Source organism: Eptesicus fuscus, chromosome 11 (assembly GCF_027574615.1).
Source record: "Eptesicus fuscus isolate TK198812 chromosome 11, DD_ASM_mEF_20220401, whole genome shotgun sequence".
Lineage (NCBI taxonomy): Eukaryota > Metazoa > Chordata > Mammalia > Chiroptera > Vespertilionidae > Eptesicus > Eptesicus fuscus.
Window position 1 is genome coordinate 88,976,884 of NC_072483.1, and position 144,179 is coordinate 89,121,062.

Genomic DNA, 144,179 nt, shown 5'->3' on the forward strand with positions numbered 1-144,179 from the left:
TCTATCCCTTTTTCTCTCTCCCTCCCTCTCTCTGAAATCAATAAAAACATTTTAAAAAACAAAACACCAAGTATAATGCTTTTTTTGTGTGTGTGGTGAAAGCAACCTGGGAAAACTTTGGTTGGCTCTGGCTTATCAATTTATTGAAGAATTTTTGTTTTGAATTGTGAGTCAGGGATTCTGTCAATTACTTTTGTCTGCGACAGAATCACTAATAAATAGGTTTATGTGACCTCATTTAGCTTTTCTGAATTAAGTGTCTATCTCAGAATATGAGAACTATATATATAGTTCTCATATATATATATATATATATATATATATAGTTCTCATATTCTGAGATAGACACTTAATATATATATATATATGTATATATATATGTGTGTGTGTGTATGTGTGTATACATATTACATATATATATGTGTATCTGTATATATATATATATATATAGTATATATATATATATATATATATGTATACTTCAAATATATATATATATATATATATATATATATATATATATATATAATCCTGGTCATAAGTTCAATACGTTATAAAAAATATAAAAAAGGTGAAAACACAAGAGAAAATAGACATTAATTATTTTTTAAAATGTATACCATTATATAACGACTTCTTTTATGCATGCAAACAACTATGTGAAAACACTACCAAATTCTGATTACCAGCAAGGTGAAACTGTGATAGTTACCTCCAGATTATATGTATCCTCGACCTGGCCTGCAGGGATTGGGTTGAAATTGGCTCTCCGACACCCCCTGAGGGGTCCTGGATTGCAAGAGGGTGGTTCTCAGGTGACGTACCCTGGCATCGGGCTCCCTCCTCTCTGGTTCCAGGTGCGTCACCCTAGAACCACAGCTGCCAAGTCACTGCAGCTTGGCAGCTCTTGCATTGAACGTCTTCCCCCTGGTGGTCAGTGCGTGTCATAGCTACCAGTTGGACAGTCAGATGGTTCGCTTAGGCTTTTATATATATAGATTATAGTCTTTAAGCAGATATCATACTGTACATATAATTACATATTATCAAAAATTTTTTATGTCAGCTCTTTAATTCACTATAGACTATAACTCAGTAGATCATAATGTAATTATTAGTAAAATATCAAAGGACATTATGAAGATTAAATAACAGTAATATGTATGAAACAGCTTCATGAACAAAGGTGTTATCATTAAGCTCCTTGAGGTAGAAGCCATAACTAGTTCACCTATAAACGCTGAGAACCTAATGCACATGCTGGCATCAGTACGCACACAGTTTGCTACTAGAACATACAGAGGGTGTTAGCCTAGAGCTTATCAATTCTCTGAGATATAAAGAGTAATGTTTAAAAGGCTTATGAGCCCAGGATTTGGGATTTTCAACAGGAAATCCTTAGGTTTGTGGATTGATAAGTAGTGTGAGATTGAGTAGGAGCATGAAAATAAGTGATAAATATTCTATATTTCCACTGGAATAAATCAGTAGTCTAAAATTCAATTTAAGAAGTATAAAACTTGTTTTTACTGTTTGGATATGATTAAGAGATAGAGGTATAGAGGTTAATGCCAATGATTTTCTAAGAAAACAGATATACACCAAAGGCTATGAAGTAGTCTTTATACATTGATTGAATGAATGTGTTAAGGACACAACCAACTTCTGAAAAATTGGGCAGTGAAAGGATTTGTTCTTCTATGTTATTGTCCAGGGACCTCTGAAATCCAGGCAGGTCCTCTGCCCATTTTTTACTCGGATTGTTTGTTTGATGTTGGGTTGTATGAGTTCTTTACATATTTTGGATATTAACACCTTGTTGAAGCTGTTGTTTGCCAATATCGCTTTTCGATCAGCCAGTTGTCTTTTTGTTTTGTTAGAGGTTTCTTTTGCTGTGCAGAAGCTTTTTAGTTTGAGATAATCCCATTCATTTATTTTTGCTTTCACTTCCCTTGCCTGTAGGGTCAAATTCATAAAATGTTCTCTATGACCAAGGTCCATAAGTTTAGTACCTATGTTTTCTTCTGTATAATTTAGTGCTTTAGATCTTATATTTAGGCCTTTGCTCCATTTTGAGTTAACTTTTGTACATGAGAACAAACTGTAACCCAGTTTCATGAGTTTGCATGTGGCTTCCCAGAGTTCTCAGCACCATTTATTGAAGAGGCTTTCTTATCTCCATTGTGTGTTTTTGACTCCTTTGTAAAACATTATTTGCCCATATGTATGTGGTTTTATTTCTGGGCTCTCAGTTCTGGTCCATTGGTCTGTGTGTGTGTTTTTCTGCGAATCCCATTGCTCTGAAGTATAATGTGAAATCAGGTAGTGTAATACCTCCAGCTATGCTCTTTTCTCTCAGGATTGCTTTGGTGATTCAGGGTCTTTTGTGTTTCCATACCAATATGATTTGTTTTTGTTCTATATCTTTAAAAAATGTCATTGACATTTTAATGGTGATTGCATTAAAATTTTTCTTAGAAAAAGAGACTATGTTCTCAATCATCACATGTATAGGTCTCTGGGAAATACATATTAAAATGGCAATGAGCTATCATTTCACACTGACTTAAATGACTGATATATTAAAAAAAAACCCACACACAACCCTAAGTATTCAATATCGGTGAGGCAGTGGAGCAACTGACACTCTCAAACTGTGCTGGCAGAGGTTTAAAATGGTTCAATCACTTTGGAAAACTATCGCACTTTTAAAATACAACATGTGTCTACAGTACTCAACATAATTCTACCTTTTTCTTCAGGTATTTTACTCAAGGAAATTTAAAATGTATGTCCACAAAAGAATTTGCCCAAGATGTTCATAAAAGTCATATTTGTGATAACCTAAATATTGGGGGGAAAATGTCATCAATAAAAAAATGCATGAGAAACTTGCTGTATATTTATATATTGGAATAATAATAATTATTTAAAAAGAATATAGTTTAAAATATTTTTATTGATTTCAGAAAGGAAGGGAGAGGGAGAAAGGGATAGAAACATCAATGATAAGAGAGAATCATTGATTGGCTACCTGTTGCACACCCCCTACTGGGGATCGAGTCCACAACCCAGGCATGTGCCCTTGACTGGAATTGAACCTGGGACCCTTCAGTCCACAGGCTGATGCTCTATCCACTGAGCAAACTGGCTAGGCCAGTGGTCGGCAAACTCATTAGTCAACAGAGCCAGATATCAACAGTACAACGATTGAAATTTCTTTTGAGAGCTGAAAACCGACTTCTGTGCATGGGCCACGAAGTTTCAATCGCACTGTACATGTGCGCTCGCATGTGGTATTTTGTGGAAGAGCCACACTCATGGGGCCAAATAGCTGCACGTGGCTCGCAAGCCGCAGTTTGCCGACCACTGGGCTAGGCAATAGGGCATGTGTGTGTGTGTATATGTGTGTGTATATATATTTATATATATGATATAATATATATATATATATATATATATATATGGCAATATATATATATATATTTGCATATTATTTTATTATATAGGATATACACTGAGTGGCCAGATTATGATGTGTTCAGAGATCATAATAATCTGGCCACTCAGTGTGTATGTATATTAGAGGCCTGGTGCATGAGATTCATGCATGGGTGGGGTTTGGCCAGCCTGGCCAGGAGGAGGGGACATGGGCAGTTGGCTGGCCTGCCTGCTGATCAAACTCCTGGTCGAGGGGCAATTTGCATATTAGCCTTTTCTTATATAGGATATACACTGAGGGGCCAGATTATTAGGGGTTCAGAGATCATAATAATCTGGCCACTCAGTGTGTATGTATATATATATATTTATATTTATATACCTATTTATTATATAGGATATTAAACATAATATATCTGAATTTTAAACATATTAACTGAAAGAATCCAGATAAAAAGTGATTCCATTTATATGTGAAGTTGAACAACAGAAAGTACTAAGCTATAGTGCTAGAAATCAAAAAGCTGTCATGGGAAGAGGTACCTGTAGGAGGGGGCGTTAGTGGGAGAGAGACATGAATCTTTCTGGTTGGATGGCAATGATCTATACCTTGCTTTGTCTAGTGGTTACACATATTTATACAGTTGTGCAAATTCATCTGGCTGAATATTCAGACTTATAGAATGTTAGTTATCTCTGACTAAAAAATGTTAAGTGTAAAATAGTCAAAGAAACTATACAAACAACTCAAATAGAAGAAACACAAATTGCCACTAAGAGTATAAAAATGTGCTCAACCTCACCAGTTATCAAGTGTTCTAAACTAAAGCAGCAGTGTGACATAATCTTCCCTCTATCTGATTAGGAAGAGGAAAGGACGAGCGATAATTTCTAGTGTTAGCAACTGTACGTGAAAGGAAGAACTCATTTATCCCTGAGAAATGTGTTTCTAAAACCTTACAATATCTCTACCCTCTGAACCAATATTTCCATTTTAAAAAATATGCATTAAAAAAAACCACTTGACTCACAGCTTTCCAAGCTGTAAAATGAGAATCATAGAATGTGCTCTACCTCATTTTAAAGTATTTAATATGTAATAAATATTACACACTATTTAGGAATGGATGGCTGCCAATTACGGTGTGGGGGAAATGGGAGAGCGTTAAGAGATTGAATAAACAGAAGGATGTGGCATGGGACTAGGAGGTAAATTGCCATTGATACTGGGACTGTGATTAACTCAGGTTTCTGCATCTGAATCTAAAACTAAAACTAAAAACAAACAAACAAACAAAAATACCAATGGGCATATGAGACAATAGGTATGAAAAGATCTTTGAAATTTCAAGTCCTTGACTCGGTAAAGTGCGCTTTAAATAAACACGTATCATCATTGTCAATTTTATCCTCCTCTGCATGTTTGGTCTATTGTCTACCTTCACACCACGAGCACGGGGATCTTTCAAAATTTAAAGTGATGCTGAGGAGCCTATGGGATGAGCGAAGTGACTATTATGAAGGTTAACACAATGCATGGGTTTTTAAAAGACTGCAAATTTCTCTGAATGAACAAACTAGGACTTGGAAGTTTGCAACCCCGGTTACTTAGTACAATCCCCTGGAGATATGTCCACGGAAATACAGTATAAACAAGCTATTCTCCATTCCCATCCTGTTTTAATTAAAACAGAATCTCTGAGAGCTGGAGCCCAGGCATTGATAGGTTTGAAAGCTCGTAGGTGATTCAAAGGTGCCTTTGTGAGGAAGCTGGGCGAGGGAAAATGTGAGGATTAGGGTAGTGCGCTGCTGCAGAAGATATGGAGGCTGAGCTTTCCTGAGTTCCTCTAAAGGGACAATGCGGTGTGCCAATGTTGAATAAGCAGGGGTCAGCGGTCACACCTTCTCCATTCCTTGGCAGGTAGGATCATCATTTTAGACCAGATGTTTTCTCCTTTGACTTGTTTTTATCACAGTGGGTTTGTTAATTAGATGCAGGTCCTGGCTTCCTTTGCTGTGAAACATCGTTTTGTTATCAGCAAAACCACACTCTGCCCAAGGCGATTTCTCCATTGGCTTTAATCTCCCCTTTCAAATCCATGAAATAAAGAGCCTTCCAAACCAGGGAATAAGTAGTCATTTGGGCTAAAAGACACTTTCCGTTTACATTTCAGGTGGTCTAAGCCACTGTAAAAGTTTGATAACAAATGAACCAGGTCTTTTAATTAATTGTGTGCAGGAAGAAGACAACATTCTATTGGGAAACATCCCCAATAATCTATGTACATAATGTGGTGGGGATTATTTATAAATATAAGTGGATTAATAGGTTTATAACCCTGGAACACGATGATGAGAAATCAAAATATGGTTGGCAACTTCATAATTAAATTCTCAGTTAGTAAATGACTTACTTGAGAATTCTCTTTAATGTTTGTTTTTCCAATATGTTCCTGGAAGCAAAGAGAAAAAAAAAGTCAGAACTTGAGTAGAAAGCCCTTAGAGAGACTATTGAAAGGAGTTTTTAGGGGTAAAATAGGCAGGTTTAGGAGATTTTAGGAATTAAGAGTCCATGGAAAAGCACAGGGCTACCAAACTGCCAAAGTTGCATTTCCATAGAATAAGGGAGCTGGGAGCTGCAGAAGGTGCATTTCCATAGAATAAGGAAGCTGAGGGCTACAGAAGGAGCATTTCAATAGAATAAGGGAGATGGGAGCTGCAGAAGGTGCATTTCCATAGAATAAGGGACCTGGGAGCTGCAGAAGGTGCATTTCCATAGAATAAGGGGGCTGGGAGCTGCAGAAGGTGCATTTCCATAGAATAAGGAAGCTTAGGGCTACAGAAGGTGCATTTCCATAGAATAATGTAGCTGAGGGCTACAGAAGGTGCATTTCAATAGAATAAGGGAGATGGGAGCTGCAGAAGGTGCATTTCCATAGAATAAGGGAGCTGGGATCTGCAGAAGGTGCACTTCCATAGAAATCAGGGGCTGGGAGCTGCAGAAGCTGCATTTCCATAGAATAAGGGAGTTTAGGGCTGCGGAAGGTGCATTTCCATAGAATAAGGGAGCTGGGAGCTGCAGAAAGTGCATTTCCATAGAATAAGGGAGCTGAGGGCTGCGGAAGGTGCATTTCCATAGAATAAGGGAGCTGGGAGCTGCAGAAGGTGCATTTCCATAGAATAAAGGAGCTGAGGGCTGCAGAAGGTGCATTTCCATAGAATAAGGGAGCTGGGAGCTGCAGAAGGTGCATTTCCATAGAATAAAGGAGCTGGGAGCTGCAGAAGGTGCATTTCCATAGAATAAGGGAGCTGGGAGCTGCAGAAGGTGCATTTCCATAGAATAAGGGAGCTGGGAGCTGCAGAAGGTATGCATTTACAGAATAAAGGGAAGGAAGCCCCTCATTCAGAGAGGGAAGAGAAAAGCCCAAAGAGAATGGGAAAACAATAAAGGAGAAGAACAGGGGAACCTCATGTGAGGTTCTAAAGTTGAGCTCTAATGTTGCTGTAGTGATCGAATCAGAGGGGATAGTGAACAATCAGAGGGATGTCAGGGCTCAAAGAACTGCAGCCTTCATAAACCGCGGAAAAAAGGACTCAGTGGGACGCTCTCCCGCTCCCCACGTGGGAGTCTGTGCTTGTTTCTCAATAAATTCCCATCTTTTACTATATCATCTTTTGTCCGTGGTTTCATTCTTTGACTCCACCTGGACAAGAACCCAGGAACCATCCTGCCCAGAGGAACATCATGCGGTCCAGTTCAATTTTCCAGTTTCACCATGTTACACACATAAATTTTAACAACTCTTGGCTGGTTTGAAAACCTTGAATTTACATGAAAACATAATCTCCTTCCAGTGTGTGTGTATAATGTGTGTGTGTGTGTGTGTGTGTGTATACTACTGTATATATATGAAATATAAGTTATAACAGAGAATTAGTGATATTTACACTTAAATTATTTTTTAGAAATCAAGTTGTGAATTTGGAGAGAAAACTTATTTCTGAAAAAGACACTGATATTGCTTCTACAATGTTTCTGTATTTTCACATTGACATTTTATATTGAACTAGGGGCCTGGTTCACGAAGATTCGTGCATGGCGGGTGGGTCCCTCAGCCGGACCTGCATCCTCTCCAATCTGGGAGTTTCTGTCTGTCTTTGAAATCATGTGAGCCATTGTCTGAGACCCCAACCGAGTTTGGTTTGTTGCTCACAGAATAATAGAGGCATTTTTTTTTTTCCTTTGCTTCATTGGTGAAGATTTCCTGGAAGTTTTAGGATATCTTCCCTTTAATTTTTCCTAGACACTCTGATTTTACTTACGTTTCTCACCTTTGCTTTTCCTCCATCCCCCACCACAACAGTAACTTGCTTCAGGCTCACTTTGCTCTAGTGTCTAAGAGATCCTTCTGCCACCAGAACTATGATTCCCAGTATTCCTGGTGCTCCCCGTGCTCTGGGATTCCACTTCCAGGCCTGGGGCTGCCACCAGAACTACTACTCCCAGAATTCCTAGTGCTCCCATGCTCTGGGTTTTCCCTTCCTGCTTTGTCTCCATCCCACGGCCTCCTGCTCTGCCAAGTCCTCCAAACTGTCAGCTCTACCTTTCTGCTCTTCCTCTGGCGGCTTGGGGAGCCAAGTTCCCCAAGCCGCTCCACTCTCTGCCAGCTCTCCCACTCTGCTTTCCGCCCAGTGCCTGTGTATGCAAAGTAACCCGCCATCTTTGTCGGGTTAATTTGCATACTCACTCTTGACTGGCTGGTGAGTGTAGTGGAGGTATGGTCAATTTACATGTTTCTCTTTGATTATATAGGATAACTTCTAGAACTAGGAAATAAACTTCTATTTAATGGTGAGTCTGATGCTTGCTGTAATAGCTAGTTGTGCAGGATGTAGCTGCTCCTACAGTTATTTCAGAATCTTACATGAGAAGCAGATTCATATGTTTAGTTACCCAAACATAAGCAAATAGCATTTTCATTAAAAATTGTTTGACTCTTTAAAATTACTTCTGATCAAGAGAGAACTCATTGTTCTACTGTGGGAATGTCATTGTCTGTCTGTCAGGTGATACCCTGAGCAACTCCAGTTGTCCATCTGCCACAGTTCATCATGGCTGTCCTGAGGGCAGGAAGTAGGGCTTTTTCTTAGGACATCATGTAGCGCAGTCCTGGTAAATAGTATGTGCTTTATAAATTATATTTTCAAGATAAACTGAGTTACACTTCATTGTTCCTATAAATACTCTAAAAGTCTGACAAAGCCATTCCATTTATTCACTGAAAAATTCTGTTTTGATGGTTCTGACTCAGAGGATGATTCTTTTCCAATAAAATTCATTCACTCGAGGTACAGAACTTGGTCCCTTCTTCCACAGGTTGATTGGTCCCGGGAGCTCATGTACTTTTCACCACCTATCTGCTACACTCACATAAGACGTGGTGTTGTTACTCAGGTAAGGGACACTAACCAGTATCACAGACACCTCAGCCTGGCTGATGTTTCCAATGTCATTACATGTAGGTAGGAGTGCAGCTGGAATACACATGCACTGATAGCAAGGCTCTACCCTGGAGAAACTGGTCTGCTCAAACCTGGTCACATGAGTATCTTAAAAGCTAAAGAAACCTAGGTAATATGTTTGTATTTCCTCCATCCTTGGAGTGCTTAGGAGTGATCTTGCATTTTTGATATATGATGAGACAGAAATGCAAATTGGCAAAGAGAGACTTTTCAATTAATTCTGACAGCGAAAATGTGCATTCATTGCCGAAAGTGTCGGAAACTGTTCCGTGATTAAGAATGTTTTCTATGAATTATAAACAATAACACATTGAACATAAATTTTATAAAATGTTTCTAAACTTAAAAAAATCACATTTATAAATGACATTAACAAGATATAAACTTGACCTTTGTTCTAATACTGTGTACTCTCCACATTATTTCTATATAGTTTTTCTATTTTTTATAATTCTTTGAATACCATATCATGTAGTACTACCCCACATGTATATACAGAATTAATTTTTGTTTAGAAATGTTTTTCAGAGCCAGCTTATATCTAAATATTGAAAGTGGTGCTGTTATAAGCTCTGTTTAGGTTTAATTTAATGCTACAAACACTGCATTTTATGGCCAATGATAACTAAAAAGAATTTCCCATAAAAAATGAATCTGGTGTTGGTTAATGTGTTTCTTTCCTTCACTAGCCATACAGAATGTAGGTCTGTTTGGCCCCACATTCATACATAAAAGATAAAAGTGTGGTTGTTAAAGGAGTAGTAGAAGTTGGGTCAATATTTCTTATTCAGCAATAACTTTGAAGTGTTTCACAACAGACCTTTTAAAAAATATACCTTTTACAGGTTGCCATTAAATCTCTAACATAAGAGATAGTATTGAGATTTTTCTAAGGAGTGACAGTATTTTCTATTTTAGTTTCAGAACTAAGGTTACTTATTTTACCCCAAACAAGATGGTTACTTCCAAGTAGTGTATCTTGAGTGTTACAACATAGTGTAGAGTTTAAGTTTTCTATGTTGAGAGTCAGACTGGGTTCAAAGCTTCATTTCTACAAATACTAGCCATATGTCCTTAGGTAATTATTATATACCTCTCTGTATGTTGGTTTTCTAATGTGTAAGATGGCCAGAGTGTTAGGTTCCACAATATAGAGTTTTTGTAATGATTCTATGAAATTATTACCTGCAAAGTGCTGTGGTTGGCATGTAGGGAGAGCTCAATAAAAGTTGTCTATTATCACTTCTTATTTAATTGAATCTAAGATGCTATTGATTATAAGATACACTCTTTTTATATGCACCACTAAGGGAAAAAATCCAGCCAATTAAACCACAACAACATGTTTTATGACGCGGAATGTATATTTTATAGTTACTGAAAGAGCTTTTCTGCACTTACTTCGATATAGATTTTAATCAAGTATACCTCTTGTGCATACACTGAGAAGGAGAAATATGTGAAATAAATTAGATAGCTTATTTCAAAACTTCTTAACATACAGGGTCCAACTCTTCTGAGTCACGAGTCAACATCAATGGCATCAATTACATATCATTCCTTCAGTCATCAAGAGCATCACTAATGTCACCCTTCTTTTTTTATAATTTGTTTTTGTATTGATAGGAAGGGAGAGGGAGAGAGAGAGAGAGAAACATCAATGATTATTTCAGAGAGAACGGAAGAGGGAGAGAGAGAGAGATAGAAACATCAATGATGAGAGAGAATCATTGACTGGCTGTCTCCTGCACACCCCTTACTGGGGATCGAGTCCGCAACCTGGGCATGTGCCCTTGACTGTAATTGAACCTGGGACCCTTCAGTCTGCAGGCCAACACTTTATCCACTGAGCCAAATTGGCTAGGGCACTAATGTCACCTTTCTTACCGGTGGGACATTATTGTCTCTGCTATTTCACAATACTCATATTCGTGGTGAAAATGTCAATGCTGGCATTTCCAGGCTGACGACAACCATTACGTTCATCTCTGTGGCTCTGCTGCATTGAGCAACGTAGCAGTTTCTGAGGAATGAGAGATTTTCGTAAGGGAAGGGTATTGTTTGTCTTCTTTAGTAGAACATAAAATGCCAGATCTGCAGGAGACAGGCACCATATTAACCAGGAGAGAGTGAAGTAGTGCCCTACTTCTGCATTTTGCTATTTTGCTTTAGTTCTCAGTAAAGCTATCTATTCCTGCTTAGGAACAATTCCAACACGAGCTGTCAGTTTCCAGCCAGTTTTCATACTGAGTATGGAAGGTGAATGATGAACAGGTAGATCCGTACAAGACAACTTGCACACGGATTTTAAAACTGAAATACACAATTTTACAAAGAACTTTATTTTAAAACGTGATGTCCTTTTAGTTGATACATACATGTGGCACATGATAAATCATCATGAACCACTGAAGAATTAATTACTTAGACAATTCAACCTTAAAAATAGACTATAACCCTAGATCCTAAAAACTGTTGTGTATTATTCACATTTCATTGACCTAAATATACTTGTATATTATCGAGGAATGTTCAAGAATGTTTGTAATAAATTGAATTTTTATGATACTTTACTTCTCTGTGGCTTTGGGCTGTCACCTGCAGTCATAGGGATTATAAGTCAGCTCCTAAAGTAGTCAGATTGGATAAAATAGGAACCCATATACAGTTTTCAATTGTTTTATATGTAAAACCAATTGAGGAATTACCATTGTGAAAATAGAGGTCATATCTGAGGATCACAATTAAAAATATAGTAGCAGATGGCCTTTATTTTACTGATTTATGGCTGTTATCATAAAATCAACATGCAACATAGAAGCAGATTTTGGCAATAACTATCATTTCTGCAAGTGCACTTCATACATATGGCCCAGTCAAATAGATTTTTATAACCTGATGTTATAGCATATACTATTCACAAGTGCATAGGCTCTGCTAATGTTTTTCAAGCTTTAGAATGTAAAAGATGACTTTAAAAAGTTAGGAACGAGGGATTCTAGGTAGTTTTGCCATAAGCATCTTTGTTGTAAACATATTTGCTGTTAGCATTTTTGCCAAATAACTAACTAGTTGTAAGGCAATTTTACTGTAAGAGATAAAATCACAAAACATAAAAGAGGGGACAGGAGCAGGGTGGAGTAAGTTAATGGGTGGGAAAAGGGACACCTGTAATACTTTCAACAATAAAGATACATTTAAAATATATCTAAAAAAGAAATAAAGAAAACAATTCTTTTCACAATGGCATCAAAAAACAATAATATGGATTGGAAGATACAATTTCGTTAAAATATCCAAACTATTCAAAGCCATCCATATATCAATCCAGTCTGTCAAAATTCCAATGGTTTTTTTCCACAGAAATAGAAACAAAGAATTCTGAAGTTTTTATGGAATTACAAACGACCCCAAATAGTTAAAGCAATTCTGAGAAAAAAACTAAAGTGAAGGCATCCCAGCTTGAAACTAAAACTATACAATGAACTTTAGTGATGAAAACAGTATGGCAACTGGCATAAATATAAACACATAAATCAATAGAACAGAATGGAGGTCCCAGCAGTAAACCCCGACTCATGTGGCCAACTAATATTTGACATGGGAACCATGAACACTCAATGGTTAAGGGACAGTCTCTTTAATACCTGGAGTTGGGAAAACTGGATAACCACCTGCAGGAAAAATGAAATGGTACTCCTATCCTATCCTGCTCACAGAACTAAACATAGATTAAATGCTTAAACACAAGATTGGAAATCATAAAACTCCTAGGAGAAAACATGGGGAAAAAAAGCTCCTTTTCATTGGTTTTGGCAATGATTTTAGTGTAACAAAAATACAAGTAACAAAAGCAAAAATAAATGAATAGAACTACATAAATCTAAAAAGCCTCTCCCCAGCAAAAGAAACAATCAACAGAATGTTAAGGCAATTTATCTAATAGGAAAAAATACTTGCAAATAATTTTTCCTATAAGGGTTTAATATTCAAAATATATAAAAATTTCATACAACTCAGTAACCAAAACAATAACAGCAACAACAACAAAACCCCCATGGGCAGAAGAATTGAGTAGACATTTTTTTCAAAAACAACATCAGAATGGACAATAGGTATGTGAAAAGATGCTCAGCATTACTAATCATTAGGGAATGAAAATCAAAACCATAATGAGATATGACCTCAGATCTGTCAGAATGTCTCTCACCAAGAAGACAAGAGATAAGTGTTGGAAGAATGTAGAGAAAAGGAAAACTTTGTGCACTGTTGTGAGGGAATGTAAATTGGTGTAGCCACCAAAAAAAACAACAACACACAAAACCCCCTAAAAAACAAAATAAAAACGTATGGTGGTTACCCAAAAACTTAAAAATAGAATGATCACATGATCCAGCAATCCCACTGCTGGGTAAAATAGTCAAAGGAAATTACAACAAAATATGGAAGAGACACCTGTATGCCACCTTCACTGCAGCATTGTTCACAACAGCTGGGACACGGGAACAACCCAAGTTGCTGTGTGATGTCATTGGATGAACGGATAAAGAAGATGTGATGTCTGGAAGCCAGTTCCAGCATGTCATAATTGCAAGAGTTTCATCAAAAGGTTGATGGAACTTGGGGACTCAACAAGGGCTGAGTCACATATGTTATTACCTGTTGGGAATGTCTGAGGGCATTTCCCCAAACCTGAAAAGGATGATTGTTTACTGCCAGACAGTTCAAGGCATCTTAATCTACATGTTATTGCTTCCTACTGGCCAAACACCTGAATAGCCATGGGCTGTTCCCCAATCTGACAATGGACTCTGTAGCCGAAACCCTACCCTTTGAAGTGTATATCTCCACCTTGCCTTGGGACAAATTGTGTTAATAAAAAGCAAGGGGTCCTGAGACAAGGAGAACTTAGTTTCTTTAGCTAGGCTCCTCTGACCCCCAATGCCTTTCAAAATTATCCTTCATCTCTGGACTCTTACTTCAGTTGCACACAGCCTTTTTCCAGATTGCTGAACCCTTCTTAATGCCGGAACAAGAACCTCGGCAAGCCAGGACACAGAAACAACCCAAGTTGCTGTGTGATGTCATTGGATGAACGGATAAAGAAGATGTGGTGTCTGTATGTAAATGAAATACTATTCAGCTATTAGAAAGATGGAATGTGTGCCATTTGTGACAACATGGGTAGACCTTGAGGGCATTACGTTAAGTGAAAAAGTCAAACAGAGAAATACAACTAGTTCATGGTATCACTTATATGTGGAATCTAAACAAGCAGAACTTGTAGAAGCAGATCAGAATGATGGTTACCAGGAGTCTGCAGGAGTGGCGAAATTGGGAAGGAATGGGTCAAAGTGTGTGAACTCTCCATTCAAAGATGGATAATTTCTGGAAATCAGTGCACTGCATTGTGATAGTCAACAGTACTGTGTTAGATATTTCAAAGTTGCTAAGAAACCAGATCTTAAATGTTCTCACCACAAAACAATAATATTAATGAAAAGAGAGAAAGAAAATGAAGACCTAAAATATACCGTTATGAAATTACAGTTACTAAATTACAGGTGATGGGTAGTATTGTAAGTGTATATTTATGAAATTGGAGGTTTTTGAAAGCTATCAACTTGAATTACATTTCCTGTTAAAACTTGATAGGGCAGGGAGTGGAAAATAGAAAATTGATTTATTTGAATCCCTAGGATATGCTTGACATATTTGAGAAAAAAGTAGGAGTTTCCCTTGATAGTTGTTTTTGGAAGGTTTTTTTCTTTGCTACCTTGGATCTTCAGTAATTATTGATCTTCTGAAAATCACTCATGAGGCTTTACTTATTGGATCCTCAGGCACCAAGAAAGCAGTTTTACTCTTTTGTACTTTCCTATAATTCAGAAATAACTCTAATTGCATTTAGAAAGGTTTTAATGTATTGAAAAATACACCTAGGACTACTTCCAATGGCCAGCCATCCCCGCTTTCTTGTTACCTGAGTATGCGGTACTTGTATTTCAGAAGCACTGGTGTGGCCTTTAATCAATTTATTTATGTCTAATATTGTGTAGAATGATTTTTATATTATTTCTTTATCTCTAAGTTCATATCTATTTGAATGTCATATATATGCCTCCAAAATGACAAAAATAATAAATTCTTTTACTCTCATCATTTCTTCCTTGATTTTTATTAATAGTTCAGTGCACTTTCTTTTTTTATATAATGGATGAAAAATGTTTGTGAGTTTACCATATTTAGGTAAAATAAATAAATGTAATTAGAATGTCCTGTTCCCCAGGCATTCTGGCTAAATAAAATTTTATCTCTAAAGCCAAATAATTTGAGAGGCTCATGCCTGATAATTATTTTTTCACTCTACACTCAGTCACACTTCTGTGACTTGCCTTGAGGAGTCCTCACACTCTCCTTAGGGTTAAACCGTGTCTGTTCATGGAGGCATGGCGAGTTTCAGGTAGGAAAACTGACAACCAAATGCTATACATTCTAATGAGGCTGGCTGCCATCCAGGCTAGGACCTCTGGTAATAATATATCCACAAGACATAGAAAATTGAATACTGAAGGCGAAGGAAGGAATCTTAATAAAAATTTATAAACACTTTCAAACTGAGTACAAATCAAGGCTGTTGGGCTCTATTTAATTTTATCAGGGCAACATTTTCTTAGGCTCCTGCTGACTGACAATCTGACATAATTGTGTTACCAGATAAAAGGGCTCTGCTGATCAATTTAGTGTTATGAACGTCCTAGAGGTTTCTTTTAAAAAATCATATTCTTCCACATGTTTATTAGAGTATCTCCAAACTATGCGTCATTAGCTTTTCATTCCTGGTTATTGCTGTTTAATTTTTGCAAATGAGCCAATTTAGGCCACAGTAGGTTAATTTAGAGAAGTTCTTAGTAACCTCGCAGAAGCTTTGAGCCACTGTTCCTATCATTCTGTGGAAGTATGAGTCAACTGGAGTATACATCATGACCACACCCACTCTTTTCTTTTTAATCTGTACCTGAAGGTACGTTTTATTTATGTTTTAGAGAGGAAGGGAGAGAGAGCGAGAAAGAGTGGGGTGACACTGGTTAACAAAATTATACAGGTTTTAGGTGCACAATTCTACAACACATCATCTGTACACTGTATTGTGTGTTCATCACCCCAAGTCTGGTCTCCTTCCATCACCAAATATCCCCCCTTTACCCTCCTGCATCTCCCCCAACCCCGGCTCCCCCTGGTATCCCCACACTGTTGTCTGTGTCTGAGTTGTTTTTTTCCCCTTTTTTTTTCAATCCCTCCACTCTCTCCACCCAACCCCATTACCCTCTCTATCCCACCACCCCCACTGCTGACAGCTGTCAGCCTACTGTCTATGGGTGTGTCTCTATTTTGTTTGACTTAACAGTTCATTTTGTTGATTAGGTTCCATGTATGAGTGAAATCATATGGCACTTGTCTTTCATGACTGGTTTATTTCACTTAGCATAATGTTCTCCTGGTCCCTCCATGCTGTTGCACAGGGTAAGATTTCCTTTTCTTTACAACCCAGTAGTATTCCATGGTGTAAATGTACCACAGCTTTTTTCTCCACTTACCCACTGATGGACACTTGGGCTGTTTCCAAATCTTGGCTATTCTAAATATCTCTGCAGTGAACATATGGGTGCATATATTCTTTCAAATTAGTCACCTCTCAGAAGCTCTGAGTCAATTTCTTTTGAATTAGTATTTCAGGTTTACTGGAAGAGAGGTTTGTGGGGCTCTAGAAGGGCAATAGGAGAGATCCCTGTGTCAATGGGAATGTCTGTATCTTGACTGTTATGATGTTGATATCCTGGTTGTGATATTGTGAAATAGACTTGCAAGATATTATCATTGTAGTAAACTGGACAAAGAGCATGTGCGATCTCTCTGTATGATTTCTTATAATTGCATGTGAATCTACAGTTATCTAAAAAAAGCTTCATTCTAAATCATATGGGAAAGAATTAGAGTAGGTGAGACTGGAAATACCACATTATGAACCATTTTTAAAAATATATATTTTTATTGATTTCAGAGAGGGAGAGAGAGATAGAAACATCAATGATGAGAGATAATCACTGATTGGTTGCCTCCTGCACGCCCCCAACTGGGGATCGAGCCCACTACCCGGGTATGTGCCCTGACCAGGAATTGAACTTTGACCTCCTGGTTCATAGGTCAATGCTCGACCACTGAGCCATGTCTGTGGGGCAGATTATGAACCATTTTTGAATGTGGCTCCTGAAGGAACCTAGACTTTGGATTTTGCTTTATAGGTCAGAAAGAATCATCAAATATTCTAAATACACAGAGTATTTATAACCTGCAAATGTACTAGTTTTCTCTGTAGTAAAATAATGTAGTGATAATATAGGATTTTTTTTAGGAAATTATTGTTTCTGTTTAGAAAACAATACTATTGATAGAAAGAATACTTTTTTTTTTCTCAAATAGAAGAGTCAATTTTTTAGACTGACTGGAAGTACAATTAGTGAGGAAGGGTATTGAGAAGGTAATATCAAACCTGACTTTTTAATGTCTAGTCTGAGTGGCTGGGTGAATAGTTATGTCATTAACTAAAAGAGGCAGCAGGCAGAGCAGCTGCTGTGTGAAGGTGGGCATGAGCGATGAAGGGACTGGAGGTTTGGTGATAGATTTTAAGTTGAAGTATGCAAAATGTCTGTGGGATATCCAAGTGAGGTGAAAGTGGGCATGGGGAAATGTGAGTCTGGAACTCTGGGAGACATTTAATCTAGAAAGGTTTTGATAGGCTTTGGCTTATGGTATCCATTGAAACCATGGAGTCAAAGAGGAAACCTGGAGACGTAGAAGAGACTTAAATGTCAGCTACACTCAAAGACTAGCAGAAGAAAGAGGAAACTACACAAGATTGAGGAAAATTATCAGAGATGTGGGAGGACAATCCAATAGTGGAGTTGCCTGGAATCCAAAGGACTTCTTCAAGAACAGAATAATCACTAGAACCACATGCTGCTTACCGTTTGACAAGTCTACTATCCAATTTGCATCCGGAAGAAGGTTTATGGGTTTACAAGTGCAATTTGACTTGGTGGTATTAATGAAAACATGTAACAGTGGCAATGAAAGTGAGGAGGAGTTGGAATTAAGCAAAGGAGGGAAAGGAGAGAGGATAGTCGTTAGAAGTGGAAGCAGAAAACAGGAAAGCATGAGGAGTACAGTTTGTAGGAAAGAAGACGTAAGGTCATGGAGCTGATTTAAGGTAAAAGCAAGGGGCTAGCTGACAGGGTTGGGGACTAGCATGATCATACATCTCCAGCATATTTACAGAACAGACCCATGTCAGCCATGAGCTTTGAAATGACTCTCCCTGCAGCAGGCTCATGAGGCATGGCAGGCTGCTGACGACAGTTTTCATTGAAGCTGGCAGGCACATCGGAGCCAGCTGCCGGGTGTAGGTGGATCATTGTATAGTAGTTAAAAATCTAAGGGATCCTTCGAAGTTTCTGTGCTTCAGACCATGAGAATAACCTAAGCCTTTTATCCAAGAAAATGACACTTCTTTCCGATATGGAATTACAGCTGCCGTGCAGTTTCTTTTTGTGATCTATGTGGCCAGTAAATTAAAGAAATCCATGTGCATTATGCATTGGTTTATTGGAATGATTACTCAGTTTGTAACAGATGATAAAGGGAAGTCCTGATAGTTTACCAGATGTTTTACTGAGCCGGCAGAACCCCATTTGACTGTAATTTTTGTATAAAACTGTTACCATAAACCGCAATAATTACAAGGCATTATGTCCTGGATCTAGAGCAGAGGCCACTTGGACCACCTGGGGCAGCGTGCGGAGCGCTGCGGTTCCAACCCACACGTCACTCCAGGCCAGCCGTCCTAGCTCCCATGGGCAGGTCTTGGGGCCTTTGCATGTCTTTCAGCAGCGGCTGCGCCCCGGAACCTGGGGCAGTGCTTTATATAGGAGGTGAACTGGCACAGTATGCGCGTTGGGCTCCAGAATCAGAACGCTTAAGCTCAAGTCCTCCTTCTGCTCCTCAAGCTGTGTGATTTGGGACAAGTCACTGCTCTCTCTGTGCCTCACATGTAAGGGTTTCTACAGCACACTTAGAAATGTCTGAGACTTAAGTTAGGGCAGCCTCAGAGAACAGTTAAAAAAAGATTTTTATTGATTTCAGAGAGGAAGGGGGGGGAGAGAGAGAGAGAGAGAGAGAGAGAGAGAGAGAGAGAGGAGAGAGAGAGAGAGAGAGAAACATCATTGATGAGAGAGAATAATTGATGGGCTGCCTCCTGCACACCCCACACTGGGGATCAAGCCTGCAACCTAGGCACGTGCCCTGACCAGGATTGAAACTGTGACCTTCGTGTTCATAGGCCCATGCTCAACCACTGAGCCACACTGGCTGGGCTCAGATAATACTTTTAAAGCACTCAGATGTTATTTGACATACAGGAAGGACCCCATAAATGATATCGTTTTTTTTTTTTTTTTACTTATATGTTCATTCTTCTTACTTAATAATAAACAACACTTTCTAATATCTTAACTGGATGCCAAATAAGTGATTTCAAAAAATAATTGTGCATTCATATAAGTTTGAGGTGTTCACACATGGTCTAAGTGTATGAAATCGAAACATGTGTACTCTTAGGATGCTCTGCTAAAAAATCTAGTAACCTTTCAGTAAGAGAAATGGTGACATGCCAGATGACATATGCAGGGTCTTAAATATTTTTTGTGAAATCACATGGGATAACTACAAGGAGCTGGGAAACTGGAATGCCGTCATAGTTCCTCTCCCACATCTGTAGCGTTTGAAAATACAGAATTATTTCAAGCCCCTGGCTTACCAATGGTTTTGAAGCGAACCCAGTCTTAAAACAAGGTGCCGCTTTCCTGGTCCCCATTCCACTCCGTTTGGTAATGCTCCTGGGAGCGCACGCAGAATAGCCAGGGCTTTGCAGCAGGAACAACTTCTTGTCTGGAGTGACAGAATGCCACGCAGACTGGGGAACCCCGTGGGGAATTTCATTTTAATTTGCCAGCGAAGCAGAAAAGTCCACACGCCGGTGGCAGAGGACAGCGAGAGGAACGCCTGGCAGCTGGGATGTGCAGCCGTCGGTGAGAGGGGGACTCCTGCAGTGGGCTGGCGAGGTGTCGCCGCACAGAGTCACTCTGGTGGAGCGTGGGCAGGCCGTCCGCATTGTGATATTACCCGGAATAGAAGGCTCCGTGAGCTTGAACCAGATGCCCCAGTGGTCGGCAAACTCATTAGTCCACAGAGCCAAATATCCACAGTACAACGGTTGAAATTTCTTTTGAGAGCCACATTTTTTAAACTTAAACTTCTTCTAATGCCACTCTTCAAAATAGACTCGCCCAGGCCGTGGTATTTTGTGGAAGAGCCACATTCAAGGGGCCAAAGAGCCGCATGTGGCTCGCGAGCCGCTGTTTGACGACCACTGCCCTAGGGGATCCCAGCTTCAGTGAATGTGATGTTTTGATGGCTGATCATCCAGTCTGAGAATGAAACACATCCTGGAGTTTTCCCTTGGACCATTTCTGCCTCGCCTCGACTTTATAAAGACGGGAACGGAGTGCTGGAATTGCACGCTGATGTAGAGAAGGATTTCTCCATTCAGAAGAAATCCTGCCGTCCCTCTCACTCAAAGTGCCCTCCGTGCTGCTCAGCTACTAGTAAGGAGGTGGCCTTTGCAGGGAGGGGAGCAGCAGCGGGGCTCATCATGAATGAAGGGACCCGTACTCCCTGCATAACAAGATGGTTTTGGAGAGAGTTGATAAAAACCCTACATCCTTTTTACTGGTCAGTCAGAAAGTGGTATATTGGGGGCACTTTCACATTAAGAGCGTTGGGTTCTAGACTCCAACGGCTGAAGCTCAAATCTGGATTCTGCTAAAAGCAAAGATGCAAACAAGACAGGGTCAGACTTAACAGAATTCAGGACTAGGCGCAGTCACACCACAGGAAGGGTGCTGTGTGACGATGTGTGTTTGAGAATGAGGGTGGGCATGCCAGTGCTTCCTCTAGGAAATAACTAGTGTAATAGGCTTAGCATTGGCTTTCTAAACGTGATGCTGTGGGTTATTTTTTGTGAACAGCCTGATGTCTCAGACCGTTTTTTCCTCTCAAAATAAAAGTATCATTATTAAACCAGGAAAAAATGAAAGGTAATCCTATATAATAAAGAGGTAATATGAAAATTGACCGTCACTTCAACACACAAGATGGCTGCCCCCATGTGGTCAAAGATGGCTGCCCCCAGGTGGACACAAGATGGTCAGCAGGGGAGGGCAGTTGTGGGCAATCAGGCCAGCAGGGGAGGGCAGTTAGGGGCAACCAGGCCTGCAGGGGAGGGCAGTTAGGGACAACCAGGCCTGCAGGGGAGGGCAGTTAGGGGTGACCAGGTCTGCAGGGGAGGGCAGTTGGGGGGGGACCAGGCCTGCAGGGGAGGGCAGTTGGGGGTGACCAGGCGTCAATCAGGCTGTCAGGGGAGTGGTTAGGGGGTGATAAGGCTGGCAGGCAGAAGCAGTTAGGGGCAATCAGGCAGGCAGGCAGGTGAGTGGTTGGGAGCCAGCAGTCCTGGATTGTGGGAGGGATGTCCCAGATTGGAAAGGGTGCAGGCTGGGTTGAGGGACACCCCTCCTCATGTACAAATTTCATGCACCGGGCTTTAGTATAAAGTGGCAATTCTAACTTGTAGTAGGTTGATTCCTTTCTGGATCTATGAAAAGTGTTTTGCATTTATATTTTACTGAATGAGAGAGAAATTAGAACAACTTAAAATAGATTTTTAAATGGCCAACCCAAACAGCTTATTAGTTTTCTGTACTATTTTATATTGTTTATATTTGTGCAGATTGGGAGTATACATTACCTAATGATGAATGCTAACTGCAATAAAAGAATTCACAGTGGAAACTGTTATGAAGTTAAATAAAATTTTTTCTTCATTCACTTCTGCTTCAATCTTGGCTCCCCAGAGCTAACAATAATAAACATTTTGGTGTGTATACTTTAGTGAACAACAATTAAACACATGCATATATGGGCATACATGCACATATGCAGAACAGACTTTATATGGGCAAAATTAATATCAATTTATACAGGCTGTTATGTGAAGTGCTATTTAAGATTTAAAAGTACATTCTATGTTGACATGTAAAATTATATAATTGCAATGGAGAGTATTTCATTACTTAAACAGTTATTTTAAAATAACTTAAATATACCCATGTGGCTCAGTAGTTGAGTGTCAACCCATGAACCAAGAGGTCATCAATTCAATTCCTGGTCGAGGCACATGCCTGGGTTGTGGGTTTGATCCACAGTAGGGGTGTGCAGGAGGCAGCTGATCAATGTTACGCTCTCTCTCATCAATGTTTCTATGTTTCTATCCCTCTCCTTTCCTCTCTCTCTCAAATCAATTAGAAAAAAAAACATTTATAAAATACAAATAAATACATATTTTTACAACATTTCTAAAGAAAAAAAACTATTATAAATACTGCTGCAGTGAATAAGGAAAGTTGCTTATTTTTTATATAAGGTAAGTCTCTAGCATTGGAATTGTGATTGTTTTTTTTCCACATCAACCACGTGTGGGTTCCCACCAGCCAGGCTGCTTCAGAGCTGGAGGCACTGGGCTTTCCCCTCAGAGGAAACCCTTGCTCCCACTGCATTTTTCCCGGGAATTTACTCCGTCTTCTGGTACTACCCCCTCAACACTCCTCCCAACTTATTTTTATTTATTTCAATTACAGTGCACAGATCATGGAAGAGCCAGAAAATATTTGGGCAAATACTCATTTAACAGATAAGGAAATTGAGACTCATAATACATTATTTGCCTCAGTTCTCATACCTGTTATTGGCTCAGCCCAATTATTTGCCTTCTTCCAGAAACAGAATTGCCTAATGCTGTTTCATATGACCTCCTTTTAAGAAAATCTTTTCCAAGCCGTCTTTATTAATGAGCCATAAATTGAACCCATCTGGCTATTCTTGTTTAGTTTGGAATCAATGACCCATCAAAAGAAGGTCCTCTATGGCTTTGGCCAATGATGTTCCAGGATTAAGGGACAGATCACTATTTACTGGATGATGACTTATCAACCAATCATAGGTGTTCTCTTGTGAATTTTGCAGAAAAACTGTACATGAAGTTTATAGTGAGGGCAACGGGAGAAATTGATAAAGAAGAAGATATCTGAGTTGTCATCATGGAAGACAGTTTGAATAAAAAGCGAAATGTGTCTTCTGCTGCTGCTGTGAAGATAGGGCAGCAAGATTGCTTGTTGTGTTTCTTAAGAAGCCATCCACTGCACTGGAAGGCCAGGCTAGAACACTTTCCCAGTCTCCCCTATATTTCTCCATATCCTTACGCTAACCCACAATTGGCTTCCTAAGCTGCCACATCTATTTGTTATCTCTAGCTTGAATAAGCTAAACAATCTGAAAGATCCTATCAGATATCCACTGGAGAACATGCAAGGTCATCTTTCACACTCTATCTTCCTTTTGTTTTGTTTAGCCGTTTCTATAGTTGTTTCCAAATGTCTTGTAGGAGACACAAACAGTTATGATACGTTCTTGTTATCTTGTAAATAGATTCAATCATTTTACATTCAAATACCAATACATTTTCATTTTTATTTTTTTCCAAGTCAGTGCTACCTCACAAAACCTATCATTTTTATGTCCATTATGCCACAATATATAATCACTTCTATATCTGCCTTAAGTGGCTGAGAAAAACACAAATGCATTAGCATGTACAGATAGTATCGACATTCGTTTTTATTTTTGTTGAAGGAATATATTCTGTAATTTGTCATTGTTGAAGTAAGTTATTGTGCTTGCTCTCATTTATTATTTGATGAAATCTATCAGGGTTTGATTTTATATCCTTCCATCTTCATTCCAAGCATTTATCTATTTTCTGCATTAATTTAAGGACTTTCACATTTGAGATCCTTATATATCATTATATTGCTTACTATTCTTCATCATGGGTTCCACCACGATGGTACTAATAGATTTCTTCATTTGCATATCATTTTACCAGCTTCAGATAGATTCTTCTCAAATGATCATGCAAGTTTTATCTTTTAAATTTATAAATGAAGATGTTTTTATACTAAAAGAGGATTTTCAGAAGGCATTATGTCACTTTGTGTTCTTCAAAAAAAATGTACTCAATCTATTTTATTAAGGGAGAAATATTAAATGCATGAGGAGTTGGAGAAACAAAAAGTAATTGCGGTCTGTGCCTTTACGTGTATTAATGTGGTGACATTCATTATTATACAGCATGCAAAATTATTTTCCTGATTGCCTTCTCTTTAGGACACAAGGCGTGAAATTTCCTAATCACGTCAAAACCTAGACCAGACACTGGAGATGTGATTGCAATTGAGTTTCCTTTGTCTCCACGGCTTTAACACGGAGAAACCGTGGGGCCTGCCATTGCGTGGCTGCCTCCGCATGGCCATTGGCATTTGCATTCTCTCATTGTTGATGCTCCTATGACACTTCTTCATTATTTTCCTGAAGAAACTATAGAACAATAACCAATGCTACTGTTATCATTATGTCTAGAAAAAGCTGTTTAAGAAAGTCCTTGGAGACCAAGGAGGGGGATAAATAGGATAAAGAAGCATCTTTTATTTGTCTTTGTGGGAGGATACTGATTGAGATGCTTATGGGCACTTCCTGTAGTTGTCACTCTCCCTGTTTCGCAGGTCGTTACTGTTAGTGCTGCTTTGTGCTGTGGAAGGTCTTCGGAGGCAGACATGAAGGCTGCGCTTGGGCCCCGTGGTGTAGTGGCTAGCATTCTGGACCCGGAAAGCTGAATTTGTGTGCAGTTCTTTCTCAGCCCTTCTTCCCCCTTTCCCCTCTTTATTTCTTCCTTCCTTTTTCTACTTCTTTCCTTTCTCCCTACCTTCTTCCCATCCTTCCTTCCTCCTCTTAAAACTACCTAACCACTTGACAATTTCTCTGTTACAGTGCTTTGAAAATAGTGAACAGGCAATGAAACAGGAGTTATCTCATTACCATCAATGTAAAGTATTTTGACAATGTTAAGTATAAAAATAAATTGAATGTTTTGTGGGGGCTCTTTTGTCATTCCATTTTCTGATATATAAGCAAGAGAAAAGAGACATGAATGCTTAAAGGCCCATTGATAGGTGTCAGCAATCAACTTGAAAATACTGAAGAGCTATGGACTAGTTACCAGCAATGATTTGATGGAAAAAATAAAAAATAAAAACCCAAAGAATATGACATAGATGAAATATCCCTTTATTGAGTAAGATTATCAGTCCATATGTCCACTTTGTGTGCATTTTATTGTGCTCATCCTCTGTCTTTGTTATCTTTGAATGCTCTGTCTTTGTTATTGGAAAGGGAACGTGTTGGAGAGATTTAAAAACCATTGAGCATTTTATTACACTGGAGCAGATCATTTTATAAAAGGTATTTTAGGCCAACCAGCACTAGAAAATTACTGGAGGCATCTTCCCTTCCTTTCCCAATCATTATTTCACTATTTTTATGATTTTATTAACTCCTTACAATTTATAGAGATCTGATTGAAGAGAATTGACATTCATAATGCATAGAAATAACCAGCAAGAAAGAGGGTCTAATTTTAAATATGGGAGCATGTGTGTGTGTTGTGTGTGTGAGGGTGTATCATGAGTAAATATAATAAAAGGCCAGCGACCATAATGGGGTAGCAACCAGAACGACCTATTGACCAGTCGCTATGAGGTGCATTGACCACCTCTCGGTCCTCCCCGCAGCCCGCAGGCTCCGACCACCGGATGGCAAATGGGGAACCACGGGGAACCGGGGTGCATGGCAGCGAGGTGGGGTGGGATTGGGGACTGGCGAGCGGGCAGAAGATGGCCCTGATCGCAGGCTAGGCCTAGGGACCCTACCGGCACGATTTCGTGCCCTGGGCCTCTAGTTCTCTATAAAATATATCTACCATCTGAAAGTAAGATGAGTTGATGAAATTCTTTCCATCGGGACAGAAATCATTCTATTCTTGGTATTTTCCAGAAAGAATCTATGCTCATACTTGTATATAGGTAGAAACATATTTGACAAGAGACTTTTAAGGATGCACTTGTACTTTTGAAATGCAGAACAATCGCTGTAACATTGAGTAGAGAGGACAGGCACAGAAATACTAGTAGTTGAAATAACAGACAGATAATTAATTCTGTGAACAGAAAGAAGATCAAATATACACCCTGCAAAAATACTCTCTGTAGATCTTTTGTCATTCACGAATGAGTAAGCATTAGGACAAATAGATCTTATGGAAGAACAAGAAAGAAAAAAAAAAACGAGAAAAGAAACAAACTTTAATATTCAAAAGAACAGAAAACTCTTCACATTAATTAGTGAAAAGATGACAAGAAAGCTTTGGAAGATCTGTTTGGTATCCCTAGGACGACCATATAATCTATCATGTGAAGTGAGACTCTTTGAAAATGGAAAGGGGCCCAGGAGACAGCCAGAAACCAGGACTCCACTGGACACATGGAGAGGTCCGGTACCCTTGGCAATCGAATATAAAAACATGAGTGTGTATGTGGCATAAACAGGATACATTACAGAACAACAAAGGAGAATGAGGAGCAAAGACAAGAAGCTAAGTTGTTTGTGTGTGTGTGTTTTAACTTTTTTTTTTGTAAGGAAAGACTGAGATAAAAAATTGCAAAAAAAAACAAAACACCATGTAACAGTGTAAAGGAGGGAAGTGTGCTCTTCAACCTTATTAGGTTCCCTGGCTGGGTCTGAGAATTAAATGACAAAGACAGACTAACAGGCGAAAAGCATATAAACTTATTTGCTGTAAGTGACAATGGAACCTTCATAAGGAAATGAGGACCCAAAGAAACCATTAGAAGTGTGTATTTTCATGCTGGGTTTCATGGAGAATGGACAGTTGTGGGGGGTATGTTAAGTTAGGGAGTATAAGGTAAAAATAGCAAACTGGGGGTGGGGGAGGAGGTGGAATTAGCAAGGCCTGCCTGTTAGAATGCTTTTTGGTGAACCTTTGTCTTGAGAGATAAGGGTGCTTCTTTCCTCCTGGTAGAGGTAGGTTTTAGGGAAGGAGGGTGAGGGGAAGGAGGTCAGAGTGACCTTCCTCCTTCTGCCATTTCTTCAGACTCCTTCAGCTTAAAATATTCAATATACAAGTCTGTCATATTAGGGAATAGCATGTCCTGAATCTCATCAGTAGAAATGAAATCACTTGTAGGAGAGGTTAAGCGCCAAAGTGACATTGATAAATATTGAATCAGCGTTATGGGGTAAAAACCTAAATAACATTTCCAGAATGCTGACCAAAGGGAGAAAAGGATGAACATGATGGCATGTTGTCTGAGGAAATGTGGAGAAATGATAACGAAGATTAAACCTTAGAATTCTAGGCATTCCTGAGAAACAGGGATGATTGGATAAACAAGTGAGAGAAAGACAAGGTGGACTCTAATGAACAACATAAATCAACAAAGTAGATACAGACTCTGAGACACAGAGAACAGACTGACAGCTTCTAGAAGGGAGCGGGGCTGAGGGCAGGATGAAAGGTGAGGGATTAAGGGAAAAAAAGCCTCAATGACACAGACAACAGTGTGATGTTTACTGGAGGGAAAGGGGGAGGAGGGAGGTGGAGGAGGGCAAAGGGGGATAAATGGTGACAGAAGGAGATTTGACTTGGGATGGTGAACACACAATACAATATTGTACACCTATTCTATTAACAAATATTATCCCAATAGATTCAATAGACATTAAAACAAAACAAAACACTTTAAATCATGTGTGGCTCAGTGGTTGAGCATTGACCTATGAACCAGGAGATCATGGTTTGATTCCCAGTCAGGGCACATGCCCGGGTTGGGGGCTCCATTCCCACTATGGGGCATGCAGGAGGCAGCTGATCAATTATTCTCTCTCATCAGTGATGTTCCTATCTCTCTCCCTCTCCTTTCCGCTCTGAAATCAATAAACTTGCTGCTGCAGCACCTAGTTTTAGGCTCTGGTCTCAGGGGGAAACTAAATTCCATTTCTTTTCTTTTTTTAATCCTTACCCAAGGATATTTTTCCTTTGATTTTTAGAAAGAGTAGAAGAGAGAGGAAAAGACAGAAATATCAATGTGAGAGAAAAACATCCATTGGTTGCCTTCTGCACACAACCTGATCAGAGACGAGGATCAAGCCTACAACCCAGGTATGTGCCCTTGACCGGAATTGAACCCAGGACCCTTCAGTCCACAGGCCAATGCTCTATCCATTGAGCCAAACTGGCTAGGACTAGAATTCTTATTTTTATCAAGTGATAAAAATGAGTTCAGAAATTATACCCTCTGCTGGAAAGTTGCAAAGCTAACCTAGGCAGTGCTTTCTGTTCTACACTTATACTTCAAATGACATTGTATTTGCAATTACAAAACATTTTTTTCTCATTTAATTTAAATTGACTTTAATTTCTGACTCTGTTAGAAGGACACCATGTATTAAATTAGATAAGGGCTTTCACTGTTATTGTTCACCGATGAGATATTTGGGTGGGAGTAGCAAATTGATGCCAGTGGGTGAGACTCTGCATGTGAGGCAGGAACTATCTGAACCCTGTATCTCTCTGGTAGCTGGAACCTCTCAAAGGCAGGTGGCAAAGAACTAACAGATCATTTTCTTCTTTAGTAAAGTTGGATGATATGTGTCCTTTGTACAGTGGTATTGAGGCCGAAAATAGCCTTGAACCTTCAAGTAACAAGGTGAATAACGCTGTGTGACAAAAGTTGAAATAGTTCTATAGTACATCAGTTAATTAAGAGATGGGCTAGCCTGATTTGATGCCACTGTGGTAGAAATTAAATTCACCGTGTCCTACATTCCCTTCAGTGGTTTTGGGCTTGACCCTTTGATAACTGGTGTTCCACAGCTTTCAGGCCTTCTAGTCACTGTGAAATGTTAACTGACAAAGACTTAAAATTAATTTTTCTACTGGAGTTTAAATGCTTAACCGTCATTTAGAAAACCAAAATCTTACAGTCCCAAGAATTGATCATCCAGGAATTTAGAAAGAGGGAGGATGGAGGAAGTCCTGTGGGCTCTGACCCTGTGTTTGTGTATTGTTAAAGGACAGTAATTTTTTTCTATGCCAAGGACAATCTCATTTAATTATCAGAAGGCCAGGTTAATAAAGCCTTGTGAATTAGCATTATTTCACTGTAGAATAACTGTTTTTTGAATTGTGTGTGTGTGTGTATTTTTTTCTTTTTCTCTCCTGCTATTCATGCTGCACTTTAGTTAATAAATTAGAAGCCCGGTGCACGAAATTCGTGCACGGAGGGGGGGGTTGTCCCTCAGCCCAGCCTGTACACTCTCCAATCTGGGACCCCTCAAGGGATGTCCGACTGCCCTCTCACAATCCAGGACTGCTGGCTCCCAACTGCTTGCCTGCCTGCCTTCCTGATTGCCCTAACCGCTTCTGCTTGCCAGCCTGATCACCCCTTAACCACTCTGCTGCCAGCCTGTTTGCCCCCAACTTCCCTCCTCTGCCGGCCTGGTTACCCCTAACTGCCCTCTCCTGCAGGGTTGATCACCTCCAACTGCCCTCCCTTGCAGGCCTGGTCCTTCTCAACTGCCCTCCCTTGCAGGCCGGGTGCCTCCCAACTACCCTCTCCTGCTGGCCATCTTGTGGTGGCCATCTTGTATCCACATGGGGGCAGGATCTTTGACCACATGGGGGCAGCTATATTGTGTATTGCAGTGATGATCAATCTACATTGTACTCTTTTATTAGATAGGATAGAGGCCTGGTACAGGGGTGGGGGCCAGCTGGTTTGCCCTGAAGGGTGTCCCTGATCAGAGTGGGGTTCCCTTGGGGCGTGGGGCGGCCTAAGCGAGGGGCCTGTGGTGGTTTGCAGGCGGGCCATGCCCCCTGGCAACGCAAGCGGAGGCCCTGGTATCTGGAATTTATTTTCCTTCTACAATTGAAACTTTGTAGCCTGGAGCAGAGCCAAGCCTGGGGCTCCCTCTGAGGCCCAGCAGCCATTTGTGTTGGGGTTATAATTGAAACTTTGTTGCCTTAAGCGGGTGGGCCCGGCCAGGGTGTGCGGAAAGCTTTGTTTCCCCTATTCCCGGCAGCAACCCTGGCCTGATCTCTCAAGCTCCATTCTGCCGCCGTTTGTTTGAATTTGTTTACCTTCTATAATTGAAACTTTGTAGCTTGAGTGGAGGCTTAGGCCTGCAACGGCTGGCAGAAAGCTTGGCTTCCTCTGTTACCTAGGAAACCTTGCTCTCTGTGGCTGTAGCCATCTTGGTTTGGGTTAATTTGCATACTCACTCTGATTGGATGGTGGGCGTGGCTTGTGGGCGTGTTGGAGGTATGGTCAATTTGCATATTTGTCTATTATTAGATAGGATTACAGTGGGTGACTATGTGCACAGAGGAGTTCACACATAAAAATTGCAATTATTGAATAATTGACTTCTTTTGTACACTTTTCTCAGTCATTTTAAAGAGCCAGGATTAATTCGGGTGAGGCCATGCACCCCTGGGTCTGGGAGAAGCCACGCACCCCTGGGTCCGGGTGAGGCCTCGCGCCCCTGGGTCCGGGTGAAGCTGGATCCTGGGTCCGGGTGAGGCCGTGTGCCCCTGGATCCAGGTGAGGCTGGGTCCCGGGTCCGGGTGAGGCCGCGCGCACCTGGGTCCAGGTGAGGCCACGCGCCCCTGGGTCTGGGAGAGGCCACGCGCCCCTGGGTCCGGGTGAGGCCACGCGCCCCTGGGTCCCGGTGAGGCCACGCGCCCCTGGGTCCGGCTGAAGCTGGATCCCGGGTCCGGGTGAGGCCGTGTGCCCCTGGATCTGGGTGAGGCTGGGTCCCGGGTCCGGGTGAGGCCATGTGCACCTGGGTCCAGGTGAGGCCACGCGCCCCCTGGGTCCAGGTGAGGCCACGCGCCCCTGGGTCCAGGTGAGGCCATGCGCCCCTGAGTCCGGGTGAAGCCATGCCCCTGGGTCCGGCCGAGACCAATCCAGAGGGAGTCGGACCTGCATTACCACCATTTGTCCACCATCCAGAGCTGAGGGGTCAGTGCCGACATGTACACATAAGGAACTGGTGGACATTGATATTGGGTCTCAAAAGAACTGTTGGTCCAGAAAGAAACTCACTACAGCCTGATTCATTTGCCTGTCAGCATAACTATTATTGCTCGTCTCACATTCAGTTCTTATAAGTATATTTCTAGTGACACATGATCTCGCTCATCTAGGGGAAATGATGAACAACATAGACTGATGAACAAGAACAGAACCAGAAACAAGGAGGCATCGATTGGACTGTCGGGCCTCAGAGGGAGGGTAGGGGAGGTTGGGGGGAGGGGGGAGAGATCAACCAAAGGACTTGTGTGCATGCATACAAGCCTAACCAATGGTTAAGGACAACAGGGGGTTGGGGCATCCGTGGGGAGGGGTGTGGGATGGGAATGGGGGGATGAGGACAAATATGTGACACCTTAATCAATAAAGAAATTAAAAATAAAAGAAATAAAAAATAAAATAAAGAGCCAGGATTAGCTTATAACTTTAAAGCAAGAAAGGAATAAAGCAACATACATTGATAGATTTGCACAACACAGATAAAGTACAGACAAAGATAATTTTGCATACGGGCAGGAAACTCAGTGTGATTTACATTCAAGTTCAGCAGTTTAGGATTTATTGAAAGTGGACCTTCTCCTTCCAGCTAAGATGGAAGCAGGTGGACTTCACAGGTCAGGGCCCTGGACAGAAGAACGTGGCGCACAGCTGTGATTCTGAAGATAGTCCTGATCAGCATGCGCCTGTGAGAAAGCTCCTTGAGGCTGGAGAAAGCTCAACCCCGAACTTCAGAGACGCCATGCCTGGTGCTCACAGAGGGCCGGGAACCACTTACCTCCACAGGCCAGCCATGGGGCGTTGTCTAGTGGACAGAGTGTCTTGTCTAAGTCTCAGAGCAAAAGAACCCGAGACTGATTACTGTTCCAATTCCACCCAACCACAACTGCCACCCCCGATCAGATGGTTGCCACCTGAATCCCAGAACCAATATCAAAACTCTTTATAGGGAGACAAACTGCCCTACCCCAAAGAAGCTGGAATTCACAAGGCTGACACTGGGGGGTGGGTGGGGGGAATAGCTAGTGATGCAAAGAAACAAGAAAATACAACCCAGAACGAGAAGAAAAATCAATCAAGTGAATCTGACTCAGAACTAACACACACTCGGCCCAGGTCACTAAGACCATGTTCACAGCGTTCCATATGTTCACCTGGAAAAGAATGTATGAACCCTAAGCAGTAACTAGTGGGAAATTCATAGCACTGAACACCTGTAATAAAACAGATGAAAAGTCACAAGTCCAAGCCCTCAGGGTCTTCTTTGCAAAAATGAAAAAAGAAGATCAAATTAACTGCAAAGTAAATAGAGGAAACAAAATAATGGTGATCAATGCGAAGATAAGTGAAATAGACAACAAAAACAATAGAATGAATCAATGAAAATAAAATACTTTTTAAAGATCAATAAAACTTATTAATCATTAGCCAGCATGATCATAAAAATACAAACATATTCAAATTAATATAATACTTAAAATACACTATGTATTTTAATTCTTCAAATGTATTTATATAAGCAAATGAAAAATTAAATATTTTGCCATACTAGATGAACTATAATAGATAAGTTTTAAAGGACACTGGAAATGATAACATAGAAATATACACTATAGCTAATAAGAAAGAATTAGAGAAAGATGTCAAAAAAGAGAAAAATAATAACTGTGCTGAGACACTGGCTGTCAATAGAATTTTTAATATAAGTAGGAGTGATTACACCCCAAGAATAACCTGTTTTGTTTTTTGAATTTCTTTTATGTTAGAGAATTGTCGGTAGTTCATTAGCTTCCTTAGTAGCCAATTAACTATAAAAAGAATTAGTTGAATTAGTAGCTAATTAACTAAAAAAGATGGAAGGAAGCAATTTATAGACCAAAAGTGAAAGCTACACTCTGACTAATTGTCTCCCCAAAGCCACATTACAGGCAGAAAGACAATGTGGTAGTATCTTGATGGTGCGCTGAGGAGACAGAATTCATGCCCAGATAGTTACACCTGTGGGGAGTAAAGCGTGATAAATACAATTTCAAAAGAAGATGTGTCGATTGTACCCCACAAAGACCTTTACTCAGCCACATGAAGATAGTCCTTATGGCCAACGCAATGGGACTCTTAAGGCTGTAGTGCGATGCCAGAAGCAGCCGTGAAGAAGTCACCAGCAAGCATGAGCGCTAAATGTATAGGGAGTGGTGGGATGGGGGTTGGTATAGACTAAATATGGTTTGTTAGCTTACTATTGCTGCTGTTACAAATTACTACAAATTTAGGGGCTTAACACAACATAAATTGCCCTGCTGGCATGGCTCAGTGGTTGAGCATCAACCTATGAAGCAGGAGGTAATGGTTTGATTCCCGGTAAGGGCACATGCCCAGGTTGCCGGCTCGATTCCCAGTGTGGAATCATTGATGTTTCTATCTCTCTCTCCCTATCCCTTCTTCTAAAATAAAGAAACAAACAAACAAACAAACAAAAAACTCATATAAATTATTATCTTACTAGAGGCCTGGTGCAGGGATTCGTGCACCGGTGGGGTCCCTCAGCCTGGCCTGCACCCTCTCGCAATCCAGGACCCCTCAGGGGGATATTGGTCTGCCGGGTTTTGGCCTGATCCCCAAGGGATGTAGCAGTGCCAAAGTGGCAGGTGGCCAGGGTGGAGCCCCAGCTGGGGGTGGGCACAGCTCCACGGCCACTCATCCTGGCCCCACTGCACCTACTGCCACCACCACCACTGCCACCGCTGCCCAGTAGTACTGCCACCCCGACAGCTGCGCTCACGAGCTGTGAGCCCGACTTCTGGCTGACCACCAGGGGGCAGCTCCTGCATTGTGCGTCTGCCCCCTAGTGGTCAGTGAGCATCATAGTGACTGGTCGTTCTGGTCGTTCAGTTGTAATGGTTGCTTACGCTTTTACATATATAGATAGTTCTGGGTTCAGAAACCCAAAATGGGCTTTATCGGTCTAAAACCCAGGTATCCGCGAGGCTCTCTCCCTTCTGGAAGTTCAGATGAGAACCGGTTCCCTTTCCTTTCCCTTCTAGAAGCCGCCTGCATTCTTCTTGGCTCCTGCCCTCCTTCCGGCAGCAGTCTGACCTTTCTGACCTCTTCTTCAATCAACAGCTTCTCACTGTCCCCCTCCCCCTTTCACATACAGGAGCCTCCATGAGACATTCCCAGGTAACCCAGGGTAGTCTCTCCATCTCAAGATTTTAATCACATCCGTAAAGTCCCTTCTGCCATGGATGGCAACACATTCATAGGCTCTGTGAGTTAGGATGTGAACATCTTTGGGGTTTGTGGTGATTAGTCTACTTATTGAAGGAAGCATTCACATCCAAGCTACACAAGTAAGAGGAGGACGGAGAGGATAGAAATGAAAATATCTGGACTTTCTTGCTTGTCAGAGTTCATACTGGTCTCTCTACCAACAATCTGGCAACTACAAGATGCCCCTGTAACAATTGGCCCCACATTGCCAGAACCTGATTAATGACTAGACAGTTTCCTTTAGTCCTTGCTTCTAACTTAGGACCGGGTAGAGAAAGCCAAGATGCACCCATAACCAAACACATGGGATGCCCTGCTTGCCATTAGCTTGCCGACAGCTCCTCCCTGCCCACAGCCTCCAATAAGGGAAGACCCGAAGCCTTCCTTTTGCTACTACGATTCCTTCCCACTCCATTGCCTGCCTTTGAGGTGCTGCCAACATGTAAATGGTGGTGTCTGCGATCCTTGCTATAGCAAACTCTTAATAAATAGCCTTTGCTTGTTCTCATTTGGTTGGTCTTAATTTACTTCCACGCTGGTATATCATAGGACCTCTTTAGTATATTTTTATTGATCTCAGAGAAATGAAGGGAGAGGGAGAGAGAGAAACATCAATGATGAGAGAGAATCATTGATTGGCTGCCTCCTGCACACCTCTTACTAGGGATGGAGCCCACAACCCCGCATGTGCTCTGGCCAGGAATCAAACCGTGACCTCCTGGTTCATGGGTGAATGCCAAACCACTGAGCAACACTGACCGGTCATCACAGGGCCTCTTTTTAGCAGATTTACAAAGTGAACATAACATCTCTTATCAGCATAAGAGAATCTACTGATGTTTTATTTTCCATTTCAAAAGCAGCCACCATTTGCTGAGTTTTTTCATCTTAAAATCTGTCACTATTCTGCACAAATATTAGGTATTTTTTTAGATTTTGAGAGTTTATTTAAAGGGCACATAATGCCTTTTCTTAAAAACAGAAAACAATTGTGTCACTACACATTTTATTTATAAATCCTATGGCCTCTATATTTTTGCATTTAGATTTGTACAAGCAGAAAGTGCTTTAAGAAGCATATATTGCATAAATTCTACAAGTTGTGATTGCCTCTATCTGTGGCTATTTAAAAACTTGGTTCTCATAGTTGTACTTTTTAGTCAAATTCATCTCCGCGTTAGTGAAGCGATGACCTTTGAGTCTGCAGACAACATCTGGAGGCAGCAGCTGGGGGGCCGATCAGGTGTGTTTTCAGAGACCTGCAGCGCGGCGCTCCTGCGGCCCTGTTTAGAGGTTTTCCGCGCTCACATCATGTGGCACACAGTGGTGCTATTAATTAGAAACTGATGGAAAGCCAGAAATAAACCTTTCCGTCAAACAGAACGTCTCACATGGAGGAGATTCGAAAGTCATGCAACTTTGTGAAATTGAAATGTTCAGGGTAACAGCAAGAATAAGACTCCCTGCTACCAAGTCAATATTTTCCAACTGCTAAATGTCAGTTCCTCTAATGCCTCGTTTCTCTCTCAAATGCACAACATTGACATGGACTTTCCTATCTTTTAAAAAGTCAGTGAGACAAAAAAAAAAAATGCTATTAAAGTATGTGGGTTCCATTGTCTGTGTCTTTTAAAATAAATTCAAATAATGCGCATTTGCTATTATTGCAAACGGAATAACAAATTTAATGGTATCATTTCCCATTACCACAGTGCATTTATCTTTTCGTGGGCTCCTCAGTGCTGGCACTGAGCCATGAGTCATATATAAGTCATAAGCCTCAAATATCATCCTTGGTAGGTAAACTGGGCTTTTCCTAGAACTCTGAACAAGATCTGTGCTCTTAACACTTGTCCAGTTTCTTATCTGCTGCATTTGTGACAGATCTGGCTCTGTCAAGCCTGACTCACCATTGCAAAGGATATTATTCATGGCCACTCAGTGTGAGGTCTGTGAACTAGTAGTATGACATCATCTACAAGTTGTTAAAAATGCAAACTCTCAAGTCCCTGCCTGAGACCTACTGAATCAGAATCTGCAGTTCTGCAAGACCTCTGGGTGATTTGTCTGCACCTTAAAGCCCTGCCTTGTGGTTTTAACTACTGTTACCTGAACCCCATCTCACAGAACACATCCCACCTAATTGGAATCTTCGGATGCGAGTGGGTCTGTAGAGCAGAGGGTGGATTAAGCATCTGCATTTTTAAAAGTTCCCATTGATTTGATACAAAGAGAAACTTCAAAACAAATTATGTGGTGGGTGACTTTACAGCCATCTAACGGTATCTGTGACAATGCACATTCCTAGGTCTTTCTCCAGATATTTGCATTCTGTAGCCACAGGGGAGCTGTTTGGAAGGCCCCAATCAATCATCTCGCAGCCCACAGTTAAGCTCTGGCCTTGTTAAAGTCATTTTAAAAATCTGACTTTTCAAAGAAACATATATATTTCAATAGATGGAGTTACACATCTGTTGATATATATGCGATTTGATATGTATGCTGTTTTGTTATATTGACAGCAAGCTTCAAAACTTCATGTGTCAAATTTGCTGAAGGTGTTAACATCATAGATATTTTTACGCTTAAAAATGTCTAATTTTGTGCCAAAAAAAAAGAGCATTTGTGGGAAGTTTTAATTCATTACTTTATTTTGAAGAAAAAGTTATCGTATACTTCAGGAAGCTTATGGTGAACATGCTCTATCTAAAGATACTTGTGAACACTGGTTTAAATGCTTTTAAAGTGATGATTTCAGTGTGAAAGACAAAGAATGTCCCGGTCAACTGAAAAAGTTTGAAGACCAACAATTACAAGCATTATTGGATGAAGCTGCGTGTCAAACTCAAAAACAACTTGCAGAAAGATTAAATGTTGCTCAGCAAACAATTTCCGATCATTTACCAGCAATGGGAAAGATTTTAAAGGAAGGAAAATGGGTGCCACATCAACTGAATGAAAGACAAATGGAAAACCGAAAAGTCATCAGTAAAATGTTGCTTCAATGGCACAAAAGAAAGTCTTTTTTTTGTATCAAATTGTGACTAGTGATGAAAAGTGGATTTATTTTGAGAATCCCAAATGCACAAAATCATGGGTTGATCCAGGTCAACCATCAACATCGACTGCAAGGCCAAATTGCTTCGGAAAGAAAACAATGCTCTGTGTTTGGTGGGATCAGGAAGGTGTGGTGTATTATGAGCTTCTAAAACCAGGTGAAACTGTCACTGATCGCTACCAACAACAAATAGTCAATTTGAACCATGCTTTGATCGTGAAATGACCAGAATGGGCCAGAAGACACGGCAAAGTAATTTTGCTTCATGATGACGCACCATCACACACTTCAAACCAGTTAAAGACACGTTAAAAGATCTTGTCTGGGAAGTATTAACCCACCCCCGGTATTCACCAGACCTTGCTCCTTCAGATTACCACTTGTACCGATCGATGGCACATGCACTTTCTGAGCAGCACTTCAAAACATATGAAGAAGTGGAACACTGGGTCTCTGAATGGTTTGCCTCAAAACAAGAAAAATTCTATTGGGACGGTCTCCACAAATTACCTGAAAGATGGGGAAATGTGTAGCTAGCGATGGACATTTGAATAAAGCACTTGTGATATTTCTCTTGAAATTATCGTGTTTTCCTTGATTACAAAATCCACCATTATTAACCTGTACACCTGGTATATATTTAGTCCAGGTTTGGTGTCCATTTTTTCTAAAATTCTCACAAGTTTGCCTTCTCCAACATCAGGTTCACCCTTGGGTTACAAAAATGCCTTCAACACTCACAGATATCACATATTCTTACATCACACCTACTAGAGAGCATTTTTTAGTAGTTCTGGTTTGTTCATTTGTTTTAGAAGACTAAAGAAACTTCTTGTCCACAAAATCTCAGCACATGTATTTTTCATGTTTTCCTTCAAACTAACCACTGGGATCATTTCCTTTGCCAGTTGGCTCAGGCCCGTTGGGCATTCCGGATGGCTACAACCCATGGCAAGGCACACCCCACCAAAGGAAAGCCAGGGCAGGGCGCCTTTGGCAGGAAAGAAAGACAACCCGCGCTGCAGAGGAAAGCTGTAGATAGTCATTCTGACCTGTGTTATTAAAGGCACTTAGAAGAATTAGACCAGGCGTCCTCAAACTACGGCCCGCGGGCCACATGCGGGTGTTTCTGCCATTTTGTTTTTTTACTTCAAAATAAGCTATGTGCAGTGTGCATAGGAATTTGTTCATAGTTTTTTTAAAACTATAGTCTGGCCCTCCAACAGTCTGAGGGACAGTGAACTGGCCCCCCATTTAAAAAGTTTGAGGACCCCTGAATTAGACTGTGAATAGCTGTAGCATGGCAAAGCACAGTGCTTGGACTCAATAGAAAGTCATAATAAAGAAACATGTACAAATAGAAACTATTTATAATTTACAAAAATAAAACATTCTTAAAAGAAAATGTTTTCACTAAAAGTCCTGAATGTTATATTTAATTCTAATTGGTACATACCCAAAGCAAAGCTAATTGTTTCTCAACATTTTGTTCCTTTTCATACAAGGAAAACTGATTTTGCTTTTTTTTTTTTTGCTATATCTTTAAATTCTAGTCACAGGCTCAATTGCAGCATATGAAATTTTATAATATAAATTCCATGTTACATTTGAGATAATCAATCATGTTTCAGTGTAATCCACATTGCATAGGAGACTTTTATTATGAGCATTATCGTTGTATATAGTAAAGTACATTGTTAATGAAGCATGGAAAAGGAATAATTTCAACTAATAGGCATATATGTCAAATTTCAATTAGGACTACATTGAAATTCAAAAAGAAATAGGAGCATATAAATTTAAACCTTTGACCTTCACCATAAAGAAGAAAGGCTGAGACAGAAATTAAACTATTTTGATGTAGCATGCAAATTTGAACAAATTAATGTGACATGACTCTTGGACTGAATATGATTTTTTTAAATGTCATATACTTGCAAAATATCTTGAACTGTTTACTTATAGTCTATATATTAAAATATTAATTAATAAAAACATTTAACAAAAGTTTATTGTGTGTGTAGTCTGTTAGGCAGTATACCAATACACACATGACTGGTTCTAAATTAGTTAACAATAAACATATCACATATCAGCCTTATAGATATTTTTTCTGTAAAGAATGACAGTAATTTCTTAGGATTATTAAATATTAATTGAATCTTTCAATTTTCCTTTATATATATTTCCTTGAGATATATATATATCCTATATAATAAAGAGGTAATATGCAAATTGACCATCACTCCAATACACAAGAAGGCTGCCCCCATGTGGACACAAGATGGCCACCACAAGATGGCCTGCAGGGGAGGGCAGTTGCGAGGGGACCAGGCCTGCAGTGGAGAGCAGTTAGGGGCAATCAGGCTGGTAGGGGAGTGGTTAGAGGGTGATCAGGCTGACAGGCAGAAGCGGTTAGGGGCGATCAGGAAGGCAGGCAGGTGAGCGGTTTGGAGCCAGCGGTCCTGGATTGTGAGAGGGATGTCCGACTGCAGTCAGACATCCCTCGTGGGGTCCTGTATTGGAGAGGGTGCAGGCTGGGCTGAGGGACACACACCCTGCCTCCGTGCACAAATTTTGTGCACCGGGCCTCTAATATATATATATATATATATATATATATATATATATATATATATATATATATATATGTATATGTGTATATATATATATTTTTAATCAGAATGCAAATATGTGTATATATATTTTTTTTTAATCAGAATGCAAATACATTTTATAATTTTTTAAATTGATGAACTGTGTTCTTTTTCCTATAGATTTTCTCATATTATGAGTTGTTCAGATTCTTTACCTGTGATACTGTTTAAAGTTATCCTTCTGCCCCATGTATTTTCTGTAATTAAATCTAGAAGCTTGTTCTTAATCAGGCCGGATTAGTTTACTCAAGAACATTTCATGCCCTGGCTGGGTTGCTCAGTTGGAGTGTTGTCCAGTAACAAGCAAACAAACAAACAAACAAAAGGTTGCAGGTTCAATTCCTGATCAGGGCACATATCTAGGTTGTGGGTTCAATCTCTGGTTGGGGCATGAAAGGGAGACAGCTAACAATGTTTCTCTTTCACATTGATGTTTCTATCTGTCTCCCTTCCTCTCTCTCTAAAATCAATAAACATATCCTCATTTGAGGCTTAAAAAATATTTCATGAAGATTGCAAGAGTATAAATAATTTTTAAAATGACTTTTATTTAACATTTGAAAGTGAAATGCCTTTAAAATGTGACATTATACACACACAACTCACAGACATACACATATATTTGGGATTGATTTTCCTCAATGAAGCCATATAAAGATGCTATTTGAAAATTTGGTGACCTATTCTAATAATGATTCTCTCCACTTCTAAAAAAAAGTTTAAAAACTGTTTATTGTCTTTTTATATTCCCCTTTAACAAAAACATTTTTATTACATGAACTTCTCAGTTATTCCCTGACATTTATGAGGAAATTTTATTTTTTGTTTTAAAGTAAGTTTTTGCCCCATCCTTAGTTTCAAAACCTAATCTTTCTCTTCTTCTAAAGTCATTTTTCAGTCCTAAAAGTATAAAAAGCAATTTATTACATAAGAAATAAGATAAAGGGCATAGAATTTATGAATTGAGATTGATGACATGTTGTATATTCTTCTGAGTTAGGTAACCAAGGTCAAACAGAAGTAAGATTAAACTGTTATCCCTTGGACTCTCAAAACCTTTTCCAAAAATACGTAGATACAAGACATAGTGAAATTTTAATTTAAATGTCATCTGAGACTTAGTAATATATCTGAAATGCCCAGACAGAAAAAGATCAACAAAGTTAAAGTAATACAGCATGCTACAGGCAATTGATAGGACTATTTCATACTAAAGAGCATGTTTGAATGAACAGTGAGGTTAATATATGTGCTTAGTTGGAATTAAAGACCTGTTATTTACATGCGGCTTTCAGTAGAAGTGTGAATGGTACAGAGCAGGCTTTGAAAAATTGTTAAAACACAGGAAAATGAGAGCTAGTATACATTTATATTTTGGAAACTATATTCTGCCTGTGAGTTAACAGCGGAGTGGATTATTAGACAACGGAATCTTTGTTATTTTGAAATGACTGTAGGCTCCTTTCACTCAGCATCTGTCACTACAAAGAAAAGGACAGTGAGGTCCGGAGTGGCTAAGGTCTGAGCATGGCCAGAAAGCGCATTAAAGGAAGGGCTGAAATGTGAACCATTGTGGTGTTCTGTCACTGAACTGGTTATTATTTTCTGGAAAATTTCTGATCTAATATAATATTTCTTTCTTTAAAATCAATTTTTATTGATTTCAGACAGGAAGGGAGAGGGAGAGATATATAGAAACATCAACGATGAGAGAGAATAATTAATCGGCTGCCTCTACTGGGCATCGAGCCCACAACCTGGGCATGTGCCCTTGACTGGAATCGAACCCAGGACCCTTCAGTCCGCAGGCCAACACTCTATCCATTGAGCCAAACCGGGTAAGGCAATATTTCCATTAGTGAAGTATGTATGTAGTTTTATAAACACCAATTAAGTTTTTTAAAAATATAAAAGCAAACTACTTTTATAGGGTTATTTTGGGGTTCTCATTCTTTAAACAAAGCCATTTATTTCCCATACTAACACCAAAAGATGTTTTACTGTCATTTTATACTTGGAAATGAAAGGGATAATTCTGTGACCTATAGGAGTGTTAAATGTTTGTATTTTTTTTTTTTATTGTTTCTCTAATGGTACATTTACATTTATTTTAGGAAAGGCATGCCCAATAATAACTGTGCATAAAGTTGAAAATTAAAAGCTATGGTTTAAAATGTGAACTAAATTTATAAGGTAAATTCAACAGTACAAAAATTTTGGGGGGAGGAGGATTAAGAAGTACAAATTGGTAGTTATAGAATAGTTAAGGGGATGTAAGGTACAGCTTAGGGAATATAGTAAAAAATATTTCAATAACTCTATATGGTGTCAGATGGTTACTGGATTTATTGGGGGATACTTAGTAAGTTATATTATGTCCAACCACATGGTATACACCTGAAGTTAATATAATATTATATGTACACTGTGATTTAAAAATAAAAAAAACATAATTTAAAAAAAGATAACGATAGTCCATTATTCAGATGATTATGCTTATTAGTTAAAAATCACTTGATGTGTATGATAAGAAGGTTTCTAGCAGATGTCTCTTTGATGTAAGATATAAAACAGCACATACCTCATTAAACAACACATCAAAAGCATAAAAATGCAACCATTAATCTATATTTCATAATTCCCACATAATAACTCTAAGTAAAACTCATTGAACACAAATGAAAGAGCTGTAGAAGAAGGTGATATTAAAATTCACATATGGTTCAGTCCTTGTTCCTTTGAATTTTATCAAACATCTGTTGGTTCAAATTGAATAAAAAGGAGGAAAAACATTTTAATATATAAATGACAACATCAGAGCATTTCCAATAGGAAAGATGACCACTTTCATGAGTTCATAAAAAAATGAACATGTTATAGAAGGATGCTGGACTCAAGTGAGATACCAAGTATCATCCAATCGAACTCCTACATTTACAATGTGCGAATTGAGGCATGTAGCAATTAACTAACTTGCTTTGACTCACACAATTATCATATTAGAATCTTGATTAGATTAAGGTTATTATGCAAATATTTCAGAGCTCTTTCCAGTATTCTGCCATGCTATCTTAGAAGTATATTTTCTATCCCAGAGAATCTTCACTTCTTAGAATTGAAAAGTACTTTATATTACAAATGTTTATCATTCAACTTCTAAGCAGAAGCCTGATGCAGGTGTAATACGTCAAGTCCAGAAAGAAGTATCATGAGGGTTGAGAGCATCTTTGTTTGCTCATGCTTACTTACCATCATTATTCCTCAGTTATGCCAGAGAGAACCTTCCTAAACATGCCCTGTTGCTGGCATTTCTTATCTCTCTCACAATTATTCTCATTCTCAACAGAAGCCTGAGTAATTCCCTTCAAACTATACTTATTCTTAACTAGAGGCCTGGTGCACGACATTTGTGCACTGAGGGGGGGTGTCCCTTAGCCCGGCCTGTGCCCTCTTGTAGTCCAGGACCCCTTGGGGGATGTCCACCTGCCAGCAAAGGCCCACTCCCCAGCCTAAGCAGCAGGTGGACATCCCCCAAGGAGTCCTCAGCACTGCCACGGAGGTGGGAGAGGCTTCTGCCACCGCAGCTGCGCTTGCCAGTTGTGAGCCCACAGGCGAGCCAGGCTTCTGGCTCAGTGTTGCTCCCCCTGTGGGAGCGCACTGACCACCAGGGGGCAGCTCCTGCATTGAGCGTCTTCTTCCTGGTGGTCAGTGGGCGTCATTGCGACCGGTCGTTCCTCCGTTCGGTTGATTTGCATATTAGCCTTTTATTATATAGGATATTAAGTAAATATTTAAAACCCATATATTTCTTGAATCTACCTACTTTTCTCCTCCTTAACTCTATTTCTTGTGCTGTTGTCACTGCCATTATTTTACTCATGTAGGGACCGGTATCTACCCAGTTCTCTCTGCCCCACACTCTCTTGTCTTTCTTCAATATCTGCTGAACTCGGGGCTGTTTCCTGACATCCTGAGAATGGATTTGTTTGCTGCCCTGGCACTCCACAGACCCTTCCCAAACCACTCACCCAACATTTATCACAGGGACCTGAGCTTGGCCACATATTTACCTACCAATACAATTCACTATTGTATTCCCTGCATCTAGAATTGTGCCTGGTTTATAGTACACACACACACACACACACACACACACACACACACCCTTTTTGAATGAACGCAATGATTTAGCCATAGTTTAGAAAGAAATCTCTGATTACTTATGTTTACTTCCCAATTTTCTCTAAATTGTGCCTGTTATTTTCTGGGGAGGATAACAAGTTCCAAGATTTTAATAGGGCTTAGTCTATTTATTGTATTATAGTTCAATGGATTGCTTTTATGTACTACTGAGATGAGCACATTCTCTAGAAAATCCTACTCAATCATGAATAATTGTCCTGAAAACTAGAATGTAGCGCTTTGATCTGCTCTATTCTGCTGAATCAGTAATGGCTATTTAGAATTTATTTGTGACAATCTTCAGTAAAGAAATAACTGACAGGCAATCATTTTGTTTGCTAAAAGTGCCCATGCAAATATCTTTATTTTATTTAAAAAAGCCTTCAATTACCTGTAAATATAGTTGCTATCATGTAATCTAAATATTCATATAACATAAAGATAAAAATTTAAAATTACAAGGGAGAATTATATCAATAAGATAAATGATCTGCTCTTAGGGGCCTTTAAATCATACTAACATACACAAACTGCAATGGAACTTTACAGGAGATCATAAATCAAATAATAGAATTTATCCAATGTTTATATTCTAATTCTAATAAAAAAAACTGTTTTATTGCTAACACAATAGATATGTATTATATTATGTAGTTTCTGTGTTATATAGTGTGTTTGTAGCATCTTGTACAATTTATTCTGTATCAGGAGAGTATAACCTACAAAATGCTATTTTATCCATGTTTCTCCTCCCTGTCTCCACTATCTGCACTGAAGTCACTCAAAGCCTTCCAAGCTCGAACAAGATGATGAGATTTAACTCAATCAGAAATTTAGACTTTAAAATGTTCTTTATGATTCTGGATACCTTTTAATATACCAATTTATTATAAAGTGAATGCATTATCTGGAGAAATAAGCATAATTAGAAGAAATAAATCATTAACTTATTTGCATTTGAGTAGATTCCTTCTATGTTGCATTTTGCAGATTATTACATAGTACACAGAAATAAAGTTTATTAAAAAAAATAAACAGCACGAGCTTAAACCGATTTGGCTCAGTGGATAGAGCGTTGGTCTGCGGACTGAAAGGTCCCAGGTTCGATTCCGGTCAAGGGCATGTACATTGGTTGCGGGCACATCCCCAGTAGGGGGTGTGCAGGAGGCAGCTGGTCAATGTTTCTCTCTCATTGATGTTTCTAGCTCTCTATCCCTCTCCCTTCCTTTCTGTAAAATAATCAATAAAATATATTTTAAAAAATAAATAAATAAATAGCACAAAGACGTTATGAATATAATATATAACCACTGTACTATTTGGACTCAGTTAAGCTTATTAAAGTTATTGAAAATAATACCAGCTAATGATTAGTTATTATTGAATAGTGCTTGCACTAATCTCATTATTTTGCATATACTGCTCATCTAATCTGTGTCTAAGGAGTTTGGCACTATTTTTGTGCTAATTTTACAGATGAAAAGCTGAAGTACAGAGGGGTTAAGGAACCATCCCAGAGTTAGCCAGTGGAGGATCCAGATTTTGAGCCAGTTTTCTCAACACCTTTAACCACCTACTATTCTGTTTCTCTCTCTTAAAAAAAAAAAAAAAAAAAAAGACAGATTATTTTCACCTCTTGTTCAGGCAGATAGAACTTAAGATGCCTTGAAATAGTTTTATGATTATTTTTTTAGTGTTTCGGCTCTTTGAAATGTGCTAAAATTCAAAATCAAATAAGTAAATCTAACTATCTTACAGCAAGAGTCGGATCATGGTTATACTCCCAGTATTCAACTTTTTAGTAGAAGGATACCCTATTTGCTACATTAAAGTAACTCTCTGTAGAAGAAATGACATCAGCTTTTGTGTCCATCCGGGCAAGTTACCTACCTGAAATCCCAGCTCCCAACTAGTGGTAGTTTTCAATTTCTTTTTGACCAATTTAAGTGTGGAAGAAAAATTTGATAGCTTTCACTTCCTGAAGAGATTTCTCTTACTAGCCCAACTGGATAATCTGCCTCACGGAGTTATCTTTAACATGTTAAAGCATCATAACATTTAGTATATATAACATTCTCAAGTTGATAGTTCACATCTTTATTGTAACACGTCGGAAGGTAAGGAGATAACTTCAGAGGCATAAAACTAACTGTAAGGACTTTTCAGGGGCAGCTGTTACTGACATTTTCAAATAGTCATTTTTGAAGATATCAAGCCATTACCTATTTTTCTTCTTCGAGGGTTTTTGAGAAATTTAACCCAAATATCTATTCCGAGGCTTCCTGGTTTCTACTGTGAAATTTTTTCTGAAACTATTTATGTAGTTTATCGTTCAAGGTGATGGTCATTTTACCATCTCTGAAAAAGATGACCTTTCTGCTTTTGTCAGCTGTCAGCTCCCCAGAACTAAGCTCAATTTAAAGTCAGATGTTAAATAAGGCACACTGACCTTAAATTATAAAACTTAACCAGTCTGTATCCTAAATTATTCCTTATGTATACGTTGGTATTTCATGTTATTAAAAGATCTTGAAGCTATGTTTAAGTTGTTGCAAATCAAAACATGAGATATCCAACTTAAAACTTTATTTAATAGAAAAACAAAAGAAATAATTAAAAAGTTATAATTTTGCTTGTACTTATCTGCTGCTGATGAGCAAATCAGGAGTAGAAATACACTGAATGGCCAGATTTTTATGACCACCTGACGTTTGTAGGCAAATTAGCCGTACCCTGCATCGTATGGGATATGGAAGCCGAAGTCCTGTTCGAACACCTTTGCTGTCTGCAGTTACCAAGATAAAATGTCTCCAATTCACACAGGAACACAAGGATTGAACAGTCGAGCATTGGAAAAAAGTCATGTGCTCTGATGAATCACATTTCCAGTTGCATCATGCAGATGGCAGAGTGAGAATTTCCTGGAAACAGCCTGAAAGCATGCACCCCACATGCATGAGTACAACCCTTCAAGCTGGTGGGGGCAGTGTTATGGTTTGGAGCATGTTTTCCTGGCATGATTTGGGTCCTTTAATTCGTGTGGAACAACGTCTGAATAGCACAACACACCTAAGTATCATTGCTGATCAAGTTCATCCTATCATGTTGATGGCGTATCCCAATGGAGATGGCTTCTTCCAACAAGACAATGCGCCATGCCACGGTGCTCGTATTGTGCAGGAGTGGTTTCAAGAACATGAGGGAGACTTCACCTTGCTTAGGTGGCCCCCACCATCACCAGATCTCAATCCAACTGAGCATTTGTGGGACGAAGTTAAAAGAGCCATCAGGCAGCTGGTTCCACAACCATCACATCTCACAGAACTGGACAGTGCTATTCATCAGGCATGGTGTCAGATTCCTCGCATCACCTTTCAACATCTCGTGGAGTCAATGCCAAGAAGAATCACCACAGTATTGAAGGCAAAAGGTGGCCCAACGAAGTGCTGATGGGGTGGTCATAATAATCTGGCCACTCAGTTTATACTGGAGGGTATGTGATGTGTTTGTGTTTGGGAGAGGGTAGTGTTTGGGGAGGTAGAGAATAGAGGGTGTGGTCCAAGAATAATAAATTCGAATATCTCCGAGGACCAAGCAGAAGCAGAGAGGAGGTAAAAGGAACCAGGTAGGGGCTGTCATAAACAGAAGGATGCACTCATTTAAATGTGGGAGCGCCAGCTAATTGTTAACCTGCATGAAAGCAGATTCTCTGTAGCCAAATCTCACCGTTCAAGAGAGGCACAACATCCAGATTTGTTTGACCTCCATGTTCAAATCCCAGCAACTAATCTAAATGTTTTAAAATTCTCAGTGAACCAATCAAAATATAGCTGTTGACTAGACCTAGCACCAAGAATACAGTCTTTGCTTTATTCAGTGATCCAAGATGACCCATTGGAGGAGGGAGGTGAAGACTCATTGAACAGGGCCACTATTAGCTAGGACTTCTCCTTCGAGGAATCACCAAGGTTTTTGAATAAGGGAGGACTATATATATATTAAAAGCTTAGGGAAAACGACAGCCTGTCTCTAAATGAGTATTTTATTTCAAAGTATCCTCTTGACTACTAGTTTATTGTCAATTCTGCGAATATTTACTTCTTAAAATCTTTTGTCGTATATTTTCCCCATTATTCAGAGAAAGTGTACTAATTATAAATTAAAATAAGCATTATGACGTTGTCATTAGCAACTTGATCCATTATCATTTTAATACAGTGATAATAGTTATTGAACACATACTATTTAACAAACTCTAGTAATAATAAATAATAAAGTAATAAATAAACATATAAATATTAATATAAGAATAAACTGTGTCACATGCTCACAACTTTTTCCCACTCCTGTATGTATGTGTGTGTGTTTTTTACTACATGTATGTATTTACTTCTCTTGATTTAAGACTAAATCAAAGAAGACTGCAGTTCATTTATCTGAGTAAAATAAAGCATGTGGTTATAGGCTACCAGTGATCCATAGGTGGTAATTGCAGGCTGTGGGAAAACGAGGCTATGGGATATAATATATTTTAAAATATAAGGCTATATGTTAACTATAAAGTGAGACATCCAATGCCCACTGGGAACTGTTTTCTACACACTAAGCCATTTATTGCCTCATTAACCTTAGTTTCTTTCTTACCTAGGAAATCTGTGTTCTGTATGAAACACTGTTTTGTTTTCTACATCAGTGTGTTGTGTATAGCTTGAGGTCCAATGACAGTAAACTCATAGCTAACTTTGAGAATTAGTAGGCAATGTGCTATCCTTTCATTCTACTGGGAACTTAGCAGAAAAGTATAAATATACATCCTATCCAGATAGTTAGAAAGATTGACACCCAAACAAAATGGTAATACTTAATGTTTCAATTTATGGTCAGAATGTAGTTATGATAATAAGATATTTTATGCCTGCTAAGGTGCTTTTGCTAATATGCTTATTCTGAAATTCTATAAGATCACATTTATTTTTTTAAAAAAATATTTTATTGATTTTAGAGAGGAAGGGAGAGGGAGAGAAAGATAGAAACATCAATGATGAGAGAGAATCATTGATTGGCTGCCTCCTGCATGCCTCCTACTGGGGATCGAGCCCGCAACCCAGGCATGTGCCCTTGGCTGAAATCGAACCCGGGACCCTTCAGTCTGCAGGCTGATGCTCTATCCATTGAGCCAAACCAGCTAGGGCAAAATCACATTTATTTTACCCATTTATTTCAATTTGGTTTCCTACTCAGGGAATGCAATTAGCATAATAGTTTGCACACATTAATTTGCCTTGATTTATGGCTTTATTTTCTCCTTTTGTGGGCAAAGCATCTTTAAATGTTCTGTTTGCTCTCTGCCATGCAGGTAATGGATAAAGTGATAACAAAGAGCTTGAATGAGGACATTCGTGCATGGCCTCTTTTCTTTATCACCTAGTTCCTGTGGTTCTTCCACACTAGACCAGACGGCAGAGCGTCTCAGCTTTCCTCCTCCCCATTCCCCTCTGGTCCTGAGGCAGTGACATGGGGAGGATTTGTGTGTCTCTCCTTTTGGATCAAATATACAAAAACAGAAAATCTATGCATTATAAGAAAAGGAAAACTCAACTTGTAAATGTGTCTTTCAGTCACCAATACTCAGCCACCTGCTCGAAGGTTTTCAAGTGTGTATCCCTCACACGCCTCCCGCGTGTCCATCTGTATGGCCCCTGGCCATGTGGGCCCCACACACAGTGGGCGAAGGGCCCACAGCTCGCCTGATGCTGCATTGGACTGTGTAGACGTGGAGAGGAAACTGCACCCTGTCTCTGATGTTAGCTCCGCTGACACCCCAGCTACACCCTTTGTCTGGCGGGACAAAGGGAAATGGGACCGGGTCGCTCAGCGGAGTGATTGCATGACAATAAAATCACCCATTTTCCCACTCAAGTCTCAGGAATCCACTCCCAGCAGCATCCAGGGAGACAAGGCCCCCTCTCTCCATCCACACTCCCCCTCACTTCTTTTCTCTTTCTTTTATTCATGGACTTGCTTTTCTTGATATTGTGTGTTGTTTTCTTTAATGTTGTGGTTCCCTTAATTCCCAGCATAGGTCACTATATTAATAGAGAATGATTCTTTTGGATTAAACTGAAAAGAAGTGCAGACGCTGAGAAAGAAAGAAGTAACTTGCCATTTATTTTCACGTGACTACACATGTTCTTGCTTAAGGAACTTTATAAATTGATTTTAAAAGCAGCTGGAGTAGAAAAAGGTCCTAAATGAACAGAAATTATAATTGTGTGATGAGTTGTTTTCATTTAGGAACTAGGTATTTTTGTTGTTGTTTTCAACCTACTCCAATTTTTAAGCATCTAGCTGTTAATAAAGAAGTTTAAAAAGATTTTAAAACAAAGCATTTTAGACTGGACGCCTGTGTTTTGATTTTCCGAGCGTTGGATAAACTACAGTTCTTTTAAGTGTGTTCAGTATCAAAGGACGTTCACGTCCAAAACAAGTTTTTACATGTTATTTTTGTTAATTATTGCAAATTTTGCATGTAACTAAAGGAAGACATTTATCACATATATAAAAATGTTCAACATATTACCTCCCAAAACCTAATTTTCTTCATTTCTCAAACTAGATGTTAATCAATATTTTTAAACGTGGAATGTTAATAAAAATAGATTATGTGAAAAAAGACTCAGACATTTAATTTGTCAAATGACTTTAATATTCTTTTTGAAATATGCATAAATGAGTAATTTGCACTTTTATATAAAATAACTTTCAAAAATGTCAATGTTCATTATAAAAGCAATTCCTATGTAACAAAGATTTCAAATAGTTGTTTTAAAACATTAGTGTTATCTTTATATGAAATACTTATTTCTCTCTCTCTTTCCCAAATAAATACTGTATTGCATGATAAAGGAAAGGATAAAAGTATTCTAAGTTAATGAATTATTAAAGTATTTAGATGCAGAACAGATTCTCTGGTTCCCATTTGCCTTTTTAGAGCTTTGCCTCTGGGGTACTTGGACTTGAAAGCATTTGCTGAGGAGCGCGTTGCATTGATGATGACGCTCAGAAAAAGATGCAGTTGTTTTATAAAAAACTTTTAATCTTTCCCCAAGTTCATTAAAACATGTTGAAGATAGTACAGGAGAACTGTAAGGACAAAAAAGCATTTCTGAAAAGTGGATCAGATTATTTAGAAGATAAACAAGTCTCTCTGACTCTTTTTAATTATTAGAAGACCATACACATATGCATATGCAGTGCTAAATATTCATTTGGAATAATTATTACTCAACTTTTTAATTAGTTCTTATCTTCAAAATGGTATATGGTCTCTATGATCAAAAATTAAACATAGTTTTTAATTTGATTTCATTTTCAAAAATGCCACATCTAAAACTTTAAGTATACATTCACACATCAAAATTCTCTTTATTTTCTTTATTCTTTTTCTTTTTATTTTAACAGTAAAAGGAAATTCATAACTTCTTTGAACATTATCATGCGCAACCTCCTTGCCACCATTCAATTTTAGCTTAGGTATAGGAGCAAAGGACTTTGAAAAGCTAAGCTCGTCTCCAGGGATTTGAAGAACAGGCATAAAGCAGAGGCAGAGAGATAAATATTAGAAAAGCTCCCTGGTTCTCATAAACAAGTGTGGTTTGGTTCTACCTGGAATTTTCTCCCTATCCATTCATTCATGCTTCTTTTTAATTTTTTTTTTTCTGTTTAGGCATATATTTATCTCATTAGGCTTCTAGCTTCCCACTTCTCAGCTTCTCACAATCACCTTATCTCTCTAGAGTTTCTATTTTGTTCTAATTTTTATCTTGTAGCTTTTTGTTTTTAAGTGTTTACCTTATATTTGTGCAGAATGTCAATTATTTGTTTCTCTATTCATTCTTTTTTTTTTCCAATTTTTTTAATTAAGGTATTATACGTGTACATATCTTACCATTGCCACCCCCCACCCCACTCCCATATATGCCCTCACCCCCCAGAGTTTTGCATCCATTGGTTATGCTTATATGCATGCATACAAGTCCTTTGATTGATCTCTTATCTCCCCCACCTTTCCCTAACTTTCCCCCTGTAATTTGACAGTCTGTTTGATGCTTTACTGTCTCTGTATCTGTCTTTTTGTTCAAGTTTATAATGTTCTTTATTATCCATAAATGAGTGAGATCATGTGGTATTTTTCTTTCATTGACTGGCTTATTTCACTTAACATAATGTTCTCCAATTCCATCCAGGTTGCTGCAAATGATGAGAATTCCTTCTTTTTTATGGCAGCATAGTATTCCATTGTGTAGAAAGAAGACAGAAGGAAGGCCAAGAGACACATGAAAACATGCTCAATGTCACTAATTATCCGAGAGATGCAAATCAAAACAACAATGCGGTACCATGTCACACCTGTCAGAATGGCTATCATCAACAAATCAACAAACAACAAGTGTTGGCGAGGATGCGGAGAAAAAGGAACCCTTGTGCACTGCTGGTGGGAATGCAGACTGGTGCAGCCACTGTGGAGAACAGTATGGAGTTTCCTCAAAAAACTGAAAATGGAACTCCCATTTGATCCAGTGGTCCCACTCCTGGGAATATATCCGAAGAAACTAGAAACACCAATCAGAAAGGATATATGCACCCCTATGTTCATAGCAGCACAATTCACCATAGCTAAGATTTGGAAACAGCCTAGGTGCCCGTCAGCAGATGACTGGATCTCTATTCATTTTTAATATATTTTATCTCAACATTCTGAAATAATAACTTACTAATGGATTTTAATTGTATTATTTGTAAAGTATTCCACAGTATTGTGCCTTTCAATTGTTGAAATGATATGCTTAATTTTGTAAGTAAACCTTTTTATTTTAAAGCAGTTTTAGGTTTAGAGAACAATTGTGAAAATAGTATAGAGAATTTACATATACTTCAGAGCTAGTTTTCCCTACTATTGACAGCTTATGGTACATTTGTCACAAGTGATGAGCTAATATAAAGACATACACTATTGGTCACTAAAATGTATACTTTATTCAGATTTCCTTAGCTTTCTTTTTTCTGTTTTGTCCATCAGTTTATGTTGTTCATTAGATTCCACATGTGAGTGAGATTATGTGATACTTGTCTTTCTCTGACTGGCTTATTTTGCTTAGCACACTGCTCTCCAGGTCCCTCCATAGGGTACAGATTTCCTTAGCTTTTACCTAGTCTCCTTAGGCTCCTCTATCAATACATTGCTTAGCATTTGTTGGTTTTTGATGACCTTAACGATCTTGAAGTATTTTGTAGACTATCCTTCAGTTGGAATGTTTCTGATGTTCTCCTTATGATTAGACTGTGGTTAAGGGTCGGGGGAGGAAGGTAAATTGCCATTCTCATTAATTCATATCAGGAGTACACATGTCAACGTGACTCATCACTGCTAATGCTGACTTTCATCACCTGGCTGAGGCAGTGTTTTTAGGTTGCTCTTTCCCCTCTCTTTCTATGCTGTACACGTTGGAAGGAAGTCACTATGCCAGTCCACACCGAAGTTGTAGGGTGTTATTCTTCCCATGCTTGGGTATATACATAAATTAATTGAAACTCATGTATATTTTTTGTTCAATAACTTCTTTTTATCAATAGAGGTATTTATTGGATGTCAATATCAATATCGGATCTTTATTTTGTACTTTGGTTTATAGTCCAATACCACTTTATTTATTCAGAAGCTCAGGTGGTTATGGGACTTTGTAGACATTTCAGGTGATTCCTGTGTCCCTTTGGCATACCTTCAATGTTGGTTTTTGTTCATTTGATGTCTTGGTTTGTTTGTTTTAGTACTCCTGTACTTTCTGGAACTACAAGATGCTTCAAGCTCATCATGTGTGTTTCCTGCAGCCCTAGAAAGAGACATAAGAGACATCTCTCCAAGGTACCCTGTTTCCTTTTATTGAGAATGATAGTAGAAACTAAGATTTAGGTACTAGGCATGGTTGTTACCATTGGCATGTCATTACTTCTATGTCCTCTCAGTATTCATATATACACATATATATACTAGAGGCCCGGTGCACGGAATTTGTGCAAGGGTAGGCCCTCGCAGCCCTGGCTTCGTCCGGATAGTCGTTCTACTGTTCGGCCGTTTGGTCAATTTGCATATTATGCGTTTATTTTATATATATATATATATATATATATATATATATATATATATATATATATATATATCTTTGTGTAGCAACATGTGTCTATATTAAGCTAAACATTAGGATATAACAATGACCTAAATGCTAATTTATTACCACATTGATTATTCTAGAGTTATCTTGCTGGTCTATAACCTCCCACTCCAAAAGTGAGAAACCTGACTCCCACCATCCACCATCTGCTTATTTAAGCATTCATTTCCAATATACACATATAGCTGTCTCAGAGTTGTGGGGAGAATTTTTTACCACCCAGATTACAATTTATGTGCAGTTTCTTTTGCAATTATCTTATAGACTTCACTTATTTTCAAAATTATTGAGGTCAGAATCTTCAGTGAGATTGTTTCATTCATTTGTTATATAGCGAGAATGTTCTTTTCACTTCCTGCGTTCCATCCTGGGATCCTCTGGCTTCCCAAATGTTTCAAAAAATATTTTCATAAATAAAGTTTACTCTGTGCTGTAAAGTCCTATTGGTTTTGACAAATCTTTGGTATCGTGTTTCCACCACTACAACTTCACGCAGAATAATTTCTACCACCCTAAAGGATCCCATATGAACCACCTATTTACCTTGTCAGCCCCCTCCTTCCCCTTGAACCTTCAGAAACCAGTGGCTTTTAAAGTCTAGCTTCGTCTTTTCCAGAATGTCATATAATTGGAATCAGACAATATACAGCTATTTCAGACTGACTTTTTCACTTATAAATAGGCATTTAAGATTCATTTATGTATTTGCATGGCTTGCTTGCTCATTACTTTTTATTGCTAAATAGTATTCCAATACATAGGAAATACTATATTTTCTTTATCCTTTCACCTCTTAAGGATATATTGGCTGCTTTCAGTTTGGAGTAATTATAAATAAATCTTCTGTAGACATCCATGTGCAGGTTTTTATGTAGACATAATTTTTTAAACCGGTTGGCTAAACATCTAGGAGTATGGTTGCTGGGTCTTATGGACAGGCGATGCTTAGCTTTGTGAGAAACTGTCTAATAATTTCACTGCACTAGCTTTGACTTGTGGTGTAATGTTGAATAGGAATGGTGAAGTAAGACACCCTTTTCTTGTGGCCAAGGATCTGAGTAGGAAGGCATCCAATCTCTGACCATTAAGTGTGATGTCAGCTACTTGTTTTTCAATAGAATTTTTTTTATCAAGTTGAGAAAATTCCTCTCTTTATCTAGTCATCCAATAGTTTTTACCACTAATATGCATTGCACTTTTATCAGTGCTTTTTGTGTGCCTGAATTGATATTGTTACATGATTTTTCTTCTAGTATGCTTATATGATAGATTACATTGACTGATTTCTGAGTGTTGCTTACTTGGAATAAATCTTGTTATGGTATATAATCCTTCTTATGGACTGTTGGATTCAATTTGCTAATATTTTGTTGAGGACATTTGTGTCTATGTTTAAGAGAGATTCTGGTTTGTATTAGGGCAGTGGTTGGCAAACTATGGCTCGCGAGCCACATGCGGCTCTTTGGCTCCTTGAGTGTGGCTCTTCCACAAAATACCACGGCCTTGGAGAGTCTATTTTGAAGAATTGGCGTTAGAAGAAGTTTAAGTTTAAAAAATTTGGCTCTCAAAAGAAACTTCAATCGTTGTACTGTTGATATTTGGCTCTGTTGACTAATGAGTTTGCCAGCCACTGTGTTAGGATAACACTGGCCTCACAGAATGCGTTAGGAGGTATTCTGTTTGCTTCTGTTTTCTGAAAGAGATTATGGAGATTGGTATTATTTTCCCCTGAGGTACTTGGCGAAATGTATCATGCAAGCTTGTGGGCCTGGTCATTTTTTGAAGATTATTAATTATTAAGTCACAGCTAAGGCACTATCTTGAGAATGACCCTTTATAAGGTTGGGTACTATTATTCAAGACATTTTGTATCCTTTGAACCGATGACTTGCATATGCTACATTCATGAAAAACTAGATGAGTCCAGAAAACAGGTGGCAAGGAGAGTGAAATGAAGCTCTCACTGTCTAGCCAAGGTACCCACTTGAAGACTATGTAATTCTTTTCCCCAGGTTTTGGGGTTCTAAAGGATTAAAGTTCTGATCTTCAAGATAGTACATTTCCATCAGGGACTGAAGAAGTTAGAGCTACATTTTCCACCCTTTAATTTGGGATTCTTTATACTGAGAGACAAGCAGTATGAAAAATAAAAGTAGTTACCTAGTTGGGGGGGAGGGGTCAGATTGAACATGATCATCACAAGAAACTAGGGTTCTTATGAAATAACTAGGGGCTGGTGCATGAATATGTGCACATTGAAAGGAAATTAATTAGAAGAAATATTTTAATATAGCTATTTGCCCTTTCTCTATAATAGCAGCATAACCAAATTCATGTTCGGCAATGACAGATCAAAACACACGCGTGCAGTTGGTGCCAGTGATAGCTTTATATGTATTGTGCGTGCACAAGTCAATTTAGCCTTTTATATATATCAAATAAACTTGCTTAATTTGACCTGCTTTCTGATTTAGCTAAACTTTTTCCAGCCCAGTGAAACACCCCAACTTCACTTTCAGGTAATTGTCAGCAACACAGCAGTAAATGTCAACACGAAGCAGATTATTATTGTAGATCACACAGGGAGAACAAAGGGTAAAATACTTAACTGCAGCAGTATTTGACTATATTCTGTGCAGGGAGAAAACCTGATGTTATTTTCAAGGTCCACGGTTTCTTACTTCTTTTTAGTCAGATCAAGTTTCTAAACTTTCTAAATCTCTGTTTTCTGGCTAATGAAAAGAAAATAGGATTCCACCGAGTCTCCTATCTACCTACTCCAGGACTTCTGTGAGGATCAAATGAGATGAGGCTTGGGAAAATGCTTCACAGACATTTGGTTAAAGTGTAAAATGTTTGCACCTGGCTATAAAGCAAGTTGTGTTCCTGGACTGAAGAAACTCCAAGGAGGCTAGCTGCTAGGGAGAGGAAGCCGAGCATTACTATGTGACGTCATTACCCGACACCCACAGCGACCATTTCCAGGCTGGGCTGGGCAGTGGGCCACATTTTGTGCCATGGGGTCTTGGCAGCATTGGCTGCGATTTGGTGGGCTGTCACTCCAGGGTGGTGGCAGGGCCTGTGTCCCACTTGGAGGAAGCTGAGTGTTGCTTTGTGGGCGCCAGGTCTGTGGTGCCATTTCTCTGTAAATGCCCAGTGCACGTCATGGCAGCTCCTGCCTTGAGCATCTGCCCCCCTGGTAGTCAGTGTGCATCATAGCGACTGGTCGGATGGTCGGACACTTAGCATATTAGCCTTTTATATATATAGATGGGGTAGAAGAAGGATGTGTCTGAAACTCAAAAGATTCACGCAACGACCTCTTAATGCTTCCACGTGTGATAATAAAGATACATGGGCTACTATAAGAGCTATGTTCTAGTAAGGACAAGGTAACTAGGGACTGACATCTCACTGGTGAAGGTTTGGTAACACCTGCAGAGAGAAATGTAGACCTGTGGAAATGTTGGCTGGAAGTGAGGGGAATCTAGAAAGGGCAGTGAGGAAAAATGATGAGTATTAAATTGTGATTTTATACTGTGGCTTTTAACACGAACACTCCCATTTTAAGGGTTTTAGAATTGTGGTTGTTCAGCATCCTTAAGTGTTAGTAACAGAGCTGACTCATTGTGGAGCACACCACAATCTGCCTAGTATAAAGAGTTGACAATACGGCATTAATAGGCATTAGAAAGTGGAGGCATACATATGTTTCCTTCCACAGTATATGTTTCATCTTTAGGACTTTTCAGTTCTTTGCAATAAACAGGATGCTAATGTAAGGAACTATAGAACCCACTGGTTAATATGAATCATCTAGTCACTAAGACAGAAAGAAAAAGGTCATACTATTGTACATGCCTCTTCTCAAATATTCATAAATATGCCCTCTATAATTTTCATTTAGAAAGTATTTTTAATATATAATCCAAAAATATCAGGCCAGAATACTTTTGCACAGAATAATAGCCGCTATAATATATCATAAATAGCATTATATGATGCTCCAAGTAAATAGTGAATATAAACCCAAATTAATGGTGACTCAAATAGAATGATTTTGACCCAAACTAGCAAATTGCTTGTTAGCTTGAAATTGAGTAACTCCCTGTTAAATAAGCATAATAATTTTCCTGCCATACATTATATCTGACTATTCAAAATATAAATCTGAGTACTGCTTATGATTTGCTTGGCTTACCTTTAATCTATTAATTAAACATTGTCTAATATGTGATAGGATGCTTTTGGCAGCTGTGCCTCACCGGATTAAATTCCTGAAATGACTGGCTTCCAATCCACTAGCCATCCAATTAATTGTGTTTCTGCACTAATCAAATGCTCTGCAGCTCTCCCTGGTTTTCATCCTATTTCCAGAAACAAGCATTGCAATACAGATTTGTATGTATGTATACAGAAACTAGGAACCGATCTCTGCAAAGGCTGATCAAGTGGGGAAAAAAGAAGCTTGAATTTGAAAATTGCATCTGGATTTATTTTAAATGCTTGGTCACTTTCAAATTTTAATTAATTCCAAATGTACTTAACTTTCTGTGGCCAGATGAGTCCTTTAGCAATTAGGACTTTTTTTTCCAAATACTTTGGGTCTACTCCATCTTACATACAACATTTAAGCAAGGAGCCTGATGTTAACCTATATATTAAGTATTGGCAAAGCCAAATTTCTTTATTCCTTTTTTAAATAAAATAATTAATATACACATATAAAGAAATTTTAGTATTTTATATTTTAATTTCAATTGTTTCTCCAGTAGTATACTAACAAAGATTCAAGAATCCTAAGATAGAAATGACTTACAGAATACAAGATAACCATGTTATTTGCATAAAATAATACTAAAAATAAGAACTATAAGAAGAAACTTTCATTACTAAACTTATATTTACTATTAAATTGGCCACTACATAAAATGTGCGAAGACCATAGTACATATGAATACATAGTGCAAATAAGAAGCCTAGACTTTTTAATATAGTTTCTGGCTATAGGAGTGTAGTCTTGTTATTTTTCAGCAATTTTGACTGATAATATCTGCACAAGTTGACAAATAAGTCACTCTAAATCAATACTACATTGACCTGAATTCTGCAGGTAGAAGCGCTGACTTGAAATGGATGTTTTGAAGATAACAGGAAGAACTTTAGCACATAAGGGGATTTATACTTATGTAATCTGCATATAAGCAAGATGTTTATATGTACATAAAAGTAAATTATCTTGGATTACAAATATAAATAACTATAAATACCTAAAAAGATTAAAATTTTTTTTTTCTGTTTATTATAATCTGAACCAAATAGAGAGGAGTGTGGCAAAACATCTCTTTTGCATGCCACCAGTTAGAAATGACCTTAAGGGTTTTTGTTGTTGTTATTGTTGTTTTAATTTATCTTTTTTAAAAACATATTTTTATTGATTTCAGAGAGGAAGGGAGAAGAAGAGAGAGAGAGAAACACCGATGATGAGAGAGAATCACTGATCGGCTGCCCCTTGCACACCTCCTACTGGGGATGGAGCTAGCAACCCACACATGTGCCCTGACCGGGAATTGAACCATGACCTCCTGTTTCATAGACTGACACTCAACCACACCAGCCAGGCTAGCCCGTGTTTTTAAATCTTAGAATACTTAGTTATTAATTTTAATTGCACTTTGAAGCCATACTTCCCATGCTGTTCATGTTATTAATTGAATAATTGAGCAGAAATCATAATCTATATGAACTACTGAACATTTGTTATTGTGGTTGCTGCTGAAAATGCAGGGAAAAAAAAAGCAATCTTTGGTTTACATCGTACAGGGTTATAACTGTGTATATGCCTTCAAGTATAAGATTCTTCTCATCTACACATTTTGTTTGACCTTATAAATGAAATAATGAGAGCAGCAATGAACTTGCACTTCCCTAAAGATTTCCAAAGCTTTGGCTGATCTTTTGGGGCTCCCCCAAAATATTTTACTAGCCTGTGGGCACCTGCTATGATTCTTAAACAAGGTGAACCTTAAGGAAGGGCTCATGAATTTGAGTGGCTGTTCTACATAAAAGATATGCAAATAAAAGCATTACCAAAACACATTAAATGCTCCACTGCAAAACTTCATGAATCAAACATGGACTAAATCACATTGAATTACATTTCATAATGCTGTGGTTTATTTACTCTCTTTAAAAACGCACACCAAAGTATCTTTAAAAACATATAATTGCATTTATGGATCCTGAAAAACTTTGTGCAGTGTTACTTTCCAAGTAATATAAAATGTGGAGAGGGAATAAATACCCAGATAAGTGATTTACTTACCTAAAGCCAGCACATGAGTGAATGTTGGAGGAAGAAAAAGCGTCTTGATCGGCTTCCTGTCCTGTATGCACTGGAGCCGATGATAGGGTAATAGCACTTTTTCTGTAGAGAGACCAGGCTGGTCGTTTTTAGACACATAGTTAAAACATGTAAGTTTAAGCCAGAATCCTTGAGAGTGTGGGACAGGTATCAGAAGTTATAGCCAGGATAAAAATGCTACATTTTACTCCAAGCTGATTATAAAGTGATAATAAAAAAGGAGTCCACACTAATGAAGCAATGCATGTTGCACCTTTTACAGCTCTCACATTATATTTAATCTATAATAATAAAAGGGTAATATGCAAATTAGACCGGACGTCTTCTGGACGTCCTTCCTGACAAAGCTGGGGCTGAAGGGAAGCCAGACCAGGTTTCAGGTGCAGGGATGCCTGGGTCCCGGGTGCCGGAGGAAAGCCGGTTGTAGCAGCGGCTGGGGAAGGAAGGACTTCTCTTGCACGAATTTTCATGCACCGGGCTTCTAGTTTAATATAAGATCATGTCAACTTAGAACAAGGAATACTGTTAGACATTGCCAAGGTCAACTTTCTTGTTTTATGACATATTGCATCTGGTATTTCAAGAAGGGTTTGTGGGACTTTCCCATTCAGCCAGCACGTGGTACAGGAAGTTTTGTATCAGAAAGGTTTCTGAAAACATGTTGTCTAGGTATTGATATATTAAAATAGCAATTTACCTCGCCTGCGCTTCCTTATCCGCTTTATTATCTCTCTTGTGTGTGGTTACCTCCCTGCACATCTGAACATTTAGGAAATACTGTTTTATTTCCTTACAGATGTTGTGTTGAAAAACTGATTTGTCACAGCCCAGCAGAGCGAATGGCATGATTGTCATCCCCTAGGATAGAGCAGCCGTTTCTCACTGCTCCAAACGCCCACTCTGCCCACCCAGGACCCCTTCGCCCCAGCCTTCCCATTGCAAGTTAACCGCCATGTAGAGCCTGAGATTGTTAGCAGTCAATCCTCCAGGCAGTTGCGGAATTTACTCTTGAAATAATTTGATCAACATGATTTGGAGGACGTCTTGTTTAAATGGAGGAAAACTCCCAAACTTGCTTTGCATAAACCTGCACTGCACAATCCTGGAATCCTTTGTTTGAAACATCAAAATTGATATAAGGCAAACCTAAAGATTCTCCCAACCAGTTCTTCCATTATTTATATGACTATAGATTTAAAATACAGCTCTAGATCTAGTAGGTTTGGCTCAGTGGATAGAACATTGGCCTGCTGACTGAAGGGTCTCAGATCCAATTCTGGTCTAGGGCACATGCCCGGGTTGTGGGCTCGATCCCCAGTAGGGTGTGTGTAGGAGGCAGCAGATCAGTCAATGATTCCCTCTCATCATTGATGTTTCTATCTCTCTCTTCCTCTCCCTTCTTCTCTGAAATGAATAAAAATATATTGAAAAATAATAAAATACAACTCTCTAGATATATGTCTTAAATATTTACTAAATATATTTGATATAGTTAAATTATATATTTACAAACAGAAATGTATATCCCTGTATCTGTTAAATTTAATCACTTAGGAGTAAATAACAGAGAATAATCCTCAGGTAGGAGTCATTTGGAACAAACCACATAAACAGAGTGAGATAGACATTTGAAGATAAAAAAGATTAAAGCAGGAAGTTGGAGCCAGGGATACATTTTTAAGTCACTGTGGAGAAGAGAAGTTCAGGAAGACTTTGATCAGTGACAGTGATGGGAAAATGAGTAACTTCAATCAAAACCACCCAAAGCACTTCATAAGCCTGGAAAAATAAATTACTGAAGCCTGAGCAATTTGGATCAGAAGCATAAAAACACTAATAGCTATAAATGAAAAAGTAACATTGCTCAATTCAGCTATTTTCTGATGATACAGACATCTTATTTTCACTCTAGATTTCAAATGATGATCAAAAAGTACCTTAATAAATATACATTAGAAAGCAGGAGCTGTAAATCTCGTTATTTGCTAGCAATGAACTCATTTTATGTTTACCCCTCATTTCCAGTGATGATCAAAAATACATCAAGAATTAGATTCGTTTTACAGAGGAGCAAGTTTGTATACATCTGTTTATCAATTTAAGCCATTAAAAATGTAATTTTCAAAACTTCTGTTTTAGAAAAGATAAAATGGTTTTAATTAATAAAATTCTTTGATTTTAAAGTGCTTATTAGAGGTAATGAATATATGGAGGGTTACTATTTTGGAATGTTTATTATATGTAAGGAACTGTTCTTAGGGCTTGGTGTGTTTTATCCTAAGAACAACACTAATGAAGTAGGTAATATTATATTTTACAATTTTTTATATTTAAAATCATAAGCTCCTAAGATGTTAGGCTATATGTCAAAGTGCACAGCTAATAAGTAGTGAAATCGGCATAAACATTATGGTGTCTGGCTCTGGGTTTCAAACCATTCTTATCTACTATATATACCTATCAATATGTCTATGTATCAATCATCTATCAATCTATCTATCCATCTATTTATCTATCTATATCTATCTATCTATCTATCTATTTAATTTCCCTCTTTTTATGTGCACCAACATAAGTGGAGAAGAGTTGTAGAATAGTTTGCCGAAATTCACATGACCTGAATCTAAAACTAGTCCTTTATGGATCTCCTCTCTCAATCTATTTATTTTATTTTTAATATATTTTATTGATTTTTTACAGAGAGGAAGGGAGAGGAATAGAGAGTTAGAAACATTGATGAAAGAGAAACATCGATCAGTTGCCTACTGCACACTCCCTCATGGGTATGTGCTTGCAACCAAGGTACATGCCCTTAACTGGAATTGAACCTGGGACCCTTGAGTGCGCAGGCCAATGCTCTATTCACTGAGCCAAAATGATCAGGGCATCCTCTCTCAATCTAAAGAAAGAAATCATAAATGCCATTTCTCTAACTCATTAGGCACTGACAACTACAGAAGAGTAACTCAACCAAAAGTCTAGAAGCATATGTAAAGTGGAAATAAATAGGAAAAAATGAAATCAGATATTAAAGGGTGAGAGGTTAACTTGAGCTAATTCACTCAGCTTTTAAAATTTAAAACATTTATCGGGGTTATAATTAGCCATTGTTTATGTTTAATCGCTAGAGTTTCTCAGCCTCCACACTTAGGACATTTGGAGCAAAGTAATTATTTGCGTGAGGGGCTATCCTGGGCGCTGTGAAATGTTTAGCAACATCTCCGGCCTTGTCCTCTGGAAGCCCGTGGTACCCCTTCCCAATGCGACAGCCAGTAATGTCTCAGGTATTGCCATGTGTCACCTGCAGAGGCAGAACTACCCCTCACTGGAACCAGTGGTCTCAAACACTGGAATGGCCTGCTCATGTCTGACATCACTTGGGCGAAGTTTGCTAACAAGTGAGAGATTTAAATTACTCAACCCTCTGAGAGCAACTCTGTAAGTCTGACATAGTCACCCATTTGCAAAAAGATCACTTGTAGTGACAATCACACCTTTTTAAAGGACACAGTTTGTTGTGCCTACATAATTGAGAGTTAACTGGCTGTGGTAATTAGCCCAATTGGACATGAATGTTTCCTCAGAAAAAGAAAAATCGAAGTACTTTTATGTCTGTGAAAATTCCCTCTGAGTAAGAGAGTGATGAATAATACATACAAGATAAAACCTGCGCCGACTCTGGTTCACAGACCTGCGATCCAAAGAGAGACGCCACACTATTACAGAATTGCTGATCACCAAGCCCAAGTCATCTGTGCTCCAGGCCTTAAATAGACCAAAACATTAACTATTAGGCATTAATGACATGAAATTTAAGAGGCTGGGAACTCAGTCAAAGTACAAAAGAATTCATTAAAATGGAAAGAAGTAGGAAAGGTATTAAAATAACTATGAGTTCTTTTCCAGAATGAATGTATTGTGTGGCAACTTAGATCTTTAGAAACAGGGTTTAAAATATGACTAATTCCACCAGCACTGTACAAGGGTTCCCTTTTCCCCACAACCTTCACCAGCACTTGTTGTTTGTTGATTTGTTGAAGGCAGCCATTCTGGCAGGTGTGAGGTGGTACCTCATTGTCATTTTAATTTGCATCTCTCTGATGATTAGTGACGTTGGGCATTTTTTCATATGTGTCTTGGCCATCTGTATGTCCTCTTCAGAGAAGTGTTTATTCAGGTCCTCTGCCCGTTTTTTAATTGGATTGTTTGTCTTCCTTTTGTTGAGTTGGATGAGTTCTTTATATATTTTGGAAATTAACCCCTAATCAGATGTATCATTGGCAAATACACTGTTGGTGGGGATGCAGACTGGTACAACCTCTATGGAAAACAATAAAAAATGGAACTGCCATTTTACCCAGTGATCCCACTTCTAGGAATATATCCTAATAGGGGAAGAAAGGAGTACATCTGTAATACTTTTAACAATAAAGATAAGTTTTAAAAAATAAAATAAGACTTAAACTTTATCATACTATTTGTTATTATATTCTATGGAAGACTAACTAGATGTGGTACTTGACCTTTACAATACTATAGCTTTAAGATCCTAGAATTTGTATTAGACAATTAAAAATTTTTGTTTTCAATTGTATATTATATTCAAGCCATTTATCATTTATGCACACAGGTGACATGATGATAAGTAATCTTGGAAAATTAGGAGAGAAAACCTCATTTTATTTAAAAAAACTCAAACAAGACAATTTTTTTTAATAGAATTTAGACTGATTTGAAATCTAAAGTGTGAAATCTAAGTTCTGTCTCTGGCATCTGACTTTGAATGACTCACCAAATACTTTTCTATAAATTAGAGATAATATTTGTCCTACAAATTTCAAAAGTTTATCTGGGAAATATCCTATCTAACAAAAGAGTAATATGCAAATTGACCATCACTCCAACACACAAGATGGCTGCCCCCATGTGTCAAAGATGGCTGCCCGCATGTGGACACAAGATGGCCACCTCAAGATGGCCAGCAGCGGAGGGCAGTTGGGAGGCACCAGGCCTACAAGGGAGGGCAGTTGGGGGTGATCAAGCTTGCAGGGGAGGGCAGTTAGGGGTGACCAGGTTGGCAGAGGAGGGAAGTTGGGGGCAACCGGGCCTGCAGGGAAGGGCAGTTGGGAGGGAACCCAGGCCTGCAGGGGAAAATAGTTGGGGGGAACCAGGCCTGCAGGGGAGGGCAGTTGGGGGGAACCAGGCCTGCAGGGGAGGGCAGTTAGGGGTGACCAGGCCTGCAGGGGAGGGCAGTTAGGGGTGACTAGGCCTGCAGGGGAGGGCAGTTAAGGGCAATCAGGCTGGCAGGGGAGTAGTTAGGCATCAATCAGGCTGGCAGGTGAGTGGTTAGGGTGTGATCAGGCTGGCAGGCAGAAGTGGTTAGGGCAATGAGGAAGGCAGGCAGGTGAGCAGTTGGGAGCCAGCAGTCCTGGATTGTGAGAGGGATCCCAGATTGGAGAGGGTGCAGGCTGGGCTGAGGGACACATGCCCCCTTGCACAAATTTTGTGCACCGGGCCTCTAGTCCTATCTAATAAAGAAGGAATATGCTCATTGACCCTTACGCCATTGCACAGATGGCGGCACCCACAGCCAATAAGGTAAGGAGGGAATATGCTAATTGACTGCCATGCCCTCAAAGTTGGCAGTGCCCACAGCCACAAGATGGCAGTGTCCAGTCCCCTCAGTCCTGCCAAGGCGGCAGGTGCTCCGCGTGCCTGCCTCTCAAGTCCCCCAGTCCCCTCAGACCCTCAGCAGCCCAGGGCCAGCCCAAGACACAGACAAGCCTCTGATGGTGGCTGCCCAGCCGCCCAGGGCTTCCCAAGGCTCAGGTAACCAGGGCCGGCTAAGGCTTGTGCTGCCAGCTGTGGCAGCAGCAGAGGTGTGATGGGGCATCGCCTTCCCCTGATTGCTGGGTTGCCTCCCGCCCCTGAGGGCTCCCAGACTATGAGAGGGGGCAGGCGGGGCTGAGGGACTCCCCCTCCCATGCATGAATTTTCATGCACAGGGCCTCTAGTTAAATTTATAAGAAATCACAATGTCAACTCTAAAACTCATTAGACATTTTAGGGTGTTTTCTTCTCGCTGAATCTGTCCAAAACAATTCAGTTGCCTCATGAAAGTGAGTTGAATTAACTCTGAATAATTGGTGATCATTCATTACTCAAGGGCAGTAAGATTTCCAAATTAAGCTGCAGAAGGATAATAATAAAGTTCCATTCATGCTTTTGCACAGTGTTGATGTAGGCACATTGTAATGAAAGGCCAGAAATATTTTCGGGGACTAGCAGAAACATTTGGAACTGCACTTAGTTGTTTATTTATTTACTAGAAGCCCAGTGCGTGAAATTGTGCAGCCCCGCCCACCCACACACACCTCGCCATGCTTGCAGCCCTGCCCACCCACACAAGCCTCACCTCGCATACAGCCCCGCCACCCGCACGCGCCGTGCTGTGCACGCAGCCTCTAGGTGACCGGTCTTTGGTCTTACGGCATTATGACCCCGGGGTTTTTATTATGTAGATTTTTTTTATTGGTACTTGTCTCAGAAGTTCATCCCCCACCACACACACCTTTAATACCAGAAAGGACAGGAAAATCATTTTTGCCATTACTCTTGTAATTAGGAAGGGATTCTCCTTTGTTTGTTTTTAACTATAATTACTAATAGAAAATTATGACAAAGAATGAAGTTGAGCTGGGGGTTGGGAGTGGAGAGTTCAGAAATAGAAAAATATATGGGTATATATATTTATATCTTTATATATGTGTGTTTATGCATACAGATATATATGTAGATGTGTATATAAAATATATACATCTTCCCATGTTTGGTGGGGTCAATATTGTAAATGTTTGCACATTTTTGGTAGACATTTGTTTTGCATATTGTAAGCGTTCATACAGATTAATACCATAATTTGAATTTTTTTGATGTGAAACTTTGTGTGAATGCTAAAGAAGAATGAATGAAAGGGTTTGGTGTTTTGGGTTTTATTTTATTTTTCTAGACCTGAACTCTTTTTACTTGAATAATACTGGTCTTTACATGACAGTTATTTGTCTATTATGCTAGGGACTTAGGATCTCTGAGCAAGTTTGACTTTATCATTTTGAACAATACTTCCCCATTTTGCAGAGAGTCTCCCGAAGCCAACAGTTGTTGATGCCTCTAGGAACAGATGGCTTGTGGGAGGGTAGTTGAGTGAGATATTCTGCATCCTGGTCCCAAGACTGCACAGTTGCTGTTGGAAAGGTTACAGAAATGACAACTGGTATAAGAGAAGTTGCAAACCAGAGAGTGAAAATAGCCAGACAACTGTATGGAGTTTATCCAAATTAAAAGATTTTTGATGAAATCTTGACATTTCTTACAGAAGAAAATGCAGCGATTGCAGAAAGTTTGGATGATATTAGGGTGGTTGACATATTGGCAATGCTTTTCATATCTATACTTTAACAAGTTTCACAATTCAACTTGGAAATGATGACTATGTGGGTGACTCTATAGTGGGTGTTTTTTTTTTTTTTTAAATGCCCTTGGGTTATAGATAATGGGCTTGTTCATTCCCATTTACACATCATGTGCCTAGTTAAACAAAGTAATTTTCTTTCTCTTCTTCCATTCAAAAAATGGAATGGTTAAGGAGACATTAAATTCTTCTCTGTCACTTAATTACCTGAAACATCATTTATCAGAGATGACAGTAGGATTTGGGAAATAAGAGAATAGGATGGCCCCTGGTTAAAGTAGCTTCTCCGAATATGGGGAACGTAGGCTTGGTTAGAAACACGTTTAGGGCGCATTTCTGGTGTTTAGTAGCATCTCTCATGAATGTGTCATAAGTACGTCCCTTTCAGATCTCAGCTCAGTACATGCAAGTGTAGAAGTGTCAGTGGTATGGCTTGTTTTTTTAAACCTTTTTTCTTATTTTCCTCCTACTCTTTCTCCCATCCATTAAATCCTAGTGAGCTTGCCCTTCCTTCCTTCCTTCCTTCCTTCCTTCCTTCCTTCCTTCCTTCCTTCTCTTCCTTCCTTCCTTCCTTTTTGTTCTTTTTTCTCCTCCTCCTCTTCCTCCTCCTCTTTCTCCTCCTTTTCTTCCTCCTCTTCCTTCTTAATTCTGCACATAGGAGAGATAATAATTTACTTTTCTTCCTTTGTCTGACTTATTTCACTTAACATAATGCCCTCTAGGTCCATCTATGTTGTCTCAAGTAGCATGATTTTATTATTGTTTATGACTAAAAAGTACTTTATTGTATATCTAAACCACATCTTCTTTATTCACTCATCCATTGATGGGCACTTATTTTTTTTTTCTAATAACCCCAAAATATGGGACCAATACTGTGGAATATATACATCAAACAGACTGTCAAACCTCAGAGGGAAGGCAGGGGAGGGTGGAAGGTGGGTGTGGGGGGTAATAGGTCAACTGAAGGACTTATATGCATGCATATAAGCATAACCAGTGGACGCAGACAGTAGGGGAGTGAGGGCATATGCTGGGGGGTGTGAGTGGCTGGGGAGAGGTCAATGGGGGAAAAAGGAGACTTATGTAATACCTTTAACAATAAAGAATTTAAATTAAAAAAATTGAAACATACATTTTATTCGTTAAAATGAGGCGACACTGTAAAAGGACAAAAAACAACAACTATAATGGGTCTCTGGTCATACATAGCCCAGAACATAAGGAAAGGCTGGTAGTCTATATAGAGCGATTGTTTCAATGAATGCAAGATAGCCTTCCCACACCTGCTTATCAATTGATTGGTTTCCCTCAGGAGGTCTGAATGGAAATTTCAGCTCACCAGCCCTGTTCTACCCACAATAAAATTAAGTGGACAGACCAACACAGGAATTCTCATTGAGTTTTCCTTGTGACATTTTAGTTTGGACCATTTCCCTCAGTAGCAGTCTTTCAAAATTTTCTTCATCATATATTTCAACCTTAATTTTAGGGATGGACACACAGAATCATAGAGAAGCATGAAGATGCAAGGAAAGGGAGGGTTTAAAAAAATAGACATTATTTCTTAGAGCACTTTTAGGCTTAGAGAAAATTTACAATAAAGTACAGAGTTCTCATTTATTCCCTCCCCTCACCCTGCCCTGACCCCCACCCCATGCACCGCCCCCCCCCCCCATTTCCTCTGTTATTAGTATCTTGCATCGGTGTGGTACGTTTGTTAAGGCTGATGAACCATTGCCAACATATTAACTAAAGCCCATAGTTTACATTAGTTTTCATTCTTTGTGCTGTACACATCTATGGGTTTTGCCAAAGGTGTAATGTCATGTACCCACCATTATAATATCATACCTAAGAATGTCTCTGCACCCAAAACCCATCCTGCTCCACCTGCCCATTACTTCCCTTGACCTTCTACATGCTGGCAAACACTGATTACTTCATTCTCTCAATAGGATTGCCTTTCAAGAGAAAGAATTTTAACTCAAATACCTCTTTATGTTAACCAGTTCTTTCTCCTGAAAGATATTTCCGTTTTGAATAGAAAGACCCAAAGTTCAAACATTATCTGATCAGTGCCTTTGGGAGGACTGCTGTGTCCGCATGTGCTTAGGACTTAAATGTGGGGATTTGGGTGGCTAACTAATTTTTTAAAATAGAAAATGAGGGCTAATGATGTAACTAGACGTAAACGTAATTACAGCAACTTAAAATCCCATGGCTCGGGGACACGCTTTCAGTTTATAGTTGTTCTTGACGGATTCTTTAGTCATCCAGAGAGAACGGGCAGTGGCAAAGGCGCTTTCGAACCCAAGAGTAATAATTGCTGCATTCAGTTTATGGTGGGCTCATTTGGACAATCAATAGTGATGACGGCGGAGGCGATGGGCGCCCAAGAGGTAAGTGGCAGATGGTCACATCATCGTTCCTGCGCAATGTTGAATGGCCACGCCAAGCACAGCCAGGGAGGCAGACATGCTTTTCAGTCTGGGAACAAACACTGAGATGCAGGTTGAAAGCCAAAACTGAGCGCTTCTTTTGTAAAGTGACTTCTGACCGTTCTCTGAAGAATTTTATAGTCTCTCAAACATTGTACCCAGGGGAGGAGGCTATTTTTGCATTGCCCACCCTTCTGAGAATGAAACATTGGCATGCTCAGCTCCGTTTCCTTGCTATGCAGTAGGACATGGTAATGTTTGTTAAAACTGTATTGAAAACGATCCATTTGGCATACTAATAAATCTGCTCTAACTCAAAAGTGAGTTAAAAGTCCACAAAACCCAACAGGGAAGCTGAACACATTTTTTTGATAATTGTTTTTGTCATATTTCAATTGTCTTGTTATTTTTATACATAACTAGAGGCCTGATGCACGAAATTTGTGCAAGGGCCTTCCCGGCTGCCTCGCCCCCACCCTCCCTGCAGCCTGGCACCTCTACCTCCTCTGCTCCCTCTGCCTCGGCCCCCACAGCCATGGCTTCATCTGGAAGGTCACCTGGAAGAACGTCCAGAAGGACGTCTGGTCTAATTAGCATATTACGCTTTTATTATTATAGATGTTTAATGGTTTGTCACCATTTTTTCCCAAGACAAAAGCAATTATTATGTTAGGGAATCAATGAGGTATACTATAGAAAACTAAGAAATAGTCATGACAAGCGTTTCAAGACCCTAGCGTTTACTTAATTCTCAATCTGTGAGAGGAGGAAAATCATTATATATCTGCTGTGTCAAGGACTGCACCTCTAAAATGTTTTGCATGTTAACTGTTGTAAAATTTTGTGCTTTACACTACAGATGATGCATATTCATTCATCATAACATCATTAGAGTAGTCCCCAACTTTGTTAAATAAAAGTACTGAACTTCTCATGATTGAAAATTCATTTATTTAGCAGAAAACACATGCAACGAAGATCTAATGAAATATTTAAAATACCCAGTGGAAATTAAGATATTTAAGTACATGTTAAAGATGTAAATTTCAAAGGCAATGTACATATATTCATTCTATTAAGTGTCAGCACTTTGAAAAGTTAAACATGCCATGTTTTTTTATAAAAGATAACCACAATGTAAGACCAACAACACAGTGATACAAAATCCAAGTGAAAAATGAATTGCAATTTGGAACTGGATGGAATCCCAAAGCCAGAGTTTGAGCATCATTAGCTTAAGCCAATGTTATATAAATTTCTTGCCCCAAACTCAAGCTTCTTAAGATACTCAATGAAAAATAAATTTGTGTGTGTCTCTATCTGTGTAATTTAAATATATACATAATTTAAATATATAGTAAAGTATTATATAGTAAAGTATGTAGTGATTTCCTCTTGTAGGCTAACATTGGATATTAGAATATTAATAACTTTAAGGATAATATGTCTGAACAAAGATTGTCTTGACAAAAGTCTATAGTATACTAGTAGTCTCCCTTTTCTAAGGGAGGTGAAAGATTTCTAGCTTTGAAAGCCTTAGCAATAGGAATACAATTCCAAAGAGTAATTTCTGAGTATCAGTCTTCTCAACAATTCTGGAATAAATGTAACTGCCTGTATAGAAATCTTGGATAGTCTAGCATGTAGTTTTTCCTGGGTATATGTTGCAGGCAATGTTGCATGAAATACGTCAGTCGCAGAATTACATAAAATACAGTATTGCTAAGGCAGGACACATGGGATACTCAGGGCCAAGCACTTTTCATGAATCATTCTCAATCTCTCCATGGTAATATAGCTTGGACCAAATATGTTCCTAAAATACTTTTGCATTCAACTCTTTAAAGGGTTCTAACTATTACATTGGTCCTGGATTATTTTTCTGCCTTGGGATTTGTGGACGTACAGATAGTATAAGTTTGGACATTCTCATTTGATAAATGAGGGTACTATATTTAAGTCATTTGTGTCATTTTGCATCTCAAGTTACCTTTTAAAAATGCTAACTGCTTAAGCCATCTTTTGGCTGCTTTTCATATTGTGGAAACCCCATTAGCAAGGGACTGGATTAAAAGCCTGGGAACCCAGCCCTAATTCGGTACGTTTCTAGAGCTGCCTCTGAGCTGAGTGCTGAGCACCACTAGCTCAGCTTTGCCAGCATATAAGTGATCCAACACGTTTTTCATAGCAACCTGGCAGTAGCTCCAAGTGCTTTGCTTGTGTTACAAGTTTGGGAAACACTGCTTTGGGAATGATGCTAACAAGAAATCTTGATTTGAGTTTAGGGGTGGCTGTTTGCTGTGTGTAAACAAGAGAAACCAAGAAAACAGTAGTTTTGTACTTTTGTTTATCCTAGCTCATTGGGAGCTATTCATCGTTGGTGTCTCTCCACGTATAAAATGAAGTATTAATGCACATGCCAGAGAGTTGGGGTGGAGATTAACTCTTAAAATGGCTCACAAGATACACGTCTCCTATTGTTCCTAGCACACAGCAGATGGTAATTAAATATACATTTGCTCTTGAGATCTTTAAAATCTATCTGAGGATTGTGGTGATTTCTGACACTGAAATCATTAAAACTTGTTTAAATCAGATTTTTGTATATGCCAGTTGCGCTCCGTTCTTGTGTCTATGTGTTAAATAGCCACCCATGATAAAAATAATACCAGAAGTAAACTGCTTTTTTAAAAAAAAACATTTTTATTGATATTTAGACAGAGAGCAAGGGAGAGGGAGAGATAGAAACATCGATGAAAGAGAAACACTGATCAGCTGCCTCCTGCACGCCCCCTCCTGGGGATTGAGCCACAACCTGGGCATGTGCCCTGAGTGGGAATGGAATGCTTGACCTCTTGGTGCACGGTCCACGCTCAATCACTGAGCCACACCAGCCAGGCCCAAAATTAAACTTCTTGATGACCATTTGATGTCACAGACATATAGCACACACATCTCCCAGTTTAAAGAGATTTGATTGTTATGGCAACAGTGGCAGGTAGAAACTATTATTATCATTTCCATTTTACAAATGAGAAAGGGAGGCTTTGGTACTTAAAGGAAACTCTAGGTTCTTATGCCAATAAGTGCTAGCATTGGTACTTGAATCAGTGTTGTCTGACCCAGATTTCATACTCACATCCAATAAGCACTGCATCAGGGCTAGTCGCCAACAATTAATGTGTTTTTTTTTCTTTTTCTCTTTTTGGAAAGGGTGTCAGGGCTGCCTGGGAAAAAGCACAATTTTCAAAATGGAAATGTCAACTTAATGTTTGTTTAGAGAAAAATTAACTTACAATTTCAAAGCATGACTTTAAGAATTCCCAATAAGATGGATTCTCATCTTCTACTTAAAAAAAAAAATTATTACATCAGGTTCTCACAGGCATTATCGGTTACTTTTAAGTTCGGATTCTTTTTTTATATCCTAACGTTAAATTTTTCTTTTTAAACTTATGTCGCTGGTTAAAGTGCTATGAGTGGCCTTTGCTCCTCTGGCATTAGTGACTTTAGCCTTTTCTAGCCTAGAGGCTCGGAAGCCCTTACTTCCACGTCTGATAAAAGTGCCTCTGTATGTGTTTCCTCTCTACCTACCCAGCTGTCTGCCTGCCTGCCTTTTTATCATCTATCTCCATCATCTTTTCTTCCTTCCACCAAATATGAATGATAGCAACTACTCTTTCGAAAGACAAGGTGGTCTTTGTGATCTAGCATTTCTGATCCCAACACCTGCTAACTGAGAACTGCAGCAAGTGTACAGCATCTATTGCTATATAACAAATTATCACACATCTTCCAGTTTAAAGCAACACACGCTTACTACCTCACGTTTTTGTGGATCAGGAGTCTAGGCACAGCTGGTCTTGGTCCCCTGCTCAGGGTAACAAGGGGCCTTCAGGATTGGGGATTCTATCCAGGTTCCAAGTCTTCTAAACTTACGTTGTCGTTGGCAAATTCATTTCCTTGCTGCTCTCAAACTCACGGGTGCTTGCGTTTACAATGCCAGCAGGACAATCTGACTTCACCGAAGGCCTTGCTTAAACTTGGCTCTCAAATCTGTCTTCTGGCCTATATGTAGACGTAATGATAAATATGTTTCTTATGAATAGCAAGTGAGACGATCATATAGCAGTGCCAGGCACTTTATAAATACTCAAAATGCTATTAATTATTTTATTAGAATCCAACTTTTTCCTTTATCATCACAGTAATGGGTCACCTTCCATTCTAGATTACAGTTAATATATAATTTACTTAACACTTCCCAATTTCTCGGCAATTTTATTAGATATTAATTATAGAAAAATTTTAAGTAATAAAGAAAATGCAGCTGTAGGTATAGGTAGGTGTGCAGCTTTTATAAAGTAGTAGAAACATTTTCAGTGTCGTTGCTCCTGTTTTCTCACTTTAGTGGTGAGTATTATAGTGAGGTAAGATGTGTGAAAATGTGCTGGGCCGGTGCGGCTCACAGGTTGAACATCGACCTGTGAAACTGGTCGGGCCCAGCCAGTTGTGGGCTAGATCCCAGGGTGGGGTGTGTGGGAGGCAGCCAATCAGTGATTCTGTCTCATCATTGATCTCCCTCTCTTTCCCTTCCTCCCTCCCTCCCTCCCTCTCCCTCTCTATCCTTTCATCTCTGAAATCAGTAAAAAATAAAAAGATAATGTACAAATGCTTTGTTGACCATGAAACAATGCAAATATCAGCTACACATTTTGATACAGGCTGATTGAGGATTCAGTCCAGGGTAAAGATAGAGAAAACACAGAAGAGAAGAACAGGAGGGAATGTTATAAAGAAAAATCAGAATTGGAACAACTCAGGGCTGTGTCATTGCATAACAGTTAACGATTAAACAATATTTATGAAGCAGAGCGCTGAGGTGGTCCGGACTTCAAGAGACTGTCCCTGAGACGCTTTCTCCAATGTTCTTTCCAGTGGGCTCAGGAGGTCATCTGGAGGACAGATCTCGTGTGTTTGGAGAGCCATTTCGAGCACTCCTATTGTTATCTAGGTCTAAGGACAGTTGACCCATAGTCCTAGAGATCTTTGTGATGGGTAGTTTATGATTTGTGATGGCTTTTTTGGTTATTTTTGTACTGATGCAAAGGAACTTCCTTGGATGGGAGGAAAATAGACTGCTTTCTGAGGCTCAGTGTTTTCATGTTCTCTGATAAACAGTTGTGATCTTGAGCTAATCTTGAGTTGGCTGGCTATCAATGTGCCCAGGTCTTCAATAGGGAACTCCTCAGGAAGGAAATGGGAGTCTGGCTGGCATCCTCTGGTTGATATCAAGGTCTTAGGGGCAGTACAGGGGGGCTCAGTTTGTGCCAGGCTGTGGGTGACCAGAGTCTTCCCTGGGGCTAGTTCAGACATCCCCACCTCAAGGCCGTATTTGGGTGCAATGGCTGGGCAAAAGGTACACCCTGGAGTGCTCTCACTGTAGGTGCCAATCAAATAAAACTCAGCCAAACCAGGAGATGGGGTCACATTTCTCACTGACTACTGCACTCTCTGAGGGGACATGGGTAAGCAAGGGCTTCACCAAGAAAGATACAAGTGATTCCATTCTAAGAATCTGGTTATTACTAAATAGGAAAGGAGTCAAGGGGAGACTAGATAATAAAGGCATGCCATTGATGCAGCTTTGCCAAAAAGCTGCAGTTGTCACTCTCCAGGTCTGTTCCTGGCAGCTCTCTGCAGGAAGGGACTGGACTAGAGCGTGCCCAGTAAGGTCTGGGTCATGTGGGATGGTGCTAACTGTCAGTCACACCTGGGAGCAAGTCAGTAGCCAGAATAGGCATGGCCACTGCAAAGGAGGGGAGTTTACTAGTCATATTTAAACTCCTGAACAAAGGGACTTCTCTCTCTCTGGCCTCTCCTGGTTGCCTGCACTTCTGGGACTCCTGTTGGAGGGGACATGCTCCCCTGCACCCACGTGCACCCACGCAATGCACTGGTGAGCTGAATCTAGCCTGATGCTCGGGACACTGGCCCCACTTCGGGCTCTGCTGGTGCCCACGCTGCATATTTTGGGGCTTTGCAACCTGAGTAATAGAATTCCACGCCAATAATCTCACTGACTCTCTGTGTGAGTCTTGGAAAACACGTTTTCTGAAGCTGTCGCAAGAGCCACCCCGCTAGTGTCGGGGAAGTTGGACCCACCGATTTCTCTGGCAAGAAGGACAGCTGGAAGTCGGTATCTGCATTTGGATTACAAGGCCCTCGATCTTTTTCAAGTGTTTGGAAACAAACTTGGATCTGGCCTGATGAAAACTCCAGCATTATTTGTTCATTTCAGGTCCCAGGAATGGGAAACTGGTTGTTACGCTAATGTGGGCAGGTTGTGGCTCAAGTGATTAATCTGAATTAAAAAGCTGATGGAGAAGGAAAAACCAGCTGTGCCTACCAACGCACTTCAAGGTCTCATTTCAATCAATGCCACTGTTCGGCCATTTAACAATTACTTGACAAACATTTTCTTTTATAACTCCCATGTGCCGGCAACTTACCATTATGCATCAGAAGGTCAAAAAAGACAAGACCGAATGGGGAAGTCATGGGCCTGTGTTTATTTCCCGGTCACCTTGCAACTAATAATGAACAGAAAGTAGAACCCTATTCTCGGTGCATTTTCCAGGCAAACCAGGCAGTCACCCGTGATTGTTTTTCACATCCAATCTTTTAGGGAGTATCAACTTGCTTTGTTCCAGTTGGTGCTTTTTCAAAGCACAAGCTCTGCATTAAAAATACACGACGGAGAGGAATGTGCACCGAGAAGGAAACGAGCAGAGATGTCAGGCGAGGAACCTGGGGAGCAGGGGGATTGCCAGGGGAGTCACCTGACTCGGGTGTGCCTTCAGAGGCAGAATGAACGCTCCCGCGCTGCCTCTGGCTTCTCAGTGGTTTGGGTATTATTTTTAAACCAAGGTCAATTTAGTGTAGTCTAGAAACACAAATTCACAAAAATAAGATGCTTTATTCTCACGCTAGCCACATGTGTAATCTAGCCATGCATTTTTAAAGTTCTCTGCGGACCTGTTCATCATTCAACTTTCCGTGACCTCCGTTTCCTCATGTGTACTATGTCAGCGAGGATTAGCCGACCGGGCCACACTCTTCGGATCAATATTGCTTTTGATATATAAATATACATGAAAGGGGTAATAGGAAGTGTACAATCCCTGTTTCTGGTAACATCAGACAAACACGTATTTCCTACAGAGTTAGAATCATTGCAGTTGGTACCAAGGCAGAAACGGGAAGTTATTTAGTTGGTGGAAAACCTGTTGGGAGAGAATCAACAATTTTGTTGTTGTTGTGCCTTTTGTTTGTTATTTCAGGGAAACCATAAAGCTGTAATTGATTTTTACTCTGTTTGATGTACAACTACTCTAATTGTATGATATAAATCAACATACAATTAAGTTTAGTTGGGGCTTGACTGCGCTGTTTTTAATAAATGTATATTTTGTTCTTATTGCATGAGAAGTACATCATTAATCACTGTTTCCCTACCTGAATAATATGGCCACCAAAATATATTTTTAAGGAGGTACATCCGCTGTCGGAGAGTTGCACAGGTGGAATTTCTTTGTTGCGAGTGGGAGCGGGCTTCTTATGATACCTTGAGAAAAAAAAGAATTTTCTAAGACTCGCATGGGAGCGTGAGAAGTGGTAGAAAGGTGTATGCGCATGGAATCACATCCCTTGGCTTCCACAGTCCCATCTCCCTTAAACCAGACCTGGGAAAGGTGCCGCTGGGGCTTCGGCAGAGCTGGAAGGAGAGCCAGGGGCCAGAGTTTGAGTTCCTTGGTGGAGCTGAGCCCAGCACAGCATCAGGCTGGTTGTAATCCATTAGTCCAGTGGTCGGCAAACTCATCAGTCAACAGAGCCAAATATCCACAGTACAACAATTGAAATTTCTTTTGAGAGCCAAATTTTTTAAACTTAAACTTCTTCTAATGCCACTTCTTCAAAATAGACTCGCCCAGGCCGTGGTATTTTGTGGAAGAGCCACACTCAAGGGGCCAAAGAGCCGCATGTGGCTCGCGAGCCGCAGTTTGCCGACCACAGCATTAGTCCATTGTGTGTGGGGTCCACATGGCTGTGGGCCACGTGGGCAAGGGCAGAGCATGAGAGCACTCCCCCTGCACACGAGTCCCAGGAGAGCGAGAGAGAGAACTCCCTTAGTTTAGGAGCTTATGGATCTCAGACTTTGCTCCCTTGCGGTGGTCATGCCTGTTCTGGCCAACGACCTCCTCCCAGGTGTGACTGACAAGTAATCACCTTCCCTGCGTCACTAGACTTCATTGGACATGCCTATATATTCTCCTTTCCCTCTGTTCATTTCCAGTTAGTTAACTATCAGGTGATTACAGCGGTATCGCATATTCTTATCATCTACTGAAATACAGTGGATTCCATTACTTCCAGATTCTGTATTTGCAAATGGAACTGCTTGCTGAAATGTGTCTGTAACCCCAAATCAATGCTCATGACGTTTTTGAGGTCATTTGCAGACATGTGCAGTCATGCACAGAGAAGCAGCAAAAACTGAGTTTCCTGATTTATTGGTTCCCAGCTGAGGTGGAGCCTAAAGCTCTGGGAGACACTGACTTCCTGTGTGAGCCCTAACACTAGAGACGAATGTCCTTTGTGGTTGTCTTTTCAGTGCAGTGTTTTTAGCATGTTTGTGTTGCTTAGCGGGCGGTGCACTGTTTAAGATGACCCCCGAGTGCAGCGCTGAAGTGCAGACTGGCGTTCCTAAGAATTCTTTGCCTTCAGAGAAAAGCTGTGTGCCAGATGAGCTTCCTTCAGACATGCGTTGTTTGTGTTATTGGCCATCAGTTAAGGTTAATGAATTAAAGATAGATGCTAGATAAGGTGCCTTTAAGGAAATGCAAACAAAACGAGGTGCTGTATCAGTCAAGTGACAAAATACTGTGACCAGAGGTTTGTAAAACCCAACCCTGCATTTATTCTAGGAGCAATGGTTTAGTGTTTGCGGAGATTTTATAGAACACTGAGGCCCGGTGCACAAAATTCATGCATGGGTAGGGTCCCTAGGCCTGGCCAGCGATCAGGGCCAAACGGGGCCTTCCTTCCCCCAGCTGCTGGCTGGGCTGGGGCCTTCCTTCATTACGTACTGCCCCTTGGTGGTCAGCACATGTCATAGCGGGTGGTCGAACTCCCAGGTGGTCGAACTCCTGAGGGGACAATTTGCATATTAGCCTTTTATTATATAGGGTAACTATTGTGAATAATGAGAATCAACTATCTGAGAATTAAAAGGAATAAAATTTAATAAATATTAGATAAACGTCCCTATGTTTATAAAGAGGCAGTAGGTAGGACTAATTTTCCTTTGTTATAAAATCTTCAATACCCTCTCTTAGGCCTCAAGATAACCAAAACCAGACTCATAAAGTCGTATGATTTCAGTTTGCACTCACGTTAGGGTGGGTGTTGTCTAAACCAGTGGTCGCCAACCTTTCGGACCTCACGGACCACAAACTGTATTTGTGCTAATTGACACGTGTATGGGGAAATCCTGTTCTTAGGACACATGGCAGTTTCTGTGGTTGCCCACAGCTAACCGTGGTGGCAGTGGTGCAGCAGCTAAGTCTAAAACCCTGAAATTGTTTATTCTCTCCCTTCTCAGTGATCCATACTGACTGCATGCCACATATCATTATACTCACAGTCTGTGGAACAGCAAATAGGAGAGTAAATCCCAATTTCTGAACTTGAGGGTCATCTGGGAGTATGAGAAAGGAAGCAATCAGAGAGATAAGCTTCTTTATTTAAGAAATTGAGATAGAATTAACATATAATATTATAATAGTTTCAGGTGTGCAACACAATGATTGATACTTGTATGTAGAGATGTTTCTGGTTAATGAGGAAACTCTTTCAATAATATTAATCTAGATGATAAACTTGCAGTACCCACCTAAAGTCAATGAAACTTTGGTATGTATTGGGTGCAAGATATTTTTAGAGTGATATGCACAGCCACTTTCAAGTAGAAGACATACACGGAAATCACACATCGAGAATTTACAGTATTTCATAAATTTGTGAATTTGTGCATTGGAATAGAAATAGCTAAAGCAATAAAAGTGTCATTTGAAAAGCTTCCATATAAAGGAAACTTTTTACTTTAAAGATTGAATTTAGGGCCTGGCCAATGTTCCTCAATGGTTTGAGCATCATTCCACACACCAAGAGGTCATTGGTTCAATTCCCGGTCAGGGCACATGCCCGGGTTGTGGGCTCGATCCCCAGTGTGGGGCTGTGCAGGAGGCAGCCCATCAATGATTCTCTCTCATCATTGATGTTTCTATCTGTCTGGCGGTCCCTCTCTTTTCCTCTCTGAAATCAATAAAAATATTTAAAACAAAAACATGTTCTTTCTCTTCATTGCTAATATCATAGCTCACACCATCTCAATGGTTTATAATCTCACATCAGCTCCTCTCCTTGTCCAAATACCTCTCTCAGCCAATATGAGCTCCAAAAACTGTTGGAATAACCAGTTTCCAAAAGTTACTTTTTGAAATGTATCTTTATTGTTCAATCATCACTGTTTTGGTCCCCTCGATTCTTCATATTCTCAAGTATATAGGGCTCCTAGCTACCGCAGAGACTGTGCCTTCTGTTGCCTTTCTATGCTCCTCTCTGTCCCTCCCCTCTATATTTATCTTCTGGTCCCTTGTTCCTCCTTCAGAGCTCAGCTGAACTCCCACTTCCCGATAGGAAGCTTCCTCAGACAATGGCTTCCTTGGACTGTGTTTGTCTTTTATATAAGCTTATAGCACTGTGTGTTTTTCCTTCACTGCATGAACCCTTGTTCCACTGTTTGGAATTATAAGCTTAGGCATTGCACTTATTGTATTTCACTATTTTGAGGAAATACTTCTAGAATTAACTGATTAAAGGAAATGTTGGTATATTTTAAAAACAGCAACTGAATTCTATTTTTTTTTTTTTTTTTTGCAAGCATGGCCAGCAATCTGGAGACAGAGCGAGACCCCTTGTCCACCCAGTAGCATAGACTGTTCTGAGCTAGTATGTTGGCTGGACCCTCTCTGAGGTCTGGTCCTGAGATAGTGTTTCCTTTTCTAAAGATGTGGATCACTAGGTCCTTCTGCCTCTTTGTCATTTTATTTAAATCCAAAATATAAATTACATATTGTACTCTAAGTTTTTAATTGTTAGGCCTAACCAAAAAACCTCCAGGCAATAGGACTAACAATAATATATATATACATACACACACACACACACACACACACACACACACACACATTTGTGTTTGGTTCTGGGACACGATGGCTTTTATTAAAGGACTAGGGGCCCAGTGCATGGGTTCATGCACCAGTGGGGTCCCTCAACCTGGCCTCCACCCTCTTGAAATCCGGGACCCCTCAGGGGATGTCAGAAGCCCAGTGCACAGATTCGGCCTGATCCCTGCAGACCAGGCCTGGTGCACGAATTGGTGCACCAGACCTCTAGTATGCATATAAGATCTTTGGTTAATCTCTTCCTGCCCTCCCCTCTCCCCCCTTCCCTCTGAGATTCATCATCAGTCTGTTCCATGTTTCCATGCCTGTGCATTGAGCATCTGCCCTATGGTGGTCAGTATGCATCATAGCTACCGGTCGCTTAAGGCTTTTATTGCTCAGAGAACAATGAGACATGTTATAGTCCCAAAAGAAATGTACCTATTATTGATAAAAGGAACAAATAAAAAAATAAGCAAGAATAAAACATAACTAGCTTCCCTGAATTCAGGGACCTATTTAGAGATTAGCCTCATTCCTCCTTCTGTTTATTTATTTTAATATATTTTTATTGATTTCAGAGAGGAAGAGAGAGGGAGAGAGAGATAGAAACATCAATGATGAAAGAGAATCATTGATTGGCTGCCTTCTGCACCCTACTCTGGGGATGGAGCCCACAACTTGAACATGTGCCCTGATCCCCTTCATAGGTTGATGCTCAGTCACTGAGCCACTGTGGCCGGGCCCCTTTCTGTTTATTTTGAATATTTTTAATACTCAGTACTCCTGGTTCATAGATTATCCCTCAATGTGCTGATGGGCTTTTCAATGAGTTTTCAAATAAAGTATGCATCAGGTTTACTGAAAAGCATTCGTAGAATCCAGATACCAAACCTTCATCCTCTGAATTGGAAATTCCCCTTACAAGCTCACACATGTGCAATAAATACAATAGCAAAACCTTTAACCACTATTTGGACAGAGAATCATGAAGGGGAATGTCTGTGCCAGATGTTGAAAATATTGGGACGTTTTAGCTGTTACATGTTTTATAGCTAAGAAGTTTTTGTGTGCTTTCAAATAAATCATGTTTAGACTCATTGACTTCCTTAATTTTCTTCCTAAAATGTATAAATGGCTGTAATTTGTAACAAGTAGTATTTATTTGTCATCTTTCATTATAATATAGTAGGTCTATAAGAACTATTTTGTCTGGGATAAAAATAGCCACCCATGTTAAGACTGAAATAAAATATACACAATTAATTGCATCTGTAGCATGTAAAGAGAAACTTACCTGCATCTAAAGGTGGTTATGTATTGCTATGAGATATTCCAGACAATGCTAGCTTTAGAACTATGAGTAACGTAAATCTTGTCCTATTGGGAAATAGTTGAAACTACCTTTAAATGTGGACAACTCCTTGGTCAGCATTTGAATACTCTGGGAGACAATTATGACTCTGTACTTTTTCTGGAATACAAAGCAAATTCAGAAATATTTGGTTCAGATTGTCAACATTCTGGTTAGAAAGTTAGACATTATATCCAGAGCACATATCCGCTGAAAAGTGGAATGAACATAGAAATGGTGTTGGCTGCATAAACTGAAGCAATTCCGCATGCCTGAAACATAGAGGAAACATAGGAGAAAATGCATTATTGCACACGTGGGAGAGGAACAAACACCCATCTACTCTCCTGGCTCTTCTGACAGATAGCAAGAGAAAATAACCAATTTTAATAACATACGTAAGTGGGGGGAGCCCACGTACAGGTGCGATTCAGAGACCCCACATGGAGGAGTAGTTCAGAGATAGAAAGGGGGTTTGAGGCTTGTAAGACATCCTGAGCTAGGCTTGAAGCAGTGCACTGAGGGGGCTTCAGAGGGTCTTTGCAGGATCATAATCCGAAAAGACATTTAGTAAATAGAGGTTTGTCCTACCCTATGGATAGGTCAAAGAGGTTATCTTTGATAATGTCATTCAAGGCCTTTTAGGTAGTTATGAGAGGGGCAGCCGTTTCTCTGGAGCCTGCAGCTAACTTTGCCCTTCGCTCAAACAGTCTGCACACCGCAGAAGCACTTCTTGGGGTGGCTCGTTCTGAACCCCACCTACATTGTTCATAAGCTTCACACAATCATAAATGACAGCTTACTGTCCCCTCCCATCTTTCCATGGTGCCATTCGCAGTCTCTTAGCTTTAGCTACTCAGCATTGAAAGATACCTTGAGCAGCTCCAAGGATCACACATTCATATACTAATTAGCAAAGACAACGAAAGAGGAAGCAGACTAAACACCTCTTCTGTGTGTGTGGTATTGATCAGAACTATTCCATATGCATGAACTTGATAAGAGTAATAAACCAATTATATTTACCTTAGGGCATTTCATTTCATTCCCTGGGCATATTGGTCATCTCTGAGGGACATGACTATTCAGAGGAGAGAGAACAAACCAGAATCAGGGTTCAGTTAGCAAAGATGAGGAGTGGGATGACTGTTGGGTGGGTGACAATGTATGATTATCTGGTGTCAGTCAGCGTGGCTAAACAAAAGGACTTGTGGGCAAGGTTTTGCATTCAGGAAATGTGAAACTAGGCAGCATTCGAGAGCTGAGGAATACTGACAAAGGGAACAGGCACTGATCATTTTGATCTGAGTGAGGTTCTGACCCCATGGAAATGATTTATACAGTGCAGCTGAGAGGTGAAATTCTCTTGTGGTGAGAGCAGCCTAGCATTTGTAAGCCAGACTTAGAAACTGGATGTAAGGAGTGAGGAGCTGGGGCGGAATGACTTGTCTGGTCCTATTTGAATTGCTCATTAGAGTTTATCACAGTGTGGCATACACTGAGGGGGATCAATACATTTTCTAAACTAATTAACTTGCACATATATCAGTTCTCATAACAACAGTGAGTAAGAGCATATAGCAAGTAAGGGTTTCATGGCAGGCAGCACAAATAAAATGCATTATATTGCTTTTTTTGTATGAGAGTGAAAAAGTGGAGCTCATTATTTATTACATCCTGTAGACATATAGTTAATGGTTAACAGCTCAGATTTTATATTTTAGGAAAGATAATTTAACCAAGAATTATCCCTGTAAAGGAAGTCAGGGGACTCAATGGGGATGGAGACATGACTTGGAGATCTCAGTTTCTGATATTAAAAACATCGCCTTTGGAAAAATTTCCCATCAGAACATTAAACGTTAAATATTTCCATCATACTACTAAAGGTTAACATTTATGTATACTGTATTAGTTGCATACCAAAATTGCAAAACAATTAATAGCCAGCAAGTTCAGGGAGACAGTTTGGAGCTGACAAAAGAATGTTATTATTTTCACCAAAAAAACCCCAAGATTAAAGTCCAATTAAAGTCCAATCAGCTCAGGATTATGTAATGAAATGTTATTGTCTTCTTATATTAAAAAGGTATATTGGGAAGGAAGCTGCGATCCTTGGACAATGTAAGCGGGGATTATGGGAAAGCGCGGGAGGATAAGAAAGGTGAATCTGTTTCAATGACCTTAATTCAGCTCCATTGAGACAAATGAAAAGAGGATTTATCTAGTAGACTATAAAATAGAATTAGGAGAAAGAGCCACATACCAAACAAATATACTTTCATCAAGAAAAGCTTATACATGTTTAATTATTTGGAAAAGTATTTACTCTGGATTTTAAGCTTACATACCAGTATTCATTAAAATGTTATGTATAATTCTGTTATGCATAAATTAAAACATTAATAAAATGCACTTTGTTGTTTAAACTATTGTTACATATTTTAGAACATACCCAGTTACTCAAATACATGTCTGTATGTCTATGTTTCAGAGAAAATGGTTTTAAAGTCTAAATATTTAGGTCTACTAGCCATGAAGTTATTCCACGTGGTCTCTGATATTTTTAAACAGGCAACACTGTCTGATGTGCTGAGATATAGTAACACTAGCAAAGGTGCAACCCTTTCTTCTGTTACCATTTATGATGCAGTTCACAACGTCCTTTATCGTAAGAATTTTGTTACTATACTGCTGTGTAATCTGAGTTTTATTTTGCAAATAATTTTTAATGACCCTGTAATGAAAAGAATCTCCTAATGGGACAATTCAGGACAGAAATAAACCAAGAGCTCTGAGAATAATTTGGGAATAGCATGTGTAAATATGCAGAAAACCTCAAAATCATGTGTGTTTCTAAAATATGCTTCTCTTTTGGATTATGAACTCCGCTAGTAAAAAGACCCCATTGCTGTTTATGTAGATGTATATTTTAATTCTGTATTTCATGTTTCACCCATTATGGTGATTAACACATAAGGGGCATGCAGTTGTTGCATAATGCTTTGTACTCTTACTCCTCTCAATGAGAAGTCTGCATGTTTACATGTATTAGTGTGCCTTCTTGCTAATGTTATCGATGGGAGAAGTAGACAAGTTTAATAAGCTGTTTATTCTTTCATGCCCTGTGAGATGGAGTGAAAAGATAGGTAAGAACTGGATCACACTGCCTCTAGGAACAACACTAAGATTATATTCTTGTGGAAAAAATGGCAGGTGTTTGCCAATATCCTGTTCTATAAATAGTACTGCAATTTGCTAGAGATATCTCATAAGCTAAACACAAATAGATTAGTTCGCTGTCACAGAATTTAGCAAAAATGATAGATACATATCTGGGAAGAAAAATGTGAATTTTATTCAAGGAGAAAGAGGTTAGACATACAAAAGAATCTCACAAAGGGTGGCTTCAGTAATAACAACAGCGCAAAGTCCATGAAAGGCAATAGCAGTCAGATAATCATGCTTAAGGAACTTGTTTTAAAAAATAATGCTCCACAAGTGAGAGAAACAAAAGCAAAATACTACTACTACTACTACTACTACTACTACTACTACTACTAATAGCCTGGCTGGTGTGGCTAAGTGGTTGAGCATCAACGTATGAACAAGGAAGTCACGGTTGGAAGTCCAGTGATTTGGGCACATGCCTGGGTTGTGGGCTCAATCCCCAATAGTGGGTATACAGGAGGCAGCTGATCAATATTCTCTCTTATCATTGATGTTTCTATCTCTCTCTCCCTCTCTCTTCCTCTCTGAAATCAATAAAAATACATTAAAATAATAATAACAATAAAAGAATGGTCAGAAACAGTCATGTGTGAAAATAACCCTGGGCTATCTAATACATTTAACATTTCTAAAGAGAAGAATCTTACAAACTATTAATGGATTCTGCCAAGGAAGAATACAATTGAGTAATTTGACATATAGCTTATACAAATTCAGTAAATCTAGAAACATTTCTGAGTTTATTCTCTTCGTTAATCAGTACTCAGAGAAGAATCATCTAATTGGAACTTGCATAAATGTTACAAATTGCATAGATTTATTTTGCACTCATTTTTGTTTGTTTGTTTGTTCTTCAGTGGTTATTAATGGAAATCTAGGGGACTGTTCTTTTGTTGAGAATGTAAAACAGCCTTTTTGTCTTTTCACTTAGAAATTCTGTTTAGCTTAACATATATTCAGTGAATGACAACAGCATTGCTTTATGATAAGAGAGTGATTCACAGGCATTCAGTCCTTGGCCTCAGTATACATATAGGAGTGTGTCCCAGGAAAGCATGGAAGGGGCCATTCACAATGTGAATCTTCATTTCACAGAGAGTAAATCATTATCATGACCACTGATGATCCATAACATCAAGCATGTGCTAAGTCCTTAGCCTTGTTGAAGCAGTTATGAGGAATGCAGAAAAGGCTTAACCCTTTGCACTCGCTTGCTTTTTTCTCGATTCCTTTATTCTAATGCTAACCGTGTCGAGTCACACTCGACATCAGAGTACAAAAGGTTAAACATGGTTCTTACCTGGAGTGAGCTTAATATTTATTTAAAAAGAAGACGAGCAGTTTATTGTGGGGCAAATCTTATATTCCACTCCATGGAAAACAATGCCATTGGGGTCCAGGAAAGACTCTTGGAAGAAATGGAACTTAATTATGACCTCGATAGGTCATGCGGGTGGCTTGGAGAGGAAGAGGGAATATGCAGAAAGGACACTCACCTAAAGGAAGGCACATACATCAATAAGAAAACAAACAAACAAAACAAAAACACCCGGTTAAAAAGGAGTGTGTGCCAAGAAGTAGGACACACACACACACACACACACACACACACACACACACACACTAGAGGCCCGATGCATGAAATTCGTGCAAGAGTAGGCCTTCGCATATATATATATATATATATATATATATATATATACACACACACATACACACACATATATATATGTACATATATATGTATATATTTATACATATATATGTACATATATATGTGTGTATATGTGTGTGTGTATATATATATATATATATATATATATATATATAACACATTTATACAAAACATAGAAGCAATAAAAGTCCATCATATATTTCCTTCCAGTCATGATGTGATATGATTAAGTGACTGTTCTTAAAGCATTTGTCTGAACAGAGGCAGGTAAACTTTCCAGTTAAAGACATTTTCTTTTAAAACCTAATGAATGACAATTGGGAGTTGCGGGAAGAGAAAGAAGCGTGAGAAGAGAAACATTGTAAAAGAGGGAAAATGGCATGTATGAAAAGGTTTAATGCATAAGAGGAAAACTTGTTGATTCTAGGGCCTCAGAATACGGCCACAAAGAGAATGCTTCTTGGGGCTATAGGTTAATGAATGTGATTTTGGACACGGATAGCCTAAGGATTTCAGACTAATCCTTTTCTCTCAATTCTCACTTGATTGACACTGTGACTTAGTTAAGTAAGAATATAGTAGACCGAGTGTGTTTGAAGAATTAAATTCGAGAAACTGTATTTATTTTATATTTTTATAGTTACTTAAAAACTGTATTTGCCCAAACCAAATACCACAGGATGAAATAAAACTCACCTTCGAGCAGTTTGAATCCCTTCTGTGTCCTCCACAGAGTTAACAGCTAATCATAGTCAGTGGGCATCCATATAAAAATGTCAAAGTCCATAAATAGCTGAAGTAAAACCAATGAATCATTGAAGTAGCAATGAGTAAAGCTTTATCGTGCACACACCAAATAGGCAGTTTGCAAACCAGGAGCACACAAACCAAAACACGCACTGAGGCTCAGGGGTATGCTCTTATAAAGTCAGGAAGCAGCCGCTGTTTATTCTTCATGGTGATTGGTTATAAAGTTAGAATTTTCTTATACGATAGAGACTTTGTCCTGGTGACCTCATATCAACATTGAGAAAAGTTGAAGTTTTGCTACGATTTCCAGAAGCATATGCAAGACATGGCCCATGTCAAGTTAGTTTTGCAAAGTAATATAAATTAAGCTCTGTGGGTATAATTAAACTGATTTTGTCTGCCCAGAAATTTTCAAGACTGGTCTCTATTTTATTTTAACAGAGACTTCAATTGATTGGCTGCCTCCAGCACACCCCCTACTGGGGATACAGCCCAAGACCTGGGCATGTGCCCTGACTGGGAATTGAACCAGCCACTTCTTAGTTCATGGGTTGATACTCAACCACCGAGACACACCTGATAGATTTTAGTTGAAAAATTTCTTTAGAGAGGTTGTTTGTTTCAATCACATCTCCTTGGTCTATTATAACTTTAAATCGTGACCATATCCTCTTGTAATATATTAGAACCAGTGAAGGATCAACCTTGGACATGAACTCTCCATAAGACCACCCTTTCATTTTTAAATTTATAAGTTGCTGCATAACTGGACAGATCAAAACTGTATTTCTGGCCCCTTTTTGCATCCTCGTGGTTAAGTAGAGCAACTGAAAAACTTTGCAGACCATGTCCTATGTGACTTATATTTTACATTTTAATGAAATAATCTCATTCTGTTGAAGGCAAAATATTGAGTCTTACATCTGCTACTCTAAGATAAACTAGTGTGAATTGCTGAGGTCTAAGTAGCATCTCACACCGTCATTGTTCAGAAGGCTTCCTTTTGTCTTGTCCTCTCCTCTTCATGATTGAAAGTCACACTCAAAGAAAATCCACTTGAAATTGACTAAATTCTTTCAAATTTCTTAAAAGAGGCGTATTTTTAATTACCTCAAATAAACTGCTAGTATTAGAGCTCTAAGAGATCTTAGATATTGTTCTGGTTCAAACACTGTGTTTCACAAATAAGGAAACAATTACAACACCATTTTATAAAAGGGCTTCAGTGCCTTAAGATTTTAGATTAAAAACTGGGAAATTGCAACCAGTTGTTTCTGTAACTTTTTAGTGCTTTAGGGGTCATGTTGGGTTCAGATCCTGTGCAAGAAATACAGTTTTCCCTGTCATTGTTTTATGTGTAGGAGTCAGTTGTAATATTCCGTTCACCAGGATTAACGTTGGAAGAATAAAATGAAAGAGTCTAGATTAGAAATCTGTAGACTTGATTATTCCATTCCTGTCATTGATTATAAATTTGTATCAGTCAGCTGTTGACACAATAGTGCTGTGTGAACCATCTTTGAACTCAATGGCATTATTTGTCCTCACCTCATTGAACTGCAGAGTTTGTGGAAATATATTGTGCTTTGCTGGGTTTGACTCTAAGCTTTGGGTAGTTCCACATCTACTTCCCAGGATTCTTTGAACCAATGCTCTAGCTGTGATGAGAGTACCGCAGGATAAACAGGAACGACGATGCCTCCAAGAGATAAGCTTGAGTTGGGACTTCTGCCCCTATCTCATGGGCTAACATGAGTGACATGGTCAAGCCTATCATCAGCAAGGACAGGAAAGGCATTCTGCGTGGGGTTGGAGGAAGGGTGATGACAGAAGAAGGTGTGGATAAAGGAAAGGGTGAAGAATTGGGTTTAGATAAAGCAAATTGCCACAGTACTCTCACTGAATACATCAGACTTTGAAACCTATTGCAACTTAGGAATTGTGTTTTTCTGATAAATAAATTATTTAGTGTGATGCTATAAATACATATCTTAAATGTAGCCCCCAATGTTATGACCTAGGTAGCATTTATCTATCTAAACAGCAGGATAAGACAATCTGTCAGGTTCCACATGTCAGAAGTACTTTTTCTCTATGTTTGTAAATGACAGAAATAGTAAAGTTTAAAAAGTTAATTTCGTATTTAAAATCATTTACTTTTACAACATATACTTAGTCAATCATATGTCAATGTTAACTTTTCAGAATTTCATTGGAAAATGAGGTTTTACTTACAATTAAATGATGCATTTGGAAAAATAAAAGTATGTAATATAATTCTCTGATTAGAAGTAATCTATTTAAAACCCCTGAAGAGTAAATTAACACTTCAGAGCACACTGATAAGTGATGACAGTATATACTTATGCCCAAGCTGCTAGTGGCAGGAAGATTTGATTAGAGAACATTAATTACAGTGGTATTCTTCCTTTAGATGCAACTGAGATCCTTCTCCATCTTTACTTTTTGTATTCCTCTTCCAGATCGCTCTCTTCTTTTTTATGCTTCCATGAATCCTCACTTCTCTCAGTATTTCCCCATGTTTTATTCATCATCCCACTATCTGTATCTCTCTCTCTCTTCCTTCTCTTTTAATTTCCTCCTCTTTTAATAGCGCTCTCAGTCTCAATCCCTTCCTTCCTTTCTCTCTCCTTGTTATCTCTCCTTGATCACAGAGCCTCTCAGTTTTGTGTTATCTTTGCCTTTGAGGATATATTCCTCTAGATCCGTGGTTGGCAAACTGCGGCTCGCGAGCCACATGCGGCTCTTTGGCCCCTTGAGTGTGGCTCTTCCACAAAATACCATGGCCTGGGCGAGTCTATTTTGAAGAAGTGGCATTAGAAGAAGTTTAAGTTTAAAAAATGTGGCTCTCAAAAGAAATTTCAATTGTTGTACTGTTGATATTTGGCTCTGCTGACTAATGACTTTGCCGACCACTGCTCTAGTGGAATCACCCCCCTTGGCTGGTAACAGATGCCATGTGTTTGAAGCAAAGTCCTGGCCTGCTGGATGCTGTCTCCTGACGGTAGATCAGGCGGGGAGAGAGCCCAGAGTGCCACATTCTGCCCACCCCCAGCCACACACACATACCTTCGATACCTAGAAGAATTTATTAAACTTAACATTGATCATTTTTTACAATAATCAGGGGCTACATGTATGGGCCATACATGGAACTGCTTGAGCTTGACCTAAAATAATCAGAGAATAAAAATTACGAGGGAAATTTGTGCTCTCCTAAACATCTGGGACTCTGGGAGGTGAAAAAAGCCAGCGTGCTGCAGGAAGGGCAGTGGGTTCGTGATGGACAGCTGCATGGAGCTCCGAAGGAGAGGGGCCTGAGGCAAGATCAGAGCATCTCATGGGAGCCCTCTGGTTGAGCGCAAGTTGTGAGAATGGAAGATGCTTCAGATCTTCGTATGGCCCATGCCATCAAGGATCAGTCATCTCTCCTGATGCGCATCAGATACTGACATGTATACACACTCATAAGGAAAAGGAATAACAGAGATGTCCCAGTCTTCCCTGGAAGGGAAGATCCAATGCATTTTACATTTTCATCTCAGTGAGTAACTGGGATTTGGGTTTTAACCATCTGGCAAAATTGGGTTCAAGACATACGTTTAGCCAGTTATAGAAAAATGAAGTTACAATTGTAAAATTGTGTTAGTTAGCCTCTGATATTTCTCACAGCAGATAATGAGGAAGTTCTTAAAAGAATTATGGCGTGAACATTTTGTCCTTGACAAGGATTGGCTAAATACCCTTGACTACTTTGCTTCATGTCAATAGGAAGTTACTTTATGCTTTTAGAAAAACATCAAATGAAGAGCCCATCACAAGCGAATACACTTGTTCTTTACTAAACCCACACAGTCATAAGCAGATAGTGAGATATGCATTTAAAGTAAATGTTCTGAAATGCTTCAAATGCAATTCTTTCTTTCTTCTTATTGACATTTCAAATTGTTAAGCTTAGACTTTTCCAAAGTTAATCAGTTGCTTGTTTCTTCTTTTTATAACTATATCCACATTTGCACCAATTAATAACCTTTGTGTTGGAATGAAAGATTAAACACTCATTTAATGTAGCTTAGGTTCCATTTGTTTTCAATTAAGAAGAGAAAATCCTTCAACTACAATAGATTATTTATATTTTTGGCTTCATTTGTAAAACCAAATAAGGCTTTTGTGTTTGTGGCCATTAATGTGTTGAAAATAAATTGTATTAAATGAATGGGTTGCAGTAAAACTGAAAATAAGAGGTAAAAAAATTAAATTATTTTAGATGATATATTTGTCCTCCAAATTAATCTAAAGCTGGCAGCCATGAGAGTGTGAGCTTAAAAAATAGCATAGGACATTAATTAATTTTTAAAATTTAATTTATATATTAGGCATATATCTTTTTTAAAATTCCAACACACACACACACACACACACACACACACACACTACTAATACTTGTAGATCTAAAAGACTATTTTTCTGCCAGATACTGCCATTTGACAGAATATCTTCGAAGCATGCATATAAAATTACAGTGCTTTAAACATATGTGTTAAAGCAGAATAATACCCTCCCAATGTCTATATCTAATCCCCAGAACCAGAAACTATGAATATGTTATTTTGCATGGCAAAAGAGACTTTGCAGATGTGATAAAGATCAAGGACCTGGAGATGTATGGATTATCCTGGATTATCCACATGAGCCCAGCCTACTCACAGGAGTCCTTCAAAGCAGGGACCCTTTGCTGGGGATGGTCTGAAAGAGATGTGGGCACAGAAAGAAAGTCAGAGAGCTTGGTACATCTGCACAATGCAATACTACTTGGCTGTGAAAAAGAAGGAACTTGACCTTTTGAGACAGCATGGAGGGACCTGGAGAGTATTAGGCTAAGTGAAATAAGCCAGTCAGAGAAAGATGAGTACCCTATGATCTCACTCATGTGGAATCTAATGAACAAAGTAAACTGATGAACAAAATAGAAGCAAAGACATGGATTCATGAAACACACTGACAGCTGTCAGAGAGGAGGGGCAGGGGGAGACTGGATGAAGGAAGGTGAAGAGATTAGCCAAAGAACACACATGCATAACCCGTGGACACAGACAACAGTGTGATGAGAGCCAGAGGGAAGAGAGGGGGGCAAGGGCAGGCAAGGGGGAGAGGGATGGGGACATCTGTAATAGTGTCAACAATAAAAATCAAGTGAAATAACAAGGATGGAGGAAGGGAGCTACCTGCTAGGGGGTGCCGGTAGCCTCAAGAATCCTCAGCAGGTACAGAAATGGACCTTTCCTTGAGCCCACGGACACCTTCACTTTAGCCCAGCTTCCTGACCTTCAGGTCTGTAAAATGCACTTTGTGTTATTTAATGTCGCTAGATGTGTGGTCCTTTGTTACAGCAGCAATGGCAAAACTAATACGAAGTACCATATTTCATGCAGAAATATCTTTAAAATCAGGACAGATGGTATACGATCTTTTAAAGCTTTTGTAATATTTTGATGGAAAATTTTAAAGTGAGAGAATTGAATGTTGTATGAAACTATACTGTTTTTTCACAAACCAATAATACATTTTTCCTAATGTGTTTCTGGAGAGATGAAGTTATCTTTTGGATATATATATATATATATATATATATATATATAATATAATTTATTTATATATAATATATATATGCATATATGTAAAATACACACACACATATATACATATACATATACATACATATATATATACATATACATATACATATATATATGCATATATATATGCACATATATATACATACATACATATATACATATGCATATACATATATATATGCATATATATGCACATATATATATGCATACATATATATATGCATATACATATACACATACATATATATATATATATATATATATAGAGAGAGAGAGAGAGAGAGAGAGAGAGAGAGAGAGAATGGAGGGAATAAATGTGACGAATTTTTCTTTGAAACTTGGAATCAGAATTAAGTGTTAGATAATGTTCACATTAAAATATTTTAAATAAATATTTGTTTTTCCATGAACAGAATTTAGGATTTTTTCTTTTTGAAAAAAATCTTGGCTAAGTTCAATTGCTTTTGGACTGTAAGAACAAGCTACAGGCCAAGCAATTTAATAAGAGCAAGCAAACCAAAAACAAACAAAAGAACTTGGGATTGACTCAAGTGTCTTAAAAAACAAAACAAAACTGCCAACTTGTCTCATAAAAACAGACTTATTTCCAGAAAAAGTCATTGCTCCCCTCCCCCCAACTTTTATTCCAATATTCAGAATTTACACAGATTAATATTTTAAAAATTCAAAGGGGATTTTAAGACATATTATGAGCACCACAGTAATCTGGCCTTCCGTGAAGGCTGTGTTGATACTCAGTAAGTTGGAGAAGTCATTGCATTTATTCTGCAGATGATCATTCTGTGCTTTAAGGTATAAGAAATGTTCTCAGGCCTATGACACTATTAAATGCTACTATTCCTTTTGTACTTGGTCTGTTTAATTTGAGAACTATATAATCACAGTCTTGTAATTTCTTTTTGGATGTGATTCATTAGCCTGGATGTGAAGCTGTGCTTCTAAGAGCAATAAGAATGGGAAAGAAATAGAGGAACGCAAGTAGCATGAGAAAGGACTAATCAACATCTATGACTAGTGAGATTGGGGAGAGCATTAGATGGTGTGTCCGTGACTATTGAAATTTTTTCTAAATTAGATAAATAGAAGAAAAGTAGTGGCTAATGAGAGAAATATGAAAATCTGGAACAGATGTTATAAGAAAATAATTACGCGTCAGTTTTCACTTACGTGGAGTTTAGAGTGACAGTGGATCTCCAGGTCACAGTACGTGGTTGTTCAACTGAAGATACAGCCGAACAGATGGGTTCTTTTTCTCTATGAATTACAGCTACGATACTTAATGAGCTACCTGCTCAGGAGCGCACAGAGGTCTACCGGAAGTACAATAACAGCTGTGTGAGCATGCCGCTGGGGGTGTACCAGCTAAAGAGAAGCTTGGCACAACTTGCTTTCCAGTCGTCTCCTGCTCTGCCTTTCCTCTCACTGCCTTCTGACTTAGCTAGGTCCTCTCTTCGCCTGGCGCTTGCACCTCTTTATCTCTCATGAAACCCGAATGCCTTTTTTTTTTTTTAAAGAAAACTTTCTTCAAAGCAAATAATGTCACCTCTGACTGCTACCTGAATGTTCTTATGTAAATTATTGTCTATTTTGCCCCAAGTCCTTGGATGGCGGTCAATTCCACACTTTACATAAAGTGCTGCCCACCTCTGACACACTCCACTACAAGCAGTTCTTGGTGAGGTCTTCTCATCCCATCTAGGATCTCTTTATGGGTTCAGAAATGTAAATGTGGTGCACATTTTATCATGCGATACTCAATTTTAATATATTCATTTAATGTGAAAAGGTTACTATTTTATATTCAGTCATCTATGAAGTGTAATTATTCTCTCTGTATACTGCTCTAACAGGAAAATTGAAAGTTATCATCATAAATGGGGGTGTGATCTTGGAACAGAGAGAAGATAAAATCAAGTGAGACATATTTGCATAGAAACATCTCAAGGATAACTTCTGATGTCTCAAACAAAGCATCCAACCTTGGTCATGTGTGTTGATTTTCTCCTTTAACTGATTTATTCAGGCATCTGTATTTTGAAATAGTATCTGATGTACTCCATCCTGCAAATAATTATTTTCTGGTAAAAAAATGTGATGTTTGCAGCTGTCTTTAACCATGGTATAAACACAGGGAATCTGAGGATGCAATACAATGCCACTCTTTGGGATAGATTAGTGACATATCTGTGAAGTAATGTCTTTTGAGACATTTTTCTGGAGTGGTTATAGATATATATGTAAAAAACATTGTGTCATGCTCACCTACAACTATGGTGTCCACATTAATCTTTGTGTGATTATATTTGTATTTGTAGCTTGGAGTATAACCAGAGGGAACTGCATTGTATCACTTATTTGCTTTTTCTGACCATCGAATGTCAGAGTTTATTTTTAATTCTTCTGCCACCATGGCTAGGACTACTGAGGGAAGCTCTTCTAAAGGCTGGGTTATTCCATAAACAGGGGAACAGCCATAGCCCTGAGTACTGTGAGATAAGCAGGTAGAATAGTATAGCAGTGCAGCCTTTTATGAAAGTCATGTTGAAACTCCAACTGTTTCTTCAAAGAAATATACCTTTTTCCCCCTCTGTGGCCTACAAGAATGTGGTTGGTAGCAGAGGATGACATCAATAGTAGAAATTAGAGCACCGTGGCCAAGTGAATCTAAGGAGATGCATAAAGTGGGTTACCTTTGGCAATGTGAGTGAGTAGGGTGTTGAAAGACTCTTGTAGGAAGGATGCAGAGTCAAAATTTTGGAAATGACTTTGGACATATAGGAGAGGTAGGGAGGGGCAGCTTTCAGAAACATTTTATAGGTAGAGTCCAGTTAATTAATGCCGAGAGTTGACTGAGAAGGAAGAGTCAAATTGACTCTTTGTAATTAAGTTGACAATGTAATTCATTTGCTTGAACCACTATATGGCATAAATTACTGAGAACAAGATGGTAAGGAATAGGAAATATCTGATTTTAATCATGACACACTTGAGAGTCCTGTGGTTTGTTTGTTTATATTTTTATTGATTTCAGAGAGAGAGAGAAACATCAATGATGAGAGGGAATCATTGATTGGTTGATTCCTGCATGCCCCCCACTGGGGATCGAGCCGCAACCCAGGCATGTGCCCTCATTGGGAATCGAACCATGGTCGATGCTCAATCACTGAGTCACGCCGGCTGGGAAGAGTCCTGTGGTTTTTATAGTTGAAGAAGGGAGACAAAGGTGGAGTGGTATTTTGATAGGAAAGCTAAGGCAGAAGAGTTTTAGGTTTTACATTTGTGTTTTTTTTTTTTTAAAGTGCATAGACTTACACAGTGTAGTCTGAATGGTGTGGGAAGTCCAGAGATGATTCCCAAGGAAATAAATGGTGAGGCATGACTTTAGGGTAACTATGGAAACAGCATGCTTGGATCTGAACGCCCAAGTGCAGCCTTTATTAGCCACGTGCACATACGTTACTTAATTTTTCTCAGCTTCAAGGGAAAGCCATAGTTAAGTTAGAACAAAAGAGATTGAACATATAGATGCTTTTTTTTGATGGCAGACACTGGGCATTTTTCAAGAGTTGATAAGAGTGTGAATAATATTTTAAAAATAGATGATATTTATATCAATCTAAAATGGATATAAGCCATTTTAGATTTTAAGAGGTAAAAATGGTCTGCAAACTTTGAGTTTTCTATAGGCATAAGCAAAGAGATGACCAGTACTAAAAAAGGATACACATCAGAATGAGTTGGACCTTGGTGGTCTTAAGGCAGATAGTGTTCGTGAACTTGTGTGTGTCTGGTCTGTAGTGGTTGATGAGTCTATTGCCCCGAGCATTCCAAAATCTCTGTGTCTCCGCGCTCCCCACCTTCTGTCTCTGACTCAAAACAGAATTTGGATTTGCTGTGCAAAACTTCTATATTTTCTCACTGGTTTTCTATGCCTTCATTTTTAAAATAAGTAGTCATGTGACTATAATTATGACATGATACTCTGCTAAGTCATATTTTATAAAAAAGGATAGAATAACTTGGACTGGGAACTATCATTATATGCCTAAAGGTCTATATTGCTTAAAGATAAAATATAATTTAACTACTAGAAAATTGCTCCCAACTTATTTTTGATAAATCTACTCTGTAAAACAAATGATAGAACATTATATGACTTGAGGTAATAGATAGCTCCTTCTTTGTAGTCAATAAAGTGTTGTTCTAAAAAAACACAGAAAACTGCATAATTAAACATACATTTCAAACTGGAAAATATCTTTATTGGCATTTAAAACATCTCATATGCTTTCCCAGTTCTTCTTTAACCCTATTCTCATCTTTCCATTTATTGTTGAAAAAAAGAAGCTAGAGGCAAGGGAAGTAAATTAAAGTTGGTGACCCAATTTAGAAATTTGCTACTGAGGTGATTGTCCATATTATAGACCTGTCTTCTTCCTCTGGAAATGCATAATTGATGATTTCATTAATGTGATAAGAATACCTTGCTTCGTAAAGTGAATTTTATAAAATTAAAACCATTACATCCTTTCCAATTGTGAATTAAATACAAAAACGTAGAACAACCATTTTCTGAAACTGCCACAGATAATTTTGAACTTTACAGCAATAGTTTTCTTGCTAATAAAATAATTAAAACTTTTATGAAAAGGGATCAACATACTTTGAAAACGTCCCCCTTGACTTGAAAATGTGCTGTGGAATCTTAGTATTTCTATCTCTTTGTAATTAAATTGACAATGTAAAACATATGACATGTTTAAGGCATGAATGAGGGCAAAATTGTAGTAGTTGGTCATATTAATCTGATTTCAGCACTGCCTTATATATCCTTAGTTGCTTTTGAAAATCAAGGGAATTTTAATTAAAAATTAAACCTTTGAATTACATAGTTAATATTTTCATAAGGGCATGTATACATTGGTTATCTCTTTTTCTTGAGCTATATCCTTCTGTGAGCCTGGCTTCTGGCTGAATGGCGCTCCCCATGTGGGAGCGCACTGACCACCAGGGGGCAACTCCTGTGTTGAGCGTCCACCCTCTGGTGGTCAGTGCACATCATAGCAAGTGGTTGAGTGGCCTTAGCATATCATTAGCATATTACGATTTAATTGGTTGAACGGATGACTGGACAACTGGACACTTAGCACATCAGGCTTTTATTATATAGGATTGTGAATCTTACAAAACAATCATCATGGGTCATCATTTTTATCTGTTGTTACCTATCTATGTTTTTCACAGGAGGGTCTCGGTTTCCGTCTCACTTATCTAGATGGTTAAATTTCTGAAGTTACTAGTATATTTACTATTCCACATCCACCCAGTACTTTATTTTTTTTTTTTGCTTAAATTGTTCAGAACCAGAATTGATTGCCTGCAAGCAAAGATTCATAACTAAAACACAAAGATACTATTTCTTATGCTTTCTAAGTAAGAGTACACACATGGACACAACTCTAAAGCCCACACCAGCAACACACCAGCCTTCTTTCAGACCAGCGCCACGATAAACACTGTGCTGCCGGTCAGACAGGGCTGCACCTGGCTCTGCAAGGGTTTTCCACGATTGCCTGTCAGCTCCCAGCTCCCGAGACTGCATTCTGCTTGGGGACTTGGGTCAGAACTCCAGGAGGCACATTTCTGCTGTGCCCTGGCTCCTCCTCAGTCTCTGTCCGCAGGCATTGGACGGCTAGGCCGCAGCGGGACGAAGAACCGTGCTCCTGGGCCCAGCCGCTGCCTGCGGCTTCCTTGTCCTGTGGGTGTTGCCTCGCCAGAGCTGCTTCACCCCAGCGGAGGCAGCTTCTTCCTGGAGCAGCAGCTGTGTTTTCAGATATCTGGTCACTTTCAGGCCAGTCTGTGTGCAACCCCTGCCTCTTCCTGTGATGCCAGACCAGCCTGTCAACACGCCCCCTACTCTCCACTCTCACCCCCACCCCCACCCCCAGAGTGTCCTGGGTTCCAGCCCTGGGTGCCTTGCACTGAGATCCCGGGCACAGCAGCACCAGCCAGGCGGGTTGGCCTCCTCAAAGGGCTAAGTCCAGGTTGGAAGAGTCCCCCTCAATTTATTGCCTCTGTTCTCTCTTGTTTGCTCCTATCGGCCCAGATCTGGTAGCTGCTTCCTCTCTGATACCTCAGTGTTCTCTTACTGATGTTTTGGTTACTTAGTCAACAATTTTATGTTTAGTAGATAATTTCTTATATAAAAAGTGCTCCTTTGAAGAGGAGTGCTGTATGTCTTCTGCTTGGATCTTACATGACATTGAAATTCATATCAGAAGGCGTTCCGGGAAATAGACTCTCGATGATGGGATTTTGATATTAATTTTACCATGACCTTGAGCTTGAATAGAATGCTGGTGTCGTCAACAATGGAACATAGGATGCTAGTAATCATGTTATTCCTTGGCGTCGTAATTAATCATGTTATCACCTGGGCTTGATTTTGAAAAATGTCTCCTGAGGCCAGTGTTTGGGGAGCCAAGTGGCTGGCGTTCCAGTTGGCTGGTAGGTAGTTACCATCGCACACACGGCTGTGCGGAGTGGGCTCTTCTGAGTGCAGTCTCGGCTTAGAGAGAGAGGTGACAAGCTCCTTTCTTTAAACTCTCATCTCCACGATCGTCAAATAATAAGAACATATCTCAGGCAGCCATTAAAGTTGTTGATTTCTAATAGCGACAAGGTCAGTCCTGCTGAAATGCAAACACGGAATTATACAGTGCAGGTTACATACGTACAATGTAAGTTTCATAGCCTGGCCCCTGTGTCTTAGGTGAGAAAGTGAAAGCTTGAGTGGGAAGGAGTAAGAGCCAAATAGCATATTGACAATGATTTTATTCCATGGATCTACCAATCTTTAGTATTAAGGATGGAGGGGTACTCAGATTCTGCCCCGCTCATTTACCTATATTAATTTTCTTTTCTTAAAGGGAAGATTTTACCAGTTGAATTATGTTTCCCTCCAAAATTACATAGTGAAGCACTAACCCCCAACAGCTCAGAATGTGACCCATTTGGAGACAGGTTTGCTGCAGAATAAAGATGACCTCATCCTGGAGTCGGGTGGGACTCTGCTCTGATATGACTGCTGTTATTCTGAAAAGAATGCCATTTGAAGATAGAAACACAGGCAGCAGTCCATGCAAAGGCAGAGAACCCTAGTGATCCTATATAATAAAGAGCTAATATGCAAATTAGACCGAACAGCAGAACTACCTTCCAGACATCCTTCCGGACAACCATCTGGACGACCTTCAGAACAAAGCCAGGGCTGCGAGGGCCGAGCCCCTTGCACAGATTTTGTGCATCGGGCCTCTAGTGTTTCTCTAATCCAAGAAATGCTAAAGATTGCCAGGACATCACCAAAGTTGGGAAAAGGCAAGGTCGAATTTTCCTAGAAGTTCTGGAGGGAGCATGGTCCTACTGACACTTCGATTTCAGACTTCCAGCTTCCAGAACTGAGAGACAAAGTTCTCTTGTTGCAGCCACCCGGTTTTTGGTACTTGGCTATGGAAGCCCTAGGAAACTTGTATAGAAGAGCAAAGTGGACATTTTCTCTGTCACCTCCAGCTATTGGTCCCTGGGATCTTAAAAGTTAAAAATCTGCCCGGCCAGCATGGTTCAGTGGTTGACTGACAACTTATGAACCAGGAGGTCACAGTGCAAGATCCGGGGTGTGGGCTCGATCCCCAGTGTGGGGTGTGCGGGAGGCAGCTGATCAATGATTCTCTCTCATCATTGATGTTTCTATCACTCTCTCCCTTCCTCTCTGAAATCAATAAAAATATTTTAAAATGTTAAAAATCAGAAAGTGCATTTATATGGTAGCATCAATATTTTTATTTATTTTATAATTAGTTACTATTAGATGTATGTTCATTTAAGTAGGAGATAATAATAAACTATTTTTAAAAGCCATGCCTCTATTTACCTAACATTATTTAGAGTAATTAATATTTTTCTTTCAAAGCATAACCTATAGACACAGATGACAGTGTGGTGATGGCCAGAGGGAAGGGAGGGTGGGGAAGTTCAGAGTGGGGGAGGGACATGGGTTCATCTGTAATAGTAGCAACAACAAAAATTAAAAAATATAAGTAAAAGTTTTTCCTAAATGTCATGCCTTCAAATTCACACTAGGAGTATACAAATCAAAGTTTGAAAGTATGCAACTATAAAGTTTTATCTGAACACTCTGAAACATGTGAAGCTAAGTAAAAACAGATCAAACTTTGCAAAACTGTTGATAACTGCAAGTATTTTTCACCTTTATTAAAGTTGGGGAAAAACATAATTAGCACTTTATGCTCTAAGAACTAAGCTGGTTCCTCAGTTGACACTGTGCCAAGCAGTTGATAAACACAACTTCAGAAATTAATTTTTATAAAAACCTGAGTGTGTGTATGAATTTTGAGCAGGCTGGAGTTAGCATTAATCTATCCGTACAGCTGTGCCACGTGGTCCCAATTCCACTCCAAACCCTGACATTAGCACTTCTTTTTTGAAGTTGTTTCAAGAAAGTTTTTAAATCTCATTAAACAGATGTAATGTTAAATCAACTTATTCTCACAGTAACATCTTCACATATAAGCGGGGCACCTACTGTAACCCTGAAATCTTAGCTACCAGTTTGTAGCCCTGAACTGTAAGAATTCAGTGTTATTTAGGTGCAATTTACATATTCATAGCTCCTTATAGGTAAAAGCCTTATTTAGGAAGGCCCCAAGTGTCTAGTTACTTTTAAAAAGATGCGCCTATTCGTCCTTATCCCTTTTCAGTGTTGATGGAAACATGTGACATTCCAAACCTGTGACCCAGTGTGGGACCATTCCTACACCTGCCGATCTTGGACCGCCCCTTGGGGTCTGTTTAATATTTCACTGACAGACTTAGATATAGTTTCAAATACGTATCTCAGATATTTATGTTATATTCTTATTTCATGTACTAGAACTTTTTAAACGATTCAAGTCTTTTTTAAAAATATTTTTATTGATTTCAGAGAGGAAGGGAGAGGGAGAGAGTGATAGAAACATCAATGTTGAGAGAGAATCATGGATCGGCTGCCTCCTGCACACCCCCCACTGGGGATTGAGCCCGCAACCCAGGCGTGTGCCCTGACCAGGAATCAAACCATGACCTCCTGGTTCATAGGTCGATGCTCAACCACTGAGACATGCAGGCTGGGCATGATTCAAGTCTTTATTGAGAATTCAGAGTCCTAGGTGGGGCCTCATAAAGGCAGGTGTGCACCATTTGGCAATTCATTTAATCTCCTGGATTTTAGTTTGCTCTTCTATGAAAATAATCTGCTGAGTCAGGTAATTTTACTTACTCACTTTATCCTTTTTTCTTTTTTCTTTTTCTCATTGTTGCCTTTCTTTTGGCTGCTTCTACATAAATATATCTAGACATAAAATATGCATTTTAAAGGAATTTGATTAGATTAACATATTACTGAATGAAACTTTTTGAGTGAAAATATTTCTCCCATTTCACACAATCCTGGATATGGATTTAAAGTTAGTTCTACTAATGTTCACACTAGTGACTTAAAAGACTATAAATCTACACTTCATTATATTCTAAACCCAGTGATTTGTGGGTCAATATGATCTCTGAATTGGTTCAAATCTTTGCTTTTTCTTATGTTCAATAAAATTTGTGTTGCTAGATGTACTTTCCACTTCCTTAGTGGATGAAATCAAGGAAATGTAGAATTCTCAGCTCACTGAACCACAACGACAAGATGAGCCCCCCCCCCCGCCCCCGTCCCAGTGACTAATTACTTTTTCAGCAAAAATGCACATCTGACTTATGAGAAAGAAGACAAAATATAAAATACTCTAAATATCATTTAATTAGTATTTTGTATGCATTGAAGAAACAACCTGTTACTTTTGTATTTGAAGTTAAGTTGGGAGAAAAGTTTGTGAGCCTCTATTATCCGCCTCCCTGCCCGAAGGATCACATTAATATTAATGTTTGGCTCATTAGCATTTTTTGCCAAGAATTCTGGCGTTTCTCATGCTCCTTGGCAACATTAGAAAAAAAATGACTACTGCATTTTTTCTTCTCAGATAATTACAGTGTAATACATAAAAAGTTAATTTATTTCAGATGCAGACAGTAACAGATGTATATGACAACTTCCTCTACAATAGTGAGGGCTTATATATATATGTGCTTGGAGGAATTGTAAAATATTCTGGTTGAATTTGTCAAACTCCACAAATTAATGTCACGATTCAAGTGAATTTGGCATAGCACTCACTATATAAAGCAGGATGCAAATGGAAGCTGTCTTCGAACAAAATTTGAATGACACTCAAATTATCATTTGTTCGTTGGCTCATTTTGTTGTCTTTTTTGTTGCTGTCTGGTTTTTGTTTGGTTTTCTTACATTCATACAGAGATGCTGAATGTAGAAATTGTGACACGAAGCTATTTTCGTATATCCTCTTCTCATTAGACAAAAAAATGAGTACTTTAAAAGGAGCAGCAAGTTTTTCTTTGACATCTGAATTTTGTTTACTTTAGGGGGAATTTTCTAATATGATGGCAGGAAATTTACCTAAAGATGGAGAGAAAACAAAAATGCAGGTTATATATTACAAAGGATGTTCCTCTTAAAAATGTGATGGAAGAAATGGATAGGGAAATTAAAAGGTCGGAGGTGCTTAATGCCAGACTTTATGAATGGCTGGAATGATTAAGCCTCTATCATTCATGATTTGTAGATTATCAGTAAAATCTCACCTTTGCAAACTCTTTTATTAAGTTAACTAGAGATCTGGTGCACAAAATTTGTGCACTCGGGGGGGGGTGGTCCCTCAGCCCAGCCTGTGCCCTCTCACAGTCCTGGAGCCCTCAGGGATGTCCAACTGATGGCTTAGGCCCATGGGGAGGGGCCTAAGCCATCAGTTGGACATCCTTAGTGCTGCCGCAAAGGCTCTCCCACTACCGCTGCTGTGCTCGCCAGCTGTGAGCCCAGCTTCTGGCTGAGCAGTGCTCCCTCTGTGGGAGCGCACTGACCACCAGGGGGCAGCTCCTGCATTGAGCGTCTGTCCCCTGATGGTCAGTGCGTGTCATAGCAACCAGTCGTTCTGCCATTCGGTTGATTGCATATTAGCCTTTTATTATATAGGATTGAAGCGATACTACCAAAAAATTTAGTTGGGGTGCCTCAGTGCCACCCAGGGAACCTCACTCTCAGGTGCTGGCCCAGTTCACTGGGAAGCCACGCCTCTGGCCACCCCCTGGATGTGAAACCTCCTGGGTGTCAAGGAAAGCTGCATACGGGGTGCCATGGCACCCACTGGGGATGGCATCATTGGGTCCCACACGCTGCTGGTGAGCACCTACTGCAGCAGTGAGCAGGGGAGAGCAGCAAAAGCCTCAGCCTTGTAGCCATCACTGACTGACAAGCCTCAGGATGTGGGTAGCCTCGGGACCTGTTCCAGAACCTGTCTCCAACCTGAAGCCGCCTGCCCTCTGCCCTGAGTCCGGAGGTCCTTGCTCAGAGGTACCCTCTGTGTTCGACCAGCCCTGCTGAGCAGGTTCTCTGTCCACGTAGCGTCTCTTCAGTGGATGGAAAGAAGAGCGGGAACAGTGAGGGAAATAAAATCTTCCCTGTGAGCCATGGTGGGAAGGTTGAAAGAAGAAGATGTTGCCTGGAAATATAAGGAGATGTATCTTATGGGAATTTAGTGCTTTAAACCATGGGGCTGCAATTTTTAAAAGTTATCTTTATTGTTGAAAGTCCCCTTTTTCCCAATTGACTCCTCCATCCAGCACCGCCCCCCCCCCATCTTCACCTCACTGCACTATTGTCTGTGTCCATGGGTTATGCATATATGCGTATAAATTCTTTGGCTAATCCCTCTCCATCCCACCACCTTCCCTCTGAGATTCCGCACTCTGCTCCATGCTTCCATGTCTCTGGATCCACTTCGTTCATCAGTTTATTTTGTTACTTAGATTCCACATGTGAGTGAGATCATGTAATACTTGTCTTTCTCTGACTGGCTTATTTCTCTTAGCATGATACACTCCAGGTCCCTCTGTGCTGTCTCAAAGGGTAAGAGGTCCTTCTTTTTTACTGCTGCACAGTATTCCATGGTGTAAATGTACCACAGCGTTTTTATCCACTCATCTACTGATGGGCACTGGGGCTGTCTCCAGATCTTAGCTATGGTGAATTGTGCTGCTATGAACAAAGGGGTGCATACCTTCTTTCTGATTGGTTTTCAGGATTCTTAGGATATATTCCTAGAAGTGAGATCCCTGGGTCAAATGGCAGTTCCATTTTTAATTTTTTGAGGACACTCCATACTGTTCTCCACAGTGGCTGCCCCAGATTGCATTCCCACCAGCAGGGCACGAGGGTTCCCTTTTCTCCGCATCCCCGCCAGCACTTGTTGTTTGTTGATTTGTTGATGATAGCCATTCTGACAGGTGTGAGGTGGTACCTCATTGTTGTTTTATTCGCATCTCTCGGGTGATCAGTGACTGCACACTTGGGCTGCACTTCAAAGAAGCAGCAGTATGTAGGCAAAAGTTGCAAAAGCTTCGCTAAAATAACTAGACATCTTAATTAAAAACTATAATTGACATATTAGTTTCAAATGTATAACATAGTGATTCAACATTTCTGTGTCTTATACAGTGATGACCACAAGTCTAGTAACCATCTGTCCCTATGCATAATTATGATATTAATAACAATAGTCTGCATGCTGTACATTACATCCTGTGACATTTTTAATTTTTGAAATCTGTACTTCTTAATCCCCTTCCCTCTCTCCCCTCACCACCAGCCCCTCTGGCAACCAAAAGTTTATTTTCTATATCTGTGAGCTTGTTGCTGTTTTGTTTTGTTGTTAATTTTTTAAAATTCTGCATATAAGTGAAATCATATAGTATTTCAGTTATCATAATTCTCTCTAGATCCATCTATCGTGTTGTACATGGCAAAATTTTATTCTTTCTTATGGTTGAGTAATATTCCATTTCATATATGTGCCAGATTTCTTTATCCATTCATCTATCAATGGATACCTAGTTGCTCCCATATCTTGGCTATTGTAAATAATGCTGCAATGAGCAAAGTGGTGCGTATGTCTTTTTAAATTAGTGTTTCTGTTTTCTTCCGATGACTACCCAGAAGTGGGATTGCTGTGTCAGATGTTAGTTCTAAAGACCTGCCATAGTGTTTTCCATTGTGGCTGCACCAGTTACAATCCCACCAACAGCGCCAGGGGATCCCTTTAACCTACAATCGCTCCAACACGTGTTTTCTGTTGTCTTTATATATTAGCCATTCTGACATTACTGGTGATGTGTTATTGTGGTTTTAATTTGCATTTTCCTGTTGATGAGTGATTTGAGCATCTTTTCTTGTGTCTATTGACCACCTGTATATCCCCTTTGGAGAAATGCCTATCTGGGTCCTCCGCCCACATTTAGTTGGGTTTTATGTTGACATTCAGTTGCATGAGTTCTTTACATATTTTGGATGTTAACCCTTTATCTCACAGATCTTTAGCAAATATCTTCTCCCATTCAGTAGGTTGTCTTGTTGTTTTGTTGGAGGTTTCTTTCGCTGTATAAAAGCTTTTCAGTTTTATGCAGTCCCATTTGTTTGTTTTTGCTCTTGTTGCCTTTGTCCAAGGAGACATATCCAGAAGAAATAAATATTGCTAAGACCAGTGTCAACAAGTGTACTGCTTCTGTTTTCTTCTAGGAGTTTTATGCTTTCAGGTCTACATATCTTTTATTTTCCTGTAACATCAAATTTTTAAAGGCAAGTACAGAATTTTGTATCTGATGAGAGGCAGTTGTCCATATTCTCTCCTTTTTCTACATATCTTCCGAGAAGAGCTATTTCAGCTTTTGTACGCAACTGTTTTTTCACAATGTCTGTAAAGCGAACAGCTTTGAAAGACAGAGATACTGTGCTCTTCAGTAGCAGGAAGCAGATTTGTTTGTTTAAAAAATAATAAAGATAATGTCTGCCATCAGGGAAAACATTGGCAGTTTCTAGCAGCCCTACTTAAGATCAGAGTTCCTCAGCTACGTCACAGGCCCACTTGTGAGCAACACCCACAAAGGACACGGGGGAGTCAAGGGTAGCTGATGCAAACATGAATCTCTTGCTTGCACCTGCGCCATGAATAATAAGGCCCATTACCTCTCACTCAGAAGTCTCTGCTCTTTGCCAGAATCTGTGAGATCATTGCAGGCTAGTTCCTTAGGCTACAAGGAAGGTGAAATTCCAGACCTTTCACAATCCTTGAGAATAGCACACAACCAATAAGGAATAGATTGGTAGAAAGCACCATTAAAAGCTGAATTACTTACAAACTATGAGATAAATGGTTCATAATATAAATGTGAACATACATATTTACTTGTCATTTCTATATCATTATCTCTCTTACTGTAGGTTATTTTCATAGTTTCCTTTATCTTTATTTTGGGAGCTATCAAGATATATAAAATCAAGCTTTAGTCATGTAATGTTAAAAAATTGAAGATATGAATTCAAAAGGAAACTAATGGGATCATTTCTAACTCTTAAATATGTAAATACGTTTTTAATTAATGTGTGCTACTGACATGGACTTTTTTTAGAGTATCTAACATTTAGAAAATTAATATTTTTAAGTGGCAGAATCTGGTGTGTTCAATCATTTATTGTTAAAATTCACTGAATGGATTTGGCCCTATTAAAATGTTCTTGTCGACGAGGTGCCCCAGTTTCCTGGCAACCTGGGATATTTCCAATTCCTTCAGGGCACTTTTGCACACATTTTTAGTTATAATTTACATTTTTTTTCGAGTCTACACTCAGCCAGCTGCTGGGATCCAGGTAGATGTGTGGAAGCCTGAGAGAATGGATAGCCAACCGGCACTCTATTAGAACGAGAACCTGAGCAACCTACTAGGAAGGCATGCACTCCGGTGTTAACTAAGAGTCAGAAGCACGAGGGAGGCGGCAACGATGAATGACTGAGCACATAGGATCTAGATCAAAAGAAGGGGCGTGTACACGTGTCCCCTCCATTGCTGTGTTGAATGACTTCGAGCATGCTGTTCACTATGCTGGAGCCATAGTTCCCTCATAGGCACCACGGCACCCTTTTAGTGCCTGGTACAATTATTGTGAGTATTAAACAAGATGATGTATGACAGGCTTAGCTAAGTGTCAGGTCTGCAGCAAACGCGCAGTAAATGGCAGCTATTTCTATAATGTTAAAAACCTGTTCAAATAATCATTCCTCAGTGTTTAGACAGTCTACCCAACTGACAAGAGCATCGTGTGGCTACGGCTCAGTGGCCCCAGCAATGCCTCCTGTCCACTCAGGCTCACGTGTCTGAGTGGGGGGGCGGGCAGAGCCCGGTGGGAGGCAGAGCCCGCTGGGCAGCAGGCGGAGGCCTGGGAGAGAGGCTGAGAGACGTGATCGCGGAGAGGAAATGGATGCTGAGGGTTATTTGGTATTTGCCAGATCTGTGTGAAAAAGATAGAGCAAAATTTTAGAAATATTTGAGGAACACACTAAGAGGAGCTGGAAGTATGTACGAAGTGGCAAACTGCCATGGAAACGTGAACTACATGTGCATGTGACATTTTGCACACAAAGCTCTAGGTGTGATGTCTAAATAACTGCAGGTGATAGGATGACTGAAATCCAAGCTAAGTGAGATTCCGGAATTGAACAATAGGCAGGTGTGTGCTCATTGCATAATAAAGGCAGGGTGCTCTGTGGCAATGGTTCATGTGTTAGCAACCTCTATGATGAGCTTCTAAATGGGCAGGTATATAAATGTGGGATGACTGGCATGATTCTGGGCTGCTGCTTTGTTCTGCATTTTTTCCAAAGCTGCTGATTAATTCCAATATTATTAAGGTCTAATAAAAGAAGATGGTTTTTTTAGGACTTGAAGACAGGACTAATTTCTGAAAAGAGTCACTCACTGTTAGGTTTAACATTTGGAATTCTTGTTAATAACATCAATGCTTTATAATAATAGGTTTTTTACAATAATAAATAACCCCAAAATATTATTTGTTTACAAAAACATAGGTTTTTTTGATTATACTTTGTGACCAGCTGCAGCTCTAATTCATGTGGCCTTTTCTCTGAGATTTAGACCACAGAGTGTACACAGAGACACACAAATTATATATATATACATATATATATTATACATGTATATATATATAATATACATATATATATATATACATATATATATTATACATGTATATATATATAATATACATATATATATTTCAATATTTATAACAGAGATAAATCATCCTTTCCTTAAGTTAAATCTAATTTTTCTTTAGTTTTTTATTTATTTTGAAAGAAATAAATGGGAGAGTTCGGTCCACCAGAGTACCCAGGTACCAGTGTAATGATTACCAATGCGGCTCTTCTACTCTGAACTCTAGTAATACCATATTGCATGGAAATACTAGTGACTGGTTTTAGCCCTTCCTTAGACACTTTACTCTTTTCCTGGTAGTCATGGTGATTGGACTCCTTAATCATTTGCTCCCATTTGGTCATCTGCTTCAAAGGAAGAAGGAATTGCGCATGACTTCTCACTCAACTTAGGGTTATAGCATGGGCAATAATAATGTCCAACCCTAAATCTGTATCCTCATTTAAGTCAGTTCTTTAGCACAAGAATTATGCCCTACCAGGTCGCTAAGTGGTTAGAGCTTCAGCCCTCAGACTGAAGAGTCATGAGTTCGATTCCCGTCAAGGGCACATACCTTGGTCATAGCTTCATCCCTAGCCCCATTTGGGTCATCTCGGGAGGCAACCAATCGATGTGTCTCTCTCACATCAATGTTTCTCTTTCTCTATCTCTCCCCTTCCCTTCCACTCTCTCTAAAAATCAATGGGAAGAATGTCCTCAGGTGAGGATTAACAACAAAAATTAACTAGCAAGGCAGTAATTTATTCGAGCAAAAAATGTTCACAGGGGATTTTAAACATTACATACTCCATTTATTGGTATCAAATAAAGCTATATCTTTCCACAACAGGAACACATATTTTGTCTATGCCTTACTTGGTAACCATAGTTAATAGTCACAAATTCTGTCTCTGTTTTTCACTCCAGAGAAAAGGAAATTGGTCTTTAAATGCATGGTGAGTTTCAAAGACGTTTCAGGATGCCGAGACAGAGTTTAACACAGGCCTCTTGGAACAATGACCTGAGCACTTAATTTTTCACTTGCATGGATTTAGCCACTAATGCCTTTCATTGCTAAGTTATTTCTGCAAGATGACAGAACCTCTGATGCAAGGCACGTCTTTAGACTGCTCACTGTTTCGTGGAAGCACAATATTTCAGAATGTGAGAAAGAAGCTTTTTATTTTTCCCTACTGGACAGGACTTTGAGGGAAGGGATTCAAAGATATATACGTTGTTGGGATAAGATTTTCCCTGCCCTTCAACCCCAGGAAACTCTTTACATGGGAATTCTGATTTCACTTCCTAACATCTATAATTCAAAAAATCCTCGCCATAGTTACAAACTCTCAAAACAAAAAACTAGGGACATTTGGCACAGTGAATGTAAGAGAAGCACATTTTAAACTCAGTGGAGTGATGGTACATGAATTAGCTTCATACCATTGTGTAAAAATAAAACTAAAGACTCTGGTAGTTGTGCGGTGCTGTATTGCAGAAAACCCATCTGCTAACAAATTTGCTTATAGGAAGGAGCAGTGGAACATTGCCAACTAATGAGTCAGACGGTAAAGCTCACTGCGAGTCCCTTTGAAATCTGTTATAGGAAATGCACTCAACTGAGGCTTGTATCTGTGCACGTAATAAACTTTCAGGTATTTTGAAAGTGTTAATAGTATTACTGTAATTGTATTTTGTAAAACATTTCTTCTTGAAAGCAGTGATTTCTTAAATTTGAAGGTAATAATACACTTTTTTGTTTATAAGCCATTACTAAAAATAAAGAAGTATCTGAAAACAATAGGCTATTAAAAGACTAGGTAATGGTTCCATACAAATTCGATGATTTTTTAAATTCTATTTTTTAAAAAATGCTATTGGGATTTTCATTAAACCTGTATAGTGTGGATTGCATTGCACCTGTATATTGCTTTAGGTAATATGGCCATTTTAGCTGTGTTGTTTCTTCTAATCCATGAACACGGAATATCTCTCCATTTCTTTATGTCTTTATCAATCTCTTGTAATAATGCTTCGTAGTTTTCAGTGTACAGGTCCTTCACTTCTTCGGTTAAGTTTATTTCCAGGTATTTTATTCTCTCTGTTGCATTCTTGGTATAATGTAAAGCAGTATCTTTCTACAAAAGGAATTGGTGTTTTCTTTTTCCATCCCCCCTGACCCCCCCTCCGAAATTTCATTGTTAGTATCTAAAAATGCAAAGGATTTTTTTGGTACATTGATTTTGTATCCTGCAAATGTACTGTATTTGTTTATGGTTACTGATAGTTGTCTGGTGAGTTCTTTAGGGTTTTCTATGAACAGAATCGTGTCGTCTGCAAAAAGTGACAGTTTGACTTGTTCCTTCCGTATCTGGATGCCTTTCATTTCTTTCTCTTGCCTGCTTCCTCTGGCTAGGACTTCTAGCACTGGGTGGAATCAGAGTGGTGAGAGTGGACAGCCTTGTCTTGTTCCTGATCTTAGAGGAAAATCTTTCAGTGTTTCACCATTGAAACACTTCCAAAGATTCAGCTGGTATATTTGGGTCCAAAAGAATTTGAATAGTTTATTACTCACAGAAATAGTAATAAGCTATTATCTATCTAGGCCCAATTCCCAGAGGGCCAGCTATTGCCTGCTCATATAGTGAAAATATGTTACAAAAGAGGAATCCAGGAATTAAAATACCCTGATCTTATATTGGGGCTGCAGGCAAGTTTGTTTCTATACTAAATGAATGTCAGATGTTAGCATTATATGTTATAGATAGAGTCAAATATTTTGATTTATCATTAATCCACATCCTTGAAACGAACTTGATTTTCAAGTTGCTATGTTGCCCTTTATTGATTTAAAATAGGATTATTTGTCAAATAGTATAAATAACCAATATCTGTAAAGGTGAACTCCTAGATTAATGAACCACTTTTTTTAAATGAGTAATTCATTCAAATTCAAACTTATCTTTCTTAAAAATAAATGCATTTTCATGACATCATTCACTTTTCTCAGCACCTTTTGTCATGCGGGAATTAACATTGGTGGTAGTGACATTTTTGTTATTGTAGTTAATATAAGTGATTTATATGTTTGACTCTGAAAGAGGCATGGCATTGTTCAGATCTGCAATAAAATTATTCATTAGAAGAAGAATTATAGTGAAATAAAAAAAATCTTGGAAGAGGCATACGTTTTCTTGAGACTCACAAATAGTCTTTATGTCATTATCCATTTATTAAATTGGCCTATAAGTACATTCTCAAAGTTCAGATGAATGATCTGCTTGCAGTATTAATCCCCGCTGAATATGTTTAGACCAAAGTTTTATGACCTCTATTTATTATGGCAGACAATGCTACCAGAGAATACCTGCTTTTAAAATCTTATTACTGTCAAATTCTTTATCTAGACCAGTGACTTGACATTCTTGCATGAGTGAGCATTAAAGCTTTTGCCTTTTTAACCTCATGATCCTGGAGCATAAATCATTTATAACAGATTCAATTCTCTGTGTCTTTTCAGTGTTATTGGAGTCTTATCTTTTATTCTGGTCTGTTTTCAATTTAATATATTCTAAGCTCACTTGTTTTCTCTCCTCCCTTCTTTCCCTCCCCTCCCCTATTCCTCCCCTCCCCTCCCCTTCCTCTCCTCCCTTCTATTCCTCCCTCCTTCCCTCCCTCCTTTCCTCCATCCTTTCCTTTCTTCCTTCCTTTCTCTCTCTCTCTCTTTCTTGTAAATATTTTAACCTTTTTGATGAAATAAATTATGTGCAATATTTGTATTTCTTTGGTATATATTTGAATTTAAAAGGATATCTATCGAGTTAGTGTTCATGTTTCTTTTATGTCACAGCTCTTTTGTTATCATGGGAAAAATAAACGAAAACTTTACTTTTGGTGCCATAAAGATTCCCTGTATATAATAAAATAGACAACTTTACACAAAAGAAAAGATAAAACAGGGATGAGACATAACATTTTTCAAATTTAGTGGCTAGTTCTTAAGTGAAAAACTTTAACACAGCCAATTAGCCTTTCATGCAAAAAATAGGTTTTGCCAAAGAAAATGACTATATATGGATGATTTAAATACATCACTAGAAAGTATACATACTGAGAGACTACATTTTATGTCTTTAATATAAAAACGTAGTGAAAGTATAGATTAAATAAAGTACAATTGCGCTAAGTGTACACTATTATACATTAATATCATGTTATATGTCTGTATTATATATTATTACATTCTATCCTGCTTTACAATAACCTAGTAAAAATGAACTTATTCTCTGATACTTTAATATATGATTCACAATGTTCAAAATAGTAGCTGTCTTGCTTTTTCAGATAAGATGGTTACTCATTTTTTTCCTCGTGCAATGTATTGGTTGGCAGAGATGTGTTTCTTTATCTTCCATTTCCATCTTGTCCCTTATTATCTGTTGTTTCTTGTCCAGAGATGCTTTTTTTTCAGTGTTTCTCCTGCAAGCAGGCTCAACAGCTGCACATTCATTTCACAAAAATAAGAGATCTAGATAATGATTTTTATAGTCATTACCGAATATGTCTGCTCCAGTTTTATGTTAAGGTGGGGTTAGGTCTGTAGGGGAGAGTGGAAAAGCAACCAAAATGCTTTCCTATTAAACATTTCTCGAAGGATCTGTATAAACTCCTTCTCATAATCCTATATGAGTAATTTTTCAGAACATTGCACTTACAATGTTTTATATAATCAACGCTTCTCTGATAGTTTCCCACTCTGAATTTCATCCGTATTGTGGATATTTGATTTCTTAACCAATTTTGAAAAATATTATTTGACTAAGCAAATAATCTCTAAATGCTCATTTAAAATGATTGTGATGCTGTGCATATAAGATAAATAGCACTCAATACTGTCCAAAAGCAGAAACTGCAATTAAGTCCAGGGTTCATTCACGAGTCTTTCACTATGAATTGATGAATTCAAAATCTACTTTTCTGGACCAAATATTGACATCAGAGTCTGTCCTAATATTCTTATGTCTACAGGATAGCTTCTTTTAGTTTTTGTCATGAAGTAAATTTAACACAATTCCATTAATAGATTCATTTATTCATCACCCAATATGTAAAAAAAAAAAATGCTAAGTAAGACATTATTCAGACACTTTGACAAGTTAAGATAACTGTATCACTGTCAATGCACTCTGGATGCTTAAGATCTTGTGGAACCTGTATCTCTAAAACAGAAGGGAGTGTAAGACCCTGCACTGCTGGTGCAATTTTAAAGGCAGAATTTTGACTTAGGGCTGGTATTGTCATCAAGTGATAATCATTTTTTATGTTCTATTTACTTTGTGTTTTAATTTCCTCCTGGGATTTTTAAAAATATGGTTTTATTGATTTCAGAGAAGAAGGGAGAGGGAGAGAGAGAAAGAAACATCAATGATAACAGAGAGTCATTGATTGGCTGCCTCCTACACAGCATGTGCCCTAACCAGGAATCAATCCATGATCTCCTGGTTCGTAGATCAATGCTCAACCACTGAGCCATACAAGCTGGGCTATAAATATATTTTTAAAATTTATCTTTATTGTTGAAAGTATCCCATATATCCCTTCTTTTCTCCCCACATTGACCCGTTCTGTGTCCAGACCTTCACCACTCTATTGTCTGTGTCCATGGGTTATGCATATCTATATATATAAAAGCCTAATATGCTAAATGTTCAACCAGTTGCTATGACGTGTACTTACCACCAGGGGTCAGATGCTCTGACTGGTAAGTTAGCTTGCTGCTGGGGTCCTGCCGATGGGGAATGGGTGAGATGTGCCGGATACGCTCTGGAGCTCTTCTGCAGTCCCTCCCTGGCTGGATGGCCCCCATCAGCCCTGATTGGGACTGGGAGAGATGCACCAATCAGCCCTAATTGCCAGACAGGCCGATGGACCCCACTGGTGCAGGAATTTGTGCACCGGGCCTCTAGCATGCATATAAATCTTAAATGCTCTTTTTTCACATATGGCCTAAACATTTGCATTGGAGGTTAATAGACAGGCATTTCTGAACTTTTTCCTTTGAAGAAATTGAAATGCAGAGCAATGAATCGGCTCTGCATTTGATAAGTACTGTCAATCACCAAAGGCCTTAAGCCTTTCATCTCCTTCTCCCCTTAAATTCTGCCCAAAGAATCTATTAGCAAGAAACTAAAGTTACAATAGCATGGCTTCATTAGCTCTGCTATGCAATTCTCGGCATGGTGTAGGGAGGAGAGAGGATCAGTCAGGGCTGGATGCTGTGGAGAGGAAGGACAGGGGATCCAAACCATTACTCTTGTTTTTAAAATAGGTTCTTTGAAAAGGGATCTATTATATTTATAATGATTATTAACCTAATGCAACTCTAATTTTTAATAAAGGGAATTTCTTGTAAAAACAAAACAAGCAAAAGAGATATTTTGGACTATAACAAATAATGGATTCCAAATGAATCATAGCATATCATGTGAACGTACACACTCAGACCATCGCGTTCATGTTCTCAGAAGTGCTGGAGTGGGCATGGTGGGTCTACATGCTTTCTCCCGCTTGCCTGGGCTATGTCTGGTGGTCTCTTTGCCCGAGGCATCTTGCTCCCTTTCCGTTTCCAGGAGACGCTCGCGCTTCAAATGTTTATCTTGACTTCTTTCAAATCATGTTTCAATAGATGTTTATTTTAGGTCAAATGTCTTTGACTTGAGAGTTAAGACACTTGCCATCTACTTCTAGTTGAAAGTTCCCTCAGACTTCTCATGCATTCACTATAAAAATAATGTAATGCCTAATGTTTCCAATCATGTAGTTTTGTTCTTGTATAAATCAAACATGCAAACACAATGAATAAGTAAGCAGTCGGTTGGTGGATTCATGGCAATGAAAGGGGTGTAGAACATTTGTTCAGCGTGGCAGGTACACACATTTTTCTACCGATGATTTATAGAAATGCCCAAGGTGTATTCATTTTACTGAGAGAGAGAAAAAAAATTGCCGAAACCATAAAGTGCTAGGGAAAGTGTGTGTTATTGGAAGGTCTGATGTTCTATGTAAGTTATAACATGAATATTTCAGAGTGACTTTGATAGTCCTACAACTGCAGTTTCTCAAAAAGAGAACCAAGGATAGTCGCTGTTGTTATTTAAATACATGTCCAACTCAAGGTTGCAATACATTATTTTTATAGTTTTCTAGTGCGAGAGAGTTTAAGTAGAAATATTTCCAAGCCTATCAAATTTCTAAGACCACAGTATAAAGCGTACAGAAGTCTATGATATGGGAGAAAAAACATATATACTAAGGTATCCTTGATCACATTCAGGGAAGAAAAAGAGGATACTTCCAATGCAATGACCTCTGAGAGGAAATACCCTCAATAATTAAAACACCCTTCAATAAAAGTGCTAAAAACACCGAAGACCGAATATCGAAGAAAAATGTCAAAGACCACTCCACTCTGGACAGGGAAGGGGGGGGGAGAGTGGTCATCCTCTCCAGAACACTATGCTCCCCAAAGAGACACTCTTATTTTGGGGGTGGGGGGAGACGGAGGGGGTAGTGGGGACTAGTGAATTTACTGTCAGTTCTGTTAGGAAGTCTTCCATTTGGAAGTCTTACAGAGTGGAGGCTGTTTCTCATCTCTAGTAACTTTCTGAACATAGACCTAGCAGTAATTTGCTCCTTCCCCTCAGCTTGTGGTCCTTCACTATTACTAGACAAGAGGGCACTCCTCTCAACATCTGGCTCCATTTCCCTGCCCCACCCCCCCTCTTCTTGATGAGGGCACTAGCTCTCCAATGGAGGTTTAAGTTTTATCGGGTTTTCCTCTTCAACACAGGAAAAAGATATTTCCTTTAATTATCATTAAGACTACAATAGCTAATTCAATTGAACATAATTTATCTAATGCATGATTTTATACATTTGTACAACATGTAGTACATTTCAATGTGTTTATGGATTTACTAACATTTATTAGCAACACAATTGAATGCCTCAACTTTCACTAAGCTTAAAAACTAAATCAATTTATCATATTATTCTTCAGTGAACAAATAAAAAACACACTATCTCTAAAGGGATCTTTCTGATTTTCATTATAATATGTTACTGCTCTTTGGCTTATATTACATTGCTTTGTCTTCATTTACCCTTCAATTACTGAGGTGAAAATTCTGACCTAGACATACTAATTACTTGGCTTATTAGCTTCACATTATGTCGGTAATGGGGTGAGAGCCAGCATAATTACTTTGACTTGAAAAATTGTGCTTTGCTTTTCTATCATGAACTCTGAGATGTTCTCAGTTTTTTACAACTTCTCTAAGGTCGCTAAACATAATTTTCATATGTTTAATTTTTAAGAAAAAGAAATTCAAGAATGTTTTTCGAAATGCCCTTTTAATATTATAATAACATCTATATAGAATAATAAAAGTAATACAACTGGAATCCTTATAATATCTTTCATTTTTTTTAACTCTATACCTTTGCTCTGTGTGGATTAGATTTCCTCATTTGATGAGTTTTGGGTATTTCATGGTGTGATTTTTTTTAGGTTGTTATAACCCCAATTTATTTTGGAAAGTAAGTTCCAGTTATTGCACCTTAAAAGCCATGTGTAAAACAATGTGGAAGTGATCAGTGAGGAGCATAACACCAATGGGTTTCTGGAGCTGACTCATCCAGCAACCGACCATGTGTGCCCTCCCTAAACCTGCGTGCTCGCTTACTTGAAGGGGGTGGGGCACCGGGTAGAAGTAACCACTCGTGCCTTCCCAGATCCACCCGTCCATTCTCCCCATTTCTGGAGATGATGAAATCATGTACATCAGACAGAAATGAACTGAAAATAAATAATCAATTGCCTATAATGTGTTTAAGACTCTTATAATGTTTATTAGCTTCTTAAAGAGAAAGTAGAGAAAAAGTCAAAGATTTAATTTTTCTAATTAAGATGTTATGCCTGAATCTCCTTAGGAATAGTTATAATTTTTGTATATTAGAACAGGGTTCCGTGCATTCTTGCAGTGACTCATGTAAGCTCCTCATGCATCCATTTGTTTTATTCTTAATGGTTTCATATAATGACTGTGTTGGATAACAACAAATCTGCTAGCTGTAACAGACCTCAGTGGAGCTAGGAAGGGAGAGACATTTTAGTTAGGTGAGAGAAACCAATTTCCCACATATAAGAATGAATTAAATTGTCAAGATTAATTAATTAATTAATTAATTAATTAAACAAATACTTACTGCAGGTCCATTGTTTGTAAGGCATTTTTTAGGTGTGGGAGATATAACAGGAAACAAAACAAAACAGGATCCTTGTCCACATGGAAGTTGCATTCCAATATAGAGTTGGGCAGAACTGTAAGATAAATAAAGTCTAGATAAACAGCAACATGTTGCTGAGGCAGTACACAGAAACCTAGGGAGATGACAGGGAATGCTGAGACAAGGTTGGGAATAGATGTTGATATTTTAAAATCGGGCCCTTTGGGAAGTGGTCTAAGAAACAATTACTGTGGAACAACCCCTTCAAGATCGAAAGCCACAAACAATTGTAACTGCTCAGGAGAGTTTGGGCCACTCAGGTACTTTTGTAGGTGCGGGCAATACCCAGGTGGTTTTGGCTAGACTCGTTCATACATCCACCCTCGGCTGGTGGGGTGGCTCGACTGGCTGATGGAAGGAAGTCCCCCTCAGGTCTCTGGACATTTTCAGGCTCCTGAGTGGGGTGACCCACATTCCTGAACCATGTACATATCATCCGGAATTCTACCTGAGACTGTGCACATGGCAGCTCAGCAGCGCTGCAGAGGTATAAGCAAGTGCCCGTGAGCCTCTGCCAGTGCAGGCTCGGGCCTGGCGTGCAGCCACCTCTCCTGCTTTCTGTGGTGAAAGCGAGTCACAGGCCGGCTCAGACTGGAGTGGGTGAGGAGACTAGGTTCCTCCGCTCATTGGAGGGCCTGCAAAAAGCTGTTGCTAAGCAGCCTGGATAGAGGCCGTGCAGAGCATGTGGTCAGTTCTCTTGAAGCTCCCACTATGAAAGCGAGGCCTGAAGAATTAAGAATAGGATCTAATCTTATGTTTCTGGCTAGTAAATGGAAAAGGTAAAATCAATATGTCACTCATTTCTGAGGGAAATCCAATATATTCCTCAAATTAAATCTGGGTAGAATTATTATGAGAGATATGTCTTAGGCAACATACGTCATCTCAAAGTGAAATGGAAGTGGAGGTATAGAGGGCATTTTTTTCTGTATTCATTTATCCATTCAAAATTATTCCATGCACCTGTACTATGATAGGTCAAGAATCCTGCCATGCATTGGGGGTGTAGAGATTAGCAGAACGATGTTCCCATGTAGCAGAGAATGTTACTTACCGAATCCCTATTGTTGGTCTGAATTCATTCCCTTCATCTGGTGACCCACAGGGATTGCCTCTGTTTCCCTTTCACAACCGTGTATAATTTTAATATAATGAAGGAGAGAGAAAACACACCAAACATTAAGAATAGACTAAGTGACATGCTAGGAGAAATATAATACACATAAGCACAGGCAACAGATCTAGTGGAAAGAGTCATCCAGAAGGAAGGTGTGAGCTGAGTCCTGGCGTGGGTAGAGGTTGGCCAAGCAGAGCTAGGGGACCATGACTAGGAACCAAATGTAACCTCCTATGATCAGAGGCCTTGGAGACAGACAGTGAGGCAGGGGTATCAGTGGTTTCACTTCTGTGTTTTTTGTCTTTAAACTGATGCCATCAGTGATGTTAAGCCTTAAGCTTTAGTAAAAACAAGCATTGTGGACTTTTACTCTGGCATGTCAGTTTGCCTTACGTTAGCTTTAGCAATTGCTGGCTCCAGTGGAATTAGAAAATAACAGGTTTTGGGGTTCAGGCCAATGGCTGCCATGGAAACCTTAGGAAACACAGTAACAGGAGCCTCACTGAGTGGACAGCAACAGGAGACCTTAAAGCATGTGCTTGTTCCTGAAATTTCAGTGAAAGAGAAAAGGAGGGGGGAGGGAGGGGACCCTACGAGGGGCGTTTTTTAGACTCGGTGAAACCACACTTGGAAAGGGAAGGTGTTTTGATAACACTGTTTCCTGTTTTCATAGTGAGGCTCAGCCAGCTGTGCAAGCTACATCTTCAAGGTTCAAAAACAGCCAAGCTCCTCGTGAGCTATGGAAGAGGAAGAATATCCAGGCACTTAAATGCTAGTTCAAGATATAAGCAAGTTGTGCTAGATTGATAGTAGAATTTCACCCATATTCATAATCTTAGACATCATTCGGGTCAGTTAGGGTAATTTTATTTTATTTTTTTAAATATATTTTTATTGATTTCAGAGTGGAAGGAAGAGGGATAGAAAGATAGAAGCATCAGTGATAGAGAGAATCATTGATTGGCTGCCTCCTGCATGACCCCTAATGGGGGGAGGGGGAGTCGAGCCTGCAACCCGGGCATGTGTCCTTGGCCGGAATTGAACCTGGGACCCTTTAGTCGTCAGACCTATGCACTATCCACTGAGCCAAACCAACTAGGGCTAGGGTAATTTTAACTATGTGGTGAACAGTTGATTCTGGCTTTGTTAATTTTATAAGCCACATTCACGATTTTTGTCAGAGCTTTATGAACAAAAGAGCGGTTAATTTTTAATAAGAAATAAATACTATACTATTATTTGTAACAATATATTCCATTTTCATGACTTTTGGTAGAGAAACAAAAAATGAAATTCTGAAACTCCTACAAATCTAAAGGCAAAGGACATTAAGAAGGCCTATGTGTTGAATAATCTGCCTCCGGGGTTACATTTATTCAGAAAAATCGAAGAGGAACTAAAGCACTTAGGGAAAAAATGCTTCGGTGTTAAACACAGAAGTAATCATAGCTAGAGAGGGTTAGATCTTAAAAGGCCGACCAGAGAGCAGCGAAGGAGAAAATGAAATCTCAAGGGCATGGTGGATGAGTGTGAAATGGACACGGATATGCACTCAGGGCTATGTTCCTAAAGATGGTGACAGAAAAAAGTGGAATATTTGATTGTCACCAGATCAGAACTAGTGTCCGGACTTAACATATAAAATGAAACAAGAGAGAAGAATGGATTGACTGCACTAGGGTGAACCAGATCAAATTCTCTTAAAACTGGAGGAAAATTTCTTTCTCAAAGAGCAATTAGGGAACAATCCCCAATTAGTCTGTAGCACTAAGTGGTTAATAATTGTGATCATGAGTGAGTAGGTGCCACATTTATATTCAGGATTGCATCTGATTGCTCAGGGGGATGTTTTGGAGTGGAAAGAGCAGAGTTGACAAACAGAATTCCAAAATTCTGGGGGGAGTTAGCTGTGTGAGGCATAGGTTTAAATGTTTCGCTTTACTTCCTTTGATACAACAGCCTATGAGATGGGCACTACTATTATGCTATTTTACAGAGAAATTTGATATCTCCCAAGTTCATATTGCTTGTAAAATGTCAGACATGGAAGCCAGAGTAAGCCAATCAGGCACTAGGCGGATATGCTCCTACTTCACGATTCTAGAGAAGGATGCTGAGTAGAAGTTTGCTGAACAGTGATGATTATGGAATTGGAAACTGAAAAGTCATGTAATGACTTTTGATATATGTTGAAGACAGCACTAAAATCAGCTCATGCAAATTCAAAAGGCAAGTATTATGTTCAAAATATAGTCTTCTGACAATCAAATCAGGAGGATCTGAGATTAAATTCTTAGGTTTAAGTATTACATGAATAGTATGCTTCTTATGTTAACTTTTCTGCATTTTTCTACATTTTACATATGGCACGTTTTCCATTAGAGCTGTGGATAAAGCGGTGATTGTGAAGCAGGATTCAGCAGAGGATAAGCTTGTTTTTTAAGTCGGTTCTAGGAGTTTTAGAAATTAAACATGCCCAGACGGCTTAACTCAGTGGTTGAGTGTCAACCTGTGAACCAGGAGGTCATGGGTTCAATTCCAGGTTAGGGCACATGCCTGGGTTGTGGGCTCAATCCCCAGTGTGGGGCCTGCAGGAGGCAGCCAAGTAATGATTATCTCTCATCATTGATGTTTCTCTCTCTCTCTCTCTCCCTTCTCTGAAATCAATAATCAATAATATATATACACACACACACACACACACACACACACACACACATATGGTGATTACATTGGGATTTTATTATAAAACCTGTCTCATACCCTATGTTATTATTTTTTAAAATATATTTTTATTGATTTCAGAGAAGAAGAGAGAGGAAGAGATAGAAACATCAATGATGAGAGAATCATTGATTGGCTGCCTCCTGCATGCCCCCTACTGGGGATGGAGCCCCCAACCTGGGCATGTGCTCTGACTGGGAATCAAACCAGTACCTCTTGGTTTCTGGGCCGATGCTCAACCGCTGAGCCACGCCGGTGTTGCCCCATGTTATTACTGAAAGGGCTTCTCATCTGTACACAGAGATGAGATGCCAGAATTTAAGACCCAAACCGAGATTTTCTTAAAAAAAAAAAAAGATTTTATATCTGCAAAACCACCAAAATTAAATGGGCCTCCAGATGACCATGTAGAGATTATTGTAGCCTAACATAACGGTCAGTGTGATAGTAACTAAAGCTTCTGTAATTGATCCATTTCTGCATTGTTCTTTGCTTGCATGTGCTCTGTGAACTGGCACCGCATTTGTCTTGGAAGTGACCTGCACCGATGCCGAGTAACCATCCTGTCCGCCCTTGCAGTGCATGTGCTAACCTCTCATTGCCTGTCAAAGTAGTTGGCAGCTTCTGTATGCATATCCAAATGCATCGACTCTATGAATATGTATGTGCTGAAGTTGAATTTATTTTTATATACCTTATAAATATACAGGCAAAGCCCTACCTGCAAAAGAGAACCATTTAGTCACGTTAGATGTCCTGTAAATAAATCCATCTATGTGTGTGTGATATGGATTTCAAATTAATGCAAAGTAGAATATGGGACATTTTTATTATGAAAAGCTGTATAATTATTTTTTTAAGATCTGAATCGAACAGTTCCTTTAGTTACCTGAACAGAAATGGGCATTTTAAAATGTATCTCCATGGCCCTGGCTGGTTTGGTTCAGTGGGTAGAGCGTCAGCACACAAACTGAAGGGTCCCGGATTCAATTCTGGTCAAGACCCACTATCTCAGTTGCAGGCTCGATCCTTGGCCCTGGTCTGGGTGCGTGCAGGAGCCAACCAGTCAATGTGTTTCTCTCACATAGATGTTTCTCTCTCTCTCTCTCCCTCCCTTCCACTCTCTCTAAAAGTCAATGGGAAAAATATCCTTGGGTGAGGATTCACAACAACAAAAATTATCTCCATGAATTAAGAGATTATTGCTTGCATCTGTGAAAATAATTTAAAAACTAAGTGTTTTGTTTTTGTTCCCTTTTATACATAAAATTAAACAGTACTTGGGCAGATAACCAAATAACTGGAGGTTAGAAGGTAAGGACTGCTGTGGAAATAGCACTTACATGCAAATAAGTGGGAATCACCATTCCTGTGCTCTCTATTCCCAATCAATGGGCAGAATGATCCTTTATATATATATATATTAATTCTTTATTGCTTAATATATTACATCAGTCTCCTTTTCCCCTCATTGGCCTTTCCCCAGCTGCTCCGCCCCCTCCCAGCACATGCCCTCACCCCTCTACTGTCTGTATCCACTGGTTATGCTCATATGTATGCATACAAGTACTTTGGTTGATCTCTTATCCCCCTCCCCCCCTCAACATCTGAACTTCCCTCTTAGGTTGGATGGTCTGTTTGTTGCTTCTATGACTCTGGTTCTATTTTTGTTCATCAGTTTATGTTGTTCATTATATTCCACAAATGAGTGAAATCCTGTGATATTTATCTTTCTCTGAATGGCTTATTTCACTTAGCATAATGCTTTCCAGGTCCATCCATGCTGTTGCAAATGGTAAGAGTTCCTTTCTTTTTACAACAGTGTAGTATTCCATTGTGTAGATATACCACAATTTTTTAATTCACTCATCTGCTGATGGGCACTTAGGCTGTTTCCAAATCTTAGCTATTATATATTGTGCTGCTATGAACATAGGGGTGCATATATCCTTTCTCATTGGTGTTTCTGTTTTCTTGGGATATATTCCTAGAAATGGGATTACTGGGTCAAATGGAAGTTCCATTTTAATTTTTTGAGGAAACGCCATACTGTTTTCTACAGTGGCTGCACCAGTCTGCATCCCCACCAGCAGTGCAAAAGGGTTCCTTTTTCTCTGGATCCTCACCAGCACTTGTTTGTTGATTTGTTGATGATAGCCATCCTGACAGGTGTGAGATGGTACCTCATTGTTCTTTTGATTTGCATCTCTCGGATGATTAGTGACTTTGAGCATGTTTTCATATGTCTCTTGGCCTTCTGTATATCCACCTTGGAGAAGTGTCTATTTAGGTCCTTTGCCCATATTTTTTATTGGATTGTTTATCTCCCTTTTGTTAAGTTCTATGAGTTCCCTAAAAATGTGGAAGATAAACCCTTATCGGAGATAACATTGGCAAATATGTTCTCCTATGCAGTGGACTTTCTTGTTGTTTTTTAATGGTTTCTTTCACTGTGCAGAAGCTCAGAAACTTTATATTTTGATGTAGTCCCACTTGTTTATATTCTTCTTAGTTTCCATTGTCCTTGGAGCTATATTGACATCCAAATTAGAAAAGAAAAAGTAAAACTGTCATTATTCATGGATGACATGATATTATACATAGAAACCCTTAAAGACTCCATCAAAAAACTACTAGACTTAATAAATGAATTCAGCAATGTAGCAGGATACAAAATTAATACCCAGAAATTTACGGCTTTTTTTATATGCCAATAATGAACTCACAGAAAGAGAAACTACAAAAACAATCCCATTTACCACTGCAACAAAAAAATAAGATACCTAGGAATAAACTTAACCAAGGAGGCAAAGGACCTGTACTAAGAAAACTATTGGACATTGGAAAAAGAGATAGAGGAAGATGTAAACAAATGAAAGAATCTACTGTGTTCCCGGATTGGTAGAATCAACATCATTAAAATGTCCATACTACCCAAAGCAATCTATAGATTCAGTACAATCCCTATTAAAATACCAATGCTGTATTTCAAAGACCCAGAACAAACTCTCCAAAAATTCATCTGGAAAAAATAAATAAATAAAAAGATCTCTAATAACTGCAGCAATCCTGAGAAAGAAGAACAAAGTTGGAGGGATCACAATACAAGATATCAAGCTATACCACAAAGCCACTGTTCTCAAAACTGCTTAGTATTGGTACAAGAACAGACATACAGAACAATGGAACAGAACAGAGAACCCAGAAATCAACCCAAGACATTACGCTCAATTAATATTTGACAAAGGAGGCAAGAGCATATAGTGGAGTCAAGACCGTCTCTTCAATAAACGGTGTTGGGAAAATTGGACAGATACATGCAAAAATATGAAACTAGACCACCAACTTAAACTATACACAAATTAAACTCAAAATGGATAAGGGACTTAAATGTAAGATGGGAAACCCCAAAAATCTTGATCCTTTATCTTATCAGCTCACTTGAGTAGAAGATGTTGATGATGACGCCCGATTCACACGTGGAATCTCTGTGCGGGAAAACAAAGATTGCTCAATTGCTCAACACACTTTTTAAAAGGAAATTTTAGCGTCATTACCATCAGGAGCCTGGCACTCCTTTAGCACAGTATTCAAGAACTTTGAGTGTCTAGTTTAAAAGAAGACAAAGATGATTTGATTTCAATAACTTGGGATCATTTATTTTCCCTATTGGAGTATCAGATGGGAAACCAGCAAGGTAACTCAAATGTCACACCCCGGTTCCTATCTCCAATGGAAACTCCAATAGGACAAGAGAAATCACTGTCATCTACACTCTAAAGCTCAATCATTAAAAAAAAATAGATCTTAATTGATTTCAGAGAGGAAGGGAGAGGGAAAGAGAGGTAGAAACATCAATGATGAGAGAGAATCATTGATTGGCTGCCTCCTGCATGTCAAGCCTGCAACCCAGGCATATGCCCTTGACTGGAGTGGAACCTGGGACCCTTCAGTCCACAGACTGAAGCTCTATCCACTGAGCCAAACCAGCTGGGGCTACAACTCAACCTTATTCTTTCAGTCTCATCTGAATTCAAACTAGCCACATAGATGGGGTTTAGGGGAAAGGAATACCAGGGAATGCCAAGACAAACCTTGACAGATCTAGACATTGAAACATGCATCATTTCCCAGGGAAGTTCCTTCCTGTAACTTCCTCAGTACCCTTGGGTCTAATAGCAGCATTCTATAAACTCTATCTGGTTTTATAAGATAGCTCGGCAAGTGTTTCCTCCCTCTGAGTTAAGTATTAATCAATTTTCAAATTATATACAAAATTATATAGATGTTGTTTGATTTTTATCTGGATACCTAGTTGCAGTTAGGAACATTAGAAACAGCTATTCAGGCAGGAAATTTTAACAGTAGAGAAACGATATCCAATTCCTAATTTCTGTCGTTTTAAGAGACTGGACCCTAATATTGGTGAAAATAACAACACTGGCACTAGAGAGCTTAAGCATAGTTTTCAGCACCAATGAGACTCCTAAAGTAAATGCTACTTTTTTGGAATTGTAATTTTTATTTTTTGGTGAAAATGATTACCAAACCTCAATGGATTTTCAAAGGGTATATGGGCCACAAAAATTAAGAAACACTAATTAAGATAATGTTCATAACTACATTCACTTATTTGGAAAACTAATTTAAAGCCTGTTGGTAACATTTTTATATCAAGCCAGTATATTTTTATTGTCTAGTTTACAGCACATAGTTTAGGGTTTGCTCAACAGGAATTTATTTCAAGTTAATTCAGGAGATACGACTTTTTACCGCAACAGGTAGAATGCCTGCTCAAAACACTTCAATTTGATGCATACACACCAATTCATAGCAGAGAGTAGAAAGCTATTTGTGTTGTTGCTTAACTTCTACCACAGAAAACCACTTGATAAAAGGTGTTAAGGCGTCCTGGTTAATGATTTTGATGTATCATATTGCCTAGCTAGTGCCAACATTCCTTCCGAAGGAAACTCCAATTCCTAGTATGAAATCAGGAACTTAGATTGAACTCTCTGAAGAGTTCAGCCAGTCTGTTCATTGGAAACTGTTTATTTCCCGTGACTTAAATGGTGTCCTTATGGACAATAAACCACCGATGTGAGTAGCCTCCACAAAGTGTCTGAGAGGGTCAGCGAAACCACAGAAGAGATGAATGCATCCACTTAAGAAAGGGCTTCATTTAGTCCTTGAGAAATCTGCAGCTTTTCAAAGCACACATTTTACCAGAGAGTTATGGGAGCTCTTGTTTGATAATCCTAATAGAAAACTTCATTGCATGTAATATTTTCATTCATTTTAGCAACAGTAAAATCAGAACATGCTTTTAAGGGTGCTTGAGTCATAAAACCATGTCTGATGTCAGATCAGAGTTAGTGTTTACTCTTTGCTCAACATGTATATATCTATAACAAATACGAAGTTGCACAAAATGCCTGTTATGTATTGATCCCAGGTTATGCTACACAATGTATTTTGAACATTGAAAAATACATTTTCAGACCTGGAATCTTTTAGATTTATGAGTGTGATCTGTATCAAGTATAGATTAGTACAGTAGTCTTCCTATTGTGTTCTTGGGATTCTTATAATATATGCTAAAATGCCTTCGGCAAAAATAATATTCCCAGGTAAACAATTTGAGAAAACAAGGATAAACAAAATTAATTAGATGTGCTTTTAGAGTATTTAAAATAATTTTATATATTATATACAACATATATTATATGTATTATGTATTATATACACACATGTAATACTATATACAGTGTTGTGTATATATTCAAAACCTCTAACAATGCAGAAACAATTTCTCGGTCCTGAAATTGTAGGAGAATGGCCCTTAATTTAGCTGAAACTTCACTAATAATCAAGATCTTGAGCACAATTTTCAGCCCCCAATGGCCTCCTCAATTAAGTGTGCATATTATTCAATTTTGATCCTCATTTTTCTGGGAAAAAGATCCCAAGTCTTCATCTTTGTAACTTCATCTTTGTAAGTTCTCTTTTCTCACAGCACTTAGCACTTATTACAGCCAGGTGCCCTCAGATAAGAATTCTAACTTGCACCCAAAAAGGTATTGTTGACACTCTGTTGTTTTTGCAGGAAGTGATTACTTAGAAGCATGGGGTACACATCATATACTCTAAAACCAGTATCTCCTCATAATTTACCTGCTGAGAGTTATAAAATAATTAGCAAGACTAAGACAGTTTAATTTAGGGGAAGTCCAGTTAAAAACAAATTTCAGCCCTAGCCAGTGTGCTTTAGTGGATAGACTGTTGGTCTTCGGACTGAAGGGTCCCAGGTTTAATTCCAGTCAAGGGCATGTGCCTGGGTTGCAGGCTTGATCCCCAGTAAGGGGCATGCAGGAGACAGTCAATGATTCTCTCTCACTATTGATGTTTCAATCTCTCTCCCTCTCCTTTCCTCTCTAAAATCAATAAAAATATATATTTAAATTTTTTTTTCAAAATTAGAATTTTTTCATAAACCAACCATTAAAATGAAAATTATTAATAAAATGAGTAGGCAAGAAGGAATATCTTTTGGTATTGAAATTATCACTGGCCAGTACAATGAATGGTGACTAGGCTTTATAATAATACTAGAGGCCCAGTGCACAGATTCACGCACAAGGGGGTGGGGAGTCCCTCAGCCTGGCCTGCGCTCTCTTGCAATCTGGGGCCCCTCAGGGGATGTGGCAGTGCGCCAAGCGGCAGGCGGCCAGGGAGGAGGCCAGGCGCTGCACCGCTTGCGCTCATTCAGGCCCACTGCACCTGCCGCTGTGGCTCGGTAGCACTGCCACGGTGTTGGGAGAGGCTCCTCACCAGCTGTGAGCCCGGGTTTTAGATGAGTGGTGCTCCCCCTGTGGGAGCTCACTGACCACCAGGGGGCAGCTCCTGATTGAGCGTCTGCCTCCTGGTGGTCAGTGCAGGTCATAGCGACTGGTCGACCGGTCGTTCCAGTCATTCCGGTCATTCGGTCATATGAGACTGACTCAGGACTGGGTCATTCGGTCATAATGGTTGCTTAGGCTTTTATATATCTAGATTATTTTAGACACCAATAAACAAAGAGTTATCTGATTGGTCATTTGGCACTAGCAGGGAATTAAGAGAACCTGTCTAGGAAGACATGATGAGAAACAAATATGTATTGTCTACAAATTTTTAAAATGAATTACCATTTTAAGAAATGGAGCCTGATAGCTTATATTTAAATGTATGGTGCCATTTTCTTTGAAAGTCAATTAGTCATTATTTTGGATCAAAATCAAATTCTTATTCAGTGTTGAACAAATGAAAAGTCTACATATCATTAGCTTCAGTAGACAGCTACCCATGCACACTAATAAACAATAAACAATATCTCTTTTCACCGTCAGAAGTGGAGAACTGTATAACACTGATCCGGGTGCAAAATGATATGCATGCCGCTTTGCTAGGAGTCTCAATGGTATTCTGGAAATTAAACCTTAGCTGTTACTTCAGTCAAAATAACCTATTTAACTACGTAGTTTAACATCTAGAAAATTAGAAATGAGACTTCCCAGTTAATCTTAACTTCACTAAGACCTTGTACTAAGCTGTTGTTCAGTTTTTTGGGTTAGGTTGGATTGCCACTTCAGATTTGGTAAGTAATTCAGACTTGAGTGCAACAGCCAACAATAATAAAAGTCACTGCAATTGAAATGTGAAGTTGAGAATTTCAGGTGGAAACTTATCATTGTACATCCAGCATCCCTGAACCAAATTTAAGCAACGGAAACACATAGGGAACATGCAGGCACCAACTCAAAGGGCACCAGCCTGATAAGGATGACTTATGACTCAAGTGAAAGGATAAAAGTGCCTTATTTTTTAAAAGTAGTGAAATCCATTCTTGAAATCAGACTATTCACTGTAAAATGGAATAAAAGAACTTCAGTGTTAAATCTATGTTGTTAGACTTTTGTGAGTCTTATATTTGAGAAAATTAAAAGTTTTTTAACAAAAACAAAATAGATTAGAATAAAAGCAAGCATTAATGTCACTTTCAAGTACTATATTTACACTTGATAAGGTGCCATGGATATACTTTAATCTTTTCTAAAATTCAGTTTTTGTAGCATATTAAATATTATAATGTTTGTTAAATATTCAAAAGTATATATAATTATAAAATAGTTGAAAATTATTTGAGGATAGGTTACATTTTAGAATTTGTGAATAGTATAATATAGATAACATTACTTTTAAATAATATATATTATTTAACCTCTACTACATTTTTGTTTCTCAAACATCCAGGTGGTACATTTCTCATGCCTGATGATTTTATTTAAGGAAATGCATTCCTAGAATAATTATAACAAACGGGACTAAAGTAAATGCCAATTTACAAAGGATAAATATCGCTATATTGAATGTGGATCTGTACGTTTATACATTCCATAGGCAAATTGTGAGGAGACCAGGAGATGCAGTCATGAAGAAACTGAACGTAAGAGAAATTGGATTGCCGTTTGAGTTAACTCATAAAATAATCGGTGATAACATTATTCAAAGTCTTATTGAAAGAGAGAGAGTGGTTGAAATGGAAGAAAACTTGATGTAAATATACAAATAATGTGTTGATCACAAATGTGCATCTATAAGCGATAACCAATAGAAAAAAGAAATTCATAGAGGATATTGTGACAGTGCTTCTTTGACTTGGATATAAGTTATAAGAAACAAAGTCACTTCAAAAGCATGGAGAGCCCACCTGGCATGGTCAGTGGTTGAACATCAACCTATGGACCAGGAGGTCACGGTTTGATTCCCGGTCAGGGCACATGCCTGGGTTGCAGGCTTGATCCTCAGTGTAGGGCATGCAGGAGGCAGCCAATCAATGATTCTCTCTCGTCACTGATGTTTCTATCTCTCTCTTCCTCTCCCTTCCTCTCTGCAATCAATAAAAATATATTTTTAAAAAGTAAAAATTAAAAAAAATATTTTTTCTTATAGTACGTAAGCTAAACATACATTAAAATCAGAATTTTACAGGGAAAGCATGATTAATGAAAGTAATTAGTTTAAAGATTCATGAGCTTGATGGCATTAAATTAAGGAAGACTAAGTCATATTTCCAAATACATGGATTAGTCTTGCCTTTTGGGTCAGAGAGACATGATCTTAGAAGACTGTCTCTCCTATGCAGAGCTTGGCTGGAAACTCAACTGGAAATGTTGATCTTTGTCCACTCTGCTTGTATAGGTCTTAAGGATATCTGCATCGACCACACCCCCAGTTGCCAATAGCCATGTCCCTGCGCCCTCCACTGGTCTCAGCTATTTTGGATTAAAAGGGAGCACCTGACTCTAAACAACTGATCTCCAGGCTGGCCATGTCTGACCACCATGTGTGTCCTGGTTCAATGTGATGAGAGTTAGTTTTCCCTCTTTTGAATGGAAGTAGAAATGATGTCATTACTTTGTGAAATTGACATTTTAAGGAAAATGAAACTGTTTATGTGTCAATGTAAGCAGAAAGGAGGAAGAGTAGAGGTCATGTTGGTCAGAATGGAGCATAAAGTCATTCTACAAAGAGAAGCAAAGTAAGAGAGCTTGTTCTTTTAGCTAAGTCCACCACTGAGCCACACCAGCTGGGCAGAAATTATATTGAAAAGAGAATATGCTGGTCTGGTTTACTAGGCATATGTCAATTAATAAATAGATATACATTTTCTAAAACTGCTTCATATAATTGTTGTTCTGAATCAATGTGACTAGTCCTCTGTCAATTTCAAGAATCGCATAAATTCAAGTCTCTGAGCCAGCAAATTGAGTGCCAGATACTGCAAGGAGACAAAGTCACAAAGATAAATGCCAACTGGAGAGATCTTGACAGCCAGGTAGCAAGCTGACCTTCCCTAGCTGAGTGACTTTCCTTCAGGCCTATCAATCACTTTTCCCCCGATGTGTTTTTATCAATGTGATTATATAAACAACACACACATTCACACATATAAATAAAGACAAACACACTCTCTTTAAGGATTTGTTCTTTATTGTATAAATTAAATTTCTGGAAAATGTTTATTTTTATAGGAGTTTTGTGGAAATAGATTTATTTTGTAGCAACAAAGGGATAAGTTCAGCTTCTTCTAGAACATTTGTTATCACCTGTTATCAAGAACACGATCAAACTGACTTGAATCTCTCACTGTTTTGCTATCACTTGCATGATCCTCCTTCTGAATATTGCACTAATTCTTTCTGAAAATATAATAATTGTTGAGTATTATTGGTAGCGTTTTGACCAAACAAACAGGTTTATTTGCTCATTATGTGCAGTGGTATTAAAAGAGGGAATTGGTAATTAGAGTTTTGTCAATGTTATACATAATGCTGAATTTATACTTTTAATATTAGTTAAATCATGTGAAATAGTAAACACTCAAAGTTTATGATGTACAAAATGGCAATTTTATATAATTCAATCTAATAATTCCTAAGCATATTAGATTTAGTAGGATGGCATTTTGGGTCTTCTCCTGGATTGCCTTGTGCTACTTTGTACATAAATGTGTTGTAATTACTGGCTTCTCCACAGTTTCCTGAGGACAGCCTTACACTTCCAACCATATAACACTGTGGTAAAGAATATTAAATCTGGCCTGGCCGGCATGGCTCAGTGGTTGAGGATCAACCTATGAACTAGGTCACGGTTCGATTCCCAGTCAGGGCACACGATCCTCAGTGTGGGGCGTGCTGGAAGCAGCTGATCAATGATTCTCTCTCATCATTGATGTTTCTCTCTCTCTCTCCCTTCCTCTCTGAAATCAATAAAAATATATTTTAAAACAGATTATTAAATCTGTAATAAGGACTAATGTCTGGTTGTGGTTATACAACTTAATAGCTATGTGACCATAAATACGTTCTCCAAGCCTGTTTCCTTACCACAAATCAGGAGAGTAACTATATGAACCATAAGGGATAATTGTGAGGGTCAAATTTGATCTTTCATGTAATTACATAATCTTACATTAAGTAACATGACAACTTTAATACAAGTTAACTGTTCTTTAATATTTATCTCTTTTGGGGAGACTGAGAGCATTTAAGTTCTACTCTCAACAAATTTCAGTTATAAATACAGTGGTTTCAATTGTAGTCATGATGATACATTAGATCCTCAGATCTTACTCATTTTATAGTTGAAAGTTTGTACCATTTAGCAACTTCTCCCCATTCTCCCCACATTTCACCTCCTGGCAACCACTTTTCTACCCTCTGGTCTAGGAGTTTTGACTTTTTTTTAAGATTCCACATATAAGTGTGATTATATAGTATTTGGCTTTCCCCATCTGGATTATTTCACTAAACAAAAGGCCTCCAAGGTACATTACATTCATTTGTAGTAAATGGCAGAATACCCTTATTTCTCATGATAATATTTCATTGTATGCAATGTAATATATATACATACATATATCACATTTTCTTTGTTATTATGTTCTAGACACCCGATGCATGGAGATTCATGCAGAATGGGCCTTCCTTACCCTGGCTGCTGGCACAGCCTTTGCTCCAGCCCAGAGCCGCCTTTCCTCCTTCCCACACTGCCCAGAGGCCTGGAGTGGCTGAGGCAGTGCGAAACACCCCTGGCAACTGGGCGCCTATGTATGCAAATTAACCTGCCAGCTTTGTTGGGTTAATTTGCATACTCACTTCTGATTGGCTGGTGGGCGTCATGAAGGTACAGTCAATTTGCATCTTTCTCTTTTATTAGTGAAGATAACACATACTTCTATAGAACACAGAAAAGAAAAGCATCTTTATGATTATATTATTACATAACTTACTCACTTATGGTTTCCATATCGTAGCTATTTGTGAATGGAGCTGCAGTGAACATGGAGTGCAGATATCTCTTTGGCATTCTGTTTTCATTTCCTTTGCATATATCCTCCGGAGTGGGATCACTGTAACATAGGGTGGTTCCATTTTACATTTTTAGAGGAATCTCCATATGGATAACAATTAGTAGCAGTTGTTATTTTTAACATCTCACATACCATGTCCTGTCTTGTAACACAGACAATAATAGCAAAGCATAAGAAATTCTGCTGGGCAGAAATCTTCAAGATAAGTTTGAATCCTTAACTCGAGGATTTTTTAATCTCACCTAACAGATACTCTGTGCAGATGCTTCTGTATAAAGGTGATAATCAAATACACAGGTGTGGTGGTAATCTAAGCAACCTGCTCCATCTAAAAGTAACACGTAGTTATTGAGACCTTGCCACGTGTGAATTACTATTCTAAGTGGCTGAGGCATGAACAGAGTGTTCCAGGCATGTCATAAATAAAGATACAGAATGAGTTTTCCCAGGCAGCATTCGTATTGTAATGACTATTCAGTTTTCACTGCGACCAAGGATCTGTATAGATTCGTGATGGAGAACAAGACTGGGAAGGGCCTGGAGGGTAATTATAAAATCATCCCAGTGGAACCTTCCATTGACAAGTCTCAGCCAACATCTCTCTGCCTACCTGACCTAAAGTGAAAACCGCCCAGCTGAGCCCAGTCAATCCACAGTCTCTGAGATAACAGCATATTGTTACTTTAAGGTCCTAAGTTTAGAGTTGTTATTATGAAACAATAGATAACTAGAGCACTGAAGAATCATTTCTTTTGTTTCTTTGCAGCAAAAAATAAGCACAGATCATAATTATATTCAAATGAAAAGTAGTAAGTCTATTTATATTTGTGTTGAACGTAAACATACTTCCAGCAAATTTTATTGAAATAAGGCCAATATTTAAAATATATATATATATGATTTCAGAGAGGAAGGGAGACAGAGAGAGAGAGAGAGAGAGAGAAACATAGAAACATGAATGATGAGAGAGATTCATGGATCAGCTGCCTCTTGCACGCCCCACACTGGGGATTGAGCCCACAACCTGGGCATGTGCCCTGACCAGGAATCGAACTGTGACATCCTGGTTCATAGGTTGATGCTCAACCACTGAGCAACACCAGCCAGGCTAGGCCAACAATTTTTATTTTTTTAGAAATGAAGCTTTTGTTAAACTGCTTACTTGGGCAGATAATCATGAATTTAACTTTGTCAAACTCTGTTTTGTTTCCCTATTCATTTTGATTCATTTGTGCGGGGGCAGATTATAAAAATCTCATTTGGAGGTTTTCTGCCTGATTTGCTGTCACTCATGTGTTGCTACAACCAAGGCACTTACTGGACTTGGAAACTTGTGAAGGAATTTCTGCTCCAAGTCAGCTGCCGTGCTGGGCACGTAGTCTCAGTGGAACCGTGTCCACAGCGGTTCACACAGTTTGCCTGTTGGTGTCTGCCTTCCCCCCCGGTGATGCAGCAGGACCCAGCCCTGATAAAGTGATTTTCTCCCCAAAGTGGACCAGGGATACCAGGGGAGAGCAGCAGCCCAGAAATAGGAAGAATGTGTTTTGTATTAAGTGCAGCTTTAAGAATTGTGTAAGTATAATTGGATTTCATGGACGGCCTGGAGGAATTTTTTAATAACAAGGGCATTTTTTTAACTGAGGAAATGTACTGTGTTCTCTAAGGTAATAATGATCTACTTTCTAGAGCTCTCGCTCTCCTTTTCTCTTTCTCAGCCTCTGTGTTTTTCCACCAGCACACGCATGCACATGCATACACACACACACACACACACAAACACACACATTTTGTGACATTTATCTTACTTTGCATGTATATTCTTTAAAATATAAAAGAAAACTTTTTGAAATGATTAGACTGATCACCAACAGAGGATATTTGTCTTTATTTTAACTATATACAGACCCATATTCGTTGACAACAACCGACAATATGTTGTGGTATGTGGAAAGGTCAGTAGTAGAATTTGAAACAGTTTTACAAAGAAAAGACAGTTTCATATGTTTCAAGTTAAGCACTTAACAGCTGAATGAACTTTGGATGTATTTCTTTTTTTCCATGAATTTCTGGGAATGAAACATTGCCAATGGTTCGTTTTTCTTCCTTAGCTTTTATATCTTATCTTGGATTATGATGGAATGTTAGGTAGTCTTGGTATTTATTATGAGAGTTAAATAATGCACCTAGTTTTGCATCTTTTCTAACTAAATGTGTTTTAGGTAAACTTTAAAGGCAACATCCTAACTGATGTGCTAAACAAAGATAACGAAGAGTCTTTTAGTAAAATAACAAAGTCCACCTATAGATCTTTTTGAAAGGTACTTGAGGACATTACAATGCTTTTCCCCCCCTCTTCTTCCTTCTCCCTCTCTTTCTCCCTTTTTCTCCCCCTATCTTCCTCTGTAATAAATAGAGCACAAATCTTTCCAAGTAATTTATTTTTTTACTAAGTAACTACCATAACCAGGTTCTGTAGCACATTTAAAAAGTCCTATTTTCTTACATTGATGCTGCTAAACATTTATGGCAGGATCAGTCCCCACATTTTCTCCTGTCCTCGAATTTTCTCCTGCCAGAATGAGGAAGAGAAAATCAGTTCCTCACGGAATACCTCTGTTCTTAGCCTCACGCTTTCCTTTCCTCCTCCTAAAACCAAGGAAGGGTTAGAGCTCACTGCAATGAGAAGAAGGAGCACAAGAGTGAAAAAAAAAAAAAAAAACCAAAATATTTTAAATTCAGAAGAGTGAGATGAAAGGCTTCATTTCAGTTTTGCCTTTGCTAACCCTTTGAGATGCTGGACTGATCTGGAACGTTCCACTATCCACACCACCTCCGTGTAGAGATTGATAGGTACACAGACAGAAACACAGTGATATGTATAACTTAGATGTAAGAAGAAAAAAATATTTTACCAAAAAAATTAAATTTTCTTACCATTTCCCATTCGGCTCAAGAATAGAAACACACACCATAATCTTGTTGCCTCTAGGCTATGTGTTGGCCAAAGCGATGATGGTTTTGGTTTAGGTTTGAACCATTGGTCCCTGCCCAGTGCAAGACTCCTTCTTTGGTGTCTCTCCGTCTCTCCAGGCCAGAGGCAGAGGTGGACACTGCTGTGTGGAGGGCAGGTCCACCGCTTGCCTCTGTGCCTGGGGGGGTACGGACACAGGGCCTCTTCCTCTCATGTTTACCTCCAGCAAACATCGTGCTTACATCACTGCGTGGCTAGGGGCCCCTGGCCAGTCCTCCTGAGCCCTGGCCTGGATAGGTTAAGTCCCCGAGATGGGCACAGTTAGTCGCCTGGCTCTGAGCTCTGCCCCTGCTCCAGGCCGCCCTCTCTCACGCCCAGAAGCACCGGCGCCTCTGGAGATGTTGCAGGGAACAAACTCCCGCTGAGAATCAAGACTCCTCTGCATCCAGAAGCTACTTTCTAACTCCTTGGCAGCTTTGCACATCCCACTGAGCTCAGGGGGAGCCAGGGCAAACCTCACGTTCCTTCTCCCTTTAGCCCTCTCTCCAGCCTCTCTCATTCCCCTTGTGGACTTCGGGATCCAGTCCCTCAATGGGAACTTGGGAGGGACGGGGAGGAAGGCTCGGAACTCCCCGGGGCTCGCACACATCCTCAGAGACTTTGGCTTGGGTGTTGCTGGATCCGCGGTGAAATCTTGTAATGTATGTTCTCGAGTCTTTATCCTCATCGCTTTGTATGTGCAGTGCATGTGTGGGCAAGGTGGGGGGACCCCAGAGGACTTTGCGTCAAAAATATTTGTCCTTCTCGCCCTAACCGGTTTGGCTCAGTGGGTAGAGTGTCGGCCTGCGGACTGAAGGGTCCCAGGTTCGATTCCAGTCAAGGTCATGTACCTTGGTTGCGGGCACATCCCCAGTAGGGGGGTGTGCAGGAGGCAGCTGGTCGATGTTTCTCTCTCATCGATGTTTCTAATTCTCTAACCCTCTCTCTTCCTCTCTGTAAAAAAATCAATAAAATATATATTAAAAAAAATCTTTGTCCTTCTCATTCCATATCTCAAGTTGCTGCTGTGAGTAAGCCTTTTGTATGTCACTTCTTCACCAAAGGGTCCCACGGTGGCGATGGCACGCGCCCTGGCCCAGGAGAGCACCTGCTGCAGGCACTTCCGTCCCAGGCCGCCCACCATCGCCAGAGCAAGGTGCACCAGGCCCGGTGTTCTTGCAGGTGACTATTTACTGCACTATTTTAAACAAGTGGTTTCCATAGCAACCGGGGCTGCAGATAGTTTCAGAATAGCCTTTTACAGCTTCGGATCATGAATATATTTTATCCGCGAGGAGCAAGGAAGCAGGACAGGTTTCCCTATTAATTTATACTCAGTATCAAGGAGAACTGTTTCTCCCCAAGCTGCCTTTCACACACACAAACTATTATGAACAATAATGCTCTCAGATTGTAAAAGAGAGAGAGAGAGAGAGAGAGAGAGAGAGAGAGAGAGAGAGAGAGACTCTTGCCACTTCTCCCAAAAGATGGGAGCTGTTCTTTGATGAGGAATTGGAATGTCTTTGTCTATTTCCTAAAAAAACAACAGCACTGAATCTGACTGAAAGGTATATGCAAAAAGATTGTGATGCCTCAGGTAAGTATTCCCAGAAGATGTGGACACATCTGGGAGAATTGCACTGTATTTCTTTTCCTTTCGTTTAACGAGCATTTATTAAGCATAGTCCTTTAGCAAGCACTGTGTGGGTCCTGAAAGAAGAAAGATGAATATGACGCTGTTACTGCTCTCTAAATATCCAGAAAATCTGGGAGTTGAGTAGGCAGCTCATAGCAAAGTACAGTCACATGGTAAATGCTGGCAGGCAGCAACAGAGAGAAGGAACATCAGCCAACCTGAGTGTAAGGGAGGCTTCTTGGAAAGGCTAACATTCTAGCCGTGTATTTAAAAACAAGTAAGAATATTGCATCCATTAGAAAGAGTGTGGGCCAGATGTTTGAAGCTGAGGGAATCGAATGAGACAAGATACGATACGAAGGGGAAACTAACTGCAGAATGGTGTACTGTTACTATAACAGGAGGTGTCAGTAAATTACCAAATGGGGCAGAAGTAATTTTCTGAAAAGGCAAAGGCAATGTACAATCATTGAATATATATAAATTCCTGGATAGGTTGTTTTGTTTTTTTATTTGCTGCTGGTAACAAAACCCTGGTTGCCTAATTCAAGGAAATGCTGGGGGGATTCTTCTAGATTGAACTCTTTGTATCAGACTCCTTTAATATTGGCACAAAGGTATTGATTGTGGTAGTTTAGTCCATTAGATATAACATCATAAGAAATTAAAAACACGGCTCTAGCATGCAGGGCGCCCCTATACTTCTGAGGCGAACTCCTGGTAGCCTTTCCTTCATTCACGCATGCCAGATTCTGAGCGTATGCAGTTGGGGGTGAGGGCTCCCTTCAGTTTGCAATAAAAATAAGCTTTGCTGTTGTTTGGTGTTTTTTTTTTATAATATATTTTTATTGATTTCAGAGAGGAAGGGAGAGGGAGAGAGAGATAGAAACATCAATAATGAGAGAGAATCGTTGATCAGCTGCCTCCTGTACATCCTACACTGGGGATTGAGCCTGCAACCTCGGCAGGTGCCCTTGACTGGAATTGAACTTGGGACCCTTCAGTCTGCAGGCCGATGCTCTATCCACTGAGCCAAACCAGCTAGGGCAAAACTTTGCTGTTTATGCTGAAACGTGATGGTATACGTGTGTTCCTTGACATTGACTCAACAAAAGGGCAAAACTAAAACAGAACAGAATACAACATCAAGAAATGAGCACTTGCCATTCAGCTATGACCAGGACAGTGACCTGAGGGACAACTGGTCACCCTCACTAGGACGGATTTCCCCAAAGTTCAGCAAAGAGTCTTCACAGGGCACACCCCATGGTGACTCAAGTCTCCACCAATTTTCTTGAATGACCTGCAATGTAAAACTTTTTATTTAGTGAATGATTATTTGGCTCTTATTGAATTGATTTGGGACTATTCCTTGCCACTTGTTTTTTTCTTTAATTCAGAGAGGAAGGGAGAGGGAGAGAGAGATAGAAACATAAATGATGAGAGAGAATCATTGATTGGCTGCCTCCTGCCCACCACCTACTGAGGATGGAGCCAGCAACCCAGGCATGTGCCCTTGACTGGAATCGAACTCAGGACCCTTCAGTCCACAGGCTGAAGCTCTACCCACTGAGCCAAACCAGCTAGGGCTCCTTGCCACTTCTAACGTTCACTAGCTCCGTTTGTGAGGGAAGGGATTGCAGCAGATAATTTATAAATTACATGGGAGAAAATGGACGATCTAACGTTCTATAATTCTCAGTAATTCAAATGTGTTTTCTAATGCATTTCATGTCTTGAGGCCATTCTCGTTATGTGAACTAATTCATTCTTTCTCGGAAAAACGTTCTGGCCTTTCTGTTACCTGTGTGACAACGGTGTTTCTTCCTGCTCTAAGACATCAAGACCCTGACAACGGTGTTTCTTCCTGCTCTAAGACATCAAGACCCATCAGTGATTTCTTTTTTCTCTGACTTTTTAATTAGTTCATTGGATCTGTGAGCCATCTCCCCAGAGCTCAGAAATTTCGGCTTCTCCAGTTTAACCTTTCTTTAGCAATTACTTCCTATAAAGCCTTTATTAGAGCCTTTATTAGAGTGCCAGTCTTCGGGTGCTTCAAGGAAACCGGCAATGCTCATTACAAAGACAACAAACGTTTTCACTACACTTCACTCCCAGGAACCACATTTGAAGTATGTGATTAGCTAGGAAACAGAGAAGGGTACACGAGGTGAAAGAAAAATAGTCTAGATCAATAACTCAAAATTATCTCTTTGGAAAGCCATGGTGTCTAATAATGTCTCTGGTTATTCTGAAAATCAGGAATTGACACTCACAGATGCCGACAAAAGTCCAAGATACTTTGCATGTTTATCTAATTAGTAATCCTCAGAACATGGTTGGGGATATTAAGTAGAATCCAAGTTTTTCATTATGTTTGTTTTACTTTTTAAATGAAGGAGGGCACTGCAATTCGAAGAGATAGAATAACTTGCCCTATCTTGGATACCTAAGAGGTGGCCAAGCAAAGATTAAAATGAAAATAATTCAGATCCGAAGGTTACACTCCCACGTTTGGGTCTGGCTCGTTTCAGAGCTGCCGCCCCACAGTGAGGAAGCTCGGCACACAACATGTGGGTGGGTTTCTCTCTCTCCTTCTGAGATTTCACTTTCATGAATGCCCGTATTTTTACCACAAAAGTTCAGACAAACAGCATTTTTCATGGAGGACTCATGCCTTAGGCCCCGAGATGATCTCAGGCCACGTTGTTCTCCCTCAGGGTTTGATTCAAGAGCCATTCCCATGAGGACCCACTTGGATGTACATTAAATTTATTCCGTTTTTAATGCAGTCTTCGGTATCTTTTAACATGGCCAGTCGTTCTGTTCCGATTCATTGTGCTTGGACGTGTTCTCAGGGGCTGTCTAGCAGTGCGCTTCTTCAGAAGGAAGCCGCATTGTGTTCTCGGTCATCAATTCTAAGAATGAAGGAGAGATCTGTTCTGGTCCCTGGGCTGTCACTGATTAGCTGTGTGATCTGAACCTTGAAAAAAAAACCTTAACCTCTCTGAAACCTTCTGGTTTCCTTTGTAATATAGGGACTGAACAGCAGCGATGTCTGACTTCCTTCCCAGCCCTGGCAGTGTGCACATCGGTGGTACTTTCCTTATGCTCAGCCTCTTCTAAACGCATCAGGCAAATCTGGGGGGCGCCCCTGCCCTGTCTTCCTCTGAGGCTCCCCTAGAAAGCTCAGTCTTTTTACCTCTGCAAGAGCCGGTCCTGGCCTGCTCTCCATGCAATCAGCCAGCCCCTCCCCTCAACATCGCTCCCATTTAGAAAGGGGGAACCCTGCCAGCAGGACTGACACTGCCTCTTCCTAACCCCGCAGAGGACTGCGCTCCAGCAGCCACGGTCAGACAGACTGCCTTTCCTGG